Here is a 144,179-nt window from a genome sequence, read left to right on the forward strand (position 1 = left end):
TTTCCATGAAAATTCTCTTCCTCTTGGGTGAGTATTTGAGCAAGCACTTTCGCATTTAGCTAAGGGGGATTTGAGTCAGGATATGTTTAGTTTGGGTTTAGTGGGAAGCAGTTATTTGGTCTATTGATACTTCCATGGCTGATTAAATTATAGTCAGCAAGGAAATCTGCTGTGAAGGCTCTGTTGAGACCTTAGAGACTGTGTGTTTGTGGTATGACTCTTGCCTTCAAAAGAGGAAACTGGGAGATTTTGAGAAGAATAACTTTTGTCATTGAGGAATAATAACTATTTGTCTCTGCTCTTCTCAATGTCCTCCGTTTGAAAAGTTTCATCAGTTCCAAAGTCACTTTCCCAGGGTGACCTGCAATAAAATCCATCCGATTCCTCTTTTTACCCATTCCCCATCATCTGGTGGCACCCCTAGATTGTGGATTATGTTGAACATATTTTATCTTTTTTATTTTATTCCTTGGATAGTAAATTTTAAATGTGCATGTAAACATGTGTTGTTATTGGAAGCCATGAGTAATGGTATAGTTTGAACTTTAAATGGTTCACACTTCGCAACTTCACATTAATGGTTACTAAGGACACTTGAAAAAGGCATCCAAACAGTAGTTGAAAAAAATTGTTTAAAATAATTATTAAATCTCTAATGCTCCATTTGAACTACATTTTGAAAAAAATTATTTTGTCATGTGTTAACAAATACTTCTTTTGTTATCTTCAGATTTCGTTTTTAGGGATATTCAGAGAATATTCAGATAAAAATGGAATATAGAGAAAGTTATAGGAAAACATTAAAAAATCATGCTAAGAACAGTAATTGATTTAGTGGAAGAAGTGTATTTTGGGTAGAAATAATGAATAGAGTCTTGGACTTTTGATAATCCCGGTTACTGAAGAGAAATGAAGCACATGAAAACATTGGGGAAAATTTAAATTTCCTTGAATTTTCACATAAATATTGACACTACTGAAGAAAAAATAAAAATTTTTGCATGATTACATTGAGGACATCAGTGACAAACTAGTTAAAGGGACTTGAAAATTCATTAAAATTATTGTACAGTCAAACTTGAAAGAGCTCATTTTACAAAGGAGTTTTCCCCAATTTGACAATAGTTCTAAAAAATGTAAGTTATTGATAATAAACTTGGGAATCAGAAATAAACTTTTCTAAGGGATCAAATTACAGATTTAAAATATATTTAAAATATTTTTAGTTGTAGTAAAAGTAAATAACCTGAAAATTATCATTTTAACCATTTTTAAATGTACAGTTTAGTAGTGCTGAGTATATTTATTTTGTTGTGCAACAGATCTATATAATTGATTTTTCATTATAAAATGTCATGAAAATATGGATTTCAGAAAGTATGCTACAAAATAATCATGATATCAAAGGAAATCAAGCCTATGTAGCCAAGTAATGTGGAGAAGGACAGGTAGTTAATTAAAACTGTTATTTGTGTTGTTATCAAAAAGTTTTACCAACTCTTGTGTTAGGCTTATGGAAGTTCTTCCTACAAGACTCTGAACCTGGCCTAGACACTTGAACTCTGAAACTGTGCTAAAAACTCTTGTAATAGAAGAATAAGGATGAGTTCTAAGGACTCAACCACCCTTTCCTTAAGCACTCAGAACTTGTCACCTAGGTGTGCTCTCTCTTTTGCTTTTATCTCTTAGAGTTCCACTGAATTAGTTTCGTTTTTTAAAAAAAGATTTATTTGAAAAGCAGAGTTACAGAGAGAGGCAGAAAGAGAGAGGGGGGTCTACCATCTGCTGGTTCCCACCCCAAATGGCCAGAACAGCTGGAGCTGGGAAACCAGGAGGGAGGAGCTTCCTGTGAGTCTCCCAGGCAGGAGCAGAGGCCCAAGGACCTGGGCCATCTTCCTCTGCTTTCCCAGGCATATTAGCAGGGAGCTGGATCCAAAGTGGAGCAGCCATGACTTGAACCACAGCCCATATGGGAGGTTACCAAGGCAGATGGCAGCTCTACCCAGTATGCCACAGTGCAGGTCCCTAAATTTGCTTTTTGATTCATTAGGCTTCCTCTTGGCCTGTAAGTGAAGTAATTTGATTTTTTAAAAAAAATTTTAACTTTTATTTGTTCTTTGAGAGCTCTTAGCATATGTAATCTGTTATAACAGATTTTCTTGTTCAAAATATTCATTTTAGCACCTACTTTTGTTTTCATAATTTTGTGCTGTTTTCTAAAGCCTGCCCCTCCTCCCCTTTGCATGAAAAGCCAGAAGACTGACTCTCCACTTGTTGCACGTCTGTCCATTAAGGTCTGGAATGAGTTTGCACTACTCCCGTTTTAGTTCAAGCAGAAACTACTTAATTATGTCCTACTGACATAAAAAGGATGTTCTATTCTTCCAACTTCATTTTTCTTTTGTTTTTCTTTCTTTCCTACTTCATTTAGTGGGAAAATAAACTACTGGTGATTTTTCAAGGTCACATCTAATTGATTTCCGAGTTAAGTCTAGGATTTAGTTTACAGTCTCTTATTCTAAGACTCGCTTCAGTATTTCAAGCTATTCCTACTCCAAATGTCAGAAATATATTCAAGTTTCTTCTTACTGAACGTAGTACTTATCCAGGCTCAGACTATTAGGACTTTGTTAAAATCTTCAGTTCCTTTACATAAAATATACATCATCATAGGGAAACTCACCTTTAGTTTTCATGATTTCCTTTCAACAATTCAACTATAATCAGAGCATATAAGACAAAAATCATACAGAGTTAAACTTATCAAATTATCTTTGAATATACTTAAACAGCCCATAACATCCCATGAGAAGCACAGGAAACCTGAGCTCAGGTGAGAGCGAAGGCAGATCATGTTTCTCACGTCATGTTCACTCTGGGGCAAATGCTCATGGAGAAGAATGGCGAGGATGTCTATGGCATTATAAAATTAGATATGCAGCTATGATAGGTTTATATAAAATGATCAATATTTCTCTCCCTCCACTGAGTCTCTCCTGAATCAGACTCCATTAAGGATAAATTTGGCATATGGTCCCAATTGAATTCTTAGGATTTTATGTAGCATCTAATTTGACTAGAATAGAAACTTGTCTGTAAGAATAACTTGGCCATGTTAACAAAATTGAATTGCAGTCACCTTTCTTAAATTCAAATAAAACCCAATTTTTTCTTTCCCAATTACTTGGATAATTGTTATCTTATAAACTGGTCTATCATTATTGGCATAGCTGAGTGTCAACTCTAGCTGTTTGCCATCTGAGCCTAGGCAAAGCTCCATTAATACTAAAGTCACAACCATCAATATGTGTTAAAGTGCATTTGGGCATTTGAGGGTATGTGTCAGCCATGAAAACTGCTTTTGTGCTGAGCTAGAAGTAATCATTGCATGATAATTAAAGCATTTAAAAATACCCATTGTGTAATAAGGAGAGATTGCAGCATTTTCCATTTGTTTTGTACAATGGATGATTTGCTGCATTTATTCTTATTTGTCTTCCCTGTGAATACATTTATTGCCAATGTTTTTAGTAGTATTGTTAGCTTCATTGCATAATGAGTGGTATTCAGCTGCTGCTTTGTAGCCTGAAAGAACTCTAATTAGTTTTCATTCACTCTTGGCATTTATGTAGCATCAGGGTCACTGTCAAAAGGTATAAAGACTATAATTCTATTGCTAGGTTTTAAATCCCTAAAACCATGAAAATCTATTTTGTTCATCTTAAGTAACAAAAGAATAAGAGCTAAAATGGTAGAATTTCATTCTGCTTGGAAGGAAAGGATATTACAGGATTTGAATGAGTGATGTGCATGTGTGCTAGCTATTGTTCTCTATCTTGAAGTGGGAAATTCTCTTCTACTATTTTCTTTGTTAATTCTTAATAATTCAAGTCATGCTTAAGAGATCTGGTGTTTTATACTATCTCCACTATCTAAAGCAAAATATTTTTAGTGGACAAAGATATGGGCTTGTACAATCAAGCCATTTTGAGTTCAAAATTGGCTCCATTTACTAAGGAGTTCCTAAAGGGTTAATGGTGAAGATTAAACTTGATAATGTTTGTAAAGCAATTAAGACGGTACTCATGAGTTGTAGCTACTATTTTTTTTTATTATAATTGCACCATCAAGTCTTGTTTTTTATAAAAGATTTATTTGTTTAATTGAAAGGCAGAGTTACAGAGAGGCAGAGGCAGATAGAGAGAGAGAGTGGTATTCCATCTGCGGGTTCATTCCCCAAATGGTCGCAACAGCTGGATCTGGGCTGATCTGAAGCCAGGAGCCAGGAGCTTCTTCTTAGTCTCCTACATGGGTTCAGGAGCCCAAGGACTTGGGCCATCTTCTGCTTTCCCAGGCCATAGCAGAGAGCTAGATCGGAAGTGGAGTAGGTGGAACTGGAACCTGCACCTATATGGGATGTTGGCACTGCAGGCAGCAGCTTTGCCCGCCATGCCACCACATTGACCCCAATACCATGAAGTCTTACGTTTTTTGAGGATGGTCAAATGTCTGTGGGCTTCAATTCAGAATGCCTTATAAGGGTCCAAGTCTCTGGACCTCTAAAGAAGCAAGATGTGGACTATAGTGAGTATAAATGAAATAATGTGATTTGGAGAGTAATTAATATTCACTGAAGTAATAAAAATCCAAAGTAGTAGAGATGTTATTAAAATTCTGCCACAATTTCAGCCCACACTCTGGTTGTTGCTCTGAGATTTTAGTAGTGTGTGTAGGTGGTAGTGTCTCTTTGTGTGTGTAGCTATGTGTTCATTGTCTGGTGTGCATAGAGTATGTGTGGGATAAGTGGGAGGTAGTATCTGAGGGTATGTGTGTATGCTTAGGGTAAGGAGAGGACTTCTAAAATCATAGTGGACATCGTAGGAGCCCCATTATCTTCAGTGGATCAGTGCTCTGCACATCTCACACAGTGAGTCCAGTTATACAGACAAATAACACTGCTTTGCCGCTTTCATTTTCATCTTTCATTTTTGGCACTCCTACATATTGGCTGTATGTAACCAAGTGTAGTCATCATTGTCTTACTTGAATAGAAATTCATATGAATAGAAGTGTTGATGTTGTTCCAGAGTTTGGAAAAAAACTTTGGCTGTGATGGAAACTTGGAGAGCAGAAGACTTAGAGGAGAAAGGGGAGAGTTCAAAGTAACTATGTGACTATCACTTGAGGGAAGTAGTGGTAAGCAATGCATGTGTAGTTCTTGGTCTCTGTGCCAGGCATTGCTTCAAGGCTCTTACAAACATTAACACACTTAATTCTCAGTACAACTTCATAAGGCAGGAAGTTCAGCATTGCTACACTATAGACAAGAAAATTGAGGCAACATAGGGTTTCTGCGCCCAGGGTTTCTGCTCTTCATTGATATCCCATGATGATCAGAGGTATTCATTTATTTGGTAACCACTGGCTAACAAATGACAACCAATCTGCAAGCTTCCTTCATCTCATATCTTTTTTCAAAATTAAACATATACTTTGTTTTTCAAGTTTTGGACTATCTTTAATCAGTTGTAATCTTGAAATATTATCACAGATTAATTTTGTACAGAAACAGAAACAGCAAAAGAATACAAATCTACCATTGAGGAAACAAGTTGAGATTTTTCACTGAGTTATGAAAATCAAAACCGTTGATCATATGCACATATTTTTAGGTAAATAGATCTTGGAGACAAAATACCTTGCTTTAAAAACATTTGATAAATGTTCTTCTTTAATTTTACGGGTTTAATTATACAATTTTAAATATGCTATCAGGAGTGAAAAGGATTTTATTTTTTTTTCTAGGTACAGAGCCCAGGGAGAACAGAGCATCAGTGTTGGGAATTTTTAATTAGGGGAGAAGAGATAAGGACTGAAAGAAACAGAGAAAATAGATTGGAACAGAATTCTGACTGGTACTTCAACTAATTGATAACTGGCTAAAAACTTGTAAGTTGTTTTTTCAAATGCCTTGTATATAGAAGGATAAAATTTCTATTGCAAAACATTAAAGCTTTTTCTATAAAACCCTTTAAGAAATTATTCTGGTCTGAATTTAAGTGGTCAGTGGGCTCCAACTCCATACAGCTCGAGCCTTCTGCTTCTCTTTTTCCATTGGATTGTCCCATGAACAGTTTTGTGTGTAGACCAGCAGGGAATAAAGGCAGAAACTGGGATTCCAAGTGCAGAAGGCACTTTGTACAGTGGGAAGTACACTAAACTTTACATAAGAACCCCTGAATCATGATGCGTGCTTCCTAACTTACTATTGGTGTTCCCTTGGACAAATCAATGTTGTCTCATCTTTAAAAGGGGATAATACTTTTGTTTCTAACTCTGTAGAATTGTTATTAAGATAGGGCAAATAAACTATTTCAAGAACAGTTTGAAAAACTACTGGAGATGGAAAAAATAGAGGGTGTTGTGTTGGTGCATGGGTTGGGGGAATGCCAACAATGAAATACAACTTAAACTGACAGAAGTTCTGTAAGATCAGTAGTTACTTTAGGCTTGTAATTTAGAAGAGACTACACATCCCCTAAGGATCTTTCAAGACACACAAATTACCTGGTCTCTATCTCTAAGGTTTTAAAGTATTCTGGGGCTGGGCTCAGCAACAGATACTTTCCCTCCCAATTTTAACGAACCATCAAGGTTAGAACTGCTGCTATCGGGTTTCTGGAACAAATTTTGCAATTTGGGTAAAATAGTCACATTCAGATTTTGACTTTGAAAAATTCAATTTATCCTGCTGAAATAGGTTTAATGTAGATGACATTCATGAAGATATTGTATTGAGAAAAACAGTAGATCTCTCATTAGAAATACTGTCAGAGACAGAAAATATCTATCATGGTTGGAAGTTCTAAGCCAAAATGAAATGACACACTTACCTAACTTTTAAGATAATTTTTCACATTAATGAGGCTTGGAAGCCAGGTTTGTGGAGTTCCAATTACTGAAAGGGCTTTGAAAGTGTGATATCGTACATCATGAGAAAATATAATAACTTTGTTAAAAAGAGGACTGAGGTAATAAAATTATTGTAAGCAACTTGATTCAGTTATGCTACAGAACTTCTAGTGATTAAAAACTTCTACCTTCATAGCTTCACGGTTTAAATTCAATTCACTTACATTTTTGCACTATTGCTAATTGTATTATTTGAAAATTCAATGATATGTAAATTACAAAGGCAGCAATTTAAAACTAAATGTATATCTGCTGTAGGATGTCTCAATTTGCTGCTTAATTTGAATAAGTTTGGGGGCTGTTAGAAAGTTGCTAAGAAGAATTCATTTTAAAACATTTGGGATTATTTTCCCTCAAACATAATGATGCTTAAAATAGGAAAGTGCTTGAAGTCATGTTTTATGTTCTGGACTTCTATGGACTCTAAAGCAAAACTTCCCTGTACATGGCTGTGGCCCTCTTAACGGAGCAGAGGAATTCTTCGGATAGGGCCAGAGATTATCTTCCCCAGTTTGCAGCAGAACAAACCGAGGCTGGGAAGCTCAAGTGACATTCCCAAAGACAGCTCATTGGTGTCAGAACTTGGACAGATCTTAGTTCTCAGTCTTCTCTGTCTCATTAGGAAGAAGCCTGATAAATATTGATTGGATAGCTTTTGGGATTGACCTTGGACTTGACAATTTATAGCTAATTTTAATCTCATAAATGCCTGAAATTCCAGGGCAATCTCTTGCCTATGTGGCTAAACTTTTGTTAGCTGATTATTGGGAATCCCAACTTATTTATTGGAGTCTTTTGAATAGTCTTAAAACATCCATACATTTGGAATTTAAATAGTAGGGTATGTTTAAGATTCCAGTAGCATTCTCTACACGAAATAGCTCTAGTTACTAGGAACCTAATTAAGCTGTAGCAAGTAGAGGTTATAGTGAACTGCTGCTCAAATGAAATTTATAAACATCATTAGTAGGTTGACTCATATAGCATTTGACTCTGCACATTTGACATCACTGACGATCTGGTAATTTCAATACTCATGTAAATCTGAATGAAAATTATGTCACTATCTATACATTGTCAGATATACTGTCCTGTTGGTTCATATCTTGTCCTTATTTGATTTTCCAGACTTCCAACTCCCGAAGGAAGTTCCATGGCACTAGCCCTGCCATAGCTATTATTTTTCTGGAGTTCTTAAATTGATACGATAGGATTACTGTAATAGACAAAGATAGAAAAACAATAATGAATCATTACATGTATATGTTCTACTTCTGCATGTACCTGTTATATAATTATAATGGCTACATGAAATATTTATGTCTCACAAAATTGTGATAAAATATATAAGAAAACAATCTGACAAACTATGAGGGATAGTACTTTAAATCTGATTATTTGAAGACATGACATTATTATTTAAGAACTAGGACAATTCTTGGGAAGTTATGAATCTGTAAGTTTGTTGATTCACAGATATCTAAGGAAGATTAATGCAGTAGGTACAAAGTGAGATTGTGAAACCCAGTCTATGGCAAATTATAGCTCAACTGTTTGAGGTGTCACAGATGATCCATTCTCCTCTCTTCTAGGATGCCTCAGAGACTTCTAGTGTGAGTGACTGGCCGTTCACCACCCCAGGCTTCAGTAGAATGAACATCAGCTTCCTCTTGGGAGCTTTAGATAGAGGGTAATTGACAACAGAGTTTTCAGGTTCTGCTGAGGGTAGTATCTCTTTAACAATGCTAGCTGCAACTAGGTTTAATGTAACCATTTTCTGTCTTTTTGCAGTGACAGAATTGTGCCAATTTCCAATAAATTATTTTGGTTTAGGGTGTTCCTCTGACAGAGATTGGGATGTGAAATAAGAGTAGGCCGCCAGGTTTATTGGTAATTTTATCTAACCTTTGCTAACTATTCTGTCTTGTGAACTAGTCTCTAGAGACTTGTCTTATGATCCTAGGGTAGAAAGTTATTATAGACAAATAGTATAGGTCTGTTCATATGATCAATATCTGTGTTACATGACATTATTGCTTAGTAACAGAACCCATTCACAGGAGCTCAGGAGAACTTATATAGCAGTGATGCCCCTGACACAGAATATATGACGCTGCACACCAGAATTCCTGGGACCACTTGGGCAACAAGGCCACCAAGAGAAGCAAGAAGTGCTGTCAGAAAACTGTACTTAATGCAAAGGCCATTTGATGGAACAGCCCAGGACACAGAGGATACAAGTCAAAAAAAAAGACAGTAGTCCAACTCACATGGTGAAATCAAATGATGCTACATAAGAATCTCCTTGAATCAGTTAAAAGTTTCATAATTTGGAGTGCTAGTTTCTTTTCCTGTCTGTGCTATGGCACAGTAAATCTTTTTATTGTTTATTGGATCAGTTATGCTACCCTAGTTGATGTGACTGCAGAAATAGAGGCCCTGTATCTATTTGTATATTAAAGGTATCTCGTTGTAGTTAGTTGGAGAGTTAATGGTTACACAATTTTGAATTCTATTATTATTACTATTTGTGATCACTTAACTGTAAGGTTATTTTGTAATATGATTTTATGTCATTAAACAATGAAATTGCATGACAGCATTCAATGAAACAAAGCTGACAATGAAAATACCCTTTCACATAATCTGGGTAAATATTTGCCTATAGGCTCCACTTGAACTTTGACTAGATTGCTCTTAAATAAACACTTTGAAGTTTTCTTCTGGCTATTATCTGATACCAAATATTATTCTTATCATGTGCATGTTAAGAGCATTTTGTTTTATTTTTGAATAGGAAGCAACTTCCATAATCAGAAGGACTTCACAGTACATGTCCAGTTAAGTACTCCAACTACAAAAGTTTTCTTAATATTTTACTTCCTTGCAAGAAGATCATGACTCCTTTATAGATCTTCAGACAGTACTGTGACTTCTTTTTAATATCTGTTATTAGTTTCCCTTTTGAAGTTTGTTAACTTGTGAGTGCCAAGATCATTTGAATGTCATGAAGTCTTTCCTTCCCTGTGGACCACAAAGCAGATCTTATAATGGGGGTCATTACAATTTGTCTTATATCAAAGAGAGTCAAGCAATTGATGTGAGAGCACCAAGGCGTGATAGTTACTTAACTTCTAGCTGGTGATCTTGCTCCTTATTCCTTCCTTCCTTCAGTAAGTGACAAAATATACAATTTCAAAATTTCCAATATGCATGCTCTCCTCTTTCCCCTTAATCATCCTGATAAGTTGAGAAATATGGTGAGCAGGAACCTGTATCTCACCACTCATGGGCATGTAGGGTGATACCATTGAATAATTTTAAAAGTATTTTCAATGCACCTTCTTCCTCCTATGACTCATTGTTTAAGGATTAACATTTTAGAAATGCAATGAAAAGCTTTGTGAGACCATTATAGCCAATATCAGAGAACTGAACCATCTGCTCAACTCTGTAACATTTCAGGGTAATTTAGATGACATGCTGTAGGAATGCCCTGCTGGTAGAATCCATGACAAAGGCTTCCACTGATGCTTCCTACTAAACCAAATTTAGTGTGTTTTATGGCCCAGAAAATGATTCTAGTCAGAGAAACTGGTTTTGTAAATGCCTATTATGTGAATTAAAGAAACAATTCCCAATACAAGTGTTGTTCACAATGCAAAATGTACTCAGTAAAACCCAAAACCAGCCCATCTCAGGACACCTGTAGGATGTGCGTTAATAGTCTCTATTTGAACTAGCAGTGTTGGCTTAGTGGTCTGCTTGGAAGAACAGTCAAGATCTTGGAATAGAAAATTCTGAAAAAAAAAAAAAAAAAAAAAAAAAGAGAAGGGAACATTAAGAACAGCATTCAAAACACTTTAGGATAATACATAAAAATTAAATAGTAAAATACAGTTATCTGCCATTTTATGATATTGATTATTCATATATTCATATACAGATGAACCTAGCATGATGCCTCAGTTTAGTGCAATATTTATATTATTTTTTTTTATTTTTTATTTTTTTTATTTTTGACAGGCAGAGTGGACAGTGAGAGAGAGACAGAGAGAAAGGTCTTCCTTTTGCCGTTGGTTCACCCTCCAATGGCCGCCGCGGTAGCGCGCTGCGGCCGGCGCACCGCGCTGTTCCAATGGCAGGAGCCAGGTGCTTCTCCTGGTCTCCCATGGGGTGCAGGACCCAAGGACTTGGGCCATCCTCCACTGCACTCCCTGGCCATAGCAGAGAGCTGGCCTGGAAGAGGGGCAACTGGGACAGGATCGGTGCCCTGACCGGGACTAGAACCCGGTGTGCCGGCGCCGCAAGGCGGAGGATTAGCCTGTTGAGCCACGGCGCCGGCCTTAGTGCAATATTTAGATACATATTCATAAATAATAGCAATATTGTAAAATTCTCAATGAGTACTTATTACACTGTTCTAAGTGGTTTACAAATCTTTTCTTGTTTCCTCATCAAAACGACCTCCTGAGGCAGAGAGTTCTTTATGCCTATTTGATCTATGCAGAAACCAAGGCACATAGTAATTCAGTTAAGTAACCTGCTGAAAGTCACAGGATTATACAAGGTAGAGCTGAATTTTAAGTCTAAACACTCTGACTCCAGAGTGTGTGTATGGTGTTCCCAACTATGGGCCATCCATTCTTTTCACAGTTAGATACTAAGTGGCTACCTCTCCATTTCAATCTCAGTCTAGAGGTGGTGGTGTGGACAGATGCTAAACAAATGCATATGTTATTTGTTAGGTGATTTTAACTGTGAGAAATAGGAATAAAATGATAAAGAGATAGGAAGTAAGGGGGGAGGATGTTATTTTGTAAACAATGCCAGAAAAGGCCTCTGATAACGTCAGATTTGTGAGCAGACTTGACTGAGAGCAAACCACGTGCATCTCCTGAAGAAGTGTAAGTAGAGACAGAGGGAACTGTGAGAGAAAATGCTTGAGCAAGAATCAGGGGTGGAGAAGAGGATGAGAGGGAGAGGGGCTGAGGGCCAGGTCACCAGTTACAGTTTATTGTAATTGGTAGATGCACTATTCACAATGTTTCTAAAACATCATGCCTAACATGAATAAGCTTGATAGACACCATTCAAGGTTATCATGATCATTCAATTGATTGGGAAGATTTTCCCTGTTCAGCAAGAGAATTACAAATGTGAACCTCTTAACAGAAATTGGTTTATGTAGTTGGATTTAAATGTTGGGCATTTACAACTGGATAAAATTCATTGTGGGAAATTGCTCTGGGGTGATCAACTTCTTAGTTTGCCTGGACTGTACTAGTTTTAGCACCCAAAACCCAAAATCCTATGAAACTCCTCGAACTAATTCACGTTAAAGTGGTTGGTCACCTTTAACAGTTTCAAATTGTTTCTTAGGAAATAGTTACTAATGAGGTAAAAGCAGTAATACCACAAAGTCTCCAGTACTACACCAACACTGCTATTGGGCATAGTTATACCTTTTATTCTATAGACACATGATATAGTGGAGACAAATAGAGATTTGCAATCATATCTCTAAGTTTTTAAAAAGTAATCTTAATTTTAGTTATGTTCATGGAAGATGAAAAAATTAATGCATTTCATATGCACAGATTGAAGAGCATGATGATACTTCCCACTCCCTATCCTCTCTCCTTCCTCCTCCATTCTTATTTCATTCTTTTAATTTTTACAATAAAATTCTTTCAGTTTACTTTATAATCACAAACTTAATCCTCCACCAATTAAATAATTAAAGTTGTAAGTAGGAAAAAACACTGTTCCCCAAAAGTACAGACAAGACAAATAAACAATAATCAAATCTCAAAATGTTAATTTCACCTACTTATATTACTTTTGTTCTCTGTATATTAGTTACCACAAATCAGGGAAAACATATGATATTTGTCATTTTGGGACCGATTTTATTTCACTAAGCATAATGTTTTTCAGTTGCATCCATTTTGCTGCAAAACAGCATTTTGTAATTTTTTTTAAGGATGAGTAGTATTTTTTTTTTGACAGGCAGAGTGAGACAGTGAGAGAGAGAGAGACAGAGAGAAAGGTCTTCCTTCCATTGGTTCACCCCCCAAATGGCCACTACAGCCGGCGTGCTGCACCGATCCAAAGCCAGGAGCCAGGTGCTTCCTCCTGGTCTCCCATGCAGGTGCAGGGCCCAAGAGCTTGGGCCATCCTCCACTGCACTCCCGGGCCACAGCAGAGAGCTGGACTGGAAGAGGAGCAACTGGGACAGAACTCGGGGTGCTGGCGCCGCAGGCAGAGGATTAGCCAAGTGAGCCATGGCACTGGCCAAGGATGAGTAGTATTTCATAATATGTATAACCACATTTTCTTTACCCAGACATCTGGGTTGATTCCATACCTTAGCTATTGTGAGTTTAGCTGCAATGATCATGGGATACAGATACGTCCTTCATATGCTGATTTCATTTCATTTGGGTAAATTCCCAGGACTGGGATGGCTGGGTCATATGGTACATCTATTTTTAAATCTCTGAGGAATCTCCAAATTGTCTTCCATAATCGTTTACTAGTTCAAATTCTCACCAACAGTGGATTAAGGTACCTTTCCACAACATCCTCACAAGCATTTATTGTTTTTTTGGTTTTTGGATGAGAGCCATTCTAACTGGAGTGAGGTGAGCCTCACTGGGGTTTTGATCTGCATTTCCTTGATGGCTAGTGATCTTGAACATTTTTCATGTGTTTTTTGGCCACTTAATTTCTTCTTTTGAAGAATGCCTGTCCCATGGAAAGCTAAGACACTGTATCAAAAAGTGTCCTACATGAAGGACCTCTGTGGGTGAGACCGTAGTGGAAAGAAGTGGACATCAAAGAAGGATCTACTTTTCTCTGAAGAGAGGAAAAAACTTCCAATTTCCTTATGGCCTTGTCTAAATATTGAAGGAGTTTGTGGATACAGAAGGCTTCCATAACCTATGCAGCACATGTCAAGACAGCCAGGTGATCACTGCCAGCATACATCAGAGTGTTACTTGTTAAAATTAACAACAGGAGTCACTGTGTACTACCTTCCCATGCAGGACCTCTGTCCTCAAAGTGTCGTATTATGAGAGTTAATATTAAAACTTGTTCTCAAAGATTTACTTCACTTTAGTGTATTAAGTGAGAGATATTCTTATGTCTCTTAAATTTTAGATAAGCCTAAATGCCAAACTCCATTGCTGCTTCCTTAGGTGCTTGTTCAATTAATGATAAAACTGGTTCTCAAAAAAAGTATATAATCACAAAAATTAAAAGAAAAATAAGAAAGGAAGTAGGAGGAAGTATAGGAGTGAGGGAGCTAAGGAGGATGGGGTGGGAAGTGTCATCATATTTTTAAAACTGAATGTATGAAATACATGAAATTTGTTCCATTTATGTAAATACATTTAAATAAAAAGTAATAATGCCTACTCAAGTCCTTTGCCCATTTTTAAACTATAGATCCCAGATACTAATCCTTTATTAGTTGCATAGATTTCAGATATTTTCTCCCATTATGTTGGTTGCCTGTTCATTTTATTGAGTGTTTCCTTTGCAGGGCAGAAGATTCTCAGCTTGATGTAATCCCATTTGTCTGTTTTTGTCTTTATTGTCAGTGATTCTGGGGTCTTTTCCAAGAAGTCAATGCCTATACTACAATGTCTTACAGAGTTTCCCCGATGCACTCCTCTAGTAATTTGATGGCAACAGGTCATGGATTTGGTTCTTTGATCCAACTGAAGTTGATTTTTGTGAAGGGTGTAAGGCAGGTTTTTTTTTTTTTTTAATAATTCTGCACACATAGATCCAGTTTTCCTGCACCATTTGTTAAAGAGACTGTCTTTTCCCATGGATTGATTTTAGATTGTTTGTCAAAGATTGGTTGATTCTAGATATGTGGATTGATTTCTGAGGTTTCTATTCTGTTCCATTGGTCAATATTTCATTTTTGAACCAATACCAGACTGAATTATAACTGCCTTCCAGTATGTCTTGAAGTGTGGTATTGTGATGCCTCCACCTTTGTTTTAATCATTCCAGATTGTTCAGCTATTCATAGTTTCTTATGTTTCCATATATAGTTTAGCATCCTTTTTTTTCTAGATCTTAGAAGAGTGTCATTGGTGTTTCAGTTGGGATTGCACTGAATATGTAGATTGCCATTAGTAATATGGACATTTTAAAGATATTAATTCTTCTAATCCATTAACATGTAAGATTTTCCCATTTTTTGTGTCTTCTTCTATTTCTTTAATATTTTGTAATTTTTGTTGTAGAGATCTTTCACATCCTTGGTTAAATTTATTCCAAGATGTTACATTGTCTGTAACTATTGTGAATAGGATTGAGCTTACAAGTTTTTTCTCACTCATGGCATCGCGTGTGTATACAAAGGCTTTTGATTTTTGTGTTTGGTTTATATATCCTGTAATTTTACCAAACTGTCTTATGAGTTTCAGTAGTCTGTAAATGGAGTCTTGACTTTCTTTTATGTAGAATCAAGTTGTCTGCAAACAGGGATAATTTGATGTCCTTTCCCATTTGTAACCATTTGTTTTGTTTTTTCTTGCCCAATGACTCCAGCTAACACTTCCAGAACTATATTGGATAGTAATGTTGAGAGTGGGCATCCTTGTATAATGCTTTCTGATCTTATAGGCAATACTTTCAACTTTTCCCTATTCAATATGGTATGATGGTGGCTATGGGTTTGTCACATACTGCCTTGATTATGTTGAGGAATGTTCCTTCTACACCCAATTTGCTTAAGGTTTTCATCATGAAATGATGTTATATTTTATCAAATGCTTTTTTCTGAATCTATTGAGATTTTATTTTTATGCTTCAATTTGTTAATGCGAGGTATCACATTTATTGATTGAATCATCCCTGCATATGTAGGATAAATCTCACTTTGAATGAATGGTGTTTCTGATGTGTTACTGGGTTTGATTAGCTAGTATTTTGTTGAGGATTTTTGCTTTTATGCTCAGAGATATTGGTTGATAGTTCTTTGTTGTATCTTTTTCTGGCTTTGGAACTAAGGTGATGCTGGCCTCATGAAAAGAGTTTGGGAGACTTCCCTCCCTTTGAGGTTTTTTTTTTTTTTTTTTTTTTTTTTTTTTGAACAGTTTAAGAATTGGAATTAGTTCTTCTTTAAATGTTTAGTAGAATTCGACAGCAGAAGCCATCCTGTCCTGGGATTTTCCTTGTTGTGAAGGTCTTTATTACTGACTTAATCTCTGTCTTTGTTATCGGTTTATTTAGGTTTACTATGTCTTCATGACTCAATATTGTTAGATTATATGTGTCTAGAAATCTATCAGTTTTTTAGGTTTTCTGATTTGATTGCATAAAGCTGTTTGTAATAATTCCTGATGATTGTTTTTATTTGTTTTTTTTCTGTTGTTTCATTTCTTTTTCATCTGATTTTATTGATTTCTTCTATCTTTTTTGGGGGGATTGACTGGCCAATAGTGTATCAGTTTTGTTTATTTTTTAATAAATCAGCTCTTCATTTCACTGAATTCTTTTTTTTGTTTTATTTTGGTTATTTCTTTCCTAATTTTATTTGTTTCCTTCCCCCTAAAAATTCTGGGTTTGGTCTGTTCTTGTTTTTCTTGGTCCTTTAGATACCTTGATAGACAATTTGTTTGATGCCTTTCCAATTTCTTGATGTAGACACTAATTTCTATAAATTTTCCTAACACTGCTTTTGTTGTCCCTATAAGTTTTATAATGTTGAGTTGTTATCTTTATTCATTTCCAGTTTTTGAATTTTCATTTTGATTTCTTCTATGACCCATTGTTCATTAAGGAGCATGTTGTTCAGTCTCCACGTGTTTGCATATTTTCTAGAGCTTCTTAAGTTGTTAGTTTCCAGCTTCATAGCATTGTGTTCAGAAAAGATACAAGGTATGATTTATAATGTTTTTTGAGTTTGCTGAGACTTGCTTTATGGCCTAGCATGTGGTCTATCCTATAGAATGTTCCATATAAAGATGAAAAAATATGTGTTCTACAATGTTCTGTAGATATCAGGTTAATTTGGTCTATAGTGTAGGCTATCCCTGTTGTTTTTTGTTGTTGTTGTTGTTGTTGATTTTCTGTCTAGTTAATTGTCCATTGATGAAAGTGAGGCATTGAATTCCCCCATTATTATTGTATTGGAATCTATGTCTCCTTTTAAATACATTAACCATTTTTAAAAGATTTTATTTATTCATTCATTCATTTATTTATGTATTTGAGAAGCAGAATTACAGAGAGTAGAGGGAGAGACTGAGAGAGAGAGCTCTTCAATCTGCTGGTTCACTGCCCAAAGTGCCACAATGGCAAGAGCTGAGCCAATTTGAAGCCAGAAACCAGGAGTTTCTTCTGGGTCTCCCATGTGGGTGCAGGTGTCCTAGTACTTGGGCCATCTTCCACTGCTTTCCTCGGTGCATTAGCAGGGAGCTGGATCAGAAGTGGAGCAGCTGAGACTCAAACTGGAACCCATATGGGATACTGACATTGCAGGGGGAGGCTTAAACTACTATGCCACAGCACTGGTCTCAACATTTGTTTTAAATAGTGAGGCATCCTGGCATTGAGTGTATATTGTTTGCTACTGTCACATCTTCCTGTTGACTTGGTGTTTTAATCATTACATTATGCCCTTCTTTGTCCCTTTTAACAGTTTCTTTGTTAAATTCTATTTTATCTGATATTAGGGTGGTTACAGCTGCTCGTTTTTGCTATCTGTTAGCATGGATTTTCTTTTTCCATCCTTTCATTTTCATTCTGTGTATCTTTGTTGGTGAGGTGTGTTTCTTGTAGGCAGCAAATAGGTCGTTCTTGTTTTTTTGTCCATTCAGTGTGTATCTGTTAATTGGAGAATTTAGGCTATTTAAATTCGAAGTTATTATTGGTAAATAATGAGTTTATCCTGCCATTTTCCTATCAATATTCATATGGTTTTTTATTTCTATTGCACTTTTACTAGGAGATTTTCTGTTTTCACATTCTTTCATAATAATGATGTCATTCTCAGTTTCTGTGTGAGCACATCCTTAAATATTTGTAAGGCTGGACAAGTGATGACAAATTCTTTCAATTTCTGTTGTTTGGGAATGTCTTTATTTCACCTTCATTCATAAATGAGAACTTTGCTGGTTACGGTATTCTGGAATGACAGGTTTTTTTTTCTTTTAAGATTAGCGTTTATTAGGAATTCATACATACCAGGGCCGGCACTGTGACTTAGTGGGTAAAGCCAATGCCTGCAGTGCCAGCATCCCATATGAGTGCCAGTTCAAGTCCCAGCTGTTACTCTTCTGATCCAGCTCTCTGCTATGATCTGGGAATGCAGTGGAAGATGACCCAAGACCTTGGGCCCCTGTACCCATGTAGGAGATACAGAAGAAGCTCCTGGCTCCTGCCTTTCGAGCAGCTCAGCTCTGGCCTTTGCAGCCATTTGGGGAGTAAACCAGCAGATGGAAAACCTCTTTCTCTCTCTCTTTTTCTCTGCCTCCCTGTAACTCTTCCTTTCAAATAAATATATAAATCTTTTTTTTAAAAGAAATTAATACATAGCAACCTTGTTTCACTGTTGTAAAATTGAGCAATGTATCCAAATAATAAAACACAAATAGCATTAAACTTTATGCTACACATATTTGACATAAAAATGATATAATATGGAGTGAAAAAGTAGGGTATCAAATGTAAATGTGAAGTGAACATGAAAATATTAAAGAATAAGAAGCAAAAAGCACAATCACTAAAAAGATTAGATAAAAACATGCTAATATTTTAGTTAGTGATGCTTTTATTGTGTAATTGCTGGAAAATTTCTGCTTAATTTTTATTTATTTTTTGGATGGCAGAGTTACAAAAAGGCAGGGGCAGAGAGAGAGAGAGAGGTTTTACATCCATTGATTCACTCCCCAGATGGTCGCAATGGCCGGAGCTGTGCAGATCCAAAGCCAGGAGCCAAGAGCTTCTTCTAGGTCTTCCATATGGGTGCAGAGGCCCAAGGACTTGGGCCATCTTCCACTGATTTCCCAGGCTGTAGCAGAGAGCTGGATGGAAAGTGGAGCAGCTGGGACTGGAACCAGCACTGCAGGTGGTAGCTTTACCAGCTATGCAACAGTGCTGGCCCATCCGCTTAAGTTTATAAAGCTTAATTTTTTATTATTTATTTTTTTATTTGACAGGCAGAGTTAGACAGTGAGAGAGAGAGACAGAGAGAAAGGTCTTCCTTCTATTGGTTCACCCCCCAAATGGCCACCAAGGCTGGCACACCGCGCCGATCCGAAGCCAGGAGCCAGGTGCTTCCTCCTGGTCTCCCATGCGGGTACAGGGGCCCAAGCACCTGGGCCATCCTCCACTGCATTCCCGGGCCACAGCAGAGAGCTAGACTGGAAGAGGAGCAACCGGGACTAGAACCCAGTGCCCATATGGGCTGCTGGTGCCGCAGGCGGAGGATTAACCAAGTGAACCACAGCGCCGGCCCCTTAAAACTTAATTTTATGATATTTTCTATAGTGCAACCCCCATGTTTTTAAAATCTGGAAAGTAAAGTTAAGAAAATAACTTCAAGAAATAATTTTTTCTGCTGGATTTACAAAAATACAAATGACTTCTAGAGAATAAGAACTATTAAATTGCAGAAAAACATTTACTACTGCCCCAAATGATGAAGGCAAAAGCTTTAAACTCAGAAGTGAAAGAAACATTAAAGTTTTATTCTGATGTAGACTTGGAACCGAGGTAATGAAATGTCACTTTAGTGGAGCAAACATAGGGAATCCACAGAATAATTCTGGATGTTAAATTATTTGGTAGTAACTTAGCGCCACTTCTTTGGAGAAGTGGTCTCAGCAAAGCCAAGGAAGGAAGCATTTCAAGAGCTACATAGCTAGCATGGTGTGGAGAGAAATTCTCTAGGATACTCCAGGGCTTGTGAAAGTGAGGATTCCTTTTAGGAGGTTAGACTTTGGGTTTGACTAGGGGGTTGCGATTTGTTATTTGTTCTTTCAACCATCCCTATATTTACATACCAGTGTAAAGAGGATTTGGAGAGACAAATGGTCCTAAGTACAGCATTATACTTTCTGTTTTTCTCATCCTCTCTTTTTCCATAAATTCTTTGTCCTTTACTGAGATGGAATCCCCTAATTAGGACAAAAGAAAAGTATAAAATCTGCCTTTGTTTTATGTTTCTTTAAGCATTCATGCATTGTCATGTTTGTTGCTTTGGTGGGTCTTCTTGGTAACTGGTGGAATCTGTTGAATTAGTGTGATCTGAGCTTTTTAACAACACACAAGCTGTGGCAAAGTAAAGACCCTGCAGATCTGAAATATGATGGAGCAAGAGTTACAACTCTCTGGAAAGCGTTGGGCCCTACAATAGTGATATTTCTTACATTTCTTAATGCTTTTGGGGTAATTCCTATGGACATAAGAATGCAAGTGGTAAGGCATCTATTTAAAACAGAAAGTACCTATTTATCTTGTGCACACATTGGGCAATTTATGAAATGAGATCACCTATTTCAATGGAGTTAAGCAGATATTGATGTCTTGCCGCTAAATCACGTTAAGAGAAGATTACTACGTGGTCTATTTGGGGGGATTTATGTGTAATTCTGGAGTTTCAATATTATTTCAAAATTCTCAGGGCATAAATCTTTTTCTCGAATGATACTGCAGCCTCCTTTTAATTCCCATTCATTTATTTAAAAATAAATGTCATATGCTGTGCTGGAAACCTTTCAAATTAATAGTGAACAGGCTCTTGAATTTCTCCCTCTAGTTTTCCCAAAGGGAAACAAAGTTATAGCCTTATAAAATGTTGTGCATGTTGTAAGTTTTTGGTTTATTATTTTCATTTTATGCCTTATGCTTATACCTATATTTTAATAAATGCAAAACAGTATGCATTTCCTGGTGTGTCTCTGGGGACAAACTTTTAATCCTTTTGTTATTTTACATAGATTCAGAGCCTCTTCTCAGGGTACTTGATACTATCATAAGTTGTGTCTTGTAAGAGATGGCGACACAACAGGGGAAGAGCACTTCCATGAATGTCTCAGCTGTCACTTAAGAGAGAATAATCCTTTATGAGAATTTCTACAACATTTTCCTGGGAGGCCAGGGAGAGGCATTTTTGATGATTCCTTCTCCAAGACTTGGAGAAATGGCAACACCTTTAGTTTGATGCTTTCTTGTGTCCCTAGGTACAAATGGGACATGAGAAAGGTTACCAGTAATCTGTGACTTGGTGATGATAAGTGCAATGTGTCCTGTCCAGAATGATTTCCATGTCTTCAAAGACTGTTGCTGAGCTGGGCCTGTGCGTAGCATCTTCATTCCTGGGCAAGCCAGTTCATCCCCTGATAACCTCCATTTCCTCTTGTAGAAAGCAACTTATACACTGAGCAGGGATGACCTACATCTTACTGACATAAAGCAGCTGATATTTTGTCTTCCTCTATTTTTTCACATGTTGTCTGAGGGTTAGACATCTCTGTATGGAGGGTTGTAAGGGTCCCATGACTTTTCTGGTCACTCTTGGGTAATACAGTCTGCTGGTTACTTCAGGTCACAGAAAACCACCTCAATTTAGTAACTCAACTTTTGTTAGCATGTATTAGTAAATTGCTGTGAATGGAGACAAAGCTCAGTCGAGGAAAGCATGGAGATTTATTTTCTAACCTACTCCTTCTGCAGCTGCCCGGCAGAATTTTCTGGCTTTTCTAGGCATGGAGTGAGACGTGATAAGAAAGGCAGTAAAGAGCACTTCACAGTTCCTAGTGTGGTCATCTAGCATTCTGGCAGGTGTTCACAGATGACAATTTGAAGGATACTGGAAGCTTTTGAGAGTATTTTGCACTTCCCTTCAAGACTCAAGCAAGGGCCAGCTTGCTGTTTGCTGTATCATTAGTAAAGGTATCTTGTTCCAGCAGCAAAGGATCACTTATCAGTTGGCGGCACATACATGGGTTTTATCCAGAATTTGAAAAATGTGTGACAAACAATTGGAGTGAAATAAATGATACCTTAAAAGTTGGTTAATCAATCTAAAGATTTTATACTGACAGAAAGTTTGGCACAGAAGAATGCACAGATCAACATGATGATAAAAATCATATTGGTATGGAAAGTAGATAGGCACAGAAATGATGTTATCAAAGTATGATGATATCAAAGTCGTCAAGAAGGGACAAAACAAAGAGGGAAATAAGAAACAGCATAAAAATAGAAGCTGTGTTGCCAAATTAAAAAAAGAATGACGTGTATGTGTCATTAGTGTTGTCTGTCAATCAGAAAATGTTGAGATGTGAGAGGATGTTGTACCAGCATACTGCGTTTGTGGTTAGCTAAGAAATAAATTCTTAACAATCTATGACCCAGCAAATTAAAAGGCACTGAGTGTCTCTGCACAAGCAGTTAATAAAAAAGGAAACAAAAGAAGGCAGTGGTCTTTGCTATTCTTTTTAAGAGACACTATATTCTTTTAAAAGGTTGAAAGTATAAATTATAAACAGAAATTATGTAGTTGAAGTAAGGATTTAGTTTAAAGGTAATGAGATCTTTAATGTGCTCATTAAATACCACTTAGCTATTAGAAACCTATTTAATGAGATTTACCAACCACTAAAAGTACAATGTCTAATTGTTAAGTAGCTGTTAAATATCAGTAATTTTGTTTGTTATGGAAAATACAGTTAAATCATTCCAACATAGTAGGAAAGCTACAAATAATAGTAATGAGCAATATTTGTTGAGTGTTTATAACAAATCAGGCACTGTTTTAAAGACTTCCTTAATGGGATCTCTTAGTTTTCATGAGGCTATTGGGTAGATGTTGCTGTGTTCTCAACTCATGGTTGGGAAGCTGAGGCCTGGACGGTGTAATCAACTTGCCTAATGTCACACAGCGGTCAGATATATGAAACTTTTTTTGGATAGTCTGACTTCAGAATCCATACATTACCCATTGGCACCTGTCACAAAAATCATCTCCAGCAGCCAGCCTCCAAGCAAACCTAATAACAGTAGCCTTATCAGCTAGAGGCGGGTGATCTGACTTTCAGCCCAGGCTTCCGTGTGGTCTTTGTCACACTGGTGGTGGGAATCAGATGATCCTTTGTAGAAAGTTACTGTGAGAAAATCCCCTTGCTTTGGCTTCTGCACACAGTTTCAGCCAGATCAAGGACTGGAGACGGGAAAGCAGGGCTCCTGAAGTTTTGACCCTCCTAGCTTTTCTTCGTCTCTTATTTGAATTCTTTCATCACCTGCAGTCTTTCAGGTCTACCTTCTCTTTGATCACTACCCAAAGCTCTTTTTCTCACTATGCTGCACCAGCTCATTTTGTATCTTCCATTTTTTTGCTTGTGACAAGAAGTATAGGTAGGCAATGATAGGCAAGAGTTTGTCTCAAAGATTCACTGAATTCTTAGAGCGCAGCGTAAGGGTTCACAGATGTTTGAAAGAGTGTATAAGGCTGGCGCCGTGGCTCAACAGGCTAATCCTCCGCCTTGCGGCGCCGGCACACTGGGTTCTAGTCCCGGTCGGGGCTCCGGATTCTGTCCCGGTTGCCCCTCTTCCAGGCCAGCTCTCTGCTGTGGCCAGGGAGTGCAGTGGAGGATGGCCCAAGTGCTTGGGCCCTGCACCCCATGGGAGACCAGGAGAAGCACCTGGCTCCTGCCATTGGAACAGCGTGGTGCGCTGGCCGCAACGCACCTACCGCGGCGGCCATTGGAGGGTGAACCAACAGCAAAGGAAGACCTTTCTCTCTGTCTCTCTCTCACTGTCCACTCTGCCTGTCAAAAAAAAAAGAAAGAGTATATAAACACAGCCTGGATGTTTCACATCTGTGGTATTGTGTTACAGTTAAGCGTTCACCATTCTGTACTTGACCCTGAAATGTTAAAAACAGCTCTGAAAAAGGAATGTTGTACCACATAATTATTGCTTTTCAAAACCACACTTAATACAGCTCGTAGCAGGATTTTATTCTCTACAACACAGTTAATAATTAATCCACTAAACTTATTGTCTATTGCTAATGAACACATGCCAAGCATATTACTCTTTAAATTCTTGCCTAATATGTCAATTTGTTTTCATCTTATTTCTTTTCTAACTTCCTTAATTTTTAAAAATTGAAATTAATATTTTATTCCATAATACTTCTATGACCTCTTTTTATCTAAGTTTGTCTACCAATAAAGGTTTTGAATAGTCAAATTTTAATCACATCTTTATCTTTTACTTGGCTACATTTTGGATTGTGCCCTTAGGTTAAGAGCTATAACTTTCATAACAATGCAATGCCAACCACATTGGTACATTTACAACTAATCAGCGCCCTTAGTAACAACATATGAGATCTCATTAGCTTTAACTGTGACAATGTACATTTAAGGAAACAATGATGCAGACAAAATAGACTGTATGGGAGCCAAAAGTGTAGGAAAAGGCATAGCAATATCTTATGTAACACACTTAGCTAACCACATCCTATGGAAACACACTCTTCTAGAAACCGCATACAATGGATGACAATGGCAAGCTTAGGTGACTTACATGACAGTGTCCTGTGTCAGAGATTCTGCGGTCATCCTTTAGGAACCCCTCCATTATCTAATAATGAATTTTGAGGGGAGATATTTGCATCTGATCTTTATTTCTGTTGATGTGACTTAAATCTATTTCTTCTTAGAATATATTCCTGGGAGGTAAAAACAGCTGATTCATAAAAGGACCTCTGACCTGAAGACTTGCCATTAAGTCAACTTTGTACTTCGTTCTCTAAGATAAGTAACTGTTGCTAGTCATAGCTACTGGTGTTTGCCTTGTGTATAATAGATCTGCACAATGTACTATGTGATGTAATCTTATACCTCAAACATTCATATATAGTTGGTTGCCAATATTTTCTTTTAAAAAAAAGATTATTTATTTGAAAGTCAGAGTTACACAGAGATAGAAGGAAAGGCAGAGAGAGACAGAGAGGTCTTCCATCTGCTGGTTCACTCCCCAACTGGCCCAACGGCCGGAGCCGTGCCGATCTGATGCCAGGAGCCAGGAGCTTCCCCCAGGTCTCCCACATGGGTGCAGGGGCCCAAGGACTTGGGCCATCTTAATTGCTTTCCCAGGCCATGGCAGAGAGCTGGATCGGAAGTGGGGCAGCTGGAACTTGAACTGGCACCCATATGGGATGCCAGCGCTGCTGCCAGAGGCCTTACCCTGCTATGCCACAGTGCTGGCCTCCAGTATTTTCTATAATTAAGAATATACTGAATAAATTGATAAGATTTCCTACCCTAGTTTTTAATTTTCCGATTATCAGAAACCCACATGTTAGAGAATCAAAACAATGGTGATGGTGCCATTAGAATAAATGTGTCAAAGAAGAAGTTTCTTTCTCATGGGGCAGACTGTAGTATGCTTTTTGGTGGATTTGATTGATCAGGTTGATTACCAGCCCCCACACTTTATGCATACATTTTACAGCTGTTCTATCCAATGAGGGAACCAATAGCAACATGAGGCTACTTATGCTTAAATTAGCTAAAATTAAATAAAATAGAAGTTGAATTATTTGGTCTCAGTCACATTTCTTTCCATGTTCTCTGCAGCAGCTTGGAGCTAACAGCCAACATATTATTGCAGAGAAGTGTTCCCTCCCTCTGCATTCTTGCAGTGATACTGAAGAGTGCCTTTCAAAGATGAGTGATCATATTCTTACATTGTTGATCGCATAGTAAAAGCATCTGGGAAATACCTTATGTTCCATACACATATTCTCACTAGTATGACAGGACTTAACAGAATAGGTACTCAGACAGCCTCTCTCTGGGCTTGTCTTTCCTTACTTGTTTGTCTACATACTGACTCCTCACTAGGAATTAATCATTCAGGTTTTCATTCTTCTTTGAAAGCAGAATTACAGAGAGGCAGAGGCAGAGAGAGAGAGAGAGAGAGAGAGGTCTTCCATCTGCTGGTTCACTTCCCAGCTGGCTGCAAGGGCCAGAGCAGTGCCAATCCGAAGCCAGGAGCCAGGAGCTTCTTCCAGGTCTCTCACACCAGAGCCAGGGCCTAAGGACTTGGGCCATCTTCTATTGCTTTCCCAGGCCACAGCAGAGAGGTGGATGGGAAGAGGAGCAGCCGGGACTGGAATTGATGCCCATATGAGATGCCAGCGCTTAAGGCAGCGACCTTCCCCACTACACCACAGCACCAGCCCCTTATATTTTCTTTATTTTTTTAAAGATTTATTTATTTATTTGGGAGGTAGAGTTATAGACAGAGAGATGGAGAGACAGAGAAAGGTCTTCCACCTTCTTGTTCACTCGCCAAATGGCTGCAATGGCAGGAGCTGAGCCAATACAAAGCCAGGAGCTTCTTCCAGTCTCCCACATGGGTGTAGGCGCCCAAGCAGTTGGGCCACCTTCTGTGGTTTTTCCAGGCCATATCAGAGAGCTAGATTGGAAGTGGAGCAGCTGGGAATGAATGGGTGCCCATTTGGGATGCTGGCCCTGAAGGCAGAAGTTAGGCCCACTATTCACAGCATCGGCCTCTTTGCCTTATATTTTAACCATTCACTTTGATGAAGTACTTTCTTAATTTCTATGATTTTAAACTCTTTCCAATTTCTTTATAATCATTTAAATGTTCAGATAGTGGAGACTTATGGATTCTAAAACAGCATAATTTTAATAATAATTTTACTATTTCTGCTTTGATTTTCTTATATAGCATATGTTTTGATCTCAATGCTTTATTATAAGAATACGTGTACCCCACGGGAGACCAGGAGAAGTACCTGGCTCCTGCCTTCAGATCAGTGTGGTGCGCCGGCCGCAGCGCAGCGGCCACAGCGGCCATTGGAGGGTGAACCAATGGCAAAGGAAGACCTTTCTCTCTGTCTCTCTCTCTCACTGTCCACTCTGCCTGTCAAAAAAAAAAAAAAAAAAAAAAAGAAAAAAAAAGAATACGTGTGAACACTGTTTACAGATAGAAGCTTTTCTGCTTCCTGTATTTGGTGACATGGCCCATCACATATTGTAGCTGGTTCTGTAATCATCGTGATACCAGGATGAAGATTTCACATCGACAAAGGGAAGGGAGAAAGGAAAGGGATTGTTTATCAAGAGGTTACTTCTGAGGTTGCTCTCCTTAAATATTTTGCTTTCTTATTCAACCATGGCCTCTCATGACTTTCCCATATAATTAAATTCAGACCTCAACACATTGCTGTTACTCAAAGAAAAACTGTCTGCTCAAGGGTTGCTTATATTTTTCCAAGATAATTTTGTAGAGAGAATATTTTAAAGTGATGCAGATCTTTCATGTAGCTTTCAGGCTTGTAAATTTACTGCTTAAAATTAAGATGAAAATGCAGTTGTATTAATTGATTCTTTGTTAACCTCTGTTTCTCTGCCTACCACTTCTGGAGGTTTGTTTTCTTTATTTTCTCAGGTTGATAAATCCATTGTGATAAACGCTATGGATTTATTTAAATGCTTTAAGATTTTTCTTTGCAAAATTGGGGATTTTTCATATCTTCAGTTACTGGTAGATGTGTTTATATCTGGCTGAAGCGGCATGGCCTCTGGGAGTCTAGTGGGGTGAAGAGATGGAGTGTTCAGGGCAGCAGCCTTGTGCATTACATTGTCACCTGTCACTATGTCTTACCTTCCCTGTAGGAACAAGGTGGCCCTCCCCACTCAGGCCGAGACCTTGAGCACCGGCCAGATGCCCAGAAGCTTGTTTGACCTCATTAAAATTGAGCGATCATGTTAATATTTGAGTCTGAGGCCAAAGCTCTCAGAGCTGTTTAAAATTTCTGAGGATATTACCATAAGAGATTTAGTTTGTGATCTTTTCTTAGTATTTTCTAGCAGATCAGTTTGAATAGAAATAGACCAAGAGGGAATTACATCTGGAAATTAGAATTAAAAGCAAAACATGTGTTACATAAAAATACAGCCAACACATTTTTTTTTTGCTCTAAATAAATTCATGATATAAAGACCTACAAAATAGAGTACTTAAAAATAATAATTAAGAGAAAAACCTATGAACTACAAAAGTATGACATTAGCTGGCCGGCGGGAAGTAATTATAGATGGTGTTTATTTTCAGGGAGCAGGGTATACAGTCCTGACAGCTTCTACCTGATACTCCACTAAGTCATAGTCACGACCTTTGCTTCCCTGCCCACCGTGCTGAGGGTCAACACTGTGACCTTGGATCACCTAAGAAGTGCAGCGCAGAGTGCAGATCCTAGTGGTTTTGTCATTATCATGTGGGACTGGTAACTGATCAGGTATTCTGAAGGCTGCCGCTTTTTTTGAACATCAATCAAGCCTCCATCTATGAAGGAGAATGTTTTTACTTTTACTTTTATTTACTGCCCGAGGACGTGCTTCCATTTTTGCTTGGGTTCCAGCGAACTTCCCTGCACAGTGGTTCTGTCAAGTTGGTGCAAATGCCTGCACTAATTGGTGTCCTGCCCTGTTGTCCTCGTGCTGAGTTCAGCATGAAGTTGGTCTTTCTCAAAGAACAGGCTTGGTGTGATGAAAGCTCTGTGGCACTACTGAGCACAGAGGTGTGGTGCCTGAATGTGTTTGTTCAGTCAGGATGGACTTTTTTCAAACACAAGTAATACAGGTGAACAAATTTGATTGTTATTGTTAACTTTTATAGATGCGATGCTTACAGCACTTGTATTCTTGCAGATGCCTATTAGCCAACAATGATACTCTGCACTCATAAAACAACCACCAGTCACAGAAGTGGCCAGGAGACTAAGGGTGAATCTCCCACCCTCTACTGCCTGATGACTTCTGAAGTGTCGAATGGCATTCTTTTGGGAACAACCCTGGCCACTTAATTTTATGTCTGTGCCTTAGTATCCTTGTCTACAAAATTATGATCTGGGACTGTAAATTGACTAACTACAGGATGATATGACATAACCAGCTCAAGAACAGAAGTGAGCATTCAAGAAATAGGTTATATGTTGTGCTGTTTTGATTCCTGGAAATGTTTATAAGCATGACTTGATATTTTACATCATTTTTTTTTTTAGCAAAGAATGAAAGTGGGAGCAGTAGGATGGATGAGAATGACATCTTTCATTTTACTTTCACAAAATCGTTAACAGGTTTTATTTGTAGCTTATCTTTCTCTATATATGTATTGCAGTTATACTTCTGGGAATATTATAATTTGCCAAGCACCCATACATGCATGTTATGAAGTTCACAATCACCTAGTATAGATTTATAGGACAGCTGTTGTTACCCAGTTTCAAAAAGTTCAGATTAGGAAGATGAATGGTTAGTGGTTGAGCTGATCTGAACCCATTTCTTTTATTACTAGGACAAAGGCTATTCCGCAGTATGACCCCACTGCTGTTTTACTTATTGTTAATAAACTATCTAATACTTTTTAGATATAAAATAGAACCTTGCAACCCATATGGTATACCTGTGTGCTTTTAGCTTACTGAAACCATGTTTGGTTGCTTGTTCAAGGTGTTTGATTTCTATTCTAGCCATATTTTAATACAAATGAGACTGTAGAATTGTTATAGAAATTATTTTATTTTCAAGTATAGATGAAAAAATTTAATTTCTTAGAGAAGTAAAAAGAAGCTCACAGATCTTTCATTGCATTAGGAGACAAACTTCAAGAATATGTATGTGGTGACCTGTTAGAAAATATGAGGATTACTTTCTACTAACTTCTACCTTAGATATGGGGGAAAAATTATCTCCCGCAGACATATTTATAGAAAATATATTAAGCCTGGTATTCCAGACTCCAGAGAGCTGTGTAGAGACCTTGCTTTTTAAAAACTATTCCTGAAAAACATGGTAACTAAGCATTATACAATCTTGAAAATTTTGTTTGCAATGTGACTATTACTCATAGGAAGCAAAGAGGAAGAATCAAATGTGAACCAAACATCATGATTCATTGAGAAATCTGGACCCTGAATTTTGACAGTTATTGTATAACATCTCAGATTGTTTCTGTAGCAGCTGTGATAATAAATCACAACCAAGACCTGAACAATAGTAGTTCCCAAATTCAAAGGACAATGTATTTCAGAGCTTTCATGTTAAGAAATGTTTGACTTAGAACAGCTATTTTTTTTTTGTGGAGTTAAAAAAAAAAACCTTTGAAGCATGAGGAAAGCATTTCTATGAGTTTTATCAGAATCCAGCAAAATTATGCTATATAATTTTGGTTTCTTAAAACTCTGGAGGTAGACATTTTTCCAGGTTCAGATTCCTAATATTAACATGACCACTGTTAAATAATCATATTGATAAGTAGTATTTTCCTGTTTAAATGCCCTCTCCTCTCTCCCCAAGAGCCCAATCCTGCTAATTTGAATGGTATATCCCTAAAAATGGCTGGTTGATTTTCTTGACCGAGTTGAGTGTTAGTGGTTTGGTCATCTTTATCTTGGGATGGAGGGAAAAAACTTTTATTCTTGTTTTGGAAATCTTGTCGATTTTCTGAACAAACCTCCAGCCTGATCTTTTTCTTTTGTAGGTTATATAAGGCGTGCTGTGTGAACTAACATCTTGTCACTCATTGTCCTAAAGCAAGAGCCAAACTGGTGAGAAGCCACCTACTGCCTAATATCAAGCCTGTGCCAAAAAGGCAACAGCTTCATGCTGTTCTGTTGTGCCCTGAGTGATCAAACAATCCTGAGAGCAAACAGGAACTTCAGCAGCAGGAATCAAAGGACTTCACTGACCAAGCAGAGTGGAGAGAAGCAAGGAAGGGATTTTCTTAAGATAAGGTGACACTATGCAAATAAAGGCACTCTTACTTTTTATTTGTTCAGGACATTTGAACACCACGAGAGGAGAAAGCTTCAGGCTGATGCAATTCTTTTTCAAGGATTGGAAAAACAGAGGGCCACTACTAGGCTGATTTTGTTTTCCATTTGGGACTTTTGTGTGTGTGTGTGCGCGTGCGCACATGTGTGTTTATGTGTATATATTTTTTGTGTGTTTAAATTCATATTTATATTTTGTTCAAAAATGGAGAAATATATCTCAGTCTATTATACATCCTTTCCCCATTTGTTCTTTTAAAAATATCTACTTGTTTTCATTTTATTTGAAAGGCAGAGAGATGGAGAGAGGAGAGAGAGGCGAGAGTAGAGAGGGAAGGAGGAAAAGGAAGAGAGAGAGAAAGAGCAAGAGAGTGAGAGCGAGAGAGAGAGAGAGATCTTCCATCAGCCAGTTTATTCTCTAAATGCCTGCAACATGGATAGGCCAGAAGGAAGCCAGTAGCCTGGAATTCAGTTTGAGTCCCCAACATGGGTGACAGAGACTTAAGCCATCATCTGCTGCCTCCCAGTAGGAGACTGGAAATGGATGCGCTGGGGCTTGAACCAGGCATTCTGATATAGGATGATGGCATCCCAAGTGACAGCTCAACCATTGTGTCAAATGCCTACCCTTTCCATTTGTGGTTAAGGCTTTCCAGATTATCTTTATGTCTGGAATCAAGCCATATATTTTAGGGTGCTCATCTTAATAAATTTAATCAGAAAAATTATCTGAATGTCACTTAATTTTTTCAGAAGATTGTTTTGATTAATCAATATTAAATCCAACTTTTTCAGGATATTGAAAGGCAATGGCTTTTACAAGATAGCTAATAACTCTAAAACTATGTCCATCTAGATTCTCATGAATGGCTGAAGATGTAGATAACAATAATTCCTTTATGAGATGCTACTTCAAAAACTTCATAGTAGTACTATAGTTTAGAAGACATTAAAATGAACTGACAAGCAGACTAGGTGGTTTGTTGCTTCGGGTCTGTAATAATCGTACAATTTCCATTGTTTAGCCATTGATCCAGCTGGCTGACTTCTGGTTATTGAACATATTCCCCAGATTGACACCATCACCAACATGTAGTTGCAGGCTTCAAAAAATATTCAATCTGTGATTATATTTAGTATAAGGAATGGGTTCATGGTTTTAAGGACTGGGTGGGCATTAATGCATAAAACCTAGAGAATTTCTGGTTTCTCATTTTTATAATATTTTTTAGTGAGATTTGGCTGCTATCATTAAGTACCATAGTTTTTGAGGTGTATAAGAAATAGACATTTGTTTCTTACAGTTCTGGAAGCTGGAAGTCAGAGGTTACAGTGCTAGTTTGGTCAGGTTCTGGGTGGACAGAGTAAGCAAACATTCAGAATTATTGGGACACTAATCTTATTCATGAGTGCTCCAACCTCATGACCTCATCTCATCCTAATTCCTTCCTACAAAAACTACCACCAACAACCCAGATGTCCATCAACTGATGACTAAAGAAAATATGGTATAAATACACTATGGAGTACTACTAAGCCATAAAAAGAATGAAATCCTGTCTTGTGCAACAAAATAGATGCAACTGGAAATCATTATGCTTAGTGAAATAAGTCAGTCCCCAAAAAACAAATATTTTATGTTTTCTCTGCTATGTGGCAATTAATAAAAAATATAAAAATATGTAAGAATGAAATGGACATCTTGTGATTTGATTGTTGTTTTAAGTTTTTTTAAAGTTTTATTTAATAAATATAAATTTCCAAAGTACAACTTTTGGATTATAGCAGCTTTTTCCCCCAAAACCTCCCTCCCACCTGCAACCATACCATCTCCCACTCCCTCTCCCATCCCATTCATATCAAGATTCATTTTTAATTATCTTTATATACAGAAGATCAACTTAGTATATAATAAGTAAAGACTTCAACACCCACACAGAAACACAAAGTATAAAGAATTGTCTGAGTAGTTATACCGTTAATTCACATGGTACAACACATTAAGGACAGAGATCCTACATGGGGAATAGGTGCACAATGATTCCCGTTGTTGATTTAACAATTAGCACTCTTATTTATGACGTCAGTAATCACCCGAGGCTCTTGTCATGAGTTGCCAAGGCTATGGAAGCCTCTTGAGTTCACAAACTCCGATCTTATTTAATTCTTTTTTATACTCCTCCAGAACTGTGGTCTATTTTTTATTTGTTGAACATTATGGTTAGTGATGCATTAAGCCTGTGATTATAGAGTGGATTAAGTTTATGCTTTTGCAAAAATTAAAGAAAAAAAGGAAAAAAGGAAGGAGATTGAGGGAGGGAGGGAGAGGTGGAGGGAGGAAAGTATGGTTATCTTAGACATGTAGACATATACCTGTGAAACACAGGAATTCTATTCTCTTTATATTAATACTAATTTAAAAAATTTAAAATTAAAAAAAACCCTACCATCTGATACCATCACATTTGGGAGTGTGGCTTCTACAGGAGACACAAGCATTTAGTCCCTAATTCAGGCCTCTGCGAGGGTCCCCCAACTGTTTCATCCTTAGCTACATCTGTTGCACCTGTTGTGTTTCAACAGTGTCTGTTTTTTGCAGGTTTCTCTCATGTCATGTCACACTCTCCCAGGCTTGCTGCATTTGCACAATGGAGGTAGCTCCATTCGATGAACATTCCTGACACTATTTCTCTTTTTCTGTCCTCATCCTCTTCCTTCCAGAGTAGGCAGAGCACTGCTGTAATTGGAGGATTTGGGAGGCGAATATGAGTGTGAGTATGCTGGCCCTTTGCTCTCCTTTCCTTTTCAGCTTGCCCATTCTGCTTGACTCTGATGTTCCCTGGGTCTAGTAGCACCTGAGACTGGCTGAGTGTACCTGACCAACTCACTGTTAGTGTCCGCTGCCCACATAGGTAGCCAGCATCCTCCTCCTCAGCCTACAATGGTAATAAAGGTTTTCTTTTTGGCTTCTTTCTTAGCAGATTAGGGCTGGGTGCCCTATAAACAAGAAACATTTATGTCTGGCAGGCTGAGATTAGAGTGCCAGAATCATTGAGTTCTCATGAGGGGCCAGTTCCCAGTTGCAGAACCAGGCTCTTTCTATATGGTCATGTGGCAGGAGACTGATCCGGATCCCTTTATAAAGGCAGCCCATCCATGAGGGCTACACTGTCATATCCTCATCACCTCCGAGGACCTGCCTCCTAATACCACCACATTAAGGGCCAAGAGTACAATGCACAGGCTTTAGAGGGGTCCAACTATTCCTCCATATACCCACCCTCTGCTGTCTTCCTTGAACTATTTCTCAAATGACACTTTTTGTGTCTAGATTTATTATTTAATATCATTTTTGATCGACAGACATTAGTTGTGTGTATTTTGGGTGTACACTGTTTGACACCTACATCACTTTTGTTTTCTTGCTATGTCTTTTACTTTCTTTTTATCTTTTAAAGTCAATTTAGGAAACATCTCCTCTTGGCTTCTCCTTTTTTCTTATTCTGTGCTCCTGTAGAATCAGAAGTATACGTCTGGAGCCGGAGTAGCGGCATAGAAGGTAATGGTGCCACTTGCAGTGCCAGCATTCCACCAGTTCAATTCTGGGCTGCTCTACTTCTGATCTAGCTTTCTGCTATGTCCTGGGAAAGTAGTAGAAGATGGCCCAAGTCCTTGGGCCCTAGCACCCACGTGGGAGACCTGGGAAGCTCCTGATTCCTAGCTTTGGATCAGGTGCAGCTCCAGCCGTTGTAGCCATCTGAGGAGTGAACCAACAGAAGGAAGAATTCTCTCTCTCTCTCTCTCTCTCTCTCTCTCTCTCTCTGCCTCTGCCTCTTTTTAACTCTGTCTTTCAAATAATAATCTTTTAAGAAAAGAAGTATAGTTATTATTTGCTCATCTCTCCCCATTACACTCTAACCTCCTTGGATACAGAGAGTGACCAGTTCATTCTTTGTTTTCTCAGCCTCTTTTATATAATCTGGTTTTGGTAGATACCAATAAAATTTGTAGAATGGAATGAATAATGAGATCTAAGATAATTTTTAATTCAGTTTTATCAAGGTGTGAGAGTTAAGACCCTTAGTACCTAAGAAAATTCATGAGTATATTTTGTTCTTTAGAAATTGTCTTCCATGTTGCTGTCTTAAACTACTTCATATCCTCCATAATTATAAAGGTACATGCCAGGGTTTTGTTCTAAAAACCAATCAAATCTGAACTCTGGATGTCCTATCAATATTTAAGTACTGGCATTTACATTTCTTTCCCAGTGTAACTATTTTTGCTGATGCATCCAGTGAGCACAGAGGTGAGTGTGAATTTAAGTATGCACTTTGGGAGTGGGACTTTATAATTGAGGCTTAGCTGCAGAAGGCTGAGGGTGAAAAGTGGAAAAATATGCTATATATTTCATGATCCTGGCTGGAAATAAATCCTGAGGGCTATACTAATAAGTGGTTCATTTGAAGTCAATGACTTTGAGATGAATGGCAAGAGTAGCAACCAGTGATTGAGTTGCCAGGTGGAAGATCAGGCCTTAAATCAAAGGGCAGTCTTTTTCCATGTGTCCTATGGACATAAGCATCTACCATTCATCATCTGCTTGACTGCCAACTTGCCCATGACTGACACCTATTTATTGTCCAGTTCAGTATCTTTCTGAAGTGTTCCATCTTCTTAAATGGATTGTACACTCCTTTGAAGTGGTGTACCAGCAAGGATGTATTTCTTTGTGATTTGTAAGTGTGTTGTACAGTACCTTGTATGTAGTTGATGCTCACAGAATGTTTGATGATTGTGACTGATCCATTGTAACACTCAAAGCAAAAAGCAGCTCTGAACATGTGAAAAATGAACATATCACAATTCTGTCTTTAGTCCCTACAAGATAATAGACATCAACCATTCAATTCATTCATAGTTTCACCTTTATGCCAAAATAAAGCAGATTTTCTTGCTAATTAAACTAAAATGCTATTGTATTTAAAGTGAAAATAATTGAAATCCTGGAATATTTTAGTGACTTCTGGGTTCAATATTGGTAAATAATGTGCCACTGTTGAGTTCTGGAAGAAAATAAAAGCTTTAGCTTCAAAAATCTTCTGTTAAACAGAGACAGGTGTATCATGTTTACAAGGCATGTGACATTATAAGCTGAGCCAAAACAACCCATCCAGATGTGCAGTGATCTGTATCGATGAACCTGTAGAACCTTGTCAGAGGTTTTACGGGTGATTTTTGTTTGTGAGTATTTAGACACCTTAGCGGCCAACTGGAATATGGCCAATATGAGTAGCAACACACAGATGAAAAACCATTATCTAATCAACTCTCATCAAACCAGTCAGTGGTAAAACAGTGCTTTCCCGAAACACTTATTACGGATAACATTTTGGTTGTTAAATTTATGAAGTGTAAAGTTATATAACTTCTTTTTTTGCAAAAGTCAAGACTGCATTTTCATATACACATCCACCCACAAACGCAGTCTGACAGTCGAAGCACTAATAAGGTCATTGACAAAAATAAATTACATAAATTGTATTTAGCGATTTTCAGCATTCACCAAGAAAGTCTTTGCAGGGGGCATGGCCTTGCCAATTATGAAAAATGGTATCCTGAATAATTAGCAGAGTCTGTTGACAAAAATGTCAACATGAATGGAGGCAGAGTTCTTTATCTGCTGGCATAGATGTGCACCTTTCTGAACCCAAAGTTTTGCTAATTTAGTGTGTTTTCATCTTGCAGGCATTTTATAAATCCTCATTGTAAATTTGATAAATGCAGTGCTTGTTTTAGAAGAAATCATGCCTGTTTTACATCGTGCTGTATAAGAGGGGCCAATGTTGTTGCATCAATATTTGGGTGCTGGGTGGCTACTCTTTTTATTCAGACATTAGGTGATGCTCCCCAAAATGAAGAAATACCCAAAGTGACTTGAATCTCCTATCTGGGAGGTCTTGGGACCATTGAGATTATAAGTCTCTGTCCCTACAGGATAAAATTGAGTTTCCTGGGTTCTTTCTATTCTCAGTCTCATTGGATTAAGGGTGGAGGTAACATGGACGTTTGAGCTTACACAGGAGGACACTTTGGCAATTAGCTGGTCCACTAAACTGAAATTCTTTGAACCGTTTTGAGTACATACCCAGAAGTAATTGCTGAAGAGATGATATAATGGGCTATTGAATATTTCTTCAGGGGTATTTTTACTTAATATATTTCAGAATCAAAAAGATCTTTGAAAGGAGGTACCTTTCTCTGAAGGGAGGAGAGAACTTCTACTTTGACTATGGCCTTGTCTAAATAAGATTGGAGTTGGCAAACTCAAGAGGCTTCCATAGCCTTGGCAACTCATGACAAGAGCCTCGGGCGATTACTTACGTTATAAACAAGAATGTCAATTGTTAAATCAACAACAGGAGACACTGTGCACTTGCTCCCCATGTAGGATCTCTGTCCTTAATGTGTTGTACTATGTGAATTAATGGTATAACTAGTACTCAAACATTATACTTTGTGTTTTTGTGTGGGTGCAAACTGTTGAAATCTTTACTTAGCATATACTAAATAGATCTTCTGTGTATAAAGATAATTGAAAATGAATCTTGATGAAGAATGGGATGGGAGAGGGAGTGGGAGATGGGATGGTTGTGGGGGGGAGTATGGTTATAGGGGGGAAAAGCTGCTATAATCCGAAAGTTGTACTTTGGAAATGTATATTTATTAAATAAAAGTTAAAAAAAGATCTTTGAGGTAAAAATATTAATTGGTCTCTTAGTCATTCTTCTGAAATTACTCTGAAGGATCACAAGTAGCCAAATCCAGAAACACTTCCTAGAATTAGAAAGACTTGTCCCTTCCAGCCATATGTCCCTGACTATGGGTACATTCTCCCTTCCTCACTGTTCATTCGGGCTCCTCTGCCATTTGTTTCTTTCTTCCTCTTTTAATAATTACTTTCCTTTGTGCCTTTCTTTGTGGAAGCTTACTGATTTGGGTCTTTACCTTTTTCTTTCTAGGTATTCATTGGTAATCTCATCTTCTCTTAGGGCTCCAATTGTGATTTATGTAAAGTGCTCTCAAGTTTGTATCCCTCTGCCCAAGTGATTAGTGCACATTTCCCCATCTACACATTTTTGTATATTTCCTGCATCACTTGGTATGTGCAAACCAAGTTGAACATCTTTCCTTCTAAATAATGTTTTTTCTCATTCTAACTTGTTAATTGCAGAATAATTATCATAACAGTTGGGAAGCAGAACCTCAACCTTTGTTGTGAGTCTTCCTTTGTCTCAAATTCTGTCATTTCCTTCCTATTCACACATCTTATATTCATTCTGTTTTCATTGCCAATTCTCGACCTTCTCAGAAAGTTAAGTCAATATTCAATAGACATCAAAGACTCTTTTGAATTGCAATTCATTTTGTAAATTCTTTGGATTTATTTTGTGAAAATATTTTTTACTAAAATTTCAATGTTCTAGAAGTTATTTGTTTCACCACTTAAATATTTATTGAGTAAGACAAAAATATGATCCAGGAATCCCTTTGCAGGGTATATACTGAAAGGAAATTAAATCACCACTTCATGGAGATAGCTGCTCTCCTATGTTTATTTTAACAGCCAAAATATGGAAATGACTTATGTTGCCCATGAGCAAACATAGTCACATATGCATATATATATATAAATACATTAGTAGAATTTATTAAATGTTAAAAGATATTAATATTTGTAACAAAATGTGTGAACACAGATAACCTTATGTTAAATGAAAGAAATCAGAAAAAAGACAAAAATATACTGCAGGATCTTACTTGTATGTAAAATCTAAAAAAATAAAAAGAAACAGTAGAACTATGTTTACCAGGAGGATAAATGCAGAGATGTAGGTCATGTGTATAAATATATACATAAGTGGGATGAATGTCTCCAAAGATCTAATGTGCTGCAGGAAGACTAATGGCTAATATTATATTGTAGGTCTGGCATTGTGGGATAGAGGTAAAGTGTCTGCCTGCAATGCCAGTATCCCATATAGGCATGGGTTGAAGACTTGGCTGCTTCACTTCTGATCCAACTCTCTGCTAATGGCCTGGAAAAATAGCAGAAGATGGGCCAAGTCATTGGGCCCCTGCATCCAGATGGGAGACCTGAAGAAGCTCCTGGTTCCTGGCTTTAGCCTGGCCCAGCCCTGGCCATTGTGGCCATCTGGAGAGTGAACCTGCGAATGGAAGATCTGTCTCTCCCATCCTCCCTGCCTCTCTCTCGCTCTTATTTATTTCAAATAAATAAATCTTAAAACAATAATATTGTGTCATACATTAAAAATTGTTGAGAATAGATTTTGGGTGTTCTTACAACATACACAAACAAAAGAGGTAGCTATGGAATGTGGTGGATATATTAATTTGTTTACTTATAGTAATCACATCACTATGTACTGTATTTCAAAATATCATGTTGTACACCTTAGATATAAACAATAAAATTCACTTATAGAATTTGCACTATGTACTTGAGACTTGCATAAATCCTGGAGCACAAATGTTTGACATGGTCTTGTCCTCAAAGAGTTCCTGAACAGGTGGCCAATATCTAAAATAGAGAGTGAATCATATCTTTATGGACTTATTTTCCTTTCTCCGAGTTACTGCTTAGCATTCCTTTCCTCCGTGCGCTGCACAGTTTCTTCTCATTTTCAAGGTCCGAATAAAGTAGCATCTGTATGATGGTGATCCTCCTTATCTTACCTCGTATTTCCTTCACCTGAAGTCTCCTGGAATTTATTTTCTAAATCATTTATTTGGAAGTTATTCACCTTCTAGCTTGTCATCTTTCTCTAATGGTAATCTCAATTATAATTTAATGTTTAATATTTTGTCATGTCACTTAGGCTATCCCAGTTGCAAGGTTAGTGATTAAACTGGTGATTAAACTAAGAAGTGTTAAACTTCTTTATAGACTCTGGGGCCCTTATAAGATATTGTAATTATGTATTCAAATGCAAACTTTACCAATGACAAGTAATATTAGGACATTTTATTGGATAAGTAATAAGTCGATGTCTTTATGCTACCCTGATGAAATTCAAAGTGTCAATTATCAGATGAATGATAAAGAAAACATGAACACACACACACACACACACACACGGGAATATTATACAGCTATAAAAAAGAATGAAATTCTACCATTTGTACCAAAATGAATGCCAGTAGAGGACATCATGTTGAAAGAAAAAAGCTAGACACAGAAAGACAAATATTGCATGTTCTCCTTTATATGTAGAAGCTAAAATTAAAAAAAAAGTCAAAAGACAGAAATAAGAAAAAACAAAGAAAGGGGGAGGGAGGGAAGTATCATTATGTTCTTAGAATGTATCTATGAACTACATTGAATCTGTTGTCTTTGTATTCATATTACATTTTTTTTTGACAGGCAGAGTGGACAGTGAGAGAGACAGAGAGAAAGGTCTTCCTTTGGGGTTGGTTCACCCTCCAATGGCTGCCGTGGCCGGTGCACTGCGGCCGGCGCACCGTGCTGATCCAAAGCCAGGAGCCAGGAGCTTCCTCCTGGTCTCCCATGTGGGTGCAGGGCCCAAAAGCTTGGGTCATCCTCCACTGCACTCCCAGGCCACAGCAGCGAGCTGGCCTGGAAGAGGGGCAACCGGGACAGAATCCGGCACCCCGACCGGGACTAGAACCCAGTGTACTGGTGCTGCAGGCGGAGGATTAGCCTATTGAGCTGCGGCGCCAGCCATGTATTCATATTACATTAATATGAGAATTGTGTTGTGGTAATTATGCATTTGCTCACCCTGAGAATCTAATGAATCAATATATTTCTTAAAAATATAACTAAATGTGTTAAAGACACAAAATCATTCCCTTCCAGTAAAATTAATCCAACAATCACATAAATAGTTTGAAATATTTTTCCGATAGGGTCATAGTCAAAGTGGAAGTTCTCTCCTCCCTTCAGAAAGGTAGCTCCTTCTTTGATGGCCCCGTTCTTTCCACTGGGATCTCACTCGCTGAGATCTTTCATTTAGGTCTTCTTTTTTTTTCTTTTGCCAGAGTGTCTTGGCTTACCATGCCTACAATACTCTCATGGGCTCTTCAGCCAGATCCAAATGCCTTAAGGGCTGATTCTGAGGCCAGAGTGCTATTTAGGACATCTGCCATTCTATGAGTCTGCAGTGTATCCTGCTTCCCATGTTGGATCATTCTCTCCCTTTTTGATTCTATTAGTTAGTATTAGCAAACACTAGTCTTGTTTGTGTGATCCCTTTGACTCTTAGACCTATCAGAGTCATCAATTGTGAACTGCAATTGATCACTTGGACTAGTGAGATGTCATTGGTACATGACACCTTGATGGGATTATATTGGAATCCCCTGGCACATTTCTAACTCCACCATTTGGGGCAAGTCCGATTGAACATGTCCCAAATTATACATCTCCTCCCTCTCTTTCCACTCTTAAATTTAACAGGGATCACTTTTCAGTTAAAATTTAAACACCTAAGAATAATTGTGTGTTAATTACAGAGGTCAACCACTAGTACCAGAACAAAAACACAACAAAAAATACTAAAAAGGATAAAGTATTACATTGTACATCAAGAGTCAGGACAAGAGCTGATCAGGTCATTGTTTCTTATAGTGTCCATTTCACTTCAACAGGTTCCCCCTTTGGTGCTCAGTTAGTTGTCACCGATCAGGGAAAAAAATGATATTTGTCTCTTTGGGACTGGCTTAATTCACTCAGCATGATGTTTTCCAGATTGCACCATCTTGTTGTAAATGACCGGATTTCATTGTTTCTTACTGCTGTATAGTATTCTATGGAGTACATGTCCCATAATTTCTTTATCCAGTCTACTGTTGATGGGCATTTGGGTTGGTTCCAGGTCTTAGCTATTGTGAATTGAGCTGCAATAAACATTAATGTGCAGATGGCTTTTTTATTAGCCAAATTAATTTCCTTTGGGTAAATTCCAAGGAGTGGGATGGCTGGGTTGTATGGTAGGGTTATGTTCAGGTTTCTGAGGAATCTCCAGACTGACTTCCATAGTGGCTTAACCAGTTTGCATTCCCACCAACAGTGGGTTAGTGTCCCTTTTTCCCCACATCCTCTCCAGCATCTATTGTTGGTAGATTTCTGAATGCGAGTCATTCTAACTGGGGTGAGGTGAACTATCGGAATAAGATCAAAAACGGCGAACCCTAAAGGCTTCCATAGCCTTGGCAACTCATGACTAGAGCCTAGGGAGATTACTGACGCCATAAACAAGAGTGTCACATTGTTAAGTCAACAACAGGAGTCACTGTGTACTTACATCTCATGTGGGATCTGTTCTTAATGTGTTGTCTAATGTGAAGTTATGCCATAACTAGTACTGAAACAGTATTTTTACACTTTGTGTTTCTGTGTGGGTGCAAACTGATGAAATCTTTTCTTAGTATGTACTGAATCGATCTTCTGTATATAAAGATAATTGAAAATGAAAAAAAAAAAAAACCCTGGTGTTAAATTGGAAATTGCATAGAAAATTAATCATTTTTTAAAAAATATCATGTAGGATCTCTTTAATGTGCTGTACACTGTTATTTAATGCTATAACTAGTACTCCAACAGTATTTTTTCACTTTGTGTTGCTATGTGAGGGCAAACTGTTGAAATCTTTACTTAATATATACTAAACTGATCTTCTGTATATAAAGAGAATTGAAAATGAATCTTGATGTGAATGGAAGGGGAGAGGGAGCGGGAAAGGGAGGGTTGCGGGTGGGAGGGAAGTTTTCGGGGCGGGGGGGAAGCCATTGTAATCCATAAGCTGTACTTTGGAAATTTATATTCATTAAATAAAAGTTAAAAAATAGTTTGAAATATTTTTAAACAGTCAAAATTTTCATACAAATTTGTTAGTTTTTTCATCTTCCTATATTATTCACAATCTGTTCTTGCAATTTATAATCTCCTCTACCTTTAAGAGTTACCACAGGGTGTCGGTGCCCTGCAGCCTTAGGGTGAGGGGGTTGTTCCTCCCACTGTACTCCTGGCTTCTGCCTCATCTGCCTGAAGTGGGGGAAGGAACTGGGAACTAGTGACGCCCATCAGGCGGGACCTGCAGTGGGTGAAGTCCAAGTCCATTCTGACCCTCTTTTGAGGGTGGGTGGCTAGCCTCATGGGGCCCACGGCCTTGGGACCACCAGTCTCCTGGGTTCCCCACCTTCCCCATCCATGCCCTCCCAGCCCTTGGACCTTGGGGCAGCCATCCCCTCATTGGCCCACCTCCCAGAAAAAAAAAAAAAAGTTACCACAAGAATTGTGGTTAAAAATGAAACCTAGTGTAACCTCCTGAGAGGTGAAATATGTCCTTCAAAATAACTCATGACAAAATCCTTCAAAATAACTCATGACAAAAGATTGTCTGACTTAGGAAGTTCTCATATTTGTCGGTTCGGTTTCCAGGGAAATCTTGAGTGTTAATGTAAGGAAATGAAACAGATCATTAACGATAAAATAGCTGCGAGTTCCATCAGATAATATTCTATATTTGTGTTGAATAAGGAAACAATTTAAGATTTAAAAATAAAATTTTAAAAATGAAATTATTGTGGAAACCATGTAGGTTCTTATTGATGTTAGAACAGATTTCCAGAGGCTTAGTGGCTTCAAAGAACACAAATGTATGTGTTCTTGTCATTCTGTAGATCAAAAACTCAACAAGGGTATTTCAGGGCTGAAGGCTGGTTCCTCCCTGGAGACCCCGAGGAGAACTTGTTCTGTTGCCTTTTCTAGCTTCTAGACCTTGGCTGCATTCTTGCATTTTAAAGTCAGCAACACTGGTGCAGGTGGGAGAGAGTTCTCATGCCTTCATCACCGTGGTGGTTCTCTCTTCTATTGTCATGTCTCTTCTGACTTCAACCAGGAAAGTTCCTCTGATTTTAAAGACCCATGTGATTACATAGAGCTAACCCAGACAACCCAGGATACTTTACCCACTTTAAGGTCCTTAACTTAATCACACCTGTAAACTTCCCTTTCCTTAATAAAGGAAGACATTCATAGATTCCAAGAATTAGGATATGGGTTTCTTTGGGGAATGATTATTTTGTCTGCCAAAGTGACCTATTTTATGCATCTATAACATTTGTTAATTTTTAACTGAATGTATTTTTTTTTTTTGACAGGCAGAGAGGGCAGTGAGAGAGAGAGACAGAGAGAAAGGTCTTCCTTTGCTGTTGGTTCACCCCTCAATGGCCACTGCGGCCGGTGTGCTGCGGCTGGCACACGGCGCTGATCTGAAGCCAGGAGCCAGGAGCCAGGAGCTTCCTCCTGGTCTCCCATGCGGGTGCAGGGCCCAAGTACTTGGGCCATCCTCCACTGCACTCCTGGGCCACAGCAGAGATCTGGCCTGGAAGAGGGGCAACCGGGACAGAATCTGACGCCCTGACTGGGACTAGAACCCGAGGTGCCAGCGCCGCAGACGGAGGATTAGCCTATTGAGCCGTGGTGCCAGCTAACTGAATGTATTTCAGTGTCATTACTAACTATTCTAAATTCCCTACAATTACAAAAATCTGATAACTTAAAGTGTCTGTAGAGGTCATCTGTGGTTGCTGCCATTCAAAATAGCCCTTCCAATGTTTCTCATCTCTGGGTATTCGTGCCCCTGCATAGTCTCCTCCCATATTAAACCCAGGCTGACTTGAGAGAGCTTGGCAGAGACCAATGGGACAATTCCAGCTAGAGCCTTTGGCCTGGGTAGGTAACTTCCGTGAGACCACCATTTGAAGGTAGACCATGTCATTGTTTCTACACAGTGCACTCAAGAAGTTGCTTCTACTTTAGGGGGATACAGAAAAGTCCATGGGCCCCTCACAGCATCAGTAAGTAAGTCTTATAGGCTGAGGACTTCTCCTGGAACTTCAATTTTTAGGCAAAACTCAGAGTCCTTATATTTTAAATTAGAACTGGACCTGCCAAGTTTTAGTAAATGTATGTTTGTGAAGGGGAGTGGATCAAAAGTATTTTATTTTATAGTTTTGGGTTGGATTTATAACTTTTAAATATCTAGAAACATAGTAATGGGCCTCTGTTTGTACCTTCTCCATTGCCTGCAGCTTTCCTGGGGGCTGCCAGCAGGTGCACTATGTGTGGGTATGTGTGTATGTTGAAGAGGGACAAGTGAGGAAGGCAGTGATGAGAGGTGGGGATGTAGGAAAAATTTGCTTTTCAGTATTGCTCTGGATCCTGAACTTTTCATTCTTTGTGATAATGAAGTTGGTTCTTAGGTATATGAAATTCATTTTACACATCAAGTCTGGTAAGTATTCATTAAGGAATTTTGAGAAGTATTTGAAAATATTTGCTGCCTATACCTAGGACAGTTCATTAGCAGTTCAATCTCCGCATTGGGATTTTTAGGTCAGTTGGCAGCAGAGGAGCCTACATTTTGCTGGGTGAATAGCTCAGCTCTTAACACCGTCTTGGTCTCCAGTTCCCTAAGCTCAGTGTTCATAGAGTTTGACACAAGGATCAACAGCTCCAGCATCAGCTGAGAGCTTGTTGTAAAACAAAATTTGGGAAGCCCCCCAGCCCCAAGACCTACCCGCGAAACTGAGGTGGACAGGCCCAAGTCTGTTTCACAAGCGCTCCAGGTGTCAGATGCCGCTGAGGGTAAAGTTTTGAAACAACCACCTTAGTCTGTATTGAGTTCTTGATGAGTTGATCAGGAAAATATGGCTAAAAGTTTTCTTTTTCCCTGGCCACACAGGTCCAATAGACAACAAACACACACTATTAAAAAAAAAAAAAAAGCCTGCATTTTAAAATTGAAGAGAGCTTTACATTCTCTCTGGAAAAAAGACCCAGCTGTATTTCAGTTGTAACAGTAATTGCTACATCTTGTATGTTTGGTGCCTTTTGCTAATACTTGTTCTTTTGAATTTCTTTATTTTCATATTTAGTTGTGGTTCCAAGTTGTAGTTTGATATTATCGTCTTCCAGGCCCAAAGCCCCCGAGAGGTGCTTGATCAAGCATTGAAATGTCATAAGAATCAGTAAATTAAGTTAAAAATGAACTTCAGTGTCGGAGGATAGAAAGCAAAAAATGCAACCGTTTTCCTTCCAAAAGGAAAACAAATCTGTGCTTATTTGTCTTTTAATGGTTTGATTAAATTTTCAAAGCATGATAGCAACGCAAACCAACTCTGATATTCACTGTGAATTGAATAATAACAAAAAGACTTTTAAAGTACTGATGGGAAAATAAGAAAAATCAACTGTACTGGCCGGCGCCATGGCTCAATAAGCTAATCCTCCGCCTGCGGCACCAGCACTCCGGGTTCTAGTCCCGGTCGGGGCGCCGGATTCTGTCCTGGTTGCTCCTCTTCTTGTCCAGCTCTCTGCTATGGCCCGGGAGTGCAGTGGAGGATGGCCCAAGTGCTTGGGCCCTGTACCTGCATGGGAAACCAGGAGAAGCACCTGGCTCCTGGCTTCAGATCAGTGCGGTGCGCTGACCTCAGTGGCCATTGGGGAGTGAATCAATGGAAAAGGAAGACCTTTCTCTCCGTCTCTCTCACTGTCCACTCTGCCTGTCAAAAAAAAAAAAAAATCAACTGTACTAATGTATTCACTACAACTATGCTTAATATAATTTAAAAATCATATTTAATATAATTTTATTTTGTGAAATAATGTTAATTCATAAAGCATACAGAAATCCAAGAGAATATTTCACATGCAGATGGTCTAGGATCAAACCTGACGTGTCATAGGACAAGTCTTACAACTTGGTTGCTGGTCATCTTCCTGGCTTTGTTCATCCACAGCCTCAGTGTGAAGATCCATGGACACTGCTCATTCCTCTGGTACAGCAGATGTGCAGTGAAACGGATCTTTATGTACTGTACTGTTAAGCCTGCTTGTGGGGGCTGCTAGCTTATGAATCCATCTCCATTACTAAGCATAACTGAAAAATTACCTATGAAGTGAGTGCGGCTTTTACTTATTGATTTATTTGTAATTATTCTTGCTCATCTCTTGACCTTATGTTTTGTGTTTGAAAATGTACTTTAAGTTCAAACTTGAAGAAATAGAACTATGCTTTTCTTAAAAGTTAAATTATTTAAAAATAACACTGGCTTGCAGGAGTAATGTTATATTGACTGTGTACTGGTGTTACATGGGTATATGGAATATGTATAGTAAAAAGGTAAGATCTTTTGAATAAGCCCACTTAATTATACAGCTATGTCTCAATATGTAGACCTTGTTTTTATACAAAAAGTTTCTATGATATCTATTAAAATTCTTAAACTCAAACTTTCATATTAAAAGTATAGGTTTATTGCGAATTCCACTCAGAGGAAAGAAATAGCAAGCAAATTCTTATTTTCTTTTTACAGACTTTTATTTGAGAGGTAGAGTTACACAGAGAAGGAGAGACAGAGAAAGGTCTTCCATTTGCTGGTTCACTCTCCAAGTGGACACAATAGCCGGAGCTAGGCCACTCTGAAGCCAGGAGCCAGGAGCTTCTCCCAGGTCTCCCACGTGAGACCAGGGGGCTCAAGACTTGGGCCATCTTCCATTGCTTTTCCAGGCCATAAGCAGAAAGAGCTGGACTGTAAGTGGAGCAGCCGGGATACAAACTGGTGCTCATATGGGATACCAACGCCACAGGCAAAGGCTTAGCCAACTATGCCACAACACGTCCCCTTCTTGTATTTTCTATAGAGGAGAAAGTTAGAAAACAAGTTTCAGGGAGCTGGCATTGTGGTACAGCTGGTTAAGGTACTGCCTGCTATGCCAGCATCCCACATGTGTGCTGGTTAGAAGCTTGGCTGCTCTGCTTCTTATACAGCTCCCTGGTAACATGATTGAAAAAAGTAGCAGGAGATGGCCTAAGAACCTAGGCCCCTGCCACCCATATGGAAGACCCAGATGGAGTTCCATGCTTCTGGTTTTGGCCTTGTCCATTCCTGGCCACTGCAGCCATTTGGGGAATGAACCAGTGGATGAAAGATCTTGTCTCTCTTTCTCTGTGTCCCTCCTTCTCTTTAACTCTGTCTTTCAAGTAGATGAATAGATCTTTTATAAAAGAAGTTTCATTTTGAGAAGAATCTAAGGATAATATGATGGTCAAGGAGAATGCATAATCAATAGTTAGATTTATGCTTATAACCTACAAGTTTTAATTTTTATTTGAATATTGAGATGTTTGTTCTAAAACTGAATATATAAGGTTAAAGTAAAAGTAAGGATGATTTTGCATTTTTCCTGTTTTTCTGTAATGAAAATTGAGTACTTAGTTATTTTGAAAAGATTAAATTTCTCAATGAATATCATACAACATTGTATGCATACATGATGGTAGGGCCTTTTAAAAATGATTATGAGAAGAAGCCAAGTAAATATAGCTACAGGAGATGGAATTTTTGGTTCTAGATTTGTCATGTTTTAAACACATGTATGTGAGAATATGACCAAAGTAACTTTCCTCCAGTCAGATGAGCTATTCCAAAAAAGACAAGTGATCGCAATTATTGGAGAGGTTGCACAGAAAAGGGAACCCTTGCACAATGTGAGTGGGGATGTAAATTGGTACAGCCATTGTGCAAAAACAGTTTGGAAGTTCCTCAAAAAATTAATAGAACATACAATCCAGCAGTACACCACTACTAGGTAACTATCAAGGGAAATGAAATCTCTGTGGGAGCAACAGCTGCAGTCTCATGTTCATTGCAGCCTTAATCACAATAGCTAAAAAATGGAATCAACCTAAGTGTCCATCTACTGACGAATGGACGAAGAAAATGTGATACATAAACACAGTGAATAGTACTCAGCTATAAGAAAGATAAAAAATCCTGTCACAACAACATGGCTGGAAATGGAGTCAAGTGAAATAAAGCAAGTACAGAAAGACAGGCATCATACAACTTCACTTACAAATGAAGTCTAAGACAAAGTGATCTCATAGAAATTAAAGGAATAATGGGGGTTACCAGAGGCTGGACAGAGATGTGGGGGAGAAGTGGTAGGGCAAGGCTGGTTAATATGCCATAGATCATAACTAATAAGAGTAGTAAGTTTTGGAATTCCATTGCATTGTGGATAATGTTATATTTATTTCTGTATTAAAAAAAAAACAAGATACAAATTTGGATGTTTTCCCAATAAAGGTATGTTAATGTTTGAGGAGATCAATACATTTAGCCTTATGGAAGATTAACAGTGTATACAGGTATTGAAACATCAAATGGTACCCCACAAATATGTATATTTTTAATATACTTGTGAAAATTAAATTTAAGAACACAAAACTAACTTACATAAACAGACAGCACTCTATTTACATAATAAAGCATACACAAAATCATGTATCTCATTTCATTTCCAATTTTGTTTAAGCATGAAATAAGTATTTATCATTTGCTTACCACGTACAAAGTGTTTTTCTAGGAGTTATAGTTACAAACATGGATTTAAAACATCATTTTTGGGGCCGGTGCTGTGATATAGCAGGTAAAGCTGCTGCCTGCAGTGCCGGCCTCCCATATAGGCACCGGTTCAAGTCCTGGCTGCTCCATTTCCAATCTGGCTCTTTGCTATGGCTTGGGAAAATAGTGGAAGATGGCCTGAGCGCTTTGGCCCCTGCACCTGCATAGGAGACCTAGAAGAAGCTCAGCTCTGGCCGTTATAGTCATTTGAGGAGTAAACCAGTGAATGAAAAACTCATTTTCTTTCTCTGTCTTTCTCAGTGTCTCTGTGCCTCTGCCTCTCTGTAACTCTGCCTTTCAAATAAATAAATAAATCTTTAAAAAAAATTTTTTCCTGCCCCCAAGCAGCTCATATTCTAGTAGGAGATAAAACAAAAATACAGATAAATTAATAGAAAGTTATTAATAGACCTTTTATATTGAACTTATGATACTATAAAAAAACTACCACTGGGGTACCCTTGGCTAAATTTTTTAATTCTAAACTTACTCTTGAATATGAAATTTAATATGTCATGAACAATGATAATAGAAACTGGTTAAGATGAAGTAGAGCTAGTCACACTTCTATTGAGATGCAGGTTTAATAAACCTACTCTTGCTAGCTACAAAATAAATAGCTAACCTGCATTGGGAAGGTCAGTTATTTTGTAATGTCTCATAAATATAGAAGATGTATCTATAATTATAAAATACCCCAATTTTTCACCTACAATGCTAATTTTGTATTACAAAACTAAATCAAGATCTTCTATCTCAACCTTGTATGATTCAATGTGCAATCATTGAACATATTTTTAGCTTGCTCTTCAGCAAATCCCCAGAAGAGCCTAAAGAGGGATGTTCAGTGCATGTTGATGTACTACCTGGACAGCTACAGGAACACTGCAGTGTATAAGAACCATGAATGCATTATAGAAGCAAATGAAGGTACTGCAATTTGTGTATCACAAAACCATTTATGAAACTCCAGACACCTACAGAAGATTAATGCTTACCTATCCTTGTGGGATAGGATGTAACGTGCAGGTGTATTGCATGTTACAGGTGAGATAACTAACTAGCTTCAGGTTGGTTGCAGAGTAGGGAATAAAACAGAGCTCTTTTTATTTCTTATCCTGTAGTTTAGCTACTGCTTTTCCTAAATGACTCCTTGTATGCTCTTACAAGTCTTAAGTTATTTTTTATTTTTAACATCTTTCTCATTCAAAAATCTTAGATTTGGTGCTAGACTGCTTTTCTCCTATCATGTAAAACTGGTCACATAGTAGGTGCATATATTGCTTTTTAAAAATTAACACTCTAAGATGTTTATTTTTTAGGAGTTCATGATATGGAATGAAAAAATTAAGCTGCACAGTCCTGAGTATCCTCTGACTGGCACATTGAACACTGACTTTTGCTTTGATGTGTATGCACCTTCTCACGTTTTTCCACTCAGAACAACAAAGGTGCAATCTTTTGACTTTTACAAATGAGAGGTGCCATAGAATCAGCAAAAATTAGTTTCAACCCATCTGAAAAACTTATTATGTAAATATACATTGTTATGATCATAAATAACAATAATTTACTTCCTGAAGCACAATGCCAGAGCCAAAGTCATTTGCATGGACAAATATTTGTTAGTTGTATGGAAGTTTTATCAAATCCAGTCTCCATTCAGAGATAACAGATAGTTTGATGGGTTTTTCTTTTTCATGAATATACCCCAACGTTTCAAAGCAAAGGCATTGTTGAAAATCAGACAATTTTTCTGAAATCTTTATAGTCTACCAAATTTGCAGCATGAATACAAATAGAAAAATCACAATCTTTCAGAAAATCAAATTTGATTCTTTTTAACTTACCTTTTCATACAAATTGGAAACTGAATCACAAATTCCTCAGACTTGCTGGTCTTCGGTTTTTCTAAGACTTAGGATGTGTTAGTTTTTTTAAGTTTGATTTTATTTGAAAGACAGAGTTACAGAGAGAGGTAGAAACAGAGAGAGAGGTCTTACATTCGCTTGCCCACTCCCCAGATGGCCGTTAATGGCCGGAGCTGCGCTGATCTGAAACCAGGAGCTAGGAGCTTCCTCTGGGTCTCCCATGTGGGTGCAGGGGCCCAAGTCTCTACTGCTATCCCAGGCCACAGCAGAGAGCTGGATCAGAAGAGGAACAGCCGAGACTAGAACCGGTGTCCATATGGGATGCTGGCGCCTCAGGCCAGGGCTTTAAGCCGCTGCGCCACAGCGCCAGCCCCAGGATGTGTTAGTTTTGAGTGTATATTCTTTGCTTTCAAGTATAAGAATATTGTCTGTACTTTTTAAAACTAGTATTAAAAATCTAACTATAAGAGTGTAGTACACTAGCACCAATAGTTCTTAGAGTTAGCAGACATTTGAAATCTTGTTAATCTGTGTTAATAACTACATTTATAAATTATGTTACTGAGCTACATGTAAAGGAACTAGGGTCTTTTTGAAAAGTTGTAATGAAAGGGGTCACAGTGATTGTCATATATTTGAATATTATCACATGGAAGATAATAGTCTTGTTTTTCCAGAAAGGATGAATGGAAATTTAGGTGTAAAAATGGGAGAGTCTTAGATCAACACAAGGAAAGAGTTTCTAGTGATATCCTCAAACACAAGAAGTATTCACATAATTTTTAGGAATATTAGAGAAAATGATTACTGAAACCTTCTGGGGAATTGAAGCCCATGAACCCTAATGGCCTTTCAACTCAAATTTGGCAGTGCCATGTGAATCTATTTCCATACTGCAAAAACTGAATGTGAAACTCAAAGAATTCCCAAATGGATGGTCCATCCAATTTTGAATTTTTAAATTAAAATTTTATTCTTCTCAGTTTCAAGTATCAAAAGGTTCAGGTCATCTTTTCTCTTATGTATATCTCTTTTAAAAGCTCTCTTCAACTGCATTGTCACCTGTAGGTTCATATTTTTCATTGTTACTGTCAATTATTAAATCATTCATCCTCATTCTCTATAAGCTAGTCAAGTCCTTTGACATGTCAGACCTATGCTAGTAACCAGAACACATTTTTGATATCTCTTAATTTTGCATACTCATTCTACAATGCATAACATTCTGGTCACAGCACATTTGTTGTCACTCTCTCTCATTAAGAATATCACTACTCCTTAACCCCCTTAATGTGGTGCATGTCTTCTCATCTCAATATTTTAAAATATTTTTTAATGTGGTTCCACCTTGGTAATGTTTTCTCTTACTGCTTCTAAACATCAACTTGTCTTCTTGAACTCCTCTCAACCAATACATTTAATCAAGACATAGGTACAGGTATAGGTAAAGTCTTTGTCATTTATGCTCTTCCAAGAATATTTCTAAAACATGGTTTATACCACAAGAACCTTTCTTTTGTTCTGAAATTCACTTAATGTCCATGGTGTGATCTATATCAAAATAGTATCCACTTCTATAAAAATGTGGTAGTGAACCATATTACTTATATGTGTATCTGAACTTATAAACATACTATCTTGAAAATGTTTTAAAGGTGTGACTATTTCATTTTCTGTTTCAAATTTCCACAGAGCCTAAAGCAGTACATATATGAACATTTATTGAATCACATTCATCTGTCGGACCCTCGCCTGCGAAGGTCCAACGCAATCACGACACGGTCACTATTCATCGGTTCAAGGAACTTTCACTCTTTCTTGGTTCTCAAGGAACTTTTACTTGTGGGGGCAGAAGGAAAGCGGGGAGAGGAGAAAAGAGGGGCCGCGGCAGTGGCCGCCAGCAGCGGCGGCCACGCCCCCGCCCTGATCCCAATGTCCCTTTATGCTGATATCGTCCAATCAGATGAAAGGGCGTGTCTAGTCTCAGGTTGAAGGTTCATCTGTTTCACCTGGTTCTTCCTAGTTGTTTATGCAGAGTTCATTCTGTTTCATCTGTTTCACCTGGCTGTTTTCGTAGGTCTTGTGGTCGGCGGATTGCTGCAAGCTATGCAGATGAGGAGGTTCCCACAGGTGGCCAGCCTGCGGTTCCCCACAGCTCCCCCTTTTTTGTTATTTATGGCACGGAGTCATGCCTGTCTACCGCTTCATCATGCTAAGCCATATCTGTTGCTGAGGGTCAGAGCGATACATAGCAAGCATAGCCTGTCGGACCACTACAGATATTTAAGGAAATTTGAAATTCAAGTCCTCAGGACAACAAAAGTGATTAAGCAAGACCTCAAGTAACAATGTTAATACCATTTACAAAGGAACATACAAAAACATTCTTATTTACATTACACAAAGCTTAGGTGTTAGCCTTGAACGTAACTTTCAAAATACCTTCAAATATATCCAACTCAGGTCACTTTGCCGATTTGCTACAGTACAAATCACGTGCAACATCTTTTTTCCTTAAAACAAAACAGTTCTTCAAACAATACTGCAAGTACATCACTAAACATCATGAACTCAGGAGTTTTGCCACACTTTTTCCTATTCAAAAAACTTATAGTATATAGAGCTATAGCCAATGCATCGCAATTAGCTACCATATATTCTCCTATTCCCCCTATTTGTTTATTAAAGTTTTTAAGTACAGGTGAGTCTGTTCAATTACTGCCTGCCCTTGGGGATTGTAGGGCACACCTTTAACGTGCTTTATACCAAATTATTTTAAGAATGTAGCAAAATGGGCCGAAGTGTACGCCAGCTCGTTATCTGTTTTGATAATTTTTGGCACCCCCCAAGCAGCAAAGGACTGTAGACAGTGTTGAATAACCTGTTGAGTTCCTTCTTTGTTTAGAGCTGTGGCTGACAATTCCAGAGAACGTGTCCACCGACACGTGCAAACAGCTCTGGTGTCTTGCATCTGCGTGATTTTAAGGCGTTTTCAACCTTCTGTAACATTGCAGCTGTACGAGGTGAGGCGAGCTGTGAATCGCCTTCTAAAATGTTAAACAATGGGCACATTTCATCAGTGGTTAGTTTACAATAAGGCCGTATCCAGTTTAAGTTACCACATAATTTTTGGAAGTCATTTAAGGTCCTAAGTCCTGCGGTGGATATGACAAAATCTAAAGGGGCCACCGTAGTTGGTGTTAACCTTAGTCCTAGGTACTGGACCACGGTGCCCTTTTGAATCTTCTCTGGTGCAATTTGTAACCCCACCATTTGCAAGCATGAGGTTAGCATGGTAAACGCTTTCTAGGGGGTCTTCTCTTGCAGCTGCCAACAGCACGTCTGCAAATGAAGTTGCTTTAAGACATCCCTCTCCCATAAAGTTATAGGGATAGCACACACATAAGGCTGTACTTTGCCTGTGGTACCTTCTTGATCTTTCCAGTCTAGCACTTAAGCTTCGGGATTGGGCAACAGCGCTGCCTAATCCTACCAAGGTGTTACCTCCTTCCTGGAGGAGCCATGAAGGAGGCCAGTCTTGTTTGGAGATAATACTAACATCTTCGCCTGTATCTAACAGCTCCTTGATTGCCTTTCTTTTGATAATAAGAGTCCATAGTCAAGAGTCATAGTGAGCTGCAAAATGCTTTCCTCGATTACCTCTAGTATCCTTTACAGGGCTTATTAGCAGCTGAGCAACGGGCTGAAATGGCAACAGCTGCACTATCCCCTTCATAGATTGGAACATTACTTTGAGCTGTGAACAAGGCAACTGAATAAGCCTCGTTAGTGAATTTGTAGCCCTTCCTATAGTAACGCCTAAACCGTGGATATCATCCATGGGCTCCCGAGGTTCCACATCTATTGCCTAGATTCCCATTTGAAGTGTTAATACTAGTTAGTTGGTGGCTCGCAGCTCTGTGCAGTAAACGCTTGCCAGTCCTTTTAAGACGGTCCTACTCCTCCCATGGTTTGTTCTATCACCCATTGAGTTTTCGGGCTCCTGGGTGTGGGGGGCCTGCCACTCGTATTTTGGAATGTACTATTCTGGCCATTTAATCTGGTGAGTGATAGAAGCGGATTGCCTGCCTTATCTTGCTTGGAATAGCATTCATTTGCCCAGTGGTTGCCTTTACTACATCAAGGGTACAGTCCTAGTTGGCGTCCAAATTGTCCCTGTTCTGTACATTCCTTTTTCATGCGACCTTTTCCACACTTGAAACATTTTCGTCCTAGCCCATTCCTTGGAATAGCCTTCCATGCCCTCCGGGCTAGTTCTCTCACTTGCATCAAAACCTCATTGGGGCAACCAGCCTGAGCCTGTTCGTCATTATCCTCATTCCAGGCTGGCTGACCGTTCCTAGCGTTAGCATGGGCCTGAGCCCTCGAGAGCTCTCTAAGCCGCGGACCAGAGGAGGAAGTCTCCCCCACCAAGCACAGCCTTAGCTAGGTTCCTCCAGTCCTCTGGGACTAGTCCATTGGTCCATCCCCGGTTGTCCACTATCACAGGGAAAGTCTGATTTATGTGGTGATATTCTTCCCACTTAGGGGGAGTGCCTCGTCCTCCTGCCCATTTTTCTCGAGGTTCCAGGGAGAAGCCCCTGCCTTTTGTCTCTCATGGAGGAGTCCTCCGGAGGGGGGAAGAGTCTTGGTTCGAATGGGGGGGTACAGAAGGAAGGAAGGGGTCTCTCATCCTCCCTATCTCTGTCCTGACCCATGTTGGTCCTGTCTCCATCTTCTTCGTGTCCGTCTAGGCTCCCAGATTGAGATTCTCTCTGCGTTTCCTCTAGTAAGTCAGCCCCTTCACCTAAGAGGGCTGCTATTTCCTAGCTTGGTCGATCAGTTGCCATAACCTAAGGACTTCAGGCGATTTCTCTGCTGCCCTCAGTTGTCTTCCGACCCCACGCCATTGTTCCTGTTCTAACTCACCGCTTTACAGCGGCTGCTTTCACGGGCGTCCCCGCTGCTTTTTTCTTTTTTCCTTTTCTTAAAAGAAAACTTGGTTGTCGGGATCCCTTTTTTTCCCCGGTACCAATCCTAGACTTTACCGCCTAGACTCCCGTGTTTTCCACACTTTCTAATTTTTTCCCGGTACCAACCCTAGACTTTACCGCCTAGACTCCCGTGTTTTCCACACATTCTAATTTTTTCCCGGTACCAACCCTAGACTTTACCGCCTAGACTCCCGTGTTTTCCACACATTTAATTTTTTTCCCCAGTACCAATCCTAGACTTTACCGCCTAGATTCCCGTGTTTTCCACACATTCTAATTTTTTTCTTTCCCGCTTCCAGTGACCGGTCTGACTATCCGAGTCACGGCACCATTTGTCAGACCCTCGCCTGCGAGGGTACAACGCAATCACGACATGGTCACTGTTCATCGGTTCAAGGAACTTTTACTTGTGGGGGCAGAAGGAAAGTGGGGAGAGGAGAAAAGAGGGGCCGTGGCAGTGACCGACAGCAGCGGTGGCCACGGCCCTGCCCAGATCCCAATGTCCCTTTATGCTGATATCGTCCAATCAGGTGAAAGGGCGTGTCTAGTCTCAGGTTGAAAGTTCATCTGTTTCACCTGGTTCTTCCTCGTTGTTTATGCAGAGTTCATTCTGTTTCATCTGTTTCACCTGGTTGTTTTTGTAGGTCTTGTGGTCGGCCGATTGCTGCAAGCTATGCAGATGAGGAGGTTCCCACAGGTGGCCAGCCTGCGGTTCCCCACATTCATCTCCTGTCAAATGAGGGAATCAAGAATTCTAAGCAGCAGAAGTTAAATGGAGAGAAGGAACAAGCTGCCTTCCTGGGGAGAGATAACTAAGACATCTGCAGGTAGGTGTTCTTATAGCGATTCTCGTAGAGGTGGAAATGGTCCTGAGTGGTAACAGAGTCAGCCCCTGATTTAAACCATGTCTTTTCTCTTGATCCATGTTGATGAGCACTACGCCATGGGCTATTAGCCCCCAAAACATTTTGGGTCAGATAAGATAGCTCACTGCACATAATTCTCATTTTGAACAGAGTTTTAGGCTTTATTACATCTGTAATACTATGGAGCACATCATCTTGACTTTGATTTTCTACAATGTATTCAAGATGAACAGAGATTTCAGTGAATTTGATTCATATCATCAGTTCATCTATTAGCAGGTATAATGATGGGACCATAAACCCGTCAGCCCAGGTGGCACTAATGAACTCCTTTTGTGAGCTCCCTTAGCAATGTGGGTGATATTTGAATTGAAATGGATGCTAGTTCTTTATTTCTACAGGTGCAAGGACTACATTTGTTGCTGTGAGATTTTGTCCTTGTTAGTGATCTTTAAAGAAATAACATCGTATTCCTGAAAATCCTGGAATTTTTATTTTAGTCTAATCCTTATTTCAATCTTAATTTCTTGTACTTATTGGATTTCTAAGGTTCTCTTTCTTCTAAAATAAGTGGAGAAACAGAAATAGCAAGTATAAACATGACTTTTATATAGAAGTTTTAATTTTTTGGTGTTTAAATCCTGAAGGAATCTTCAGGAATAATGTGTAAATAACTTTCAGTGCTTGAAGGTTCATCAGCATAACACTAAGGACACCAACACTGTGGATGCTCTAATTGAAACCCACTGTGGAGTCCCACATCAATGCCAGAAAGGGCTATTTAATTTTAGGTGAAGCAAGTGCCATGAACAAAATATGTTACTGCACTAAGGAAGCTTGTAACAGGGAGATCTGAAAAGTCTGACAGGGATGGGGTGGGGGTGGAGGAGTCAGAAAGTTTCTCTGAAGAAATGGCATTGAAACTAAGTCCAGAAAAATGAGAAGAAAGGGGTTAGCTAGTGAAGATCAGGGATGGAGTGGGGATGGAGCTTTGAGGCTAGCACATAGTAAGCTCAGACTCGGGAAGTTACTTGGCTCTTGGGAAGATTGAAAGAATGATCAGGGTGCCTTAAATAGAGCCAGAGAGGAAAGGAGGACTGTGATGTTGAATAGAAAAGTGAACAGATGCCATCTCACAAAAGGTCTTGTTGGTAAAACTAAGCAGTATGATTTTTTTTTCTAAGAATAGTGAGATACTCTAAGGAAGTAATATGTTTTACAGATTACAAATTGCAAAAGGGGGCTGGCGCCACGGCTCAATAGGCTAATTCTCCACCTGCGGGTGCCAGCACTCTGGGTTCTAGTCCTGGTCGGGGCACCGGATTCTGTCCCGGTTGCTCCTCTTCCAGTCCAGCTCTCTGCTGTGGCCTGGGAAGGCAGTGGAGGATGGCCCAAGTCCTTAGGCTCTGCACCCGCATGGGAGACCAGGAGGAAGCACCTGGATCCTGGCTTCGGATCAGCGTGAATACCCCAGCCATAGCGGCCACTTGGGGGGTGAGCCAACGGAAAAAGGAAGACCTTTCTTTGTCTCTCTCTCTCTCTCACTGTCTAACTCTGCCTGTCAAAAATAAATAAATAAATAAATAAAAAGTAAAAAAAAAAAGAAAAAAAAAACCCAGATTGCAAAAGGGAAAGCCTGGAAACAGGACACCAATTTGAATGCTTTCAGCGCAGATAGAGAATCGATGGTACTTGGGCCAGGAGTGGTAAAGAGAGAAGAGGAGAGATTTGAGATGTATTCAGAAGGTGGAACATGATGCCTGCCTTGAAGCAGAGGGCAAGAGAGAAGAGCCGTTCTTACAGGTTTATGAAACAGTGACAGAGGAGTAAGTTTTCTTTTTTTTTTTTTATAGTTTTTACAACTTTATTTCAGTCACTGCTGATTCTTAAATGTTACTAATTGCAGAATTAAGGAAACTTTACTTGTAATCTAGCTATAGTTTATAGCAATTTGGTAAAAGTATACTTTTCTTATTTTAAAGATTTATTTATGTATTTGAAAGGCAGAGTGAAAGAGAGACAGAGAGATCTTCTGTTCTCCTGTTCCCTCTACAAGTGCCCATAACAGTTAAGGGTTGGGCAGGCCAAAACCAGTGGCCAGGAATTCCGTGTGTCTCCCACAGGATGGATAGCAGGAGCTCAGGTATTTGAGCCATCAGCTGCTGCTTCCCAGATGTATTAACAGGAAGGGTAATCAGAAGCACAGCTAGGACTTGAACCAGTGCTCTGATATGAGGTGCGGGAGCTGCAAGTGGTGGCTCAACTTGCTGCGATACAGTGCCTGCACTATTTAAGTATACTTTTGTGAACAAAAATAGAAGCGTTTACTTTTTTCTTCTTACATGATCTCTGCATAATTTGGAAACTGTGAGTTTTATTATTTTTAGCATAAATGGTTACTTGTGTAAATTCAATTAGAATTTGCTTTCTCATTGGTTACAACTAGAAATATTATATATATATAAATTATCAAGGTTTTGACTGGGCTATCATATTTAAAATTTCTTTATACATAGCACAAGGCTGCAAGTACAATCTTATGTCTGCTTTGGCTTGTGTTCCTTAACCTTGAGTTTTTTACAAATCTGATATTCCTATATGATCAATGACTATTCTTGGTGCACTTATGTAATGTTTAGGCCAAAGCTGATGAATCTCAATTTATGTTACAAACAAATTATTCTTACTCTCATTATAGTTTGTAGAGATTTGGATAATTGTACAGATAAAAGTTGTGTTTCTAAAGAAAAGTTATAATATACCTGTTATTACATTCTAGTTCTTGGAATTATTTCTCAGTTTTATTTCTAATTGCATATTAGGCTGGATCCTGGATTCTTCTAGGTAATTACAGGTGACTGTAATTCACAACAGGAATTCTTAGGAACTTATTCCTTTGACCCAACTCTGATTCTGTACCTGCTATCCAAACTCCCTCTATCCTTACCCCAACTCTTCTCAGCCTCAAATAATCACCAAGAAGAACATTTTTGAATTTAGTCTGGGATAGGTTGAGTTTAGACTGTTTGAAGTGAGCATGAGAGAAGGCAGTTGGATATTCAGTGGGGAGTGGCAAGAACAGGTGTGAATGGGGTGCAGAACTGGGATTGCTCCTATTCTTTCTTTAGTGGAGATCAGTTTCTTTATTTTTTTATTAGAAAACTTATTAAATAACTATAAATTTCAAAAGTACAACTTTTGGATTATAGTGGTTTCCCCCCCATAACCACACGTAAACCATACCCTCTTCTATTCCCTCTCCCATCCCATTCTTCATTAAGATTCATTTTTAATTATCTATATATACAGATCAACTTAGTATATACTAAGTAAGGATTTCAACAGATTGCACCTACACAGAAACACAAAGTATAAAGTACTTTTTGAAGACTAGTTTTAGCGTTAATTCGCATAGTACAACACATTAAGGACATGGGGAATAGGTGCACAGTGACTCCTGTTGTTGATTTAACAATTGACACTCTTGTTCCATATTCCTTGTTATTCTGAAATGAAGGGAAATGGTTAAACTTTTTAACCTGAGACAAGGTCCAGTAGCAAGACCAATTGCTGAATAGAAGAATGGGTAAATTGGACAGCTCTTTAGTGAATGACAGAAGAATCCATGTCTTAGGGGAAATATATGATTCTAAAGAGAAATAATGGCTTTGAACAGACAGGTAAAGTAAGTTTGCTGTAACTCTTTCAAACATTTTTATGCTTCACAAAGGGAAAACTGGTCAATTAATTACACCTTGTATTACGACTAGCATTCATCATGCTGTTTTGCTTTGCTTTCTTGAGGTGATGAATTAGAATTTTCTTGCATCACTAACCTGGCCTCCAAACATTTTTCTTACTTCCTGCCCTCAGTTATCCAAGAGGGGAGCATTGATGGATAGTTATATCCTTTATCTTGCCATCTCTTCAAGAACATAGTAGATTGTCTTTTGTCTTCCTCATTCCAGTTCCAAACCTTATCATTGGAAATTTATGGCAATTTTTGAGAATTTCTTCCTACAGGAGAAAGAGCAAAACCCAACAAGGACTATGGTGATGATTTGGCAAACACTCAGAAACAGGAATTTTCCTCTGGAATTCTATCATGCACTAAAATTTTGACTAACTTGGAATCAGCTTTTAAAAATCTAGAAACAGGCTGGTGCCGCAGCTCAATAGGTTAATCCTCCGCCTGCGGCTCCGGCACACGGAGTTCTAGTCCCGGTCAGGGTGCTGGATTCTGTCCAGGTTGCTCCTCTTCCTGTCCAGCTCTCTCCTGTGGCCTGGGAGTGCAGTGGAGGATGGCCCAAATCCTTGGGCCCTGCACCAGCATGGGAGACCAGGAGAAGCACCTGGCTCCTGGGCTCCTGTTATCAGATCAGCGCAGGGTGCCAGCCGCAGTGGCCATTGTGGGGTGAACCAACGGAAAAGGAAGACCTTTCTCTCTGTGTGTCTCTCTCACTGTCCACTCTGCCTGTAAAAAAAAAATCTAGAAACAACAAAAATATCCTGCACATACCCATAAGGAGCTATAAACAATCTGCTTGGAACAATTATTCAATCTAGCAGCTGATGTTTGAAGCACCTAATAATAAGCTTGGTTAAATAATTAAACATTTTAAGCCCTTTTCTTCTGGATGTTTTTCATGGTACGTTCCTGGATGTTTCCTCTTAACATACGGCTGGCCCACTTGGGAGTCAAGATCACAATAGTGATTTGAGGATTATGAGAGGTGAGGCTGTCAATGCTACTTTTCAGATGCTTTCCAGGACTTTCTTAAGATCTGACTTCAGCTTTCCTCAGATAGGGCCCTCCACTCCCAAACAAGACACTTTATTGTTTGGGTCCAACGAAGAAAGGAGGGAGATTCAGAGGAGTGGAGGAATACACCTAGTTGTAGATCGTCCCTTTTGCTGTTACAGTTTGTCCTTTCAAAGAAGGGCTGAGTATATCTGACTTCTTCTTGCCAGTGGAATTGTGATAGGTTGCCACATGCTGCGCCTCCTGTTTTATCACAATGAAGAAACAGGTAGGTTTAAATGAAAACGTTGGGTGATTTGTCAGCATTTTGGCAGTTGATCAACACCATCGTGAAAGGACACTAATATCGTTGCTGTGCTGAGGCTGTTTTAAGAATGTGAAATGTGCATTGTGGCACTCAGGTAGTTGACAGTAAATCAGATTTGATTTCCCCTCTGAGAGCACAAAATGAACCTTGTCATTATCAGGAAGAGAAATGAAATCTTTAAATATTTCTTAATGTTTTGTCATATTTGCCTGGTGGGTGATTTAACATAAAATTTCCCCATTTGGGAAGTGCAGGCATTATTTCATTTTGTTTCAAAGATAAGCTTTACAGTTTTTCCCTATAAATTACTCAGAAAGTCCTGATTTTCAATTGTGGAGGTTGCTTAAGATCAATGGTGTTTTAAGGTAAAATATTAAAGTAAAAAATTGTGCTTTGTATTTTGTCCCCTGCCAATAGCCTGGCAGTCCCTGAACACAGTGATATCCTAGTGTTTATGGAAAAATATCAGAAGGACCAAGAGAAGATGCTTAAAAATGATTTAACTGTGCTACCAAAACAGTTTGTCATTGAGCTATTACTGCCTTTTTCTTATAAAACCTGAGGTTGCCTGTTTTAAACTCCTGTGTACTTTTTATCTTTCCCCATTCTACTTATTTATTGATAATAAGGCATTACAGAGGGTTCAAATTTTTCTGTTACTCCCCTGATTTAAAATTCTATTTTCAAGAAAAAAATATTTTTTATTTTTATTATAAGTACATGAATATTATATGCTTATTGCAAAAAAAAATAAAGATACCCACAACAAACACATCCCTGTGACCCAGGGAGAAACACTGTTAACATTCTGTGTACATTTTTGTGGATTTCATATGTGAGTATGTTTTATCTAATATTGGATCATCCATTCTCAATTACAGAGAATGAAACCTCCCAAATTTCTGTTCTTTGGTCTCAGCATTCAAAAATTAACATGCATAAGTTTATTTGCAAGATTTATTCAGTATTTTGTTGCAGAGGGAGATCCACTTTTCTTTCATTTCCACTAAAGAAAGAATAAGGGGTGGGCGGAATAGGAAGGGAGCACACTATTAGTCCGGGGGAGACAGTTTAATAAAAGTGGAGATACTGCAGGGTCAAGGAAGAGTAGGAGAAGAAACAGCAGAGGAAACTCTTCCAGAACTAGTGATTCACAGTGGACCTGCGTGGAGAGCGTGGGAGCCCAATTTTGGGACACCAGCGGCAGAATCAACACACCAGCACTGGAACGCGAGGTGAGCCAAACCTCAATAGCCCAAGACACCAGCGGGCAAGCAGAAAGAGGAGACTAGAGGGAATGAGGCTTGAAACTCAGTGGGGGAGAGTTCACCAGGCTAACTAGAAGAGAGAGAGGAAAAAAAAAAATGTGACCGATACGGACACAAGTTTCTCCCTCTCCGCTCACCCCTCCAAGGCGAGCAAGACAAAGAGCAGGCGCCATTTTGACATACATCATAAGCAGGGCGACCTCAGGTCTGCACCGGCCCTGAGCCTAGCAGAAAAACCTGACTCTGGGGGGAGGGGTGAAATAACAGGAGATTAGCATCTAACTTGGCAACCCAGTGGGAGACTGCAGGAGAATTGGAGCCCACACTGAGGGCAGCACAGATTCCCTGTGTAGTCCTTGGGAAAGAGCTTCCGATCTCTGGCTCCTGTGGGTATATCATTTGCCTGCTAACTACCTCCAATTACGTTCAGCTGTGCGGAATTACTTCCCTTTTGAATCAAAAAAAGAAAGAGAGATTTACCACACCTAACCTGGGAGTGTCATCTTTGACACACCCTCAACCCTGAGGAACCAAACACAGCTCTCAGTCCACACTCATCTCAAACCTCTAAGGCTCGACCGAAAGCAGACAGTCCACTTAATATAGAGCCACAGTGTAACAAGAAAAAACACCACAGTGAAGAAACCAAATATCTCCAACATGCCAAACAACAAACGCAAAAACCAAGCTAACAAGAACAAGGAAGACACTATGACGCCCCCAAATGAAAAAGACACCCCAATTCAAGATTATGAAGATGATGAGATCGAAGAAATGCAAGAAGCGGATCTCAAAAAATTGATAAGAACATTAAGAAGCTCTCAAAAACAAATTCTTGAACTACAGAAATCCTTAATGGACAAGATAGAAAATCTCTCTCGTGAAAATGAAATATTAAGTAGGAATCAAAATGAAATGAAACAACTAGTGGAACAAGAAACTGTGATAGTGACGAGAAATCATAATGAAATGAAGAATTCAATAGATCAAATGACAAACACATTAGAGAGCCTTAAAAACAGAATGGGTGAAGCAGAAGAGAGAATATCAGACTTAGAAGACAGAGAACAGGAAAGGAAACAGGCAAACCTAAGAAAAGAAGAAGAAATTAGAAATCTAAAAAATATTGTCAGGAATCTACAGGATACTATTAAAAAACTCAACATTTGGGTTCTAGAAGTTCCTGAAGGCATGGAGAGGGAGAAAGGATTAGAAGGCATTTTCAGTGAGATACTAGCAGAAAATTTCCCAGGTTTGGAGAAGGACAGAGGCATCTTAGTACAGGAAGCTTATAGAACCCCTAATAAACATGACCAAAAGAGATACTCACCACGACACGTCATAATCAGACTCACCACAGTGAAACATAAAGAAAAGATCTTAAAAGGTGCAAGAGAGAAACGTCAGATTACTCTTAGAGGATTTTCAATTAGACTCACAGCTGACTTCTCATCAGAAACCCTACAAGCTAGAAGGGAATGGCGAGACATAGCCCAGGTACTAAGAGAGAAAAACTGCCAGCCCAGAATATTATATCCTGCAAAGCTCTCATTTGTGAATGAAGGTGAAATTAAGACTTTTCATAGCAAACAGAAACTGAAAGAATTTGTTGCCACTCATCCTGCCCTGCAAAAGATGCTTAAAGATGTCTTACACACAGAAACACAGAAACATGGTCACCAATATGAAAGAAGGTAAAGGAAGGAAACCTCACAGCAAAAGATCACAGGAAGCTCAATTTCTCTTTGACATAGAATTAAACTCTGATGCTCTGTTAAAGCAATGTGTTAAAGTAATCTATTATGTTCTCTTGATGTCTGTTAAATTCTAATTGTTCAAAAACAGCTGAATTTTTATTAAGAGCTATGGGTTATTTAAATATGTGCTTATTTTCAAAGATTTGAATAATCACCTTGTAACAATGTTCAAATTTGGTCTATGTTATGTCATAATTTTAAGGAATCTTATTTCAACCAGATATTTTGGATTTTGAGCCTTCTTGGCATTCTTGATAGGCATTCAAAAAATCAAAGTTTCAAACAATCTGGTCTCTAAAATTTCCAGTAAATCTTGGACTTTGGTTTTTCCAGTTTGGGCCCAACTGAAAAAAATCGAAGGACCTATGTCTCTCATCTTATAGAGACACCAACTAATCAGGCTATTTGGATTATATTAGAAGGACTGTCAAGATGTGATGTGGTACCAGACTTTAAGTTTCTATAATGGAAAATGCTATTAATACAAATGTTTGAGAATTAAAAAGTCTAATGATCTTGTGTTACTAGACATGATAGTTATCTTAATGAGAAAGCCCCAGAGGCCTAAAGGGTTAAATACTTGTCAAATCCTACAGGTGCTTTCAAAAATACTGTGAAGTAAGCAAGTGCCTCTTGTTGGTTGATGAGTTTATAATTTTAAACATGGCGACTTAAAGTCTTTTGTCATCCACAGTTATATATGATTTGCTGCTCATAAAACTAAAGCGTTGTTGGTTCTGTGTTTAGCTGTCCTCCTATCGGTTCCTATGGACTTTTTCCAGCCACTTCTATTGTATTCAGTACTTTGGGATGGCTCTGTAAACAGATGAAGCCAATAATGTATTAACAGTACCAACTGAGAGAAAGTATGGTTAACTGAGGTTACTAAAAACAAAAAGCAATTCAAATCAATTGGCAATCTACAAAAAGTGTTAAAGATTTTTAAAAGCTATTATTAAAATTGCTATATTGGTCTATTATGCTATGTTATATGTGTGTACATATTGTATGTCCACATGGGGAAATTTTATTAAGAGTTTTATTTTAAATGGCTTATAGATAAGATTGTCCATAAATTTAAGCTGCTAAAATCAATCAAAGATACATTTTAATTTGTGTGACCTGAATCTGTGTATCATATGTTTTAGACTTGTTGGTAGAAAGAAACTAAAAACATTTTATATGGTTGTGCTTAAGTTTACTGGTTAAACAAACTACACCATGTTAGATATTAAGAGGTGTTTTCAAATACATGATTCTTAAAATTTATAGAAGGCATTGGACCTTCTGGTAAATGTTTTCTTAAGTTGTTATCTAGTGGTTGAAACGGTTTGCTAAGTATTCATGTGATATTGCTATTGTCAGCAAGCGATCTAGGACTTGCTCCCTCATTTCTCTATTCTAAGCCCAACTTGTTCTTTCATTTCTCTATTCTCTTCAAGGTAGGAAACTAATTCTATTATGAAGGAATCTGTAGGACACACAATTTAATCTTTAGACCTTATAAAAGAGATGGCTAACATTTTTCTGTAATAGCATAGCCAAAATAAGAACTTAAATAATAATCTCATAGCTAGATTTACTTCGCCATCAGCGAAGTATACAGTAAGTAGAAAAAACCTCCCTTTCAGACCAAAGGGAAAGAAAGTTTTAAAGTGAGAATATAATTTTCCTCATGGGCATTGTCTACCTTAGAAAAACTACTACAGAACATGCCTGTGACTATAGACTTGTAGTTCAGGCCACCGAAGATTAGAGATGGGACAGGGGCACTCCCTTGACTTGCATCTTCTGGTCTGCTTTAACACAAACCAGGAGGAAAAGAAAGCTCGGCATCAGAAGCAATGGGTGGCAGGCCTATTAATGGCTGATCTGTACAGTGATCTGCCCTCAAGGAGACCCAACAGGCCAGTCCACTGCAGTGGCTTTCAATGTGGTAAGCCTGGGCTTCAGCAGAAGTCAGCTTGTGAAGAGCCCTGGCAGCTCTGCCAAGAGTTGGATCACTGGAAATGGACCTGCCCTGGAGTCGAAGGATGCCCAGGTCAGAGCCACAGATCTTATTGGCTCTAAGCTGAAAAGCCCTTCACTCAGCCCAACTTCCAAAGTGACCACTGCAGTTGAGGGGACAGCCAAGTAGGGTCAGCAACATTGCAGGCAGAACTGTAAATTTCTTGTTAGAGATGCCCCCTGCCTTTACCTGGCCAGCTCTCCTCCCAGGCCAGCCAAGTAATGAACGTCAACAGAGTGCCTTCCCCTAGGAGGTTCACACCTCCCTTAGGATGTACCCCATGTGAAGAGATAGATAGGTCTGGGCCTCTTAACTTACAAGGCCTAAAGCCCAACAGATTATTATCAAGCCCCTTCTGTCAGGTTCTATTTGCCTCTCAATCAGAAAAATTACTTGTAGCTTAGACAGCAGCTTTCTTAGCTCCTCTAATAATGACTCTGTCCTTTGTTCTAGATCCTGTCTAGAGTACTTGGGCCTCATTCCTTTTTAATCATAACCTCTACTCTACCACCAATGGCTCTACTCCCAACCTGTGTGTACTGATGGTCCTCTTCCCCACTTAATGCTGTATAATTGTTGAAACCTGGTCAATGCCACTCTTGGGATCATTGGTTACTATCCTCACTCTGTCTTTTATGACGTTGTCTAAATATGATCAGAGTCGGCAAACTTGGAAGGCTTCCATAGCCTTGGCAACTCATGACGACAGCCTAGGGTGGTTACTGGTGCCATAAACTAGAGTGTCAATTTGTTGGGTCAACAACAGGAGCCACTGTGCACTTGCTCCTCATGTGGGATCTCTGTCCTTAATGTGCTGTACATTGTGATTTGATGCTATAACTAGTACTCAAACAGTATGTTTCACTTTGTGTTGCTATGTGGGTGCAAACTGTTGAAATCTTTATACTAAATTGATCTTCTGTATATAAAGAGAATTTAAAGTGAATCTTGATGCAAATGGAAGGGGAGAGGGAGTGGGAGAGGGGAGGGTTGCGGGTGGGAGGGAAGTTATGGGAGGGGGAAGCCATTGTAATCCATAAGCTGTACACTGGAAATTTATATTCATTAAATAAAAGTAAAAAAAAAAAAGAAAGAATAAGGGCAAATGGACAAGTACAGCATGAAGTAGTAGGGTTGTATTTGAAGAAAAAAAACTCTTAATATTACTAGTTAACAGAACAAATAACTTACTGATATTTAATATTTCACCACTTTCAGAATAACCAAGCAACAATTATCCTATTTGTTGGCTGGTTGGCTAACTTGATTGTCTTTCAGCAGAAGGCTCTTTCTGAATCCTTTATTAGTACAGCACTAGATTAAAACCAGCAAGCACACTTCTCAGAAGGTTACAACCTAACACAGTGTTGTGATTAGAGAATTAGAGATAACACAAGAGTAAATTTTGAGAAAGGGTAAAATGAATGAATGCTTTATTTCTGTCCCATATTTATCTATCTCCTGCACACTCTGGAAGGAAGTAGATATTGAGATCCTTATAGAAACTTTGAGTTTGGATTCATTAGAATATTCCAGAGTGCTATACACATTCTGATTCCCCCTCATAGTAATCTAGTAAATTATATGTCCAAATTAAGCATTCAGGAACACTGAGGCTTATTGTTCAGTAGTTAGCAAGCATTTGTTATGTGCCAGGTAGTGTACCACTAGTACACTAGTACACCAGTACCACGTACTGGAACACCCACACATTGTAATTCATAAATAAAATGTCAGCCCTCCTAAGTCTTCTACTTTGGTAGGGGAGACAGACAGCAAATGAAATCAATAAATAAATTATAATGAATATAAGAAAGTTGTGGGTGTTATGCTGAGAAATAGAGACCATATAAAGGAATGTGTTCTGATACAGAATTTGACTCTCTGTAAACCCATATGTTCTGTTTTCAAACTCTGTGCTACTTTGATTATAATAAAGGCACAAAGAACATGGGATTTTGTCTGGAGATACTGCCCAAAAAATTATAGAAAAAATCATTTCTACGGCATATTAATTATTCTTTAGATGGGCAAAAAAGACTGAATAAATGTCATGGAAAGAAAAAGTGTTGACATGTCTTCACAACTAAGAAAGCTGAATAAGCTTAATTTTAAAACAATTGCAGTGAAAGCACTGCTAATTTGGCTTCTGTTAAAAGACAAGAACTGGAATCATTCAGCGTTGGATTCTTATTTACTTCAAGCACTGTGTCAACAAGACTGTGGGGTACTCAAAACACCCAGACCAACAGATGTTTTAAATGTATTTGTTTTGTCAAAATGTCAACATGTATTATTTTTCATCTTGTCAGTGTGTATTTCCACCTCTTGCACTCTGCCCTAGTTTTTCCCTATCTCAATTTTTCCTCAGATCTTCCCTTCTAATTTAGCTAAGCTAGAAGAAATTTCCTGCTAGAGAAAGTGACTCATGTACAGTGTATTGAACACTGAATGGATAACAGTATAATTGTTAATTCTTTTAAGAATTAAAACAATTTTCAGAGAAAAGGCATTCTAAAATGGGAAAGTGAAGAAAGAATGCTAGTGTAGTACAAATCTAGAAGAGATGATTCTACTTAAGTAGTTTGTCTCTAAGTATTAGCAGACACTGTTCAACCAGAGAAGCCGAACTAATATGGTGGGTGGATTGAGAGGTGATAATAATAGATAGATGGATAGATAAATAGATAGGTAATCTGGATAGATATCTAGATAATAGATGTTTAAACAGGTAGATAGCTAGATTGGTGGAAAGGAAGTGGGTAGAGAAGAAGAGAGGAAGAAAGAAAAATTTATTATAAGGAATTGGGTCACTTGACTGTGGGAGATGGTTAAGCAAGTTGGAAATCCACCAGACAAGCAAGAAGGAAGAGAAGTGTTTGGGGAAACTCCAGTTTGTGTGTGGAAGCTATTGCACACAGGAAGACTTACTGCTCTGTTTGTGAAACTTTAGCCTTGCCTTTAAGTGTTTCTAACTGATTCAATCAGACCCACACAGATTATACAGAAGAATCTACTTTACTTAGGATGCTATGATAAAAGGCTGTAAATGCATCTACAAAGTTCCTTTAAAGCAACATCTAGGATTGTATTTAATCGAATAACTAATGACTAAAGGCTATTGAATTGAACACATCAAAAACAAAACAAAGCAAAATAAGCATTTCCCTTTGTAAACTTGATTTTTGAGAATTTCCTTTGAGATATATATATATATATATACACACACACACACACATATATATATATATATATATATAAAATGAGTAAAATCCTGAAAAATATTGTTTCCATGTGTAAAGTATGATTTGTTTTTCCATCTGCCAATGTGAGGGTACTTCAAAAAGTTCATGGAAAAATATAACTGAAAAATGTTTATTTTGGTGAAAAATGTTGAAATCTGTATATAGTATTTTTATAATACACATATTTCATCAACTTCTTGAAGATTCCTCATTTATGTCAATATTGTTAGAAATTTATTTTCAAATATGATAATAAATCTGTCTGATGTCTCTGCCGTGTCTTTTGAGCTTATTTCATATTTAGAGCAAAGCAAAACAAAAAACAAGTTGTCTATTAGTTACATCTAGTATTTGTTGTCCACTGAAAACTGTATTACTTCCCATTTCCTTGCTCCCCTTCAGATTGTTTATTTATTTTGTGGGGTGGGGCAGATGTGTATCTAGCCCCAGCAGACATGATCAATCCAAAACCATTAGAGATCTTTTTGCTAACATTTGAGTCAAGGACAGGCATGTGACTGGGTTTTACAGAAGGTTATGTAAGTGGAAATCAAATGGAGGCTTTTCATAAAGATTAACCATCACTCTACGAGACAGGTACAAAAGAAGAAAGACTTTTTGCTTCTGCCTTCTTCCTGCTGGAGAAGACTGTGGAGTGATTCTGTAATGCTTGCTCTACAGCCCACATGTGGTTGTGAAAGGATATATCATTGGTACTTTATGGGTAGCAGAGCAAAAAGAAAGAGCCATGCTCTGAAGATACCATGGAGCTACTAAATTAACCTGCCATACTTCACATTCAGACATTAAAGTGTGAAGTATATTATAGTTCCAGAAAATAAAATACTCAGTGAAACCCATTATGAAGGGACACAGGAAGCCAACTGGAGAGCTGATTAGAAAGCTTAATTCCATGTGTAATCATTTATCATTTTTTTAAAAGATTTATTTATTTTCAAGTCAGAATTACACAGAGGAGAGGCAGAGAGAGAGAGAGAGAGAGAGAGAGAGAGGTCTTCCATCCGATGGCTCACTCCCCAATTGGTTGCAATGGCCGGAGCTGTACTGATCCGAAGCCAGGAGCCAGGAGCTTCTTCCAGATCTCCCATGTGGGTGCCGGGGCCCAAGGACTTAGGCCATCTCCTACTGCTTTCCCAGGCCATAGCAGAGAACTGGATTAGAAGTGGAGCAGTCAGGTCTCAAACTGGCGCCCAAATGGGATGCCGGCGTTTCAGGCCCGGGCGTTAACCTGCTGCACCACAGCACTGGCCCCTCCATCTGTAATCTTAAATCCTCTTTGTCATGCCACTTAACATATTACAGACTCCAGAGATTAGAACATAGACATCTTTGTGGTGGGATGCTAGAGTTCTGTCTACTACACCTGACAAACACCACTTCAGCCAGGTGCTCAGGACTCACAACAGCAGTGCTGAGTCATGTTGACAGGTCATGTGCACTTGACCTGGGGTGAGAGTGCTACTTTACCTCTGTGGTCTTCCTCCTCCAAACCAATCACCTCAGTCTAATCGTGAGAAGAAACACCAGACAAGCCTCAATTAAAGGACATTTTATAAAGCATCTGAGCAGTAATACTCAACCTGTCGAGGATCACTATGGTGGGAATGTGGATGACTCAGAGAAACTAGAAAAGATAAAGAAACAAATCCTCATGTTGAACCTCCAGTGAGATACAAGCCCTCCTAATAAGTTGATTGAAGTCCAGTTAGATCTGTATTGGACTTGTAACCTATGGAACTGCAAGATAACAAATTCAAATAGTTTTATACTGCTAAGTCTGTGCTAATATTTTACTGCAACAAAAGAAAGCTTATATAATCATTAAAAACAAGAAAATTTTGGACATGCTCAAGCTGACTTGCCCCAAATAGTAGAGTTAGAAACGTGCCAGGGGATTTCAGTTCAATCCCATCAAGGTGGCATGTACCAATGCCATCTCACTAGTCCAAGTGATCAATTTCTATTCACAACTGATCATAATGATAGGACTAAGAGTCAAAGGGATCACCTAAACAAGACTAGTGTCTGCAAATACTAACTGATAGAGTAAAAAAGGGAGAGAATGATCCAACATGGGAAGTGAGATGCACAGCAGACTCATAGAATGGCAGACATCCTAAACAGCACTCTGGCCTCGGAATCAGCCCTTAAGGCATTCAGATCCAGCTGAAAAGCCCATGAGAGTATTTCAGGAAAGCCAAGACACTGTGGGAAAAAAAAAAAAACCTATATGAAAGATCTCTGTGAGTGAGATCCCATCAAAGAAGGAGGTACCTTTCTCTGAAGGGAGGAGTGAACTTCCACTTTGACTATGACCTTTTCCAAATAAGATCAGAGTCGGCAAACTCAAAAGGCTTCTATAGCCTTGGCAACTCATGACGAGAGCCTAGGGAGATTACTGATGCCATAAACAAGAGTGTCTATTTGGTAAGTCAACAACAGGAGTCACTATGCATTTACTCCTCATGTAGGATCTCTGTCCTTAATGTGTTGTTCAATGTGAATTAATGCTATAACTAGTACTCAAACAGTATTTTTCACTTTGTGTTTCTGGGTGGGTGCAAACTGTTGAAATCTTTACTTAACGTATACTAAATTGATCTTCTGTATATAAAGAGAATTGAAAATGAATCTTGATGTGAATGGAAGGGGAGAGGGAGCAGGAGATGGGAGGGTTGCGGGTGGGAGGTAAGTTATGGAGGGGGGAGCCATTGTAATCCATAAGCTGTACTTTGGAAATTTATATTTACTAAATAAAAGTTTAAAAAAAAAACCAAGAAAATTTTGAAAAATTGTCACAGCCAAGAGGAGTACAAAGGAGACCTGTCACCTAAATGTAATGTGTCTTATTGGCTGGGTCCTGGCACAGAAAGAAAATGAGTAAAGCTAAGGACATCTGCATAAATATGAACTTTAATTAATAATAATGTTTCAATATCAGTTCATTAATTGTGACAAATGTACTGTGCTAATGTGCAATGTTATAATAACAGAGGAGGCTGAGTATGGAGTACATGGAAACTTTCTATAGTAATCTTGATATGCTTCTGTGTTTTCCAAAATAAAACATTTATTTAACAATAAACACAACATAAAGCACATGTATGTGTCCCAGTGTATAATTATCATTTTGTTGTAATTAAAAACCTGAAGTAGGCTAACTTTAAAAAGAAAAGAGACTTTATTCTGGCTCATGAGAGCTACGATTATGTTGATTGTGTGGGTTCCATTGGTTTGGCCTGTGCTAATAATATTCTTGCTGCAGTGTTGAGATGGTGCAGGGCATCATATAGCAAGAGACAGGGAGCATGCATGTCTGTTTCTCCCCTGGGGTCACCACTTAAGTGTTCTAATCCAACCTGATCACTTCCTAAAAGTACTAACTTTAAACACCATAATTGGGTTATGTTTCTACTCTTAGTACCATTAAGATAGGACTGTGGGGATTCAATTGCATTGTATCAGAGCTAAATCATTTTCAAACCATAACATGATGTTTTAGATGAAAATATACAATGAATTTTCTGGATAATTACTTCATTGAGTATATATTTTGTAGAAATGTAATATAAAGAATAGAAAAATAATTTATCAAAATTTATCAAGGGTTCCACTTTTAAGGAACACAGGATTGAGTTGGGAAGACAACATGTTTGTGAATTGCTGTAGCATAGTGAGAAAGCAATATAGGCATAAAAGTCAAAAGAAGGTCAAAGGACAGGTGGATAAGAAAAATTAATTTCCACTTGAGGACCCTGTGAAGGAGGTAACATTTGCATTTTGCCTTAAAGAATAATTAGAGTTTGTATATGCATTCCTAAAGAAAATTGACAAGCCAAAAGTATTAGAACAAAGGCCTAGAAAAGACATTATTAACAGGAAATATGTAGAATTTTATTGCCTTATAGACTGGAGCTACGGATCTTGTCCATCACTTGTAACCTCATTGCTTCCAATAGAACATGCAGCAGTTTCTCCATAAGCACCTGTTAAGTGAAAGGTAAATATTTGGGAAATAAGACCTTGAATGCCAAATGAACTTGCTCCCAATTAAAAGTTTTAAGCAGAACAACATGATTTGAACTGTATTGTAGGAAGTTAAATCTGGCCAAAAAATGCAATTCAGATGCAAAGGGAGAGAAAAGAAAATATTGAAGTTGTTCAGGCAAGATATTAAATTTCTGTTAGTCTTATTTATTTGCTAACATAATCACTAGTCTCTGTTAAAAATTAGATTCTATTTATATCAAATTAACAAATTTAAGAAAGTGGATGATTATAAATGAAAAATACCAGTCTCCTATTCAAGTAAGACAATCCAATTTCTCTGCATCAGTGCTAAGAGCTTTCAGCTATTTTTACAATATTATTACAATATTTATTACTTATATTATGTATTATTATTATTCAACATTTGCCTCTTTATTTTTACATATCAAACATGTATAGCTAGTTCTCATTCTTCTTTTAGATAATATTTTTTGCCTCTACTGTTGAAAATGAGAATTTTGCTTTCTCACACTAATGTATGGTTTCCTATATTCACTTCCATAATGCCTTTCCCTCATTCTTCTAGTAAAAATACATTAATCATTTTTATTGAGTCAGTAGTTGGTGTTAATACTATAATTAAATAAACATACATGGCTAAGCCATGTGGACCACTATGATTACTACATTCCCATTCTTACAGAACTCTTTGTGTTGAAGGTAACCACTGTCTTGTTTTTTCTTTGCTTAATGTCATTCAGCTCTTTCAACATGGTTACATGCATAGAAAATCCAATAGAGTTTGAACTCCTGCACCAGTTTGAATCAAATACTCTCTGAGATTCTTTTCAGGATAACATGTTATTACATAAAAGACATATTATCTTTGAAATTCCAACTGCCTTTTTTTCTTATTGAATATCCTACTTCTTCAATTTTAAATTTTCCTCTTTATTATTGGTTTTCTTGTAACATATCCTCCAAATAGCTTATACAATAACTGGAAGGTAGTATTTTCTAAAGGTTATATGTCTACCTTATTCAAATTAATGCATTAAGTGGATATACAAGTGTAGTCTGAAATTAATTTTTCCTCCGAGTTTTCAAGACAGGTCAATTATCTTCCCTGGCTACTGATGCTGCTGAGCTCGGTAGTGCTTTGATTTCTTCTGTGTGCTTGTTATCCCTGGGAGTTATTAGAAATTTTAGGATGCTCACAATGTTCTGAGACTTCACTAATGTGTGGCCTGGTATGGGTGTGTCTTTCTCATTCCTCGTTTGTCTTTTTTCTGTTTTCTGGCAGATATTCCCCCAAGTTTTAAAATCTAATATATTGGTGGAAACAAATATTCTTAATCTCCTTGTGCTATCTATTTTGTGAAGACTTTTTTAAAGATAAAATTTCTGTTCCCATTTTATGGCTGTAATCTTTTATCTAAGATTATTAATTACACTGTTGGGAAAGTTTTACTCAGAGTTCTTTTTCCCACTGGTTTTATTTAGCCTTTCATGTCTTCAAACGGCTAATGATCCCTGACTTCCACTCAGTCTGATTTAAAGATCTGTACACATGGGTGAGACATCTCTGTAGGGTGAACAGATGGAGTGCCCACTGTTTTCACAGGAATCCTCAAGCGTCAAATGTATAGGTCTGTTATTTTTGTCTAGCTTGGGTGAAAAACCCTCCAGTCTCTAATATTGTTGCCAGGAGTATAAACCTTCCTGATCTCTGTGAGCCAAGCAGGGACACTGGGATCAGCAGGGATTCCACAGTCTTCCCTCTGTAAACTTTCACTTACTCTCCCTGTTCCAAAATGGTACCTTCTATTAGGCTTCAGAGTACAATGTCTACAGAAAGTAGAAATTCTCAGATTTAATTCCTCCAGAGAGTAAATATAACTTCCTGCTGTGATGGAGAACATTAGGGGAGGAATCTTGCACCAGAAATAGTTCATTAAGCAGTTCTACAATATCTTAGCTGAAACCCTTGGACCCAGATATGTTTAATGATTCAGATTTCATATTTTATAAAATGATATGGTACACAACTGATATATTACCTTATGAGATCTGTAGCAACCTTCTTAAACACATTGAATGTTCTGAAGTGGAACATGAATATTCTCACTAGGATGGAAGCATAAAGATTACAATTAGCTTTACCTATTTTAGATCATATTTGACAGCAAAGTAATTTGTCTAATGTCAAATTTTGCTACAAAGTGAGTTTTAAAAGTTTTCTTAGTTTTCAGAAGTTTTGGACTTAGAAGTTGCAAGAAAAGGATTACTGAACCTTTATCTCTCACCTTTGGCTTTGAAAATAACAATGCCTCCAATTCCTCCTGTAAGTCTTATTGACTTCTCCCTTTGCAAGCATAGGGTTGTGTTTTTCTGTTCTAAGTTTGTCACTATCTGTTCATCTGCTTTCCTTCCATCTCCCAAAATTTGATTGATGTATGCCTTCCACTTCTGTATCTTCTACCATAATGTTTGAACAGGTACCTCTTTACCTGTATTATTCCTTAACTGCTTCCTTAATGGAATTCAGAGAATTAGCAGAGATCATTGGATGCATCCAGTATACCATGTTTAACTTGAATTCACATGGAAATGTTAACCAGAACCCTGTGAATGAGATGAAAATGGTTTACTGAGTTAAGAATTATTTTTTTTCCTCTCTACACTGGTTAATTTAAGAGCTCATTTTGCAAGCATTAAACGGGGCTATGCTTTAAGTCTGAGCCTGAAATTCACTTATTAAGAAAGAGAAAAGCAATCTGTGCTCCACATATATGGATGAAAACTATGGGCTCAGGACTAATCACATTATAGGTTTAAGTTTCCACAGCCTAGGACTCAGGATTCATATACCTTTTGTGTCTTTCTGGTAGTCCCACAAGGTGTCTGTACTTTTCTATCTTTCTTTCTTTAATTAAGAATTTATTTTTTATGTGCTGGCTCACTTCTCAAATGGCACAATGGCCAGAACTATATCAAGCCAAAGCCAAGAGCCCTGAGCTGCTTCCAGGTCTCTCATGTGGGTGCAGGGATCCAAGCACTCGTGCCACCTTTCACTGCTTTCCCACGTGCAATAGCAGGGAGCTGAATTGGAAGCTGTACTTTTCTTGAGCTGAACCACCTCATTGATTTTCAGCTTCTGGTTGATGAAACTGGTTAATCCCTGGGTGTTGATGACAACATGGAAGAAATCAAGAAGACTTCATTCTCAATGCCATACATTCCATTCATCATTGTTGACACTGGATGAATCCTGGAGAGATTTTTCAACATATTCATTTAAACCAGTTGATGTACCCTTTTAGCTTGATGACTTCATAGGCACTTTCCACCGCCATCTTCTGTACCTCTTTCCAGTTTTCATTATCATTGTCTATTCCTATATCTGGAAGCAGTTTCAGGAGAGAAACACCTGTCACATTCACTCTACTCCAGACATCCACACTTGAGTCACTGTGTTCTCCCAAAATCTAGGCATGGCAGCTGCTGTGAAGAATGTCAAGTTTTCAGACATGAGATAGCAAAATCTAGCAGAATCCAGACTATACTCACTTCTAATAACACAATGCTTGGGCAGTCTACTTAATTTCCAGATTACCTATGTAATTGGGTGGGAAATCATAGTTATGATTCAGTCAGGGGCTGGTGCCATGGCTCACTTGGTTAATCTTCCCATATGGGTGCCAGGTTCTAGTCCTGGTTGCTCCTCTTCCAGTCCAGCTCTCTGCTGTGGCAGGGGAAGGCAGTGGAGGATGGCCCAAGTGCTTGGGTGCCTGCACCTGTGTGGTAGACCAGAAAGAAGCACCTAGCTCCTGGATTTGGATCAGCGTAGCTCTGGCCATTGCTGCCATTTTGGGGGTGAACCAACAGAAGGAAGACCATTCTCTCTGTCTCTCTCTCTCTCTCACTGTTCAACTCTATCTGTCAAATAAAATTTTAAAAATTATTCAATCAGGACTGTTTTTGATGATCTGCCAAATAATGAACTTGAAGACATTTGCATTTCTCTGTACCAGGTTGAGATGAGTCTCCCCCACTTGCTGATGGACTCTTGCAGTTACCATGATGATCTTAGAATTTGTGGTCACAGGGGATCTAGAATGTGTGAATATGGAAATGACACGCTGACTTTGATCATGGGAAGATTACAGAAGAAAAGCAGAGGAAGTACATTCCCAGGGGAGAGTTGGAGAGATGTGTGCTTTGGGATTTCTACAGAGAGACATCGTGGAGTAGTGTGGGGAGTACAAACATGCAGCAGCAATTGAGGACACGACTTTTGACTCCTGCAGCCAGGGGTAGGAGGAGACATAATTTTTTTCAAGCGAGCATATGCCTCTAGATGGCAATAAAGCAGTAGACACTCCATTAAGCCACCAAAAAGCCATCAGAGGAGAAAACCTACAAATGTTTCCACAAATGCCATAAAAATAAATGTAGAAATACAAGAAACATTAACAAGGAAGACAACATGACTTCCCATAAGGAACACAAAAGCACCTCAATATTAGAATGTGAAGATGGAAAGATTGAGGAAATGTCTGAAAAGGAATTCAAAAGAATAATCATAAGATCCCTCAAAAACACAGAGAAGCAAATACATGGGTTAAAGGAATCCATAGATTATATTGATGAAAAATTCTGCTGGGAGATAGAGGCACTGAAGAGAAATCAAACTGAAATACTACAAATAAAGAAGATAATACTTAACCACAGACTTGATGAGGCAGAAGAAAGAATATCTAAGCTAAAGACAAATCTTTGGAAATATCTCAGATCAAAAACATGAAGAAAAAATTAGAAAAACTGAAAATAGTGTTCAAGGCTTAGAAGATACTGTCAAATGATTTAGCATTTGTCTTGGAGTTCGGTAAACTAATTTAAATGAAATAATAGCAGAAAATGACACTAATTTGGAGAAAGATCAGGACATTCAACTACAGGAAGAACATAGCCCCCTTAATAGAGATGATCAGCAAAGATCTTCGCTACAACACATTACAGTAAAACTTTCAAAAGTAAAAACATCAAGAAAAGATTCTAAAGTGTGCATGAGAGAAACACCAGATAACCAGATAACCAGATAAAAGGATCTCCAATTAGACTGACAAGGAATTTCTCATCAGAAACCCTGCAGGCTGGGAGAGAATTCCTAAAAGAAAAAAAAAAAACTGTCAATCCAGAATACTTCAGCCAGAAAAGCTCTCATTTATAAATGAAGGTGAAATAAACACCTTCCCAAACAGAAACTGAAAGAATTTGTTACCACTCATCCAGCCTTAAAAATGATGCTTAAGGGTGTGCTACACATAGAAATGGAGAAAGGTAGTCATGATTATGAAAGAATGTAAAGGCAGAAAATCTTCTAGTAAAAGTACAAAGTTAATTCAAAAGAAACAATAGGAATATTTATAGAAAAATGGCAGGACTAACTTGTTATTTATCAACAATAACCATGAATGTAAATGGCCTACATACTACAACTAAAAGATGCAAACTAGCTGAATGGATTATAAAACAAGAGCCATATATTTGCTGCCTATAAGAAGCACATTTTAACAACAAAGATACATGTAGATTGAAAGTCAAAAGATGGAAAAATATATTGCATGCTAATGGAAAGCAAAATTGAACAGGAGTATCCATCCTGATATCAGACAATCTAGACTTTAACACAAAAACTTTAACACAATCTGGACTTTAACATAAAAGAGACAAAGAAGGTCATGATGTAATGATTCAGGGATCAATTCAACAGGACAAGGAGATTATAGTAATCGTGTATACTTCCAATGCCAGGTTGCCTGGCTACTTAAAAATATATTAATGGATCCGAAGGGAGACATAGTTTCCAATACAACAATAATGGGGGACTTCAACATCCCACTTTCATTAATGGACAGATATTCTAGAAAAAAAAATCACAAAGAAACAACAGATCTAATCTACATTATGGAGCAAATGGGCCTAACTGATACCTACAGCACTTTCATCCCATGGTTGAAAATAAACACTTAATTTTCATCAGCTGGTTCACCCTTCAAATGGCCACAATGGCCAGTGCTGGACCAGGTTGATACGAGGACCCTGGAGCTTTATTCAGGTCTCCCATGGGGGTGGCAAGAGTCCAAACACTCAGACCATCTTCTGTTGCTTTCCCCAAGCCTTTAGCAGGGAGCTGGATCAGAAGTGAAGCAGCAGAATGTGAACTGGCACCTATATGGGATGCCAGCATCACAGGTGGTTCTTTACCTACTATGCCACAATGATGGCCCTGCATTTTAACATACTTAATAGACATTTATTTTCATCCTTTTTGTTTGGAATAGCTATTCTGATGTGCCTATATATGGAAACAGTAATATAATTTATATGGACAACATGCTTGATTTGTTTTGAATATGTAATCAAAATAATTTCTAGAGATTTATTTATTTATTTATTTGAAAGACAGAATTACAGAAAGAGGGGGAGTGACAGAAGGAGAGAGGTCTTCAATCCGCTGATTCGTCCCCTAAGTGGTTGCAGCACCTGGGGCTGGTCCAAGTCAGAGCCAGGAGTCAGGAGCTTTTTCCAGGTCTCCCACATGCATATAGGGGCTCAAACACTTGGTCAAGTCCTCTGCTGCTTTTCCAGGCATATTAGTAGAGAATGGGATCAGAAGTGACATAAACTGGTGCCTATATGGGATGCTAGTACTGCCGGTGCCAATTTAACCTGCTACACCACAACAGTGACCCTCAAAACTATTTTTATATAAAACTTTTGATACACACACACACACACACATATAAATATCTACTTTGTGGAAGCTTATAAATGGATTTTTTGAAAATAAAAATAATAGTTTTTATAATCTCTATTGTTGTTGCCAAGATCTTTGTCTTCTCTTTTCCTTAATTAAAAACCAAAAAGAAATTCTTGTAACAGCATTGCTACAAATGTAGATTTGCAAACTTTGTTTAGTCAAACCAATGGTTGAGAACAGTATACTTCTATAGTTTTAATGACCTGTGATTATTTCAAAATTTACTGTATCTGAGTGAAATGGAAATTTTTTCATTTGATTATTGTTTCTAGCCTTTGCTTATATTCCCACTGAACTATGGTCTTTTTACTTTTTATTTGTTGAACTCTTTATTTAGTGGAGCATTAGGCCTTTGACTATAATGAAAATTAAAAATATGTTATCTCAAAAATTGAAAGAAAGGAATAAAGAAAGAGAGGAGGAAGGATAGAGGAAAGAAAGGATAATGGAGAGAGGGAGAGAGGGAGGAAGGGAAGTATCATTGTGTTCTTAGAATTATATCTGTGAACTGTATAGAATCCGTTTTCTTTGTATTAATACCACATTAACATGAGAATTGATAAATAGATAAAATTATCTTAGGTTTAAAAATTTTAATGGTTCAATGGTCATTGTCAGAAATGTTTAAACATTCATGATAGCCACTCTTAACTTAATTGCAATAGCACAAAGGCAGCTCCTCTTTTTGTATATAATCTATTATCACAGCAGTATTGGGTGTCATTATTTATACTCCCAATGATTTTTGTTTTATTCTTCTGTTCAAAAGTCACTTTTTATCCTCTAGCAAGATCATAGAACCTACCATTTCTTTCAACTTTTCCTCTTCACTTAATATTTAAAAGCAAATTTAGGAATAACTAATGCTTATAAAGCACCTACTATGTCCCTTAAAATCTTCCAATGGTCACTACTTTTATTAAATATTTGTGAGGCTGGTGCATTATCATCATCATCATCCCCACTTGATCAATAACAAAAGCGCCAGAGCCCTGATCTGTACCTGGAGTGGCTCTCGCTGTCCCAGGGACTGTCCAAACTGAATAGCTATTGACTTGGTGTATTAACAAAATTCATCAAGACCTGAAAATCTTAGCAGGGCTCTACTGCATTAGGGATTTAGGAGAAACTTTGTCTTTGGTAACTGAGTAACTGTGTGTATTAAAGGGAGACCACCTGATATCCCACCAGCTCTGCTCAGCTGTCTGACATGCAAATTTGTAAACGAATCAAGCTCCAACAGAATTGTGTTTTCTAATAAGCTAAGCAATAAAAATCCTTATGTTGTTATACTGGCTCACTACTCATACTTTACCTAAGCTTAGAGTTGCTTCCTCACTCTACACTGCATTTCCACAGGCTCATGGAGGTTAAGGTCAAGAATAGGCCAGTGTTTTCATGTTTCCAGTTTTCCCTTTGACTGAGAGCATAGGCGGTGCCATTCCTGTGACAGAGAGCAACTGCACTGCATATGATACCCCAGGGAGAATGATTTTTCATAACCTAACTGACAGATAGCAGCCCTACAGCCAGTCAGCCATAAAAACAAGCATATTTTCTGCTAATGTAGGTAAGGTATTCTGTGTAGGGGGATTTTTGAGCTGTGGCTTATGATCATTTCACTCTGAACAATTGAGCAATTGCGGTCTGCTCTTGAGTGGAGCTGGAAGCACAGTAGTCCCTCTTCTCCTAACTGACCTTCTCCTACACACTCCCCCATCTCTCCCTGGATGGATATGCAGTGATTGACATCAGAAGCTGCTGCTATGGGTGAAGAGTAGTGAATTAAAGCAGGTAGAGAGGGCTCTTACATCTTTGTGGCCTCAAAGAAAGGAAGATCAAGAAGATCTTGCACATTTTCTCTGTGTATCAGTTTGCTCAGTGGAACTAAAGAAATGGAATTCTGGATACAATCATAGCTACCCAAGATTTAATAGGATAGGTACTTTCCCCATGCTGGTTAGCAATTCATTTGCGTCATTAGTTCAAGTTTATCCATTATTCCTTTAGCAGTTACTTGACAATATTTATTTATTAATTATCCAGAATAAGACATTTTCCAGTTCTTCATGTTGTATCCAAACTATGGTAAGTTGTCTCAGGCTAATAGGGATTTTTATGTTTTTTAAGTGAAATGAAAGATGTAAAGGAATAAAAACATGCTATGATCAATCTTATGGCAAAATATATGATGTTATCATAAATATTTATTTTATACTTGTATTCAAAGTTTCTAGGACTAGAAAATGCCAATACCAAAAAAGACATAGACATTGGACACTTATGTAAAGTTAACTCAAATTATAAAAACCGTTGTCTGGCATTCACTATTTGCAAAACATCATGCTAGATTAAACATGCAAAAATGAACACAACTTCCTGTCAAAGAGCTCATCTTCTATTCGAGAAGCCCACAGGCTAGTTTTGTACAAATTAATTCTAGTACACTCATAATAGTATTGTTATTAAAATAATTATCCCATATGCCGTTAGAAATATTATTGTAAAATAAAAAGAACTAAAATTAAAACAGTGGGGTAGAAAGAGGAACCAAATACAATCTACATCTGTCTGATGTTTGCTATTTTACTGACCCTGGTTTTGGCTGATGTGGGCTAGCTTGCCACGCGTCTGTTCTCACTTCCTCTTGAAAGTCCCTTCCAAATCATGTTCTTAATGAACTTGCCCTCCTAGATAGACACTAACCTTGCATGAGGGCTTTTCAATGAGCTGCATTCCTCTTAAAACAAGCTCAAGGTCTATTTATGATGAACAGAGATTTCTCATTATTTCCAAGCCCTAGAGATGATATCCTGGTATTTATTATTTTTTATGCGATAACTAAAAAGCTAGAAGCTTATTAGTCCCTGGTGTTCTTGTGTCCTCCCTTTTAGCTGGTTTCTCAAAGATTATAGAAGGATTTGGGAGATATTTACCAACTGAAGTTGTGTCAAGATTACAGGCAACTCTACTTGGAACCAAAACTCTCATTCATTAAGGCAAGAGCCAAAAATCCAGCCCTCTAGATAATATTTGATGGAAATTCACATGGAAAAGCACAGGGCCAAACTGACTATTTAAATTAATAGAGTGGAAAATGGGCTACAAAACTGCCATAGATCATAGACTATGAGAGATCCCAAGAATCTGATAATTCACCAGGGTGTGACGTTTGGACTCTGCATACACAGGCATAAAACAATATCCTTTCTCATAGTCCATGAAATGCTTTAGTTTCAATCTATTAAAGGAACAGATCATGGGAATAGGCACCTGATATCCTTCAGGATATTTGGCTACTGCAAAACATATATTTGAATCAGCATTCTCCCAAGAGTCAGTGTATCTGGGCTCAGGTGCCTTTTGCTTGTGGTATTTAAAAGTTGATTAAAATTGCATTCTTAGGAAAGGTGGAATTCTATTCTTTTAGACTCTCTATTTTAGAATCTGTTTCTATCAAAGCATGAACGTTTGTGTGGGAGAAATACAATTATAACCCAGAACGTTACACTTTCACTGAGAGAAAAATATCCTGAGGTTTGCTAGTTGAAAATAACTTACGTAGTTCCATGCATCTGAGCTTCTTCTATTACACAGCTGTGGCAGATTACACCTTAGATCTCCAGAGATGCTCAAATATAGGTTTTGCTATCTAAACAGACTTGCCAGAGAGACTGCAATTACCCTGTATTTTGAGATTTATAGCATATGGTGCAATTTTAAGAAATACAAACAATTTTCAAATGTTTTAAATATTTGTTATTTCACATGTAATTTACAACCTCAGTATCTCAAGTTTCATCAAATTACAGCTTCAGTGTCATTTTCATATTGAGGGCTTTTGTGTCCTTGTCACTTAATGGCAGAGCTTGGGGGTGAAAAATCTTGGATTTTATAGTAGAGTATCTCTAGCTTGCTCTTTGCCTGGAAGTAAGCTTCAATTTCCTTTGCTTATATAATTCATGCATTTCTTCCTGATCCACTTTAACATTTTTGTTCTTTTAGGTGGTGGTGTTATTACTAAAGATAACCCAGAGACCAGACTCTTTGTTCACTTGCCTGTGTGGCTGGCTGCCACTTTGTGAATCTTCAAATCATTCATGGAAATGCACATTATAAAAAAGCCACACATGATCTTCAAATGTTTTGCCCCAAAATAAACTTATCTTTTAATTGTATTTTTTCATTAACAATATGTAAAGTCTATTGATTTTTATATATTTGAAAGTCAGAGAGAGAGAGAGAGCAAGTTCCTATCTGCTGGTTCACTTTCTAAACTTTCTAAACAGCCAAGGCAAGGCCAGGTCAATGCCAGGAGCCAGAAACTCCATCCAGGTCTTTCATGTGGGTGGCAGGAAACCAACTCCTTGAGCCGACATCTGCTGCCTCCTGGGATGCGCGTTAAATGGAATGCTGGAATGGAAGTGGAGGTCGGTCTCAATCCCAGGCAGTTGATACAGGATATCATATGCTGTGCCACAACACAGGCCCCTCCAATACCTTTTTGAAGTACCCATGTAACGTTTAAATTGAACTATGCCCTACTAAGAATAGGACATATTCCTTGTCTTTGGAATCTTCATTGCTCTTTTCCAGCTAATCTCTGGGAACATCTGGTAGCGGCAGAGTGAATATAAAGCACCCTTCCATTTGTGACCCATCTTCAGAGGGGAAACCACAAGGTATACTGGTGTTAAACTGTATGTGGCCTGAAAACAGAGCCAAACCAGTTTTTACTTTATTTATATTTTGTACCTTAGATAAGCACTTTACAATATTCTGATTGCCCCAAAGACACAATTTGGATAAAGTCTCCTTTTCTAATTCTCCCTCCCCAACATCAAAGTTATATGAAAGTTGTAGTGGTTTCATATTAACTTTTTCATTTATTTGACAGATAGAGTTAGACAGTGAGAGAGAGAGACAGAGAGAAAAGTCTTCCTTCCGTTAGTTCACCCCCCAAATGGCCACTATGGCCAGATTCACACCGACCCGAAGCCAGGAGCCAGGTGCTTCCTCCTGGTCTCCCATATGGGTGCAGGAGCCCAAGCACTTGGGCCTTCCTCCATTGCCTTCCTGGAACACAGCAGAGAGCTGGACTGGAAGAGGAGCAACTGGAACTAGAACCCAGCGCCCATGTGGGATGCCGGCACCGCAGGCGGAAGATTAACCAAGTGAGCCATGGCGCCGGCCCTCGTATTCATTTTTAAGTCTCCCAGCAAAATCACTCACATCTATGTTTCATGAGTGTTGGGCTAATCTAGGCCTGTGAGAGATTATTTTCATCATTTCAAGTTCTGAATATTATATGTAGGTTACAGATAAAGTCTTAGGAGCCAATAATGTTCGTTCATCATTACAACTTACATCTCCCAGAATTTTCTATTACTTGGAATTAAATATAAGGTTATATGTTTACTATAGATAGGCAAGAGTATGAAAGATAACATTTACAAGGCATTTCCCAAACATTAATCTAAGAGAAAAATAAATATTATATTTTATAACAGAAAGTTGTCTAAGTTTTACAACTAAATTATTTATTACTTGACAATTGTATAAGTTGGGCATCAATTAGACAAGCAGGAAAAAAAGAGACCACATCACAAAATGTTTTTTTTTTTTTTTAATGAGAGAGAACATGAAGGGCCTGTTATTGGGAATACACCTGGTAATTTAACTTTCTACAGTAATAGTCACACAGTGGCATAAGTAACCAGCTTATAAATAAATTGCAAATAGCACCGACACAGGAAAACTATAAAGTAATAGTTCAAGGTACACAGATGATGAATGTAGATGAATGTGAGGCCAGTGATTTGCTAAGAAAGGATGAGTGCAAGCATGTCTATGTCCTGTGGCTACAAGTAACACATTTCCACTAAAGCAGTGGCTAAAACAACACAGATTTCTATACATTTCTGGAGGTCACCAGTCTGAAACGGGTCTGGCTGGCATAACATCAAGGTATTGGCATGCCTTCCATTCTGGAAGTGCTAGGGCTAAATGTGTTTTATTTATTTATTTTTTTTTTCAGCTTCTGAGGTTGTCCACATTCCTGGCTCCTTTGACCTTCAAAGTCAGCAATGGCTGTTCAAGTCTCTCTGGCATCATGTCACTCTAATACTGGCTCTTCTGCCTCCCTCTTTCACACGGATGGACCCTTGTGATATTGCCTGGACAATCAAAGAGGCAATTCCTATTTTCAGCTCAACTGCTTAGCAGCCTAATTTCACTTGAAGTCATAATTCTCCTTGCCATGTAATCCAACATATTCCACTAGCAGGATCAAAATATGAGTATCTGGGAGGTGGGACCTTTTCTCTGCCTACCCTAAGCAAGTTTGAAGTTAAAGCTAGATAGGAGTAGGAAGCTCTGGGGTTCATTTGCAGAGTAGAGTGACTATAGACGATGAGAATATACTCTATATTCTTTTTTTTTTCCAAAGTACAGTTTATGGATTACAATGGCTTCCCCCCTCCCATAACTTCCCTCCCACCCGCAACCTTCCCCTTTCCCGCTCCCTCTCCCCTTCCATTCACATCAAGATTCATTTTCAATTCTCTTTATATACAGAAGATCAGTTTAGTATATATTAAGTAAAGATTTCAACAGTTTGCCCCCACATAGCAACACAAAGTGAAACATACTGTTGGAGTACTAGTTATAGCATTAAATCACAATGTACAGCACATTAATGACAGAGATCCTACATGATATTTTTTAAAAATTGATTAATTTTCTATGCAATTTCCAATTTAAAACCAAGTGTTTTTTTTCATTTTCAATTATCTTTATATATGGAAGATCGATTCAGTATATACTAAGAAAAGATTTCATCAGTTTGCACCCACACAGAAACACAAAGTGTAAAAATACTGTTTCAGTACTAGTTATAGCATTACTTCACATTGGACAACCCATTAAGGACAGATCCCACATGAGACGTAAGTACACAGTGACTCCTGTTGTTGATTTAACAACTTGACACTCTTGTTTATGGCATCAGTATACTCTATATTCTTAAAAAAAAAATCAGGAGAAAGGTTTCTGAATGTTTTCACTATAAAGAACTGTAGAAATTTTAGGAGACATTTTCACTTGCCCTGATTTGGAGGTAAAATCACACATGCACACTCACACATGCATTCTATTTATCACCTAAAAAATAAAATAAAAGGACTATAATATTTTTCAGTAATATGTTATAGCAAATATCACCTATCCCAGTCAAGTTAGGACTGGCTTTAACTTGACAATTAACTGTAAGGACTGACTCCATAAAAGCCTAATTATTTGCATCTGGGGATCTACTATAATACAGGTCATCCTCCTGAGCATGATTCTCAATGGGTCTCTTTCCCATTACCACTATCCAATTTTGTCCCAACATCTGATAATTTTGCCACTGAAATATCTCCTGAATTTCTTCCCTTTGTAGCATCCCTTACTTTAGTTCAGTTTCCCATCATATTTCACCAGAACAATTTCATTTATTCCCTAATAGGTATTGTGTTTATAGTCTGTGAAGTTGTTCCATATCTTTCCTGTACAAGTATCAAGTGGATTTTTAAAACCCACATGTATTTATGTCATTCACCTTTAAAAATCATTCAATGGTTTCCCATCCTTCACAGCAGGAACTCTCATCTGCATTGGAGGAATCAAAATCTTCTTTGAAGACATTTTGAAATACACCACTATTTATCCACCCGTCCCAACTTTATAAGATGCTGCCTTAGGGATCAAACACCCTCCCTATCATTAACAAACCATTTGAAAATCACTGTATATGTGTTTGGTACACTACATAAGCACAGAGTGATTGTTTTGTCCTCTACAGTTCCTCAATGTCTTTTTCTTCTGTAATAGATAAAATCTCCAGCAATCCACTGACCTATCTAATCAACTGTAGGTAACATGAAATCATAGGATCATCAAATACAGCTGGAGAGAAAATTTGCCAAACAGAAACCTGAGGATGATACTCAAAATGTTATTCTCTTACCATTTACACAAAATGTGTTCACCAAAATCTGTCAATTACGCTTATTAGATAGCTCTCAGATTTTTCTGGTTCCATGTTATAAAATTTTTAGCTATACTCAAAGAGCAGGTATTTCCCTATTACTTGCTTAGGTTGATTAGTTGAAACCTTGTAGCTGGGGAAGTGTATGTGGTCAGCTTTTTCGTTTTAACCCCACTCTTCTTCCCCTAAGTTTGTAAGCATGGTTTCCAATCTTTTTAACCAGAGCAGAGGAATAGATATGTGGGCTGGAACTAGACTACTCAACTGGTACATTCCGAAATTGGTTCCATACTCTCAGAACCTCACTGAAATTCAAAGCCTGCTTCTTCTTGGGAGGTAAAACTTTGGGTCCATTTAACAGATCCTTTCTCTTTGAGCTAGTGTTTCTCACAGCAGATTAACCTATGGTTTATTTTCTCCAGTGTCCCGTGAAATTCTCTCCAAAAGTCCTCCCCCAACTTTCTCATATATATTTTTTTAAATTCAAGAAGACAATTTTTTACTCTGAAGAAAATATTGTAGAACAGAGGAATATACCTATATCGTGTTTTGTAAAGGAATTTATTGATACCTTAGATCCTCAGGGTCACAGCAAATACATGAAAACTATGACAACATAATTCTCATGTTAATGGAATATTAATACAAAGAGAATCAATTCAGTCTAATTCATAGAAAAAATTCTAAATATGATATTTCCATTCATTCTTCCCTTCCTCCTTTCTCTTTCCTTTTTTCTTTCTCTTTGTCACCTTTCTTTCTTTCTCTCTTTCTTTCTTTTTATTATTTTTTATTTCTTTCTTTCATCTTGTTTTTAAGATAACATTTTTTTTTGACAGGCAGAGTGGACAGTGAGAGAGAGACAGAGAGAAAGGTCTTCCTTTTGCCGTTGGTTCACCCTCCAATGGCCGCCGCGGCCAGCGCACTGCGGCCGGTGCACTGTGCTGATCCGAAGGCAGGAGCCAGGTGCTTCTCCTGGTCTCCCATGGGGTGCAGGGCCCAAGCACTTGGGCCATCCTCCACTGCACTCCCTGGCCACAGCAGAGAGTTGCCCTGGAAGAGGGGCAACCGGGACAGGATCAGTGCCCCGACCGGGACTAGAACCCGGTGTGCCGGCGCCGCAAGGTGAAGGATTAGCCTAGAGAGCCGTGGCGCCGGCCTAAGATAACATTTTTAATTTACATTACAGTCATTTTCTTTATATTGGTGAGAAGTTGAAGGTTTTCTATTTTAGTTTTACTTCACGGGGCGATTAATGCCATGAGCTAATTTGACTGAGTCACAGATTCCCAGATAATTGTCCAACATTATTCTGGATGTTTACATGAGGACGCTTTTTGGATGAGGCTAACATTTAAATAGATTGAGTAAGGCAGATTGCCATCCAACGGATTGGATGAAATCCTGGAAAGGACTAAAAGGCTGGCACTACTACAAGTAAGAGAGACTCCCTCTTGCCCAGCAGCCTTTGAAACAGGGACATAGCTTTTTCCTGCTTTATACTACAACTAAATTTCAGTTCTTCCTGGGTCTTGATTTTTGGACAGGGACCACACCACCAGTTCTCCTGAGTCTCTAGGTTGAGGGCATGCACACACACACACATCTTAGGGTGCTTTAGAACACTTGGTAATTTATCTCACAATTCATTTGGGTGCCTTATATGGTCAGCCCAATTCCTGTTTGAACATTCATTTACATATATGGTACGTAAATGAGAATTTTTTTAGAACAGTAGATCATGCTTGTGGATGGTTTAGAGGCAGAAAAAGCAGGAAAAGTCCTTCCTCAAGATCTGTGCTGTCAAATCCAAAAGACATTATTAACATGTGGTTATTTAAATTTAAAACAATTAAAACAAAATGAAATTTTAAAGAACTGAGCATCTCACTGGAAACAGGCATATTTCAAAGCACTTGACAGCCATATGTAACTGATGGTTATTATATTACATGGAGCAGATTCAGAACATTTTCCTCTTTCTGAAAGTTCTCTTGGGTAGCATTGTTTCATGTATGTTCAAGTGCATTGGAGAGTGTACCATGCCCTTCCTCCTTCAGCCTAAGCCATCAACACTTTCTAATATGTCTTAATCCAGGCTATAAGAAAAACTTGTCTTAAGTTTTAGAAGTTTAGACTTCACCCAAAGTGGAACACTCTTTCTTATTCTCTTTTTCTTCCTGTTCAACTTTTTCTTTCACTGGAATGTCCTTTATACTTTGGAATTTTCCTTATTTCCAGGAAAATGAGATAGTTCCTATGATGCTTCATCTAAACATCTACTGTAACACTTATTGACTATTACATTAAATTGTTATTGTTCACATATTCTCCTGAGTGTTCACTTAGTTCTGAATGTCTAAAAGACATGGATTGTGGCCAATGTGCCTGTATATAGCATCCCCTACACTACTTGGCAGGAAAAAGATTCAAGTATATTCCTAAATAATTTGGTTGCAAAGTCACGTTAAACGTTAAAGGCCTGAACAGTCCAGATAAAGACACCAATTGGCTGATTGGGTTAAGAAACAAAACCCATCTATTTGCTGCGTACAAGAAACACATCTTTCTAACAAAGATGAGCACAGACTGAGTGAAAGGCTAGAAAAAGATATACCATGCCAACAGAAATGAAAAAAGAGCAGGCAAAGCCATCTTAATATCAGATAACATAAATTTTACCACAAAAACTATTAGGAGAGACAAAGAGGGGCACTATATAATGATAAAGGGATCCATTCAACAGGAAGATATAACGATTATCAATGTATATGCACCTAATTACAGGGCACCGGTTTATTTAAAAGACTTGTTAAGGGACTTAAAGGGAGACTTAGACGGCAATACAATGGTACTGGGGGACTTCAACACTCCACTCTCAGAGATAGACAGATCAACAGGACAGAAGATCAACAAGGAGACAGTAGATTTAAATGACACTATAGCCCAAATAGACCTAACAGATATCTACAGAACTTTTCATCCTACACATAAAGCATTTACATTCTTCTCAGCAGTACATGGAACCTTCTCTAGGATTGACCACATACTAGGCTATAAAGCAAGTCTCAACAAATTCAAAAGAATTAGAATCATACCATGAGGCTTCTCAGACCATAAAGGAATGAAGTTGGAAACTCGGGAATCCCTAGAGCATATACAAACACATGGAGACTGAATAACATGCTCCTGAATGAACAATGGGTCATAGAAGAAAATAAAAAAGAAATCAAAAATTTTCTGGAAGTAAATGAGGGTAACAGCACAACATACCAAAACCTATGGGATACAGCAAAAGCAGTGTTAAGAGGAAAGTTTATATCAATAGGTGCCTACATCAAGAAATTGGAAGGGCACCAAATAGATGAGCTTTCAGTTCCTCTCAAGGATCTAGAAAATCAGCAGCAAACCAGACCCAAAGCTAGTAGGAAAAGAGAAATAATTAAAATCAGAGAAGAAATCAACAGGATTGAAGCCAAAAAACATTACAAAAAATCAGCCAAACGAGGAGCTGGTTTCTTGAAAAAATAAACAAAATTGACACACCACTGGCCCAACTAACTAAAAAAAAAAAAAAGACCCAAATCAATAAAATCAGAGATGAAAAAGGAAACGTAACAACAGACATCACAGAAATAAAAAGAATCATCAGAAATTACTACAAGGACTTGCGTGCCAACAAACAGGGAAATCTATCAGAAATGGATAGATTCCTGGACACATACAACCTAAATTGAACCAGGAAGACATAGAAAACCTAAACAGACCCATAAATGAGACAGAAATTGAAACACTAATAAAGGCCCTCCCAACAAAGAAAAGCCCAGCACCAGATGGATTCACTGCTGAATTCTACCAGACATTTAGAGAAGAACTAACTCCAATTCTTCTCAAACTATTCAGAACAATCGAAAAAGAGGGAATCCTCCCAAATTCTTTCTATGAAGCCAGCATCACCTTAATTCCTAAGCCGGAAAAAGATGCAGCATTGAAAGAGAATTACAGACCAATACCCCTGATGAACATAGATGCAAAAATACTCAATAAAATCTAGCCAATGCAATATCACATTAGAAAGATCATCCACCCAGACCAAGTAGGATTTATCCCTGGTATGCAGGGTTGGTTCAATGTTCGCAAAACAATCAACGTGATACACCACATTAACAGACTGCAGAAGAAAAACCATATGATTCTCTCAATAGATGCAGAGAAAGCATTTGATAAAATACAACACCCTTTCATGATGAAAACCCTAAGCAAACTGGGTATGGAAGGACATTCCTCAATACAATCAAAGCAATATATGAAAAACCCACGGTCAGCATCCTATTGAATGGGAAAAGTTGGAAGCATTTCCACTGAGATCTGGTACCAGACAGGGATGCCCACTCTCACCAATGCTATTCAATATAGTTCTGGAAGTCTTAGCCAGAGGTATTAGGCAAGAAAAAGAAATTAAAGGGATACAAATTGGGAAGGAAGAACTCAAACTATCCCTCTTTGCAGATGATATGATTCTTTATTTAGGGGACCCAAACAACTCTATTAAGAGACTACTGGAACTCATCGAAGAGTTTGGCAAAGTAGCAGGATATAAAATCAATGCACAAAAATCAACAGCCTTTGTATACACAGGCAATGCCATGGCTGAGGAAGAACTTCTAAGTTCAATCCCATTCACAATAGCTACAAAAACAATCAAATACCTTGGAATAGACTTAACCAAGGACGTTAAAGATCTCTACGATGAAAACTACAAAACCTTAAAGAAAGAAATAGAAGAGGATACCAAAAAAATGGAAAAATCTTCCATGTTCATGGATTGGAAGAATAAATATCATCAAAATGTCCATTCTCCCAAAAGCAATTTACAGATTCAATGCAATACCAATCAAAATACCAAAGGCATTCTTCTCAGATCTGGAAAAAAAGATGCTGAAATTCATAGGAAACACAGGAGACTAGACTAGACTAGACTAGCTAGAGCAATCTTGTACAACAAAAACAAAGCCGGAGGCATCACAATACCAGGTTTCAGGACATACTACAGGGCAGTAGTTATCAAAAACAGCATGGTACTGGTACAGAAACAGATGGAAAGACCAATGAAACAGAATAGAAACATCAGAAATCAATCCAAACATCTACAGCCAACTTATATTTGATCAAGGATCCAAAACCAATCCCTGGATTAAGGACAGTCTATTCAATAAATGGTGCTGGGTAAATTGGATTTCCACGTGCAGAAGAATGAAGCAAGACCCCTACCTTACACCTTACACAAAAATTCACTCAACATGGATTAAAGACTTAAATCTACGACCAGACACCATCAAATTATTAGAGAGCATTGGAGAAACCCTGCAAGATATAGGTACTGGCAAAGACTTCTTGGAAAATACCCCAGAAGCACAGGCAGTCAAAGCCAAAATTAACATTTGGGATTGCATCAAATTGAGAAATTTCTGTACTGCAAAAGAAACAGTCAGGAAGTGAATAGGAAACAGACAGAATAGAAAAAAATATTTGCAAACTACACAACAGACAAAAGGTTGATAACCGGAATCTACAAGGAAGTCAAGAAAACCCCACAACATCAAAACATACAACCCACTTAAGAGATGGGCCAAAGACCTCAATAGACATCTTTCCAAAGAGGAAATCCAAATGGCCAGCAGACACATGAAAAAATGTTCAATATCACTAGCAATCAGGGAAATGCAAATCAAAACCACAATGAGGTTTCACCTCACCCCGGTTAGAATGGCTCACATTCAGAAATCTACCAACAATAGATGCTGGAGAGGATGTGAGGGAAAAGGGACACTAACCCACTGTTGGTGGGAATGCAAACTGGTTAAGCCACTATGGAAGTCAGTCTGGAGAATCCTCAGAAACCTGAATATGATCCTACCATACAACCCAGCCATCCCACTCCTTGGAATTTACCCAAAGGAAATTAAATTGGCAAACAAAAAAGCCATCTGCACATTAATGTTTATCACAGCTCAATTCACAATAGCTAAGACCTGGAACCAACCCAAATGCCCATCAACAGTAGACTGGATAAAGAAACTATGGGACATGTACTCTATAGAATACTATACAGCAGTCAAAAACAATGAAATCCGGTCATTTGCAACAAGATGGTGCAATCTGGAAAACATCATGCTGAGTGAATTAAGCCAGTCCCAAAGACACAAATATCATTTGTTTTTCCCTGATCGGTGACAACTAACTGAGCACCAAAGGGGGAACCTGTTGAAGTGAAATGGACACTATGAGAAACAGTGACTTGATCAGCTCTTGTCCTGACCATTGTAATCCATAAACTGTACTTTGGAAATTTATATTCATCAAATAAAAGTTTAAAAAAAATAAAATACAATATACAAATCTTAAAAAAAAAGAAAGATACCTGATACATTCAAGTATCCTTTCAAAGTGTTAGTGTGTATATGAAGGTACCACATTCTATAAATAGAACAATTTTAATGAAGTGTTCAAGCAAGTTATGTAATGAAGCTATTTACTTGGTGTCCATTGTGATCTAATGGTATATATGGGTGTCTCTATAGGCAACGGTGTCATTAGTACCTATAACACATGTAAGCAGGGTACTTGGTGGTGTTCATGAATGTTGCACTGAGAAAGCATCTTTTCTTTTTTCAGAAAAGTGAAAATATTGGTGTTCTTGTTATACAAATTGCTCAAGTATTTGTATATACCTCATGCCCAAACACCCCGGATTTCAAAATAAACTAAATCTTAGGAAATTTGTGATGTAACAATCAAACTGCAGATTGCTGGGTTATTGGGTTCATAGAGCAGATTGTGGTTTTGAGGTCTCCAGCAGGTGTAAACCGGAACCTGGCAGGGCTAGAAAGAACAATGTAGCTGTCAGAGGTAACCACCTGATGGCAACAGAGGATAGGGCCCCACAAAGCTACTTCCACCAGGCTGGAAGCTGGGCTGGGTTTCCCTAGACTGGGCTGCCATAACGTCTCACATTTGTTGGAAATTTCTTCCCCAGAAAAAGACTCCAGGCAGAAACTCTGACCTAAGTCGTTTCACACACTGAGAAAGGTGCTTAGCATACCACACAGAGGAAACCCCATCACCTGCACGGGGCCAAACTCAAATCCCATTGAAGTTTGTGTTGGACAGAATTTTTGGCTTGTAGAGGTTAAAGTCGCCTGCAGTGCCGGCATGGGCGCTGGTTTGAGACCCAGCTGCTCTACTTCTGATCCTGCTCTCTGCTATGCATGAGAAAGCAGTAGAAGATGGCCCAAGTCCTTGGACTCCTGCACATGTGTGGGAGACCCGAAGAAGTTCCTGGCTCCTGGCTCTTGGCTCCTGGCTTCAGATCAGTGCAGCTCAGGCCGTTGCAGCCAATTAGGAAGTGAACCAATGGATGGAAGACCACTCTCTCTCTCTGCCTCTCCTTCTCTCACTGTGTTAACTCTGCCTTTCAAATAAATAAATAAATCTTAAAAAAAAAGAATTTGTGGCTTATTCTCACAATTCCACTCTTAAACTTGGGGAAGTACTTTGCTCTTCTCCCTACTTTCTGATCTTGCTTTTCCTGATGGATGACAGCCTTGGGATCTTTTTTGATCAGCTCTTTTTATTATCTTGGGAGCTTCTGCTATTTTCCTATATTTCCATCTTTTCAGCATTTCACATGTGATCTGATGGTGTCTATGATACTTACCTCCAATGTAATACCATATGGAACAAACTGTGATTCTAGACAGCAGTGTATCAGGAAACTTGAATCAAATACATTTTCAACTTGAATCTACTTTTAGAAATTAGAAGGACTAGAGGCTGGCGCTGTGACATGGTGTGTCACCTGGGGTAACATTGGAGGATGTCCCAGCTGTTTGAGCCCCTGAACCCATGTGGGAGACCCAGAAGAAACTCTACTGGGTTTGGACTAGCCAGCTCCAGCTGCTGTGGCCATTTGCAGAGTGGAACAGCAAATAGAAGATCTCTCTCTGTCTCTGTCTGTGTCTCTCCATCTCTCTCTGTAACTCTGCTTTTCAAATAAATAAATCTTTAAAAAAGAAATTAGAGGGGCTATACTAACATGTTAGGTGCTATAATACAAAGAATAATAATACATGATAAAGTCTTGAACAAGAAGCTTCATCTGGACAACCAGAATTCAAATGGACATTTGGTTCTGAAGGTTGAGCCTGTGGGAACAAATGGAATGTAAATTCTGTCCAGACCCGGGAAGCTGACTCAGTTCCTGCAGGCCCATATAGAGATTAAGTGATAGGATTTATCTTGGCTATGAATTTATGCCTCACTATTGAACCTGTCTTACTACATATATGCACAGATTATTTAATGTTTTAGCCTTTGACAGTATATTCTTTCTATTGATCAAGTTGATTTCAACCATGTCATTCTAGTATTTCCTTTAACTTGTGGTGAGAAAATTAGAATATTTTCCAAAATTGTGATCCTCAGTTCCTACCACCTGAGGCAGACATCAGCACTGTTAGAATGAGCTCCTTGATTGTCTAATTCAGTTGAGTATGGAGGGGCTTGTGAAAGACCCAGAGTCACAATAGCTTTTTAGTTTCTGAAATTTTCACACCTGTTTTATAACAATGTGCAGAGGCCACCCTGTTGTGATACTAACCTGAATTTAAAAAAAATTAAATTTTTATTTATTTGAGAGAGAGAGAATAAAAAAGAGAGAGCTCCCACTCACTAGTTCACCCCCCAAATGCCCACATAGCCACATCCTAGCAAAACTGAAGCTGGGGGAAGCCAGAAACTCATTCAATATCTCCCACATATGTGACAGGGATGCCAACCACTTAAGCCAACACCTGCTGCCTCCCAAGTTGTGCATTAGCAGGGAGCTGGAGTAGGGAGTAGAGTCAGTACTTGAACTGAGATATGCCAAAACATGGCATGGAAGCATCCCGAGTGGCATCTTAACTACTAGGCCAAATACCCACCCTATACTTGAATTCTGTAGTTCTGGGCTTTCAATACAAAGAGCTACATTGAGTTCCATCTGTAGATTTGCCATTCTGTTATTTCATAGGACTGAATCTTCAGTTCTGTTGCTCCAAAGAGAAGAAATGATGGCAGAGGGTCTGGCATTAGCAGTAAAAGGTTATCTTAAAAGTCATGCCTAATTGCCTTCTTTTAATATATCTGGTAGCCACCAAATGACCATTTTAAAAACTGATCCCCATACTTTTAAAGTGGAGGAATGTATGGACTGGGTAGGATATATGTTTACATATGCTATACAAGAGTAGTTCAAAAAGTTCATGGAAAACATGCTTAAAACTAAATTTATTGTGGTGCAAAAAAATTATGAAATCACAAATACTTTTTTCATAATACACACTTTCTATGAACTTTTTGAAGATTTTCTATGAACAAATGCATGTGTTTATTTAAATTGGCATCTATTGTGAAATACATACCTTTCTATATTTTATAATTGGAAAAAATTATTTGCAGGCCAAAGACTCAAATTCATGTAAGGAAAGAGTAGTTCCTATGTACTTAAGTTTATTATTTAATTCTATACCCATAGGGACTTTTTGAAGTAGATGGTTATATCTCAGTTTTTCAGGTCCAAGGTCACTGTAAAATAAGACTAGCTATTAGTGAAATAGTTATCTGTGGCTTAGCCCCACAAAGGTTAATTCTTACCCACAAACACTGATACAGAGGTTAATAGATGGGTGGCTTTACTCCAGTTGGCTACTGAGGAATCTGGGTTTCTTCCACTATGCAATCTCATCATCTCTGAGACTTTCACTTCCAGATACACAGAGAAGGAGAATGAGTTTGGAAAATTACTTGGAATGTTTTAGGAGCCTGGGCTGAAAGAGGCTTATATCACTCTCTGACCCCCAGATTAGGCTTGGTCCAGCTCAGCCATTGTGGGCATCTGGGGAGTAAACCAGCAGTTGGGAACTCTCTCAGTTTCTCTTTCTCCCTTAAACAAATAACACTAAATAAATCACCTTTAAAAAAAAATCGGGCTTGTGTTCCAACACGATGGTCTCTGTGTCCAAACAAGCATGAAAATTTCTTAAGAAAGAAAGCTATTGCAATTAATTTCTGAGGCCTTCAAAAGGCCCTCCAAATTCAATAGAATTAGAGAGCCAAGGAGCAGTATTAATAACCTCATTCTACTGCTTGACTTCAAACTTACAGGCAAGGTAGCTGCAAGTAATGCTGAGAAACAGAGAGGTGCACACTGATGTGCTAATAGTTCCTGGGCCCTTCACAAAGCAGAAAAACCCCAGAAACTCTAAAATTTATATTAGAAAATACATTTGATAAATTTATTGGAAATCCCACAGGTGATTTAGGAAAATGAAAGAATATCTCAAACCTTCTTTATAGGACTTTTGCTTATCAAATACAGGTATTGTAAGATATTTCCTGATTTTTTCTTGGACAATAGTAATCAAAAAACAAGCATGACCTCGGCTAACAAAATATTCAAGGGTCCCCATTCTTGAAACTGAAAAAAACTTTTAATAGAGTCAGTATGTATTTTTTTTATTAAATACTAGTTAAATGGTGAAGAGATATGGCTTTCCAATATATTTATTGGCACTCAAAATAGTGTTTCTATCACTAAGAGTTTTCTAGGTAAGAAGTTTAGGGAAGCTGCATGCACAAAGTTTCAACATGTACTATTTTAGGCATTAACAGTTCTTTCTGAGTCTACCACTAACTAAACAGCAAATACCTAACGTAAGATTTCATACTATAAATATTGCTTTAATTTTCCCAGTGAATAGTATAATCTTTTGATTTTACAATTGTTAGTTTAATTTATGGATGCCTACTACATGTGGCATAGCCAGTAACTTAGAAAATGCTAAGATTTACAGCAAGTAAAGTACATTATATTTGCCTTCCTTGCTGGTTGTGGTGTAGAAGTAGTTAGGTTTTTAATCTTGACTTTATTGTTTTGACATGTGATCTGGGGCAAGTTTTTCCAATTTTACAAGTCTCAATTGTTTAATCTGAAAAATAAAGATAAACCTAGCTTTTTGAGAGGTTTATCAGAGATTTACAGTTAAATCACTTAGTTCAGAATCTAACATATTGTTCTTTGAAATTTTAACTATAATAGCCATATAAACAATCATTGTGGATGTTGCCACTATTATCTTAGTCTCAATTTCTCTTGTAGATAATAATATCTAAGTAAATGAAGTGTATATAACATGTCTGATATATAATAGGCACTCAATTGAAATTATTTCCCTAACCTTTCCTAGCCAAATGGAACCCAAATATATCTCTCTGTTCAGCTGAAGGAAATGTGGTACGGTTTGGGGTACATCCTTTAGCTTCTAACAAGGTCCTTTAGTTTCTAATTCTACAAATAGACTTCTTATTTTTCATTGCTTGTGTATAGAATATATATCATCTATTATGGGCGCCATATATAAAAATGAGTTATAGTTTGTTGAAACAGTTGGATTTTTCTCTGTGCTATCTTCAGATTTAGTGCTCATGTTATGCTGCCTTGGATAATGTTCATTGTAATTACTCAGGCTTTAATTCATAAAAATGCCATCATTTGGCAACAGTATTAGACCCCCAAGGACACAGACTGGGTATCAGCTACAGCAGATCACATACTGCAGGAATTGACTCTTTGATATCAACTTTGTCTTCAATATTTTTAGCTGATGATTTTAAGCAAGGAAGAGAAGAAAGAATGCCTAGAGAAAAATTTCATCAGACTTTCTGAATTCAAAGATGGTTAATGTAATAGTGAAATGAATTTCCCTTCAGAATGTGTGGTGTTTTCTAGTGAACTGTGGGTTTTGCAGTACTAGATTAAAGTGAAATCCTTAACTGAACTGAAGAAAGAAGAGGCTCTGAGCGAGTTCAGCTGCGTCTCTGCTTTAGTCTTGGAGTGGAGAATGCTCTTGAAAGCAATTCTGCTGTCTTGACAATTTCTCTTTCTCTTTGGGATTTATGGAAATAGCAGGTGTAGGAGAGTTGTTATTCTTGTTCTATATCGCAGTCTTTCTCCCCATCCATGTTTCTTTCTTAATTAGGATTATCTGCCATCTCATGCTGCTAAAATTTAGGTAAAAGCCACGGTTCTCCAGGCTTTTAAGCAGCAACATTGTCAGGAAGACCAGCTTCTGGCAGGAAAATGAAATTATTTTCAGTGTTAAACAAAGTAACTGCAGGATTCCACCTGCAGCCCATGTCCGACTGGGAAATGATAAAAGATGAAGTCAAGATATTACTCACTGATCAAATGGATTGCCTTTAGACATAGCTTTTAAAGAAACCCACCCCAAATCACACAGTTGTCAACCTAAAATGTAGTAAAAATGAGCTAATTGGGGGAATTGGAGATTAGCAGACCCTGATTAAGGACCTAGGCAGAGGAAGCCGTGGAAATGCAGCGTTGGGAGAGCCTGAACCCTGGCTGGATGCATTCGAGGGATGCACAATTGTGTGCGTGTGTGGTGTGTGTGTGTGCGCCTGTGAGTGTGCTCCATTTGAGAGAGGCAGGAAATGTTCCAAAACATTAATGCTGCTTCAGGGAGTTGTGGTGTACTAACCTAAACTTGCTTATTTATTGGGGAAGAGGTGCTGGCCCTTTCCAATCTTTTCATATTAACTATGACCTGTCAGAAAAATGTGGAAAAGATGGGTATTGACAACATGAACTGGAGGGTTGGGGAAGACCAGCCAAGCAGGGGTAATGGGAGAAAGTTGGCAGCATGACTCACACCTCTCAGGTGATACTGATGCTTCTTAAATTGCTACAGGGCAGGAATCAGCATGTCTGTGCTTGTGCAAAATGAATGAAGACCCACTACCTATTCATCTTCAAAAGGCTTTCATTTTCCCAAAATAAGAGCAGCTTTGCTGGGCCAAAATAATGATCTCTTCACCACATGAAGACCTGTGCGTTCAGAGTAAAGGCAGTGTTTAAAGAATGTAGATGAAGGTTCTTGATGTGCACTTATTTTGCAAAACATCCATTTAAATCAATAGAGCAGTAATATCTGTTCTATGCAGTTAGCAGATAGCCCTGATGAATGCCATTCTGTACCCAGATGAGAACATTCTTTCTATGGTTCAGCAACACGTTTGGAGAGATGGTTTTGCTTCAAGCCATTTGCTTGAATTTAGCTCTTCTTGTTTTCAAATTGGTTTTAAAAGTATTGCAGAAATGTTCTTGATCTCTCTCTCTCTCTCTCCTCTCTCTCTCTCATACACACACACACACGCACGCACGGAAACACGTGTGAAGTCAATGGGGAAGTCCACAGGTAATCTTGACCTCCAGAGCACTTCTTTCATTCTCAGAAAAAGTTGACAGGTGATAATACAGAGAAAAAACATTAGGAAGTGTAAACTATAGAGAACAGTCACAAGGTAATCATTAAGCTCAGGTGAGCAGCAAGACGGCCTCTCATGTGCCCGGCTCACGGAACAGGTGGTACAAGGCCGTGTAGATAGCAGAGAGTACAGCTTAATAGAAACTGTGGCCTGTAATTATTTGGGAACTGACAGTTGCTGAACACCCCTTCTAATGATAGCTGACGCATGTCTTGAAACTTTAGTTAGGAGACAGTAAAGCATTTTACAACCACTGCAGGCACCTAAGTTGCTGCCAGCTTCCTTGCTGGAGGGGCAATGGGTGGGACATGCCAGGACTTTGTACTTAAGATCAACCTTTTTAACAAAATATTTAAACTCTTGAAATGCCTTCAATTACAGGTACAAGCACTATTTTTTGGATTATAATATTTAGGGAAGGTTAGTGATGGGTACTCTTGGAGCCTTAGGAGAATTCTGAGTTCTCCAGAAAAGTGCCCTATAAACTCAAGGTATAATTAGATGGATCCCTGTTGTCATTATTTCCATTTAAACGTGCTTCTATATGTGGTTAGAAATAAAAAGAAGTTTGTGGAATGTAGTCTTCATTGGCAGGAGAAATGTTGACCCTCGAAAGAAAAGCTCCATGTGAGAACTGTCTTCACTGCTGCTGATGCATGAGTTTTTGCAGGAGTGCAGTAGTACCATCCACTGCCTTTCCCACAACTGTGTTGTCTCATATTTGTGTCATCTTGTGAAGGTGACTACTGTGACTACAAAGGAAATAATGCCACAAATCATCCATTCAACTTCAATTGACAGAGCCAACCAGTAATACAGAGCGTTTTCATCCTTTCACTGAGATTATATATCTGAATAGAGAGATAACATTCAGAGGAACATCTGGGTAAGGTTTAAGGATGTGGAGGGCAAGGCATGGTGAGTATGTTGTACCAGGAAGGTGGGAACATTTGTTCACTAACTATCCCGGGAGTTTGAATACACAGTTTTCCAGATGTGCTGCAATAGAGAGGATGTCCTCCAGATTTGAAAGGCAAGAAGATTGAGAAACTTCTGACACCATCTGGAAGAGAAGTGCGTAGGACCCGGAGTCACTGTATTGAAGTGAGGGACGAAAAGCAAGAACAAACAAACAAAACTTCTGTGGAAGATCTTTAGCTGAAGGGGGCATAGAGGCAAGGCTACCTGATGGATTTTAAGTTGGTTTATGTGGGGTATAAAATGCTAATCTTCTTCTCCATCTTCCTTACCAGTGTGTGTGTGTGTGTGTATGAGTATATGTATATGTTTGTGTAAATGTTTCTTTAGGACCATCCAAAGTATCATGAGTTCCGCATCTCTACATCCAGGTTTTCTCCAAGAGATCAAAAAACTGCATGTTCTGGTAAACTTAGCACCAAGAGGACCGGGTGAATGCTCACCTAAAGTTTAAGCAACATTTGTTTACATTACTATAGAGAATACAAACAGAAGCAATGAGGAGGGGTGCGGGGCAAGGAGATGATTAACTGTGTTTGATGATGTCAAGCCTAAGGGAGGAAAAGTACCTAAATGCTGTTAAAATGGAACAGCTTGAAGGGAAGGAAAGAAGAGAGTCAAATTATGTTAATTGCCAGTATTATAATTATTACTAATTATTTTAAAGTAGAGTAGTGTTGAATATTTTTACACTGTCTTGCTGTTCCAAGACTGTTTGTATTCTATTGTCTGAGCTTTTGATTATATGAATACTTGATATAAGTGAACTTGGAACTTTTCTTTTATCCCTCTAGGGATGTTAGGTTAGAGTTGAAATAACAATCTTGGTACTATCATGATGTGCCAATTCAAACAAATTGAGAAAAGTTCAAATAAATAAAAGCCAAGTAGGATATGTGGAGATGTTTATTGAGTTGCATCATACTCTGGTTTTCTGTTGCTGTCCTTCCCTCCATCCTTAATAAAGACTGGGGAAACTTTGCATGTCATCTGACTCAGGCAACCTGTGGACTTAATGAGTCTTAAAAGTGAAAAGAACCTTAGAGATTATCACTTTCCCATCTATATTGAACTTTGCCTGTGCCCTGACAATCTAGAATAGAGCTCTAGCCTCTGATTGAACTCTTGAGAGGTTTACAACCTGCCAATTACATTTCCTGAAACTCTCTGAATTATTGAAACATTTTATGGAAGCTACAGCATGTTCAGTGGAATTTTTTTCTGTTGTCTCCAAGGGCGCAAAGTTAGAGAATAGACCATTCCAAATTGAGGGGTTAGATTTTCAAAGCAGAGAATCCTAAACTGGGTCTGCCTGTATTATCTGTCATCCACCTCAAGCACATTCAAAGAAATATGAGGTTGAAAGGCTTTGGAGAAGACATTTCTTTAAGGACTGTTTTCTCTGCATCACTCTTAAGTAAGAAGGCTTCAAGGGAGGGCCAAGACAAAACCTTCACATGTGTCTTGGTCAACTCTCGTTGGCTGAAGGTGTGCTACTTGAATTATTCTTAGGTAGTCTGATGGTGAGAGGCTGCAGCTGGAGCTGCCTTTTCCTGGATGCAGAGGGAAGCAAAACTCTGGGAAGGAACTGCACCTGATCCAGTGTGAAACAAAAGTGTGTCCTTCCAGGATCTAAATTTGAGCCCTACTGAAGGGAGCTGATTATATGCCCACCTGAGAGGAATCTCATCCCAAAGGACTGCCCACAGGGGCAAGAGGACCCCAGGAGAGGGGACCTCCAGAAACCCAAAGTGGTCATAGGCTGTCAGCTAGAGAGGTGGTCTTGCTCAGACTGACCTGCAGGGTGGGAGTGCTTAGGACAAGAGCCCCAAGGAGTCTACAAAACACCGGTGAGAGAAACTGTCACCCAAATGGCCCCAGTGTAACCATGGGAGTAGAATTTAAGCAAGAGAGAGGCACATGAACATGGATGGAAAACTTGCAACAGTTTATTCATCAAACGACTTCAGAAGGAGCCAGATACAACACACAAGTTGCACGAGGCCAATTTGAGTCAGATTTTTGAATGAAGCTTCTTGCAAGCAAGAAGGACCCTCCTGTTTCCCCTTTCCTACATCCCACACACTCCCCCGTCTCTTACTATAAAAGCCCTGATGAACAGTTTCATTAGGGAACTGTACCTTCCCACTGCCTCTTTTACTTGTCACAAATAAATAGTGACTCCCTGTGAGCAACTCCCACTTGAGGCTGATTAGTTGGTGACACCCTAAGTGAATGGACTCCTTGTGTCTGCTGATGTAATTGTACCTTGACCATCCTCACGCAACAGAGCTCTTTTTGCTGAGTCATCTCTCTCTAGCTGCGCCTCACCCTGAAGCCAGCAAGAGAAAGGAAGTAGTGAGTGAGGATAAGAGGTGGAACTAGGAAGAGGGAGGAGGCCAGACACACAATTCAGATTTCCAGCCCAGATCCAAGGAAAGAAAAGACGGTTCTAAAGTTCTGAGTTTTTGTATTATTGGCTAGAAGTCTTAAAATTATTGCCTAAGACTCCTCTTGTGACTAAATGGAGCAGAGAGGCTTGCTGTAGATTCCATCAGTGATAGGGAAAGAGGAACACCCTGGGTGTTTGGTCAGAGTTAGGTGGGTGACATGATACGATTCAAAGGTTAACATACAAAGTGTTTTTCCACATGGATATCTAAAACGTTAATGATTCATTTGGTGTTTTCTACTGACCAGATGTATGACATAAAGTACCTTGCATTCCACTGTACTTTTTTCCTTAACTATAAAAGGAAGAGTTGGAATGAACTAAATCAAATTTCTCAAATATTTACTGAGTATTATATATAAAGTACTAGAATACCAGATATTAAGAATGATTCTTTTTTTTTTATTTTTATTTTTTGACAGGCAGAGTGGATAGTGAGAGAGAGAGACAGAGAGAAAGGTCTTCGTTTTTGCCGTTGGTTCACCCTCCAATGGCCACTGCGGCCAGCGCATCTCGCTGATCCGAAGCCAGGAGCCAGGTGCTTCTCCTGGTCTCCCGTGCGGGTGCAGGGCCCAAGGACTTGGGCCATCCTCCACTGCCTTCCCGGGCCATAGCAGAGAGCTGGCCTGGAAGAGGAGCAACCGGGATAGAATCTGGCGCCCCAACCGGGACTAGAACCCAGTGTGCCGGCGCCGCAAGGCAGAGGATTAGCCTGTTAAGCCATGGTGCCAGCCAAGAATGATTCTATTAAAACTCTAGAAAGGAGTTCCCAGTGATAGGGGAGCCAGACAAACACACAACTAACATTGGCACAGAGCAAATTGGGACAAGATGGAAGAAAGCAAGTGTCATGAAAGTCCATCTGGGCTCTCAAAAATATTTTTTGGACAAATGAATGAATAAGCCTCAGGCTTATTCATGAAGCCCTAAGAAGCTTCTATGTCCTTTCTCATTCTAAATCCAGTGATTTTGACACTGAAACTCTTTGAAAGAGATTCTTCTCTTTGTGTAGTATTATTTGTAAATAGAAATATTTCTAGTATGTAACTTATTAGGTATATAAGATTTTAAAAATGGGTAGAGCCAAGATGGTGGAATAGTGAGGGCGCGCACCAATAGTCCAGGAAAAGATAGTTTAATAAAAGTGGAGTTACTGTAGCCTCAGGAAAAGACTCAGGAAAAAACTGCAGAGGAAACTCTTCCGGATTTAGTGGATGTGACACAGAGGACCTACAGGGAGAGCAAGGTCGCCCACCGCAAGGAAGCTGAGCTGCGGGAGCCGAGCCGCACAGTCTGCGCACCAGCACTGGAAGGGGAGGTGAGACAAAAACCTCAGTAACCCGAGACATTGGCGGGGATAGGCAGAACAAGGCCTAAGGCCCCACTGGGGAAAGTTCATCAGGCTGACTGGAGGAGAGAAAAAACTAATAAATAAGGGAAACGGGCACGGACACTAGCCTCTCTCTCCTCTCACCTTACAAAGCCGAGCAAGACAAAGAGCAGGCGCCATTTTACATATGCAAAGTGGCACCGGCCATTAGCTAAGCAGAAAAACCTGACTCTGGTGGGGAGAAATAACAGGAGGGGAGGATCTAGTTAAAGTGTGTGGAGCTAACGAACTGAGACTGTGAAAATCTGAGGGGGGGTGTGAGAGAACTCACCAAGTACACAAACTCGGTAACCTCGGCAACCCAGTGAGAGACTGCGGAGAATTTGAGACCACACTGAGGGATGCATAAACTCTTTGTGTTGTCCCAGGGGTAGATTTCATACATTTCACAGAGGCCAGATTTCATAAATCAACTACCCTCAATTCCACTCAGCTGTGTGGAATTACTTCCCAACTGAGAAAAAAAAAAAAAAGAGAGAGAGAGAGAGTGAGTGAGCGAGAAAACAATCTGGGTGAATCACTTTTGGAACACCCTTAACCCTGAAGAATCAAACAGAGCTCTCTGGCTACACCCATCACAGCCTCTAAGGATCCATCAAAGCAGACGGTCAAATTAATCTAGAGTCATAGTACTATGAGAAAAAGCACCACATGAAGGAACCAAAGAATATCTCCAATATGCCAAACAAACGCAGAAACCGAGGTAACAAGAGCAAGGAAGACACTATGATGCCCCCAAATGAAAATGACAACTCAATTCAAGATTATGAAGATGATGAGATAGAAGAAATTCAAGAAGCAGATCTCAAAAAATTGATAAGAACATTAAGCAGTTCTCAAAAAAACAAATTCTTGAACTACAGAAATCCTTAATGGACAAGATAGAAAATCTCTCTCATGAAAATGAAATATTAAGGAGGAATTAAAATGAAATGAAACAACTAGTAGAACATGAAAATGTGATAGTGATGAGAAATCATAATGAAATGAAGAATTCAATAGATCAAATGACAAACACATTAGAGAGCCTTAAAAACAGAATGGGTAAAGCAGAAGAGAGAATATCAGACTTAGAAGACAGAGAACAAGAAAGGAAACAGTCAAACCAAAGAAAAGAAGAGGAAATTAGAAATCTAAAAAATATTGTCGGGAATCTACAGGATACTATTAAAAAACTCAACATTTGGGTTCTAGGAGTTCATGAAGGCATGGAGAGGGAGAAAGGATTAGAAGGCCTTTTTAGTGAGATACTAACAGAGAATTTCCCAGGTTTGTAGAAGGACAGAGACATCCTAGTACAGGAAGCTCATAGAACCCCTAATAAACATGACCAAAAGAGATCCTCACCACGACACGTCGTAATTAAACTCACCACAGTGAAACAAAAAGAAAAGATCTTAAAATGTGCAAGAGAGAAACGCCAGATTACTCGCAGAGGATCTCCAATTAGACTCACAGCTGACTTCTCATCAGAAACCCTACAAGCTAAGAGAGAATGGCGAGATATAGCCCAGGTACTAAGAGAGAAAAACTGCCAGCCCAGAATATTATATCCTGCAAAGCTCTCATTTGTGAATGAAGGTGAAAGAAAGACCTTTCACAGCAAACAGAAATTAAAAGAATTTGTCGCCACTCGTCCAGCCCTGCAAAAGATGCTTAAAGATGTGTTACACACAGAAACATAGAAACATGGTCATCAATATGAAAGAAGGTAAAGGAAGAAAACCTCATAGCAAAAGATCACAGGAAACTCAAAGCATATATTAGAAAGTATCTTTTAGAAAATATCTTTGGCAAATGGCAGGGCAAAGTTATTACTTATCAAAAGTCACATTGAACGTTAATGGCCTGAACTATCCAGTTAAAAAGACACCGATTGGCTGATTGGGTTAAGGAACACACCCATCTATTTGCTGCTTACAAGAAACACATCTTTCCAACAAAGATGCATACAGACTGAAAGTGAAAGGCTAGAAAAAGATATACCATGCCAACAGAAATGAAAAAAAGGTGGGTGTAGCCATCTTAATATCGGACAACATAAACTTTACCAAAAAAACTGTTAGAAGAGACAAAGAGGGGCACTATATAATGATTAAGGGATCCATTCAACAGGAAGATATAACGATTATCAATGCATATGCACCTAATTATAGGGCACCGGTTTATTTAAAAGACTTGTTAAGGGACTTAAAGGGAGACTTAGACGGCAATACAATGGTACTGGGGGACTTCAATACTCCACTCTCAGAGATAGACAGATCAACAGGACAGAAGATCAACAAGGAGAGACAGTAGATTTAAATGACACTATAGCCCAAATAGACCTAATAGATATCTACAGAACTTTTCATCCTACACATAAAGCATTTACATTCTTCTCAGCAGTACATGGAACCCTCTCTATGATTGACCACATAGGCCATAAAGCAAGTCTCAGCAAATTCAAAAGAATTAGAATCATACCATGCAGATTCTCAGACCACAAAGGAATGAAGTTGGAAATTAGCAATGTGGGAATCCCTAGAGCATATGCAAACACATGGAGATTGAATAACATGCTCCTGAATGAACAATGGGTCATAGAAGAAATTAAAAGAGAAATCAAAAATTTTCTGGAAGTAAATGAGGATAACAGCACAACATACCAAAACCTATGGGATACAGCAAAAGCAGTGTTAAGAGGAAAGTTTATATCAATAGGTGCCTACATCAAGAAATTGGAAAGGCACCAAATAGATGAGCTTTCAAGTCATCTCAAGGATCTAGAAAATCAGCAGCAAACCAGACCCAAAGCTAGTAGGAGAAGAGAAATAATTAAAATCAGAGAAGAAATCAACAGGATTGAAGCCAAAAAAACATTACAAAAAATCAGCCAAACGAAGAGCTGGTTTCGTGAAAAAATAAACAAAATTGACACCCCATTGGCCCAACTAACTTAAAAAAGAAGAGAAAAGACCCAAATCAATAGGATCAGAGATGAAAAAGGAAACATAACAACAGACACCACAGAAATAAAAAGAATCATCAGAAATTACTACAAGGACTTGTATGCCAGCAAACAAGGAAATCTATCAGAAATGGATAGATTCCTGGACACATACAACCTACGTAATGGAGCCAGGAAAACATAGAAAACCTAAACAGACCCATAACTGAGACAGAAATTGAAACACTAATAAAGGCCCTCCCAACAAAGAAAAGCCCAACACCAGATGGATTCACTGCTGAATTCTACCAGATGTTTAGAGAAGAACTAACTCCAATACTTATCAAACTAGTCAGAACAATCGAAAAGAGGGAATCCTCCCAAATTCTTTCTATGAAGCCAGCATCACCTTAATTCCTAAGCTGGAAAAAGATGCAGCATTGAAAGAGTATTACAGACCAATACCCCTGATGAACATAGATGCAAAAATCCTCAATAAAATTCTGGCCAATAGAAAGATCATCCACCCAGACCAAGTGGGATTTATCCCTGGTATGCAGGGTTGGTTCAACGTCTGAAAAAAATCAACGTGATACACCACATTAACAGACTGCAGAAGAAAAACCATATGATTCTCTCAGTAGACGCAGAGAAAGCATTTGATAAAATACAACACCCTTTCATGATGAAAACTCTAAGCAAACTGGTATGGAAGGAACATTCCTCAATACAATCAAAGCAATTTATGATAAACCCACGGCCAGCATCCTATTAAATGGGGAAAAGTTGGAAGCATTTCCACTGAGATCTGGTACCAGACAGGGATGCCCACTGTCACCAATGCTATTCAATATAGTTCTGGAAGTTTTAGCCAGAGCTATTAGGCAAGAAAAAGAAATTAAAGGGATACAAATCGGAAAGGAAGAACTCAAACTTTCCCTGTTTGAGACGATCTGATTCTTTATTTAGGGGACCCAAAGAACTCTACTAAGAGACTATTGGAACTCATAGAAGAGTTTGGCAAAGTAGCAAGATTAAAATCAATGCACAAAAATCAACAGCCTTTGTATACACAGGCAATGCTACGGCTGAGGAAGAACTTCTAAGTTCAATCCCATTCACAATAGCTACAAAACCAATCAAATACCTTGCAATAGACTTAACCAAGGACGTTAAAGATCTCTATGATGAAAACTACAAAACCTTAAAGAAAGAAATAGAAGATGATACCAAAAAATGGAAAAATCTTCCATGTTAAATGACTGGAAGAATAAATATCATCAAAATGTCCATTCTCCCAAAAGCAATTTACAGATTCAATGCAATACCAATCAAGATACCAAAGACATTCTTCTCAGATCTGAAAAAAATGATGCTGAAATTCATATGGAGACACAGGAGACCTCAAATAGCTAAAGCAATCTTGTGCAACAAAAACAAAGCCGGAGGCATCATAATACCAGGTTTCAGGACATACTACAGGGCAGTAGTTATCAAAAACAGCATGGTACTGGTACAGAAACAGATGGATAGACCAATGGAACAGAATAGAAACACCAGAAATCAATCCAAACATCTACAGCCAACTCATATTTGATGAAGGATCCAAAACCAATCCCTGGGTTAAGGACAGTCTATTCAATAAATGGTGCTGGGAAAATTGGATTTCCATGTGCAAAAGCATGAAGCAAGACCCCTACCTTTCACCTTACACAAAAATTCACTCAACATGGATTAAAGACTTAAATCTACAACCCGACACCATCAAATTATTAGAGAGCATTGGAGAAACCCTGCAAGATATAGGTACAGGCAAAGACTTCTTGGAAAATACCCCAGAAGCACAGGCAGTCAAAGCCAAAATTAACATTTGGGATTGCATCAAATTGAGAAGTTTCTGTACTTCAAAAGAAACAGAAAAGTGAAGAGGCTACTGACAGAATGGGAAAAAATATTTGCAAACTATGCTACAGATAAAGGGTTGATAACCAGAATCTACAAGGAAGTCAAGAAAACTCCACAACATCAAAACATACAACACACTTAAGAGATGGGCCAAAGACCTCAATAGACATCTTTCCAAAGAGGAAATCCAAATGGCCAGCAGACACATGAAAAAATGTTCAAGATCACTAGCCATCAGGGAAATGCAAATCAAAACCACAATGAGGTTTCACCTCACCCCGGTGAGAATGGCTCACATCCAGAAATCTACCAACAATAGATGCTGGAGAGGATGTGGGGAAAAAGGGACACTAACCCACTGTTGCAAACTGCAAACTGGTTAAGCCACTGTGGAAGTCTGTCTGGAGATTCCTCAGAAACCTGAATATGATCCTACCATACAACCCAGCCATCCCACTTCTTGGAATTTACCCAAAGGAAATTAAATTGGCAAACAAAATGCTGTCTGCACATTAATGTTTATCACAGCTCAATTCACAATAGCTAGGACCTGGAACCAACCCAAATGCCCATCAACAGTAGACTGGATAAAGAAACTATGGGTCATGTACTCTATAGAATACTATACAGCAGTCAAAAACAATGAAATCCGGTCATTTGCAACAAGATGGTGCAATCTGGAAAACATCATGCTGAGTGAATTAAGCCAGTCCCAAAGAGACAAATATCATATGTTTTCCCTGATCGGTGACAACTAACTGAACACCAAAGGCGAAACCTGTTGAATTGAAATGGACACTATGAGAAACAGTGACTTGATGAGCTCTTGTCCTGACTGTTGATGTACAATGTAATACTTTATCTATTTTAGCATTTTTTTGTTCTAGTACTAGTGGTTGAACTCTGTAATTAACACACAATTATTCTTAGGTGTTTAAATTTTAACTGAAAAGTGATCCCTGTTAAATATAAGAATTAGAAAAAGAGAGGGAGGAGATGTACAATTGGGGACATGCTCAATCGGACTTGCCCCAAATGATGGAGTTAGAAACGTGCCAGGGGATTCCAATACAATCTCATCAAGGTGGCATGTACCAATGCCATCTCACTCGTCCAAGTGATCAACTTCTGTTCACAATTGATCATACTGATAGGTCTAAGAGTCAAAGTGATCACACAAACAAGACTAGTCTCTGCTAATACTAACTGATAGAATCAAAAAGGGAGAGAACGATCCAACATGGGTGTGGGAGACACAGCAGACCCATAGAATAGCAGATGTCCTAAATAGCACTCTGGCCTCAGAATCAGCCCCTAAGGCTTTGGATCTGGCTGAAGAGCCCATGAGAGTATTTTAGGCATGGAAAGCCAAGACACTCTGGGGGAAAAAAAAAAAAAGACCTAAATGAAAGATCTCTCGAGTGAGATCCCAGTGGAAAGAACGGGGCCATCAAAGAAGGAGGTACCTTTCTCTGAAGGGAGGAGAGAACTTCCACTTTGGCTATGACCCTGTCAGAATAAGATGGAAGTTGGCGTACCCTAAAGGCTTCCATAGCCTTTGCAACTCATTACTAGAGCCTAGGGAGTTTACTGACGCCATAAACAGGAGTGTCAAATTGTTAAATCAACATCAAGAGTCACTGTGTACTTATGTCTCATGTGGGATCTGTCCTTAATGTGTTGTCCAATGTGAAGTAATGCTATAACTAGGACTGAAACAGTATTTTACACTTTGTATTTCTGTGTGGGTGCAAACTGATGAAATCCTTACTTAGTATATATTGAATCGATCTTCCATATATAATGATAATTGAAAATGAAAAAAAAACCTTGGTTTTAAATTGGAAATTGCATAAAAAATTAATCAATTTTTAAAAAAAAAATATCATGTAGGATCTCTGTCCTTAATGTACTGTACATTGTGATTTAATGCTATAACTAGTACTCCAACAGTATTTTTCACTTTGTGTTACTATGTGGAGGCAAACTGTTGAAATCTTTACTTTGTATATACTAAACTGATCTTCTGTATATAAAGAGAATTGAAAATGAATCTTGATGTGAATGGAAGGGGAGAGAGAGTGGGAAAGGGTAGGGTTGCGGGTGGGAGGGAAGTTATGGGAGGGGGGAAGCCATTGTAACCCATAAGCTGTACTTTGGAAATTTATATTCATTAAATAAAAGTTTAAAAAAAAGATTTAAAAAATGAATATATCAGGTTAATTTCACACTGACAGCTGTGTCAGTTCTCCCAGAACTAGGAATAGCAGGTAACTTGCATACAGGGGATGTCTGACAAGACAAAGCAGGAGATGATGTTTACAAGAGGTGAAAGTAACAGACACAAGTGGAAGCTATGTTTACCTCCATGAGATTCTTAATGTAGTCCTACATAAGCAAACCCTCAACTTATTGGAGTATTTGTTCCTCAAATACTGCATAAAGTCACAAAATTTAGGATAATAGAACTGGAGCAGACATCAAGATTGAAGAACTTTCATCCATACTATGGAAACAAAACAGATTCCACGTTGAGAACAGATCCTATGGCAGAAGAAGTTGGAATGGGGTGAGACGTGGAAGTGGGAGAATGTCACAGCTGGATTTTTCCTTAAACTCCTTGAATTTTAACCATGTATGTATCACTAATGTCACAGATCCTGGCAAGATTTGCACATATGTACTAAATAAGGAATAATATGAGCTTACATATTTGAATAAATTACTATCACAGATTTGGATTAAGTCAAGTGGGTGTAAGAAGGGTAAGATGGAGAAAAAGTGTTACTGTTCATGCATGGAGAAGAAATTTTAATAATACAAAGTTGCTTTTTGACTATAATGGTCTAGTTTGGACATGTGAAATTATATGATGAGTTTAAGTAGAATTATATATTGGCAGGAAAAATAAAAGATGTTATCTGGTGAAATTTAAAAAAAAAAATAAACTAGGCAGGTGCTGCAGCTCACTAGGGTAATCCTCCACCCGTGGCGCCAGCAACCCAGGTTATAGTCTTGATTAGGGCGCTGCAGCTCATCCTCCACCTACGGCGCCAGCACACCAGGTTCTAGTCCCGGTCGGGGAGCCAGATTCTGTCCCGGTTGCTCCTCTTCCAGTCCAGCTCTCTGCTGTGGCCCGGGAAAGCAGTGGAGGATGGCCCAAGTCCTTGGGCTCTGCACCGCATGGGAGACCAGGAGAAGCACCTGGCTCCTGGCTTTGGATCAGCGCAGTGTGCCGGCTGCAACACACCAGCCGTAGCAGCCACTTTGGGGGTGAACCAATGGAGAAAGGAAGACCTTGCTCTCTGTCTCTGTCTCTCTCTCTCTAACTCTGCCTGTCAAAAAAAAAAAAAAAAAGAAAGAAAGAAAGAAAGATAAACTAACCATTATTACCCTCTCTTAAGCAAAACTCACATAGCTCTCAAAACAGAGTAGAAGGAAATTATAATCAATGGGATCATAAGCCAAACAGTGGATGGTAGTGCATTTTATAAATATTTGATCATCAATATTCTACACTTCAAGAATGACTGCAAATGCAGTCCTTTAATTTTAGCTTTGATGTGTGCAGCTACTCATTTTCTTATAAGAAGTAGGTCTGACAAAAGTTAGTTGCCTATGTGAGTCATGTGTAGTAAGACCGCTATCTCGGCCGGCGCCGTGGCTCAACAGGCTAATCCTCCGCCTTGCGGCGCCGGCACACCAGGTTCTAGTCCCGGTCGGGGCACCGATCCTGTCCCGGTTGCCCCTCTTCCAGGCCAGCTCTCTGCTGTGGCCAGGGAGTGCAGTGGAGGATGGCCCAGGTGTTTGGGCTCTGCACCCCATGGGAGACCAGGATAAGCACCTGGCTCCTGCCATCGGAACAGCGCGGTGCGCCGGCCGCAGCGCGCTACCGCAGCGGCCATTGGAGGGTGAACCAACGGCAAAGGAAGACCTTTCTCTCTGTCTCTCTCTCTCTCACTGTCCACTCTGCCTGTCAAAAAAAAAAAAAAAAAAAAAAGACCGCTATCTCCTCTTTGTTATTATTTTAAATACATCAATACTTCTTAAAAATGATCTTTTTGGTTATTCATTAGGTATCTACCTTCTCCTTTTGTTTTTTAATGCTTATTTTTGTCCATTTTTATTTGCAAATGAACTTTACCTACAAACCAATTATGTGAAAAACAACAAATTATCCAGTTTTATTATTTATTTAATAAAATTAAATAAAATTATTTATTTAATAAAATTCATTTAGAGATGTGGTTATTTAAATTATAGCCTAACCTTAGTCCTTTACATAATTATGACTTGCGGTTTTGTGCTTTGGGTTTATTACCCATGATTGCACTACAAATATATAATCTAATAATACCACCTGACTTTGTAATAAAAATCACCTGGTTCCCCCAGCTGAGGAAACCACAGGAAAGGCAGAAATAGCATCTTTGGGCACTGTTTGCTTTGTATTTTAATCCTTGGGGAGGAAATCTGATTACAAATGTAGTTATCTATTTTAACGGAAGTATTATTTAGTTTTTGTCACAATTATGTGTATAAAGATGGAGCTAGCTCAGTTTCAGTTTTGACTCAGTCCCTAACATAATACATGGTAAATGGACCCGTGTTTCAAAAGGAGATGTGGAGCTGTCTGTGTGGAACCTGAAAGGAAGTGGGTATTTGTTGGAAAGGGGGTGCTTTCTTCTCACCAGAGTTACAATGGGAGTGTCTCTAAACAAACCATGCAGAGATCAGGAAGGACATTGAGGACTGCTGCTTGCCTCATGTTTGAGAAATCTGAAAGGTGAGCATCAGCTTAAGGGGCCAGGACTAGGGGAACACAGGGATACCCTTGGGTTGGTTGGGATGTGTTTTGGGTGGCACTGAACTCCTCCCCAATTATGTTAAAGTCCTGATTCTCAGTCCTGGTGCAGTAACCTTATTTGGAAAAGGGTCCTTGCAGATGTAATAAAGGTAAGGAGAGGTCACATTGAATTAGGATGGGCCCTAATTCAACATGACTGGTATCCTTATGAGAAGATAAGAGACAGAGCCGAATAGGGCAAAGGGCACCTGACTTGAGAACTGCTTTAGGATTTTATGCCATGAGGGTTTCCCAAGATCCTATGAATGCTCCCATAAGGGAAAGGGCTTACTCAAGTCCAACACAGCCATATTGGGGCCTACAGAATGGCTGTTGCTGTTTTTTTCCATTTTATTTTCTCGAGAATGCAACAGATTCACCAGAGTTGTAGGAAGAGGTATTAAAGAACAAAGAGCATAAAACGAGAATACCATTCAGTCTGTCCTCTCTATCACTGGTGGTCAGTGTGAACCAGGAGCAAAGCTTTAACACAGAAATAAATCCAGAGTTGCTATTACACCGGGCAGAACACACTCATTAATACCCAAAGACTGCTTGGGTAACTGAATATTTTTCAATCACATGAGCCTGATTTGATATCACTGGACTGTCCCTAAATTCCATATAAGCTCAGGGTGTGTGTAGGGATAGAGGTTGGAGTTAGCACCTGTGGATGAATACCTACAGGAAGACTTCTTCAAGAAAAGAATGATAAGGTTTTCTGTTCAACCCTAGGAGTCTTGCTCACTCAAATTGTTGGAAGCATTAAACACTTTTTAGGAAAAACTCCTTTCGTATACATTATTTTATTTTCTATTCACAAGAGGCCTGTGAAGGAAGTGGGTCAGATACTAGAAAAGAATTACTGAGAGAGAAGTAAACAGACTTGTCCATACTGATTTCAATGATGGTTTTTACATATATTTCCCCTTTTGCATTGGTAAACACTTTTGAAAATGTCAGATTTTTCATTAGAAATTTCAATAATTACATTTGACCCATTAAAAGAAAAAGAACATTTCTCAATGATCTCCAATTTCGTTAAACTTGAGGAATTTTCACTTTCTGACTGAAGGCTTCTGTTCTGGTCATCTTACAATGTTGGAATTGTATGTTTTGGATTGTTAATTTTTAGTGTCTTCTCGAATGACTATAAGATACCAAACATTATTTTTATTTACTTGAAAGTGAATGAGAGAGAGAAAGCAAAGATCTTCTAAATGCCTGTTAAATCAGGCCATAGTCAAGAATTAGAAACTCAACCTGAGCCTCCCATGTAGTTGGCAGACCCAAGTACTTGAACCATCACTCTGCCTCCCAAGATTCACATTTGCAAGAAGTTGAAATCAGAAGCAGAGCCAACATTCAAAAATTCAGGCACTCTAATATGGTATGTGGATGTCCTGACTGGTGTCTTAACTGTTGCACCAAATAGCTACCCAAAGTATCTTTTACATCACAGTTTTATTAGTTTCACTGACGTGCAATATATCACATATATTTAATATGTATACTTTGATAATTATTGATATTTGCATTCACCTTTGAAACTATCACTTCATTAAACATACTGAAATAGCAATACTTTTCTAAATATTTCCTTATGACATATTATATTTCCTCCTACTATCATTTCTCTTCATGAAGATTTTATTTCAATTTTAATTTCTTTAGTATTTATAAAGCTATTCAGAATATTTCTTCTTGAATAAGTGTTGGTAGATTGTATCTTTCAGGGACATTGTCCATTTTGCTCAATTCATTAAATTTATCATGATAAAGTTATTCATAATATCTTCACATGATTCTTTCAATGTCTATAAAATCTGTAATGTTATTACTTTTTTAATTTTTGATATTAGTAATTTTTGTGTTTTCTCTTTTTTTCCTCCTGATCAGCATTGTTAGTGGCTTATCATTTGATTGATCTAAAATGACCAGATTTTGGTCTCCATGATTGAATTTCTGCCATTGATTTTCGATTTACTATGTCATTGATTTCCACCCTGTTCATTGCTACTCTCTCTTTTGTCCTTACATCAAATTTAATTTGCTCTTCTTTTCTTGAGATGGACTATTAGACTTTTCTTCTTTCCTAATATATGCACATTAATGCTATAAATTTCCCTCATGTATTGCTTCATCTCTGTCATTCCAATTTTGATTTGTATGTTTTTCATTTTCATTTAATTCAAAATCTGAAGGTAAATCTGGACCATTTTTCTCTGTCTTGCATAGAGGCATAAATGTACAGGGTGGCTCTGCAAAGTCTGTGGAAAAATGGGATTAAAAGGAAAAAATATATAAACTTTATTTCTCAACATAAGCTCTATTGGGTTCAAGACTCTTTTGTAAGCAATGATATCAGCTATTGAGTACCTCCCTAGAGAACTAACAGTTTTGAGAATTTAACCATGTCAATGCCATCTTTTTACATTACTAACTGTAGGAAAATAGGTGTCCCTTAAAGATTCTTAATATCATAAAACAAAATGATGCAAGCAGGAGCCAAATAAGGATGATAAAGTGGGTTCCTGGTGATTTCCCATTGAAACTCTGGCAAAATTAACCTTGTTTGATGAGAAAGATGAGCTGGAGCATTGCTGTGGTCAAGAAGGGCTTTTTGGTAAAGATTTCCTGCGAAGTTTTCTGCTATCACTTCAGCTAACTTTCTGAAGGCATTCTTAAAATAAGATGTTACCTTTCTCTGGTGCCCCAGAAAGTCAACAAGTAAAATGCTATTTTTAGCATTTTCATGTCTTTTGTGCTTGACCAGTTCACTTTTGTTTCGACTGGACTGCTTCCATCCTTGGTAGCCGTTAGTTTGATCATGTTTTCTCTTCAGGATTGTGCTAATAAAACCATTCTTCATCTGCTGTTAGTCTTGGAGTAAATGTTGCAGGATGTTGTTCTATTTGTTAAAAATTTCCATGGAAAGCTCTACCCCTGCTGCAGCTGATGTGGATACAGTATTTTTTGGCACTTATTGAGTATACAGTTTGCTCTGCTTTAATATTTCAGTCAAAATTGTGTAAGGTGAACTAAGTGAGATATCTGTTGCACTTTATTTCTGCTATTAATTGTTAGTACTCTTCAATTTGGGCACAAAATTAAGTTTTTTTCCATTTCAAATTCATGTGGATGATCTGCTGATACAGATTTCACCATCAGTATTGTCTTTTTCCTTCTTAAAATGACTTATCCATTTGTAAACTCCTGGGTTCTTTTTTGGGGGGAGGCGGGGGGTGGGGCGGGACACTGACCTAGTTAAGTTTTTGTAGGCATTAATGATTTCATCATTCTTGCATCCAAGCTTCATTAGCAGACATGAGGAGTCTACTTGCTGGGGGTGCCACCAATTAATCAGCCTGAAGTGGGAGTAGCTTGGAAGGCAGTCTTTATTGAAACAAGTAAAGCAGACAGTGGGAAGGTATAGTTCCCTAAAGCAACAGCCTCCTTGAGGAGCAATTTGCTGGAGCTTTTATAACAGGGTTTAGGGGAGTGTCCAGGATGTATAAAATGGGGAAGTGGTGAGTCCTTCCTGCTTTCAATACATATCTTCATTAAGTTGTATATTCAAAAATCTCACTCAAACTGGTTTCTTTCATCTTCACCCATCCTTTGGTTATGGTTGTCTGCTCCCCTCCGAGCACAGAGTTTCAAGAAAAGCTTTCCTGGAAGATTCTCAGAAAAACAAGCGCAAGTGAGTAAGCTGCCTTCCACTGTTCTAGTGACAACCTTTCTGCCTAAATCCTACATTCTTGGTTACAGCTTCATTATCATGTTGATGTTTGTTCTTACTTTAATGTTGCAGAACTCAGGATTCTCTGATGGGGCTTTTTCAAACTGCTGTTTATCCTTTTTAATGTCTCAAATTTTATATATATACATTGTATATGCTTATATATAGAATATATATAAAATACACAAGTTTCCTTCATATATTTAAGGTAAATAACTCTGTTTATATACTTTCATTGAAGGTAGTCCATATGTTTCGTTATTCAGCTGTGTCTATAAACAAAGTGGTAACAAAATAACAGTAAAAATATCTAGGAAGGGGGCAAAATATATACTCTTGTATTGGCTACCAGCAATAATCTGGAGTTTGGAAAAAAACAGTGAGATTTGCTAAGTTTACTTAATGAGAACACAAAATGGTTAATAATAATAATGTAATAATAATAAAGATTTATAAGGATATGACAGTGTTGTTAATGACATAATAGCCCAACGCAAGCAGAGACGTGAGAAACCTAGGGTTCTGGTTTTTGTATTACACTGTGAGATACTGAGAAGAAAATTAACTTATCTAAGCATCATTAATACAAATAAAATGGTGGTTTGGAAATTGATATCCAGACAGCATTCAGAGATTCCGATTTAATAAATTTGAGGTGTGGCCCTCAAATCTCAGTGAACATGAAGAATCTCTCAGGTTATACAGATTGACAGCTAGTTTGTGGATACACTGATGAGATGATTTCCTAGATTACTATTCTTCCTAGTTTTATCCATATTTAAATTTTAATAATTATAACAGTAGCCACCTTTTGTGGACACTGAGTATGAATTGTTTCAGGCACTTTAAATACATATCCCATAATCTAACATCTTGCAGAGTGGATCTTATTATTCTTATTTTCTGAAAGGAAGTTCTTATTTCTTTCTTACAAATGCTGAATAACTTTCCTAAGTCTATATGGGGAACCTATTTTAAAAATTATAAGCTTAATTTTCCTTATAATCTGACACCAAACTGCTATTTCTATATTATCATGGTACTGATCAAAAGACTACTCCAAAATATCCTTAGTAGTTTAATATTATTGATTTATTTCATCCCAATTTGTCAAATGCAAAAGACTGTAATTATCTTATAAGAAAGGATCTCAAAATTTTACAAAAGAAGAATGAATTGATGTGGTTTGTAAATAATGGTTAACAATTTTACAATACTAATATTTTATTGCAAATTTATTTATAGCAGGCTACGTGTTGTATTACATTATTTATTGTCATGATTTTATATAACTTGGAATTTCTTAGTGGGATTCTGTGCATAACTTAGTGAAGTTTCAAATTGAATGCATGTATTGATTTAAGTCCTTCACATTACCTTTACGAATACAATATCTCACATTGTTAGGAAACATAAGCACTTGGTATTATCATAAATGATTTTCCCTTCTTGTATCTTCTCTTTTCATCCCTTTATTTGTTCTATTACTATCTTTCATTCCTTCATCATTTATTTTCCCCTTTTCTTTTTTTTAAGATTTATTTATTTATTTGAAAGTCAGAGTTAACACAGAGAGAGAGGAGGCAGAGAGAGAGAGGTCTTCCATCCGGTGGCTCACTCTCCAACTGGCCGCAACAGTGGGAGCTGCGCCGATCCGAAGCCAGGAGCCAGGAGCTTCTTCCAGGTCTCCCACACAGGTGCAGGGGCCCAGGGACTTGGGCCATCTTCTACTGCTTTCCCAGGCCACAGCAGAGGTCTGGATCAGAAATGGAGCAGCCGGGTCTTGAACCGGCGCCCATATGGGATGCTGGTGCTGCAGGCCAGGGCGTTAACCCGCTGCACCACAGCGCTGGCCCCCATTTTCCCTTTTCTAACTCAAGGCTATGCTTAAGAGAAGTCCCTTCTAGGTGCTTATTTCTCATTTCAATTTCAAATACTAGATGTTGTTATTTTACACTGGAAATGGGTAGAGACACTCCTGCCATCCAGATATGAAGTGAGTGAATGAGCAGTATATGGATCAGACATTTAAAAAAATCTTGTTAACTCTGTGATTCAGGTAAGTAGAGATAATTCCTATAATTCCTATTTGGGTTCTAAGATTCTAAGAAAGAATAAAATGCAAACCTTTTATGTCACAATCAGATTTTAATAAATATTTCTGATATTTATTTGTAAAGACCTTTGAGTGTTTTGGGAGATGCTTTGGACTGATGGTACTGATTTAAATTCTGTCCATGCCTTCCCTATCTTACCCAGTTGCCTTTGTTTCCCCTCTCCCTCTATTTAATTGGAGATTTTTTTTTTTTTCAAACTGAAGCTGATCTGAATGGAGTTGCGATGTGAAATTAACCAATTCCCTTGAAAGAACTAGGGGTAGCAATACTTTAGAAAGCTTGTTAATTCCTCTTTTCACTTTGCCTTCCTCCTCTGCTCTCAGGCCTCACTTGGAACCCCTGGAGAAGGAAAATTAACAAGCCCCCTGAAGCTGAACCACCACAGCCTTTCAAGGGAATTGGTTAATTTCACTTTGCTGCTCCATTTGTAGCAGCTGGGGGTACTGGTCTTGCAGGAAATAATAGGACCCAGTGCTTGAAATCTTTTACATTTTACAGAAAAACTACTAAGTTCTTATCAGACTGAAAAACAGTATTCATCGTATGTCTCCATCACTGGCTTACATGGTTGCATGTACTATGTGTATTTCGTTTTCAAGTTCAATTTCTTGAAGCAGTTTGAACCTTCCAAATTGTTTTGATTCTGATACCTACTAAATAGTTTCTTTTTAGTGTCCAGTGATTGCTTATCAGTAAGCAACAAATGGCTAAATTATCTCTTCTTCTAATATAGTTTGGACTAGAGACTCTCTGTTGCCCCTCCGCTCTGCCCCCAGTACTGTTTAAGAATCCTGAATCCTTTCGCGGGGTCCTTGTTTGGGAAATTCCATCACAGTCTCAGTGCAGTTCATCCCATGCCTTCCCCGAGGGGGCATCAGCAAGAGGGATCAGATGGCCCATGGAAGCTCCATGACCTTCTTCCTGAAGTCTCTTAACACTTCTGTCACATTAGCACACTTTTAAATTCACAACCCAGGCTTTTTCTAGGTTAATAAATTCATTGAACACCAAGAGTTTTAAACTGTACTCTGGGGGCATCCCACCACGAACCTCTTTGCATTCTGAGACTTAGCCATTTGAATCCTCTCGGTTCCCCTCAAAGATGTTTAAATGACTGAACTTCGCTTTTTTTTTTTTTTTTTTTTTTGCCCTACGGCAAATCAATCTTCTCAGTGCCCACTTGTGGAGAAGTTTCCTAAAAATCATCCTCAGAGTCTCAGCTGAATTGTCTGTAGTCTTTCTTTGTACAACCCTTCAATTAGTTCCAGAGTAATGAGAGCAAACTTGAGATGGGCTTGCAAAAGTTAATGTTCAAAAATATCACAGAGTTGAAAGTAACTCTCAGCTTACCCACAGGCATTTCTGACAATCAGATGTAGATGCCTCTTTTTTATATGAAGTTACACAAATTTCAGTGGATCATCAATTACTGTTGAGTGTTATTATATTGTGAACGTATTAAAAAGCATTTTTTGAAAATGCTTTAAAACTCTAGTTTGACATCAGAGCCTCTGACAAGTGCATCTGTTCTCATTATCTCAACATCCATCTTGGCTTCTAACAATCCTGCAGGTTTATGATGCATCATGATACCCTTCGCTACCTCCTCTTGTGCTTCAACATAAAGTTGCCACTTATGCTAAAACAAGCTTGATAAGATTGTCCTATATAGCCAATTTATTTAAACAGAACATTGCTGCGGACACTAACGCCCCTTTGTTGCAGTTCTCTCGGCTGAATTAAAATACTATGCTCAAGAGTTGGAAGGATGAGGTATAGAGGTACTATATGCACAAAATTATCACGCAGTCCTAATGGGTTAGAGCCTTAAATATCAAGATACTCATTCTCATAGGAACAGAGGAAAAGTGCTGTTTTCACACTTTCTCAAATGAGGCCATAGACTTGAGCCATCTAATATACTATCCTTAGTAAGTGGACAATAAGAAGAATAATAAACCATGGTTCATTTTAGATGTTAACCCACATCCAAATACCTGAATGACCTTCTCACAAAGCTATTTTAAATAAATGGTGTATAAAATACACACCAAGAGAGTCATAAATGGCCAAGGTGATATTTGAGGCCTTATGGGAGGTACTCATTTCAAAAATTCCATGCTCTATCACCTCTAATGATCTTTGGCTCTTCATTTAGATGATAGTTGGTTTTTTAATGAACAAATGCCCTAACCAGTCTAAATGGCATTCTTATTATGGTCATATATTTTGGAAGTGTGATGGGGAAGAAATTGATATAAGAAGAAGGTGTAAGAGAAGTAAAAGAATCCCTAGGAGATGGAGGACATCCTTGTCCCTATTAAAATGATAAATTTGGTGGGTTAGAGGTACCTCTGGTGATTGCTAGCTAATGAATGAAGCCTGATATTTTGTGTCCTTACACTTTGATGAGATTGGATGTACCTGAGTATTTGCTTGGGTGTAAGTCAGGGCTAATGAGCATATACTCCAGCCCATAATCAGTATCTATGTGTCTTTTTAGGTCAGCTATAAAAACCTGAATGTTCCCTGAAGTTATAAAACAAACCTGGGTCTTCTGAGACATGCCATGAAGTGCCAGGCCAACTTCTAAACATTTTGGAAAGTCTTGGATTCTTTTTTTTTTTTTTTTTTTTTGACAGGCAGAGTTAGACAGCGAGAGACAGAGAGAAAGGTCTTCTTTTTTCCGTTGGTTCACCCCCATAGTGGCCGCTACAGCTGGCGCATTGCGACCAGCACGCCGCGCCGATCCGAAGCCAAGAGCCAGGTGCTTCTCCTGGTTTCCTATGCGGGTGCAGGGCCCAAGCACTTGGGCCATCCTCCATTGCCTTCCTGGGCCATAGCAGAGAGCTGGACTGGAAGAGGAGCAACCAGGACAGAATCCAGCGCCCCGACCGGGACTGGAACCCGGGGTGCCGGCGCTGCGAGAAGGAAGGGAAAATAGCTTATTAATAACTTGTTAGCTTTCTGCTGGTTATCTTGACCAGGAAATTGTCTTCTGGAAATTGTGGTGGCAAAGTTTAAACAACCTTGTTTTCCCAGTCTTAACAGCCTCTGGAGTTCCTGGGCTGTACTTGGGTCCTGGCAAGAGTTAAATATAAAGAGTTCCATGTCATCTTATGCTTCTGTGTCAGATAACAAAAGGAACGTAACTACCATTACTTTACTACCACTACACATTGCCTCATGATACAAAAAAACATTTGGCTCTCTTCAGTGATTGTTATGGCTCCTATTCCATATGAAAGCACTTCTCCTTTGTGTTTGAAAGAGCATATTGGAGACTAAGGAGTTTGATTTATGTGCTCTCTTCTAAGTCCACCTGCAAAAGTGTATCAACAATCTTTGGACTTTGGATGTAGCCACATACTATTTTAAAGGATATTGTAAAAGAAGGTGGAGGAGCAGGAGGAGAAGCAGCGGCAGCAACAGATCTTCGGCCTAGTAGTTAAGTCACTGGTTGGGATGCCCAAATTCCCTATTGGATTGACTGGGCTGGAGTACTTGGGTCCCTGCCACCACCCTGGGAGACCCAGATTGAATTCGTACCTCCAGGCTTTGTGTGGCCCAGTCCTGGCTATTACAGGCATTTGGAGGACTGAACTAGCAGTTGAGAAAGATGAGAGACCTTTCTTTCCCCTCTGCCATCCCAGCCTTTCAAATAAAATAAATAAGTTGAAATAAACCACATTGAGGTTAAAAAGAAAGTAAATTTTAAAAAAAGGAAGCATACTGTGCCAAATGATATGATCCAATTACATCTGGAGGAATTATAGGCTTTTTATCTACAAACAGAGTCATTTGCTTTTCTACTACACCAGGATGCCAGACTAATCAAGAAGCAAAAATGACATTTGATAATTGCGATAATAGAATTCCATGTGACTTGTCACCATATGGAGCAGACTAGCACGTATATCTCCAGCATATTAATTGAACTTGCTTCCAGTATTTTTAGATTTATTCTTTTTTAAAATTTGCATAATGTTTTTACTTAGATAACTGGAACCTAAAGAAAGGTAGCTTCTTTCCCATGTTGAGGTCTTCATATCCAAATTCCATTATTCCAGATATAGTTCTATATGTCTGTTTCATACTTCTGCCATTATGTTGATTTATGAAAGGAAATGACTGTGTAAAAATGGATTAGCCATACACTTTAGTTTTTATTCTGATTTGTGTTTATAACCTAAGCTGTCAGGAAGATAAAATCAGGCATCTGATGGAGGTATTGGTCATTGTACCTGAAATTCACAAGTTATGAGAAAGTGTTTGCTTTGTGCTGCTGTAACAGAATATCACATTCTGGGTAACTGATAATATACCAAAATGTATTGACTCACATTTCTGGAAGCTGAAAAGTATAAGATTAGGGACTGGCCTCAGGCCAAGGCTCTCTTGCTGTATCATGCCATGGTGGACAGCAAAAGGAAGAGTGAGAAGACATTAAATTCTATGCCTAAAGTCTCTTACATTCAGCATTAATCCATTGAGCTCTTATGATCTAAACACCTTCCCTCAGGCCCCATCTCCCAACACTATTGTATTAGAGATTAATTTTCCAACACATTTTTTTTTTTCAGGACACATCCAAATCACACAAAAAGGAAAAGTTAAAGGACATTTTTTATCTATGTCTCATAGGGCTTTTCTGTTGAATAGTACCACCTTGCTTGGGAACAATGGCTCTTGAATACTAAAACAGAACCATTTTGTCTTGTACTGCTACTGCAGAAGAAGAGAAGGTAATTTTGGAAAATGAAACACCAAAATCCTTGAAGAAATCAGTTACCTTTGAAGACATTTTGCTTGGTTGCCTAAAGTGTGTATGTGCATAGGAGGAGGGCAAGAAAATTGCTCCTTCTTCCATTGTCTTGAAAACAGATTAGAATTGTCCTTGTCATCCTTCAGACAATGCAGACTAGAGCGTGATGGTAGGCTAAGACTTATATATCACTGGTCAACTCAATTGGGTCTCTCTTTTTGTTGTCTTTTTGTTGCATTTATTGTACCAATCTAGATGCTGCATAAACTGCTTTTTCCTTTTATGTAGCCATATCTATTATTATTTTATGTTATAGAAAAGGAAATTTTTAAAAAGATTTTATTTATTTATTTGAGAGGTAGAATTGCAGGCAATGAGAGGGAAAGACAGAGAGAAAGGTCTTTCATCTGCTGGTTCACTCCCCAAATGGCCGCAACGGCTGGAGCTGAGGCATTCCGAAGCCAGGAGCCAGAATCTTTTTCCTGGTCTCCCACATGGTCGCAGGGGCCCAAGCATTCAGACCATCATCTACTGCTTTCCCAGGCCATAGCAGAGAGCTGGATTGAAAGAGGAGTAGCCGGGACTAGAACTGGCACCCAAATGGGATGCAGGCACCACAAGCAGAGGATTAACATACTGTGTGTCGACCCCCAAAAGGAAATTTTTAAAAAAATTGATTTCCTTGGATTAGATTATGTTATGCTCCATTAAAAAAAGTTCAGGATCTCAGTGACTTACAGTAACAGTATATTTTTTCTTCTATGAGTAAAGGTTCTAGGAAAGCTGCAGCTCTGTCTGCATCACATCTCTTCTTCATTTAGGGACCCAGACCGAAGGAAAGGGGCTTGTTTTAGTCCTGGGACAAGCGGGAAAAGTGATGACAGAGCCATGGGATGGGTCTCAGAGCAACCGCCCATGTGTCACAGCTTTTACTCACCATGCATTGGTTATTGTAAGTTACATGCCTTTCCCAAAAAGAAGCAGTGCAAGTCTCATGGCACAGGAACATACGATGCTTTTTTTAGGAAGAGGAATGAAAATGAATAATTGGTAAGGATAGTGGAACTCTAGTCCATTTTGAAGTCTTATGGAAGTAAACTATGATCATTTGGAAGCTGTAGATCTTGCTTTGCAGGCCTGAAAGAAGACAGACTGGCAGTAATTCCCAAACCTTAGAGTTTATAAGGACCACCAGGTTTTTAGTATCAGCTCACTCCATCATACCCTCACTCTCACTTCTAACATGGTAGACTTCAAGTAGGATCCAGAAATCTGCATTTGAAGAAGCACCTTAGCAATCTGTCCTGGAATCCTATCCCAGAAAATTACTGTTCCTTTGTCTTTAGTTAATTTTTTTGAATAAATTTTGCAGTTCTGAAGTAAGGAGTATATTATCCAGAGAATTTCAGAAATCTCTAATCTTCAGTTTTCATTATCATGTGGAAGACTTAGTCTTTTCCAAAACTACATATATTTAAAAATCCTCTGTTATTCTCCATTCTTATGATAGGAGAAGAAGAATAACACACAGCCAGCTATGTTTGGAAGGAAGACCAGTGTCACTAAGAAGGAGGTCTATCTGTCTTAGAAACATTCTACTCTGAGGAACTGGAAACACACACAGAAAATGTGGTTCCTCAGAAGACCTAGGATCATTGACATATGGATGGAAGTCTGTCAGAAAAGGCAACCACGGCCAGCACCACAGCTCACTAGGCTAATCCTCTTCCTGTGGCGCTGGCACTCCGGGTTCTAGTCCCGGTTGGGGCGCCGGTTCTGGCCCAGTTGCTCCTTTTCCAGCCCAGCTCTCTGCTGTGGCCTGGAAAGGCAGTGGAGGATGGCCCAAGTGCTTGGGCCCTGCACCCACATAGGAGACCAGGAGGAAGCACCTGGCTCCTGGCTTTGGATCAGCAGCGCGCTGGCCATAGCGGCCATTTGGGGGGTAAACCAATGGAAGGAAAACCTTTCTCTCTCTCTCTCTCTCTCTCTCTCTCTCTCTCTCTCTCACTGTCTAACTCTGCCTGTCAAGAAAAAAAAAAAAAAAAAAAAGGCAACCACCCTGGCCCCAATCAAGCTGGGATCCTGCTAGGATGGAACTGGGATTCTGCAAGGAAGACAGATACAAAGTTGGCAATGAATAAGCAGAAAAAGAACATGGAAGGGAAGTAGTAAGGAAATGAGAGAGGGGAATAAGTGAAGGGCAATTCAGTAGCAGTTTTAGACTGACCCAGCTCTCCCTGCTTTCTCTCTTGCAATTCTCAATAATAACCATAGCACATGCTGGGAGTGCAGTATCTCGAATAAAGGAGGGAGCAACATTCACTGTTAACCCTTCAATTCACAAATCACTATGGGTATGACAGATGCGAAATGAACAGCTACCAGTCACCTCAATACTGTACGTGTGTTTTTCAATTAACTCACAGAAAAGCATGCAACTTTTTTGCTTCCAAGTCTCTAGGTGATAAATTCATGAAATTTTACAAAACTGATGGTAAAAAGAGGGAATCGTCCCATAAACTGCAACTAAAAAATATAAAGCAGTAATACTAGATGTAAAGTAGATGTGCTAAGAATATAGCTGACCATGAGAATGCTGATGGGGTTGTCATTTAAGTATCTCTAGATTTGATCCCAGGAGGACTTAGTGAAAGAGAACTTAGCATAAATAAGAAAAGTCATTGTGATGAACAGGATGAAGGCATCCCAGAAGAAGTAATGCTGGCAGAAATAAATAAGTAAATAAAAGCTTCACATTAAAATAACTCTTGGAGATATTTAAAGACATTGAAAGCATGTAGTATAAAATGCTAGAAGCTGATCCAAACTTAGGATATGACAATTCTCCAATGCATAGAAAGATGCTTGTTCCACATTGTCAGTTAATGAAGAGAAGCAAACACTATTCAAACTACTCTTCATAGGTTTTTTTAATGTAGAATTACAATTGCAGTTTATATGCAGTAGCAAATGAAATTTGAGCCATGTTATTGATGGACTGGTGTTATTTAAACCATAGAAATGGAATATATATATACTATTGTGTATATATATGGATATGCAAAGTGAGGGCTTCCAGTGTTGTGTATTAAGCACGTGTTTTTATCCTTATTTTTCTGGTTTTATCTTTATTTCTGATTGATACAAAATAATTATACATATCTATGACATACACTGTGGTATTTCAACACATGTATACATTATATAAAGATCAAAGTAATTGATATATCTACTACTCTAAGCATGTATCTTTTTGTGATATGGCTATTCTTAATCCTTTCTTTTAGCTGTTTTGAAATATATGGGGGTAGATGTAAAAGGTCATTGAAAAAAGAATAAAAATAAGTTTATTTTAATTCAGAAATCTTGAGATTAGTACACAAGTTTTCTTTCTTTTTTTTAAGATTTCTTTATTTATTTGAAAGTCATAGTTACACAGAAAGAAAAGGAGAGGCAGAGAGAGAGAGAGAGGTCTTCCATCTGCTAGTCTACTCCCTAGTTGGCCACAATGGACAGTAGCCAGGAGCTTCTTCTGGGTCTCTCATGCAGGTACAGGGGCCCAAGGACTTTGGCCATTTTCCAGTGCTTTCCCAGGCTACAGCAGAGAACTGGATCGGAAGTAAAGCAGCCAGGACTTGAACTGTCACCCATACGGGATGCTGGCACTGCAAGTGGCGGTCTTACCCGCTAAGCCACAGTGTGGGCCCCAGTGCACAAGTTTTCATAATGAGCATTTGCCATGAACTTTCTTAAAACCTTTATACAATGCATTATTGGTAGCTATAGTCATCCTCCTCTGCAATAGATCTCACTCCTAGATGGAACTTGGAATTTGAGAGTAGAAGAGTAGTTACCAGGACCTGGGGAGAGTAGGGAGCATAGGGAGCGGCTGATGAACTTACACAATATTACAATTAGATAGGAGATGCTAATATTTTTAATTTGCATCATTCTTTAGGAAAAAAGTTTGTAATTTCTCCTAAGCATGAGACTGTGCTTGTATGAACACTGCTGTCATGAAGATACCCAGCTTTTGATGGCTGAGCTGCGTTGGTCGTAAGACCTGCAGAACAGGAAGATACATGTATATTGTTTTAAGCCACTTAGTGGTAATACATATTCTGTGTAGTCATCAAAAACAAGAGAAGTCTGAGGAATTGTCGCAGATAGGGGACTCTAAGGAGACTTGGCAACTACATGTAATGCCGATCTTGGACAGGATCCTGGAACAGAATAAAGGACGTTCTGTCTCTCTGCTATTTAGCTATTCAGGACATGTTGTTATTTTAGAACATTTGAATCCCTCTTTTCCAATGAAACTAATTGTGCATTAACCTTCAAGGCCGGACTCTAGTTTTCTAGGTGATCAAATGGTTACAAGTAATGAACTCAAGAAAGAAGTCTGCCTACTCTCTCTGTGGACCTGTATTTAGATTCCAAGACTCAGGGCCAACTTCTTTCTCTTCCTGACTGAATCATCAAGCCTGTCAGTACCCTCTCCTTATGAGTTTGTCTCTGCCCTCAATCTCTGTTTCTAGACCTAAATTCATGTACTCATTACCCCTTTTCCAGTACATGTGTTTAGTTTTAAAACACTGTTAACACTGTATTCCAGATACTCTTTTAAGTGCTTTACAAGCATTAGTTTATTTAAAACCTCTCTTTTTTTGACAGGCAGAGTTAGACAGTGAGAGAGAGACAGAGAGAAAGGTCTTCCTTCCATTGGTTCACCCCCAAAATGGCTGCTACGGCTGGCGCACTGCACTGATCCAAAGCCTGGAGCCAGGTGCTTCCTCCTGGTCTCCCATGCGGGTGCAGGGCCCAAGCACTTGGGCCATCCTCCACTGCCTTCCCGGGCCACAGCAGAGAGCTGGACTGGAAGAGCAGCAACCAGGACAGAATCCGGCGCCCCAACCGGGACTAGAACCCGGGGTCCCGGCTCCGCAAGTGGAGGATTAGCCAAGTGAGCCGCGGCGCTGGCCTATTTAAAACCTCTTAACAACTCTGTAATTCAGGTATAGTTACTGTCTTTCCCATTATATAATTGATAAGATTAGACTTAAAGTAACTCTCCCAAATTCATAAACCTGGTAAGTTATACAGAAACAATTTGAAACCAGGCAGTATAACTACAAAATCTTTGCTTCAAATCACTGTATTATATTTTGTGTCATTCATTCACACATTCATTCAGTCATTTGGCAAACATTCCCTGAGGGTTTACTGTATCAAATATTGTAATAGGGGAGAAAGAAATGTTAAAATAAAAGGTGATGTGTAATCGATTCCATGACAGGAGCATTGAAAAAAAAGGCATGGAGTCATGAAATAACCTGGTGCGTCTGGGCCACTTCTGTACAGAAGAAGCAAGGAGTGAAGGAAGGTTTGAAGTCAGACAAAAAGTTTGAAATCACAGAAAGGACCAACGTAAGGGGCACACACTTGGTTTTTGTAATGAAATTTGTACTTCAGATTCTGAGCTTATGCCTGTGACAACACAGTCAGAATGTTTGAAGCTAAAATCAGGGAACCTGTAATTTTTTAAAAATAAAATTATCAAATCTTATTTTATAGTCAACTGGTTTGGGACTCAGGGCTTCAGTCAGGCGTCTGCCTTGACTACTCTTCAGAGATCCGCAGAAAGCTTTACCTTTCTTCTTAACAAGGCAAGTCCATTACTACCAACTCGTTGGGAAAACTAGTCCCAATTGAATGCATCCACCTTAAGTTCCTTTTTGAGAGAGAAGTATCTCTTGATTCAGTTCTATGTAATTTCACCATGCGAGACACTGTGAATTAATACAGACAGGAAAGCATGAATTTAAATAAAAGACAGAAAGAGACTTGGCTTTTAGGAGCGCAACATGTAGTAACCCACAACATTCTTTCACTATCTCATCATTAAGAGTGTATCATGACCTTTTACATTTATTTATTTTTTGCCTAAAAGGTCTTAGGTAAACACAAGCTTTAAAGCTGACTGGCATCTTTAACATTACACAGTGCATCTGACATTCATGAATGTGAGTCAGGGCACCATTAGTTAATGGCTGGGCCAGGTTTCCTGACTCCTGGCTCATGTGATTTTTCCATGACCCCATGTTGTTTCTTACTGCAGCTGAATTTTGGAGTTCCTACTTTGATGTGTGACCTTTGTGGATTCTGAGCTTTCATATATACTTTTTTTCTTTTTTCAGGATCCTCTTTCTTCCACCTCACCTGTGGTCCCCAAGTAACCCTTAAGATCTAAGCTTAGAAACACTTCTGTCAAGCTTTTTGAATCATCAAAATTGTGGTTAGTGTCAATCCTACTTACCATCTCACTAACCTATACCTCACCTGTGTTAGCACCAACATTTTAGTAAATAAATGTCTGCTTAAATGTTTTCAACACTAAGCTGAAAGCTTTGAGAAGATGAGAGAACATCTGCTTTGTTACTTTCGTAGTCCTAGTGCCTGGCAGTCTTTGGGCATGTAACAGGGTACCCATGGTGTATTTGATGACTTACAAATGAATCAATTATGTATTCTTTATATTTCCTGCATGAGAAAAAGGTTTAATTTTTACTTATTCCAGTAAACCCACACTAGAGCTGCATTAGAAGCATGTATTCAGTTCCAAAGAACTGTGTCAGTAGAATGCTCATTGCTGCTTTCTGTGATAATATTTGAAGATTATATTAAAATTGATGTTAGTGTTTGTGAAGATACTTTCAACATTAATCACCCAAATGTCAGTAAAAAACTGCTACAACTTATGAAATTAAGTAGTTAAGGAGTGACATGACAAATGTAAGCAATAGCAACTCTATTTTTGTTCAAACCTGGGCTACTGAATCTACTTCCAGCTTCTCATCTACTTCTAGAAGCATGAATACTAATTTGCAAGTCACTCAAAAACTCTTGTCTAACTTGTAAGAACTCCTTTAATGTCTGTGAAATGTGGCACTCTAGCCACTATATTAATCGTTAGATGACCTCATCACCTGAAATTAATTAGAAAACTCTAAATAGTAATAAGAATGATATTGATAACTACCCATTCTGCAATTCTAACCTATATGGAACACAATGATTGAATGTTGAACATCTCATTTAATTCTCACTGCAACCATATGAATTTAGGTATCATAATCTGCATTTCACTAAAGGGTGATAGCCAAGGTGGAGAGAAAGTTAAAAAAAAGAAAGAGAAGCCCATTGTTCATGGCTGGTAGTTAATAGTGATGATATTTATATTTTTGTCATGATGCCTATAAAATCCACAGCCTTTTTTTTATAGGATATTATGCTGATCCTCAAAGAATGAATTTCCTTATATTTACTGCAAAATTTTACTTCCATAATTCCATAGATTCATTTTAGTTTTGTCTTTCAGAATAACCTAGAAAAATCTCATCACTTTTTTTTTCAGTCGAGTGCTTCAGAAATTTTTAAGTAACTGTCACATACCCTTTAATATTTTCTTGCATGAGTGGAATTAGTATTCTTACAAAAGAGGCTCCAGAGAGGGACAGAGGACCTCTGCCATGTGAAGGCATAGAGGAAAGATGGCATCTATGGAGTGGACCTTCCAGAGCACCAAGTCTATGAGCACCTTGATCTCGGATGTCAATTGCTCATAACAATCTGTAGTATTTTGTTATGGCAACCTGATGGACCAAGAAAATGTTATGGACTATCCCCCCCACCGCACACACAAATTCCTATGTTGAAATCCTAACCACTAACACCTCAGAATATGACCTTTTTTTTAAGATTTATTTTATTTATTTGAAAGACAGAGTTACAGAGAGAGGTAGAGACAGAGAGAGAGGTCTTCCATCTGCTGGTTCACTCCCCAGATGGCCACAACGGCTGGAGCTGCGCCCGATCCAAAGCCAGGAACCAGGAGCTTCTTCCGGGTCTCCCACGCGGATGCAGGAGCCCAAGGACTTGGGCCATCTTCTACTGCTATCCCAGGTCATAGCAGAGAGCTGGATTGGAACAGGAGCAACTGGGAGTAGAACCGGCGCCCATATGGGATGCCGGTGATTCAGGCCAGGGCTTTAACCTACTGCGCTACAGAGCCTGCCCCAGAATATGACCTCATTTAACAAAAGGGTGTTTACAGGGGTGATGAAGTTAAAATATGCTTGTTAGCATCGAACTGAAAAGGGGAATGTGGATACAGAAGCAAGCATAGTGGGAGGGTGCTCTGAGCACCAGGTATCTGCAGGCCTAGGAGACAGACTTGAAGCAAATCTTTCCCTCATACCCCTCAGAAGGAATCAAACCTCCAACACATTGATTTCAGATATGCAGACCCCATAATGTGAGATGATAAATGCCTGTAGGTGCCCTGTAGACACTTTGTTCTGGTAGATGTGACAATCTCTACAACATCAGCAATCGATTTATTTTTTAATAGGTTTGTTTATCTGCTTATTTGAAAAGCAGAATGAAAGAGAGAGAGGGAGAGACACAGAGAGATCTTTTACCTGCTGATTCACTTTCTAAGTGACCACAGTACCCAGAGCTGGGCCAGGCTGAAGCCAGGAGCTAGGGACTCCATCTGGGTCTTCCACATAAGTGGCAGGTGTTTGGGCTGCCTTCGTAGGCTCATTAACAGGATGCTGGATCAGAAGCAGAGCAACTAGGACTTGAACTGGACTTCTGATATGGGATGCCAGTGTTGCAAGCAGTGGCTTAACCCACTGCATCACAACATCGGTCCCAACACCAGCCTCCTTTTACAACACTTTGCTATTCATATGGATTTTGGTCCCAGGTGTTCCAGCATATTAATATTGCACTTGAAATTTGATGTCAAAGCTAAAAAGATATTTTCTGACAAGTGAACATAAGAAATAGCTAATTGTTTTCTATTTATTGTCCCTCAGTTAACACAGTGTAAGTTGTATTGAATTGTAACAGCTCAAAATACTGACTCTGAGTCAGCTTATAATTTTCCAACTCAAAAATGATGCTCTGAAACCCTCCTGGAAGGGAATCGCTCTCCACATAGCTAATTCATCATAATACAAAGTTGGAAAAAAAAAACAGTGAATTTCTTATTTTTCTCCACCTTATCTCTTTGATGATGAAGAAATGGAAGTATCTGTTTTATCATATATTTTACCTTGTGGGGACTAGTGTCATCCTGTTTTGGAAAGCCTAGGATAGGGTATCACCTCTTCTATTCAGCTTCCTGCTAATACATGTGAGAGGCAGCAGATGGTGGCTCAAGTATTTGGGTTCCTTCACCTACTTGAGAGACATAGATGGAGTTCCTGGATTTGGCATGACCCAACCCCAGCTGTTGTGGACATTTGGAGATGAGCCAACAGATAAATTCTCTCTCCCTCTTTCTGTTTCTCTGCCTTTCAAATTAATAAATTAAATATGTATACTAAACAAGCATCCACTTGTTATCTCAGAGTACTAAACTGAAGATGCTCTAAATAGCTTTTTGTTTGAAAATAATGTGTATAAAATATTTCAGAATAAAAAGAGGATTTTAAGTTGTTTATCAGTAAATGTATCTGCCAAAAGTATCACAGATGCTTATAGTAAACCTATGAAAAGTAACATTTCTAAGTACATATATAACAACATCAGAGTATGTATTTGACAACATCCTCAGGTACAGATCATCTTTCGCAAGTGACTTCAGTTGAGAAAGACTGCATAAATCATGATGTTGACCTTCTCTTTCTAGGTAATGTAACTTGAGTTGTTTTCATATGAGCTGTATTCAATCCTCCCCTACCACCTCAATTTATCCATATTCTTTACATAGTCACAGAAACATATGCTATAAAACTGTGTGTGTTATAAGTTCAGAGGAGAATGAAACCTTCAGCAAATTTTTTTCTTACAAAACTAAATAACTCACACAAGAGTCAGGCATATGACTTTGAATTAGTACTATGGTCCAAATGAGCTAAAAGATCAGATTTCCAGAAGATTTCTCATAGGGACATATTTGTAATACAGGCCTAATTTTTAGAAACATATTCACATGCAGAGTGTGATCATGTTTTACAAAAATTTGACATGACATGTTAGTAAGGTCTTAACTTTCTAGGCAGCAACTAATACAATTCCAAGGTTTTCCACCTTAATTTTCAAGAACTGAATGATTTGAAGCCATTATTTGGATACAAATCTGAATGAATTCTAAAATGAGTTGCCACTGTTGTCATAGGGTAATGCATCTTATCCTTTATCCAGGCCTCCTGCCATCCTTGCCAGTCTCCTGCAATCCACAACAGTTAGTGATGCATCTGTGCTTCCCTGAATGATTTAGATAACTCTCAAGCTATTATTTTTTAATATTCACGTTAAGAATTTAAGAGCTTTTTAAAATCCTGTAGCAATGTCATACATGTGTATACTAGGTAGAAAAGCTATGCTGATACCAAGAAACACATCTGAAGATCATTAACACTGGAAAGAAAGTTAAATGCACTGTATGATATATACAGAAGCCTATGGTAGGTAGCTTTCTCAGAGGGCCTCAAATGAGCCCCACCTTCTGCTGTTCACTGCCTTATATCATCCCTTCACCTGGAGTGTGGGTCGGACTTAGCAATTCTCTTCTAATGAATGGCTTTGGAAAAAGAGATGGGTATCATTCGTGATATTAAACAAATTTAAGAAATGCTTCAGACTTGTTGGCAAATTCCCCTCCCCTTTCTCTTTAGTTTTTCTTGTCTGCATGTTTTGATGAAGCCATTTCCCATGTTACAAGCTTCCTTATGGAGAGGCCAGAATGGCCAGGAACTGAGAGGGACCTCTGATCAATAGCCACTAAGGAACTGAAGTCCGTAGTCTAACAGCCTATGAAGAAGGTGGTCCTGCTGATGGCCAGTCTCTAAGTGAGCTTGGAAGTCAACCCCTCCCCCAGCTGAGCCTTGAGATCATTATGGTTCCTCTTGACAACATGATTGCATGATAACAGGGAGAGACCATAGGATAGAGGTCTCAGTTAAGCCATGCCCTGATTTCTGAACATTTGCAATTGTGAGACAATAAGTATGGTTATTCTAAGTCACTAAGTTTTAGGGTAAATTTTTAAACAGCAATAGATAACTGAATCATGTCAAAGACCCACCGTGTTCATTTTGCTGTTAAGTTAAAGTCTCAATGGGACACAAGAGAGAGAGAAGACAGGAAAGAAGACAGAGCATGAAAAGAAAAAGTATTAGACCATGCAAGAGGAATCATTCCCAAATGTTTTCTTTCTTTTACAGTGTTTTCTACAGGAACATTAACCTTGACTTGAGTAATTTGGAATTATTTGTGATGTTCTAGAACGTACCTTTCACTCACTCTCTATGTGACTTGATGCCATGTATTTTAACTTAACTGACAGAATCATGCTCTTCTGTATTATCTAAAATGACACTTTTGATAGAACTTCTAGGTAATGAAAATTCTTGACCTTGAACTGTTTGTGACTATACTTTGAGTCTTTCTCCAACCAAGTATATCTATGGACTATTACAATAAGCAGCAAACACACATTGATAAGACTCAGCCTGTAGGTGCGATGCTGAGGAGGGCCAGGCACAAGCATTGTCCTGTTATGGATGGAGAAAGGACCAACCATGCATGGCATTTGGGACTGAAGCCAATGTTTTTGTTTTTGTGTTTTCAGCCTCATGTGCCTCTCATTTGTACATTTGACTTCCTTTTGAGGATATATTGACATTCTCAGGCTAGCTAGATTCCAGAGTGAGTCATCTTTTGCCCTTTATGCTGAGATTGTTCTTGTTAACAGTATTTGGAGGAGTTATTATATCTGCAAGGAATGAGGTACTTCACTCTGCCTGCCTTTACTGTCAGGCTTTGCAGATGTTTAATTCATATGCTGGCCTTCTGAGGTCAGGATTATTATCCCTATTTAGAGGCTCTGGAAACCAAGGAAAAAGGGTTGAGTAATTTATCCTAGGTCACAAGAGGGATCAGTGTCTGAGCTAGGATTACAGCTTAGAAAACCTCCAATTCCACGACCTATGCTCAGGCTGCACTGGCCTCCAGCCTGCTCGGCTGCTTGAAATAAGTCTTCCTCCCTACTGCTGCTCCCAGAGCCCTCCATTGAGTATTTGAACTGCTGTCAACAAATGTGAAAGAGGTCTAGAGACACAGCCTAAAAATTATATGAGACATTGGCTGCTTGGAGTGGAGCTTCATTACCGCTTAACACGCAGCTTCACCTCCCAAACTGATTTTCAGATAGGGTATTTCAAAAGGGTTTTTCTTTTTATGTAGGGATGTTAAGGTAGTTTAGTCAGATTTCATTGGTCTTAATGTTGTACCTCAAAATTGCAACTCTTTGGGAGTAGGGAACATTAGCAAAGGAAACTGCATAATCACAGTGGATACTATAGACGTTCACATAGCTTTTGGAACATATGCTAGCACCTGGCTTTCCAGGCAGAATATTTCCTGAGGAGAACCTCTGTACTTACTACATGCATTTATTTTACTTTCCAGAGTTTTTTGAAACATATACTTTACAAGAAGATATAAAAATATACACATGTGTGCATTTATGCATGTGTTTATGGATTTGTTATTAGTGTTTATATTAGTAAAAACAATGAAGCTTCTGTGAAGGAGAAAGAGAAGTTCAGAAGAAATATTTTTAGAGTACAAGGCTTGGAGGTAGGATGCCTGGGAATGTCTGCTTTTTGCCTGTTTCATGATCTTAAACAAATCACTTACCCTGTCTGAAAATACGAAGGTAAACCTAAAGGCTCTTGTTCATTACAGTGCCCAGAGGTGAGAATGATACTTAGATAGATGATAGATAGATAGATCAACAGCCATGATGTAATGTGATTGTGCACATCATATTATGATTTCAGTACTTGGAGAGCATAAAGAAGTAACAAAGCCCAGCCATGATTTTTCACTGCATACAAAACAAAGTATTTTCATTAGAATGACCGTTATAATCCTGTGTTGCAAAATTGCACAACCCATGTGAGAAAGTACAAGCCTGGAAGACAGGACCACTTGAATGAATAACAGCTTGAGAAAAGTTACAGGAGGTGAAATGGAAAAGAAGAGAGGAGGCAAGTCTGGAATGAGACTAAGTCTACATTATCCTGAGAAAAATGGAGCCGTTTATGAATAAAGTCCTCCCTCCCTCCCTTCCTGCCTCCTTCTCTCCTTTCCTCCCTTCCTCCTTTCCTCCCTTCCTCCCTTCCTTCCTTCCTTCCTTCCCATCTCACTTCTTTCTTTCAAATTGACAATTGTAGTACCATGATAACATATAGTAGTGACAAAGAGGTGAAAGTTAGAAGTACCCACTTAGGATTCTCCATGTGGAGAATTACAATCATTTGCAATACAGACAAGTAAACAGCCATTTCCAGAGAACAAGCGAGTACCACAGAATATCAAAGCACAGGGGTGCAGAGATAGAGATGGAATATCCAGTCTCACCTGGGAGGGTCAGCAAAGACTTCATGGAAAAGGAGGTGCCATGGATGAGTCCTAATGGGGAAAAGCAAGGGAAGGGACAACAAGAAGGCCTGGGTGTTGAGGCATAAGAGCAGTGAGTATGGAGACAAGAGGTACCAAAATGGGATGCCCTCTTTAGATGATGAATAAAGCCCTGTAGGAATTTATTTAATTTTCCAACTGACTTGAGCATTATAGAAAACGCGAGGCAGCTGTGGCCTGAGATGCACAGGACAGGATGCCAACAGAGGACAGATCTAAGAGAGGGATGAGAAGCAGTGCTTCCTGAGATTACAGAGAGGCACCATCAGGACTTTGAGGAAATGTCATGCCCAGTACTCTTCATTGCCCAGGGTGAGGACAATTGAACATTATGTTGTCAAATTAAGTTTTAATGATGCTTGCCTCTTTTGCTTATTTTACTATCCAGGAAATATTTCTCATTTTCACCAACTTAATTGTAAATTGAGGAACTAGAAAATCAGGAGTTGAGACATGGGGTTAAGAGAGCTGAGGGAGGGGCCGGTATCTCATATGGGTGCCAGTTCAAGTCCCGACTGCTCCACTTCTGATCCAGCTCTCTGCTATCGGCTGGGAAAGCAGTAGATGATGGCCCAAGTGCTTGGATCCTTGTACCTGCATGGGAAACCCAGAGGAGGCTTCTGTCTCCTGGCTTTGGATCGGCTCAGCTCTGGCTGCTGTGGCCATTTGGGCAGTGAAGCAGCGGATAGAAGACCCCCACCCCCCCCGCTGCCGCCTCTGCCTCTCTGTAACTTCCTTTTAAATAAATAAATAAATCTTTTTTAAAAAAAGAGAGAGTTGATACTGATGGATACAGAGGCTAAGGGAAAGGTACTGGCTGGCAACTGAAAATTGGCAGATTCAGTTGGGTGAGTATCTAAAACAATACGTATGAATATACATTGTTGGGGCCAGCACTATGGGGTAGCTGGAAAAGCTGCTGCCTGCAGTGCTGGCATCCCATGTAGGTGCCAGTTTGAGCTCTGGCTGTCCCACTTCTGATCCAACTCCCTGCTAATGCACCTGGGAAAGCAGTGGAAGATGGCCCAAGTCCTTGGGCCTCTGCACTCACATGGGAGACCTGGATGAAGGTTCTGGCTCCTGGCTTTGGCCTAGCCCATCTCTGGCCATTGTGGCTATTTGGAGAGTGAACAAGCAGATGGAAGTTCTTTCTCTCTCTCTCTCTCTTTCTCTCTCTCTCTCTCTCTTTGCCTATACCTTTCTCTTTTTGTAATTCTGGCTTTCAAAAAAAATAAATAAATATTAAAAAATAAAATAAGAGCATACCTAATATTCACTGTAATAATAGCTCTCCAGATCTATAAAATGGGAGAAAATGTGCTCTATCTAAAACAAATCTCTCGATAACTTGGTGAGAGGACTACTTCTCTAGACTACACTTTTAGAACCTGCAGAAAAAAATAAGTATGAGTATGTCTAAGGAGCATAAAGTAAATGGTACAATGATTCATAGGCGAATGATTTTATTATAATTATGTTGGGTTATAATAAAACCTAGTTCCTGAGTTATCACGGAAAAAAAAATACATCTTTTGGTTGCTTGATTTCAGAAGGGGAAACTGTGGCTAAATGAGAATATTTAGAAAAAACTGGAATGAGAAGTTTAATGAAAATCTTTAAAATCTCTAGAATGGAGACCTTCTTTAAAACATCTTATTGGAAGTCCAAGAGAGATGGCTAATGCATACTAAGACATCTGAGCTATTAAATAAAATCCGTGTGGTTAAGTTATGAAATAAAAAATTACTTTTTTTGGACAAGAACAACTTATGATGAATCGTCTAACTGTGGACTGAAGAAATGACACAATGTGACAGCATATAAATCCGAAGCCAAATAAATCCATATTTCTTTAGGTTTAATGCACTTTTTTTTTGGAGAGGATACAAGAAACTAGAAGACATAGCACCTTCCCTTAAGGTAACTTATCATCTTGGGAAACTAAGATATACAGTAGAATACGCTGAAGAACAATGAAAGGCACTGATGTTTAAAAATAGGGTAGCATCACTGAAATTACAACCACTGAAGGGTAGATTACTACAAGTAGGAGCAAACAGGGACTTCCTGGAAAAGCAGGATTTGGGGATGGATTTTAATGAAATGTAGCAGTTGGATTGATCAAAGGAAGAGAATAACATTTACGTATCATAATCAAAAATATAAATGAAAAGAAAAGCATATTTAAGAGAATGAATGATGAAATGAGCTAAAAGTGGAACATATATATAAAACAAAGAAATCATTTAATAAATTTCCAGTGAATAGTCTATGAGCATTTATTGATTCAATGATTCAATATTATTTATTCAATAGTTGCTTAACTCATGGCTAGCTACAGTGGAAGGAGAAATTTCTATGTTGAAGACATGAGTGTGACATGAGGTGATTACACTACTTCACAATGTGATATAAGTTCTGTTTTCTGTTTATCTGTTTGGCACAACCATACCTTGGGTAGAGTTTAGGAGATGGAGAAAGGAACAGGGAAAGAATCAATGACTTCAGGAAGGAAATGGGGTAACATAAGCTTGGAAAGATGGCTGAAATTCAAATAAGTATCACAAACCAGAGAGGACATTTCCTGAAATCAGCCCAATGTAATCTTCTGTAGTTACTGTTATGAAAGACGACTTACAACAAGGGGTCCATATTTAACCCTGTTTGAATAGATGGCTTTTTCTGACTTTGTGCGAAGTTCATATTTCCCATGTTTTTTTTTTTCTCTTTCATTTACTTTCTGATTACAGTAGATAATGTTAACTTCTTGTCTAATCCTTGAGGCAGGAGAATATTTGAAATTTAAAGCTTCCTTGTACTGTGAAACTTAGTTAAGGATAAATCATTGACAATAATAAGCATCATGTCCTGTTTCTAATA

The 144,179-nt window shown here is 38.5% G+C and overlaps 1 pseudogene; it reads right to left on the minus strand.

Annotated features, from left to right (window-relative positions):
* Positions 1-57,022: 57,022 nt before the first annotated feature.
* On the minus strand, positions 57,023-120,047 carry LOC133765252 (L-lactate dehydrogenase B chain-like; annotated as a pseudogene).
* Between the last annotated feature and the right edge of the window lie 24,132 nt (positions 120,048-144,179).

This window comes from Lepus europaeus, chromosome 8 (assembly GCF_033115175.1).
Source record: "Lepus europaeus isolate LE1 chromosome 8, mLepTim1.pri, whole genome shotgun sequence".
Taxonomy (NCBI): domain Eukaryota; kingdom Metazoa; phylum Chordata; class Mammalia; order Lagomorpha; family Leporidae; genus Lepus; species Lepus europaeus.